Source organism: Chelonia mydas, chromosome 1 (genome assembly GCF_015237465.2).
Source record: "Chelonia mydas isolate rCheMyd1 chromosome 1, rCheMyd1.pri.v2, whole genome shotgun sequence".
NCBI lineage: Eukaryota > Metazoa > Chordata > Testudines > Cheloniidae > Chelonia > Chelonia mydas.
The window spans coordinates 139,157,238-139,259,636 of NC_057849.1; the positions used below are offsets into that span (position 1 = coordinate 139,157,238).

General features: G+C 42.7%; 1 protein-coding gene and 1 long non-coding RNA gene across 3 annotated transcripts; one reads left to right on the plus strand and one right to left on the minus strand.

The window, feature by feature from the left end:
• Positions 1–1,277: 1,277 nt before the first annotated feature.
• Positions 1,278–8,903, minus strand: LOC122464031. Its single transcript, XR_006287870.1, has 3 exons — positions 8,884–8,903; positions 4,606–5,328; positions 1,278–2,297 (listed from the first exon to the last, which is right to left on the minus strand). It is a non-coding gene; the product is annotated as an uncharacterized LOC122464031 (long non-coding RNA).
• A 17,472-nt stretch (positions 8,904–26,375) lies between these two features.
• On the plus strand, positions 26,376–101,719 carry SMS (spermine synthase). 2 transcript variants are annotated; one of them, XM_037901654.2, is made up of 11 exons: positions 26,376–26,733; positions 58,561–58,681; positions 69,539–69,632; positions 72,026–72,090; positions 74,087–74,262; positions 75,473–75,627; positions 76,413–76,502; positions 77,633–77,747; positions 80,116–80,195; positions 98,813–98,928; positions 101,335–101,719. In XM_037901654.2, exons 1-11 carry the CDS (start codon positions 26,679–26,681, stop codon positions 101,375–101,377), a joined length of 1,110 nt encoding a protein of 369 aa, XP_037757582.1. In that variant the 5' UTR covers positions 26,376–26,678; the 3' UTR covers positions 101,378–101,719. The 2 variants fall into 2 exon arrangements, with proteins under 2 accessions (XP_037757582.1, XP_037757575.1); XM_037901647.2 differs by having other exon boundaries at positions 26,525–26,733; positions 99,229–101,719.
• The last annotated feature ends 680 nt before the right edge of the window (positions 101,720–102,399 follow it).

Here is a 102,399-nt window from a genome sequence, read left to right on the forward strand (position 1 = left end):
TTTTTTGTTACAAAACAATGTAAAATTTTAGAGCCTACAAGTCTACTTAGTCCTATCTCTTATTCAGCCAATTGCTAAGACAAACAAGTTTGTTTACATGTACAGGAGATAATGCTGCCTTCTTCTTATTTACCGTGTCACCAGAAAGTGAGAACAGGCATTTGCATGATACTTTTGTAGCTCGTATTGCAAGGTATTTACGTGCCAGATATGCTAAACATGCATATGCACCTTCATGCTTTGGCCACCATTCCAGAGGACATGCTTCCATGCTGATGAGGCTTGTTTAAAAAAAAAATGATGCATTAGTTAAACTTGTGACTGAACTCCTTGGGGGAGAATTGTATGTCCCCTGCTTTGTTTTACTTGAAGTCTGCCATATATTTCATGTTCATAGCAGTCTTGGATGATGACTCAGCACGTTTTTCATTTTAAGAACACTTTCACTGCAGATTTGACAAAACGCAAAGAAGGTACCAATGTGAGACTTCTAAAGATAGCTACAGCACTCGACCCAAAGTTTAAGAATCTGAAGTGCCTTCCAAAATCTGAGAGGGATGAGGTGTGGAGCATGCTTTCAGAAGTTTTAAAAGAGGAACGCTCCAAAAAAGAAAATCAACCTTCTGCTGGTGGCATCTGACTCAGATAATGAAAATGAACATGCATCGGTCCCCACTGCTTTGGATGGTTATCGAGCAGAAACTGTCATCAGCATGGATGCATGTTCCCTGGAATAGTGGTTGAAGCATGAAGGGACATGTGAATCTTTAGCGCATCTGGCACGTAAATATCTTGTGATGCCGGCTACAACAGTGCCATGAGAATGCCTGTTCTCACTTTCAGGTGACCTTTATAAACAAGAAGCGGGCAGCATTATCTCCTGCAAATGTAAACAAACTTGTTTGTCTGAGCGATTGGCTGAACAAGAAGTAGGACTGAGTAGACTTGCAGACTCTAAAAATCTTACATTGTTTTATTTTTGAATGCAGTTTTTTCGTACATAATTCTACATTTATAAGTTCAACTTTTATGATAAAGAGGTTGCGCTACAGTACTTGTATTAGGTGAATTGAAAAAATACTGTTTCTTTTGTTTTATAACTACAAATACTTGAAATCAAAAATATAAAGTGAGCACTGTACACTTTGTATTCTGTGTTGTAACTGAAATCAATATATTTGAAAATGTAGAAAACATCCACAAATATTTAAATAAATGGTATTCTATTACTATTTAACAGTGTAATTAATTGATTGATTTAATTTAATCAATTGATTTAATCGCTTGACAGCCCTAGTGATTCTTAAATGCCCAGATCATAGCAGCAGCATCTTCTTCAGCAGTTAGGCATCTACCCTGCTATTTTGGATTGCGAATATTGTCAAGAAAATGAGGTGGAATACGTGCTTGATCCATCCACTTCTTTACTGCCTGCAATTTAACTTTGTTGTGGGACATTTCTTTCTTCAATGTCTCTTGAAATTCTTTCCAAATTTCAGCAGCATCAGCAATACAGCAGCAATCTTTCTGCAGTTTGTCCAAGGCTATGGAAACTGGTTTCAGTATGTTCAGCCTGTCTTCTACATTTCTCTTTAGTCCAGTGTTGATTACTTTGGCTGTGACAGTTCCATCTATTTTGTCATGATTTTTTTCAGAAATTGTCATCAGAATAGGCCAGATCTTTATAAATAGCTCAAAACAGTCAACTACTAAATTCCATTGTACATTCTGGGGGAGAATTAGTTTGGATCCTCCTGCTCTCTTTAGCGAAGCTGAAGCAAAGTGGTTATTACAGAAGTATTTTTGCAATTTCGATGACGTCCTTTATTCCTGGAGTTGTACTTAAGATTTCTTCTCTTCTTGGCTGCATTTGCATCATCTGTGCCAAAGCTATGCATTTGACACTTGAATTTTTTTTCACAGTTTGTTATAGCTTTTACTTTAAATAACAAAACAAAAATGCAATTTAAATACAAATATCTGATTTTATATATATATTTTTAAATCAATTTGTATCCACCCTGCAAAAATTCTTGGGTGAATGTTTACTATCGCACTAAACAATGCAAAAATGTCCGAAAAGGCATCATGCCGCATGGAAATGTGTGGCACTCTGGGTTACCTGCCCATAGTGCACTGCACTTTACACTGATGTAAGCACTCCTGGTGAGTATGTGCTTTGCCAGTGCATGCAGCAAGCTCTTTATAAGCAATGTACAAACTTTGATTGTTGTACACCGATGTAACTTGCATCAACCAAAGTTTGTAGGGTAGACATGGTCTGAGTCTGTAATCCACTGGAAAAAAACAGGGCAAGGTGTGCCTCCTCAGTACCAGTTGCTCGTCATAGTGTGTTATTGTAATGTGCAATGATTTATTTAAAACAATTACATATAAAAAAAGTAATATGTTTAAAGAAACATAGTGGAAGTACATCCCAGAAAGGAAGCCATGGTGTTGATACTAATAAATAACAAAAAGAAGAAAAGTTTCCTACAGAAATGATGACTCTACATCTCTTATATATAGATGTTCATGGAACCTGGGAGGGTTCCAGTGTGCCCCTTCTGGAGAAGTCCTACGAGCGCATGAAACCATCAGAACTGCAACAGAATTTAGGCTGGGCTTTTTCAAAGGAGCCCAAAGGAGTTAGATAGATACCACATATTGATTTCAGTGACAGTTGGGCACCTAACTCCCTTAGTCTTCCTTTGAAAATCTCCCCCCCGCCACCAATAATCACATGATGTTGAGCAGAAGCCAGCCAAATAATTTCAGAGGAAAAACAATCTGCTATATGAAGAAATAAACCAAGTTTTTACATAATCCATTTCTGTTTCGGGAATGTCAAGTGTTATTTCACTATACTGCAAGTGGTATCATAGCATACCTATCGCAGCTATTTTGTGAATATTCAGACTCTGTACCAGAACAGTTTGCCATATGAATGGGTCATATAATGGTGGTATTTCTGATAGCTGGATTACAGGACTGAAAAGATGGGAAATACTGTTATAATCTGTATTATGCAGTGGATTTTGTATCCCTTTGGTGAAAATACTGACCCCATTGAAGTCTGTGGCAAAACTCCTATAGACTTCAGTGGAATCAGGTTTTTACCCCTTATTTGCAGTGCTAGTGGTGAGGTGTATAATTAGAATTTTATTCCATCTGTCCATTACACATTCACCTGGTTTGCTGGGCAGATGTGCGTAGGCTTACATACAAATTCACTAAAATTATACCAGCTAGAATTAAGCAATGTGCAGCACGATAACCTTACAAGAGAGCGTGATTTCCAGGTCACAGAGATTAGTTTTAAATATAGAGTCATGTTACTTAGTATTTGTATCATCATAGCAGTTAGGATCCCTAGTCATGGACCTGGACCCCATTGCGCTAGGTGCAGCCAAAATACAGGATGAGAGAATCCTTGCCCCCAAAGAATTTACAATCTAAGTGCAAGACAAGATACAACAGATGGATACAGACAAATAGATGGGGGAGTACAAGGAAACAATAAGACAATATTGGTCAGCATGACAGGTAGTAGTTTCAGCACACCAATGGCTTAACAGTTGTCAAGAGTTTTGTAGACGTCATGGAAAAGGAGGGTTTTATGGAGGGATATGAAGGGGGATAATGCATTAGTTTTGTGGATGTTTTTGGGAAGATCGTCAAATGTGAGGGGCAGCATGGGAGAAAGCACAAAGGTGGTTGTTTGATAATTTAACAATTGGGAGATGGAGGCTGGTATCATGGGCTGACTGCATGCAGGAGTCAACATCTCAATAGCAAATGAAAGACAATGGCTCAAGTAGGGATAGACCATGAAAGGCCTTGGCAGTGAAGATAAATAGCTTGCTACTAAAGAAAACAGGAGCCAGTAGAGGGATGCAAAGAGAGGGGCGATGTGCTCAAAGCAAGGGACTAGGAAAATATTCTTTGCAACTGCATGGATATGCGCAAGGCAAGATTGCATTTGTCAAGGTGAGAGAAAAGGAAATTACAGTTATTGAGATGTGAGCTGCTGATTCTGGATGAGAGTTTTAGCTGTGTGGCTGGATAGGAAACAATGTGTTTCAGACATGTTAAGCAGAAAGAATAGGCAAGCTTAGACATGCCCTATGTGGGGACCTGGAGATTGGTGTGAATCACAGATGATGCGTGGGGTACAGGCCTGAGGGTTGCTGTGGTGGTTGTAGCAGGATGGTGATATTGTCCAGACCACCCATCTATCATGCCAACCACATTTCAGGACTGGATGTGAACGACTCAAGCAGTACCTGTTTACTGATGACGTTTTAAAGAAAGTCACACCACTGTGTTAATTAGTTCACCTTTTTGTTGCTCTGCTGGCATTCTTTATGAACCCTTACCTTTGATTGGGTAAAGCCCAGGATAGTTCTGCCCAGCAAAAAGAAAACATTGGGAAAACCTAGAAAGGCAGGAAAGGTTACCTGACTTTGGGGTAGAAATCTGCCCAGAAACACAAGACTCTATAAGGGCTCAGCACAGCATACTGGTTGCTGCCCGCCCCAGTGGCAGTCTGTGCCCGCTCTTGGTATCATCAGAGAAGACAGAAGACTCCTGCAAGACATCTACCTTTTCCTGAGATCTCCACTGTGGCATGTCATCCTGTGGTTCCTGGGTCCCTGGTTTCCTGTTGGTCCTGGTTCGAGCTCCTGAGGCTCCGGATCCAGATTTGTTTGGCTCCATTCCTCCACAAGACTCAGTAAAGTAAATAACTTACTTGTGGTCTTTTATAACCCACGTATGCTTTTAGTTTGGGTCTGGGCTTAAAACCTATCTGGGTTTTAAACCACCAAGTGTTTATAATTAAGGTTGTGAGTTTGTCATGGAAGTCAAGATTTAGTCAGGGATATATAGTACAAGTCATGGACAGGTTATGGGCCATGAATTTTTGTTTATCACCCATGACCTGTCCATGACTTTTACTAAAACTACGCGTGACTAAAATGTAGCCTTATTTATAATAAACCGTATTTATTTTTCACCTTTAACAGTGATTAATGTGATTTTTGGGGATTGCCATAGTTGATAGAAGCTAATTTAAGGGGGTGAACCTGTATGGGAGGGGGACAGGGTCCTAATAAAGAATTCTCCTAATCGTTGTCAACAACTGAACCGGGGGAAGTCACTGGCTAAGCACCTGGAATCAGAATTTGTTGAAGGGCTAAACCAGTTTTTGATAGCAGTAGCTGCTTCTGCAGGCACAGAGAGACTATTTTCTTCATTTGGACTAATTCATTCAATGTTGAAAAATCAGTTGGGAGTTGAAAAAGCAGGAGAAGTTGTCTTTTTCTTCTAGTATATGAATAAAAACAAGAAGGGATTAAAAGAGATCTACTAGTTGTAAAAATTTGAAGGACAGCCTAAGTAACTGAAGAAACTCTTGTCTTATTTTCAAGACACTTAGGTGAGTAGGAACTTAAGTGCTAGTCACTTTGTTAGGCATATTTGAAAATTTTCCCAGGCTGACCTGAAATAATCAGTATAATTCACTGACTAGAATGAATCCCTCTGTTCCTTTAATAAATCATTTAGTTGTAAATGTGAAACATAAGAGAAGTTTATGTATCCAATATATTTGATTGTTTTATTTCATAAAAATAAATTTTATATGATACTTTTTGTTTGTTCAGATTCCGGTTATCATTCTAATGCAGCTTGACACAAACCATGAGCAAAAAGTGAATTATCTAGTAAACAAGAAATATATCATTCACCATTTTCTAACATGCTAAAAATGTACAATAGGATTGAAAATAGAAAAAAGCTATATAATTGCTTAAATAAATGTATATAGGAATAGTGTACCCTCCAAGGTAGCAAAAAGATGTATCAATTCTAGTGAAAAGGCTCTACTTAGTTGTAAATCCACATATTCTAATGGTTATAGCAACCTATGAGAATGCACCTTTCTTTAGAAAATAAGCGAAGTACAAAAGTTGATTAAAACTCATGATTTAAACCAAGGCTTTCTATTTGGTGATTTAAATCACTTTGATTTAAATTAATCCATACTGACTTCTGGGAAACAGGGATCAAGTTCCCAGCATGCAACTTTCTCTGTTCTAGAAACCTTCCACATCCCATAATTTTCACACTATTTGGGGTCTTTGCCATCTCTGAGAGAAGCATGGAGCCCTAGAGTTCAGCACTAGTTTCATTAATGTTTCAAATACAGGACACACAATTCCCCAACATTTGCAAGCCTTCAGGGAATACTACAACGAGGAGAGTTTGTTGATGGACATAGTGAAAAAAATTCCAGATTATTTGTGGCATTCATGGAGCAGCTGCAGATGGCAGAGGGCCACTTCTGGGTCTGAGAAGCATTGACTGGTGGGATTGCAGATTTGGGACGATGAGAAGTGGCTACAGAATTTTTGGATGTGAAAGGCCACATTCCTGGATCTATGTACTGAGTTCACTCCAGCCTTCCAGTGCAAGGACACAGAATGAGAGCTTCATTGGCACTGGAGAAGTGAGTGGTGATCATCCTCTGGAAGCTTGTCAATGAACTAGATTGCTACCAGTCAGTGAGAAATCATTTTGGACTTGGAGAATCTACAGTGGGGGCCATTGTCTTGTAAGTTTGTAGGGCCACTAATTATCTCCTGCTAAGGAGGACTGTGACTCTTGGCAGCATGCAAGAAATAATGGATGGGTTTCCAAACAGTGCTGGGATATTAGACGGCGTACACATCCCTATTTTGGCACCAGCCCACCGTACTACTGACTTCATCAGCAGAAAGGGGTATTTTCCCCTGGTTATGCAAGCACTAGTGGATCACCAGAGTGTGCTTTGCTGAAAGTTACATGATGCATCTTTAAGAATACAGGACTCTGTAGAAAGTTGCATGCAGAAATATTCTTTCCTGATGCATGGATTTACCACTGGCAATGTGAAAATGCCAATCGTGATTCTGGAGCCTTGCTCCCCTGGCTCACGAAGCCATACACTGGCCACCTGGACAGCCCCAAGGAAAGATTCGACTAATGGCTCAGTAAGTGCAGAATGACAGTGGAATGTGCTTTTAGTAGAAAGATGGGTCACTAGTGTTGTTTACTCACTAGATTAGATCTCAGTAAGTAAAACATACCCATGGTTATAGCTGTATGTTGTGTACTGTGTAATACATGGGAAGCAAAGGGGGAAGAGTTGTTGCCAGGGTAGAGGGGAGTGGTGGAGCAGCTGCCTGCTGAATTTGAGAAGCCAGACTGCAGGATTGTTAGAAGATCCCCGCATAGAGCTATGTGTTTGAGGGAGGTTTTTTCACAGTCAGCCACCATAGTGTACTCTTGTGCTGTCTTGAGATACTGTCTGTCTTGTGTACTTTAAATTACGTATATTTTGCTTTGTGCCTGCTGGTATCTATTCTGTTGTGCCTGCTGCAGATTATAAATATTGCTGGGCCGGGGGCTTTGTCTGCTGCTATGAATGGTGTGGTGCTAACTGTATAAATATAGCTGGGTGTTTTCCTGATGCTACAAATTCTGTGGTGCCTTTTAAACCTACTCCATATAAGAGGGAGTAGAAAAATAAAACAATTAAGAAGACAAGAGCCAGTTTACTGAGCAACAGTATTGCATAATTAATAATTTGCAGTACTTGTTTCTGAACTGTGTTTTTCCCCCTATCTTCTCTCTTACATTCCTTTCTCTCTGTGGACTCTGTATAGTCTTTCTGCCTCCCTTGCTGTCTGAATGATTTTTATTTTTCTCTCCTTTCTATTTCCCACCAGCCCCTCCCCCCATGGTGCCTCCTTCTGCATGAACATTTTGATCAGTAGTACTATTATTTTACTATTATTTCCTTCACATAATTCTAAGCGAGATTCACTGATTAAGTAGATATTCTTTTTTCTGGTTTACAATATTTTTAAAGGCTGAGCCAGCATGCAACCCGGCTAGAACTAGAGGACAACCAAGAAAATAAATGGGGCAAGACCCATGGCTTGGGAACCACTTTTTTAATAACAGCATAGGCTTCATTCCACTTTCAAACCACTAAAATCCCAGTATGAACCTTAACTGAGTCACTCCTGCTTTAAACCAGTGCACCATGTGTACAGAATTAGGATACCAGAGAGCTGGTTGTTGTAATTTACAGTATTATTTATTTAAGCAATTTACTTTTTTCTGTTTGCCAAAATTTTCCAGAATTGTCATGTTGTTTAAGAACCCTTAGATTCCAAGATATAATTTGACTTTCTCGGGCTCTTGTTATAGAAGTGAAATTAGTAAATCCAGGTCAAACTTTATTGTACTTTCCTAGAATCATAAGTATTATTTAATTATAAAACCCAAGACCCAGATTTTTAAAGGTATTTAGGTGTTGCTCATTGACTTTCAATGAGACTTAGAGTCCTCAGTGCCTAAATCACTTTTGAAGATGGGACTTGGATGACTAAGTCATTTGGGCCCAGATCCTCACTTCCTTTGAAATCACTGGGGTTAGACGCCTAAATACCTTTGAGGATCTGGATCTTAGGCTTTTCTGTTTGAGTGGACCAAAGCCTAAATACTGTTCAAAATCTGTGTCTAAAGTCCCTAAATGATGGGTGGGCAAGGGAGAGATCTTGTGTTTGCTCTATCAAATTGGAACATACTCAGATATACCAAGGGGATTGGTATCAGAACCTAGATAGATAATTAATAAATTAAAGGCCCAGCTTTGTCACAGTAGTGAATTCCATTCTTCTTAGACAAGTTTAATCTAAACAGATGACACATTTAGAAAATACATTCTACTTAAATTCTCTCTTGCATTACAAGACACAATATTTGTAAATGCTTATAAATTCTTATGTCCCCAACCTCTGTAAGTTTTACCTTCAATTCCCCCCAAAATACCTTCTGAGATCCTGCCTTTTCCACATCCTTCTCTTCCAAAACAGGCCCTGAAAAATTTAGCAGATTTCTATGAACCAGAAGCAAATACTAAAGACTTGGAAAGCCAAAGGCATATCATTGGTGAAAAGCCAAGCCCATGTCTACAGCTGAAGGGAAGTGTAAAGGGGATGGGATTTCTATCAGGGCACTGCACCACAATTTTGTCATATATGCTTCCAACCCCAGGTATGCCTACTTTTCTATTACTAACCAGTACTTATTTTAGTGTGGTCTTAAAGGTTGGCACACTTCACAGTGTATATTTTACAGTACCGTTGAAAGGCCTCTTATGAGAGAATGTTGAGCGCTCCTGTTCATCAGTGCTCAGAAGCATGCAGGATCAAGCATATATGTGTGTGTACAGGAAATACACATTGTATGGTTTAAAGGTTTTAATTAGCATGAGTTTGGGATGGCCACATTACTCATGAGTGACAAAGCCACATGATGGATTTTTTTTAAAGTTTGCTTTTTAAAAAGCAACGGAATCACACACAAAAATTGTAAGAACATTCAGGTTACAAAAACAAGCACTCTAAAGTTAGGAAATGACATATTAAGGTTGCCTGTGCAATCTTAATTTGCCTCCCTTGCATGTATTATCATATAGTTTTTGATTATATGATCACAGACTATTTTTCCAGAGCCCCCAGACTCATTCAGTGCAAAGAATAAATGGTGCTCACTCAGTGAGCAGCTATTCAATATTTTGTTTTCTCCCCATTGTTCAGTGAGTGGCTCTTTGCCATATTTACTGCATGGTATTCAACCCCTGCTCTGAAGACAGAATTATTAATTTCCTCACAGGCTTCTCTATGGTGCTTATCACTATAGTATCTGAGTACTTCATAAATATTAATGAATTTATTTTCCACACCCTGATGAGATGAGGAGGTAGTATTATCCCCATTTTACAGATAAGGAACTAAGGCACAGAGAGATTAATCAAAAATATCCACTAATTTTGGATGCCCAAGAGTTAGTTTTCACATTATATAGCACTTTATATGTTCAAACCACAGCTCCCATTGACTTCAGTTTCAGCTGTGAATGCTCAGCACTTCTACGAAGCTGATCCCATGGTCCAAAGTCAGGCACCAGAAAATGAGGAATACACAACATGTGAAAATTTGGTGACTTGACTAGCATCACATCAGAATTCTGTGGCATAGGCAGGAATAGAATCCAATTCTCTAGGGCAGCATTGAACTACTTTAACCATAGACCATCCCTTCTCTTTCTGCAGTCCCCTACTTCATTCACTACACACTTAATTTCTGCAACAAATGGAGCAGTGGTCCCATAGACAGTAGTCTCCTTAACTTACACACCCCTGATTCATCCCCAAAGCAGGTCCAGTCTGTGCACTGAAAGAGACAGGCAACCTTAATTCTGGCATTTCCTAGCTTTCAAGTGCCTGACTTTACAACCTTAATAACGTCTTTTAATGTATGTAGTATTGTGTGTGTGTGACATAATGAGAGAAATTGAGAAGCTTGCAGCGTTCTGAATGCATACACAACCTTCAAACTTCAGAGTGGAATATAGTTTATATGTATTGCATAACCTTCCGTCCCCCTCTAAAAATACAAACCCAAAACAGTGTTATGGAAAATTTTAGCCCACACAGTTAAAATCTGGCTAAATTACAAGGAACAAAAGGATTTATAATGGGAAGTATCAAATAGCCTTCATGGTACGCGGTGCTACCAGCCCCACCTATAATTAAATTCAAAATGTTTTAAATTGTATCATATAAAAATCCTCCTAGGAAGGCAATGATTGTATATTTCATGCATATATATAAATGCCAAATGGGAAAGAGTTGTTCTGGAAAGTCCTATATATTTCAAGCCACAACTAGGAAAGCACTTCTCACAGTTTAGGTGCCATCTTCAGATCTTATTCTGGGGCAAACTCTAGCCAGAGTGAACTTTATATTTTGGCTCCCAGTGCTGGGAAGAAGGCTTCCTTACCTTGTGCCCAATTGCCTTCTGGAATCTGGGAAGTTCCGGTGTTCCACCCACACCCTCATTCTCCAGGCAGCCACTCCTACTCTTAGGGCTCTTTGGGATGGCGGTGACGAGCTGTTACGCCAGCTCCGTGTCACAGCAGTTCCATGGGGGCTGGATCAGCCACCTTTATGGCCCCTTTACTCTGGTGCAGCTGGTGTGAGGGGGCAGCAGCAAAACAATAAATAACTCAGTCTTTATGCCTAGAGGCTACTACACTTCATTCTGTAAGACAGTACTTGACATTGGATCCTTGATAAAGATCAGAAAGTATAATTATTGTTAAATGTTGTGTTCATCTCTCTAAACTAAAAGCCAAATCCTGTTAATCTGACCCTTGCAAGTAGTGCCACTGAATTTCAGAATTAACTTGAAACAAATTCTCCTATAACGTGCCTAACTGGCCTGTTGGGCACAGGCATCAACATCACCCCTACGCTCGCTTGGGAATCCCGAAAGGAAAAGATAGCTTTAGTCTCTGCTGAGGGCTTTAATTTCTACTTTCTCTGGCCACCCTTGTTCACCTGGGGCAGAGTTGGCTTTCTGTGGGCTCTTAGAGTGGAGGTGATTGCGGTCACATTGCAGCACTGCAATCCCCTCAACACTGCTGGGCACCTCTTCTGGAGCAGATCCTGGGTGAACTGGCCTCCTACCTGTGATTTGCTCTGATAGTGAGTGTTGAGATAATTATAAAGTTGTGAGCTGAATGCCTCAGAGCAAGAAGCAAAAATGTAGTTAAATGACTAATTGTAAACTTACCCTCTGAACACTGTGTTTTTACCTCAAATCCTATGCATCACCTCTGTGACCCACCACCAGGTTATAAAATTTAGGACTTGTTCCTGCAAGGAGCTCCGCCTGGACAGAATGGTCCACAGTGATGGAGCTCCTTGCAGGATCAAGGTTTTAGTAACGTCCGCTATTGTGAAATCCTGCTGGAACATGGAGCCAGTCTTCATCAATGGCTTTTTAAAAGGTAAGTTTTGGGGAAAAAATCTGTTTATACCCTAAATAAATACCATTATTACTTCCACTGGAAAGAGTGATTTTTTTTAAAAAGTCCCTTTTGAAAATCATGTGTGACAGGGTCGGGCCGGATGGCTACAGGAGAGTATTTTTTTTTTTTGAAGCAAAAAGGATGTTTTTATTTACATAACACACTTACAAAGTAAAAACAGCAGCATACGCAATGTATAACACAGCAGCCAATCACAACTGTTTTCTCATTAGGTTCAGGGGAGGGAAGTGTTCAAGCTTGCCCGGGCCCAGAGCGGGGGGGCTTCCTCAACTCTCAAGGTCTGCCACCCCCTCGAGTTACCTGGTGCCACACCCAGTGTCACCAACAATTCCCTCCTCTGAAAGCACCCAACAAGAGGGGCAGGCTGTGGGGTGGACAAGCTGGGGGGGGGGGGGGAGAGGGCACATGCACCCATGTGTTAAAGGACCCCTCTAAGATGGTGGTGTCCATAGCAGCAAAGGCTGGGGCTGGGGTCCCTTACTCTCTCCCCCAATCAAAGGGTCAAACAAAGGGAAGCGGATGGGGACACCGAGCAGAGAACCTCGGACAGCGCCCACCGCTCCTCAAAAGCATCAAGGGAGTCGGTGGATGCTGCCCAGAGGAACTCCGCCCGGATACGTGAACGGACTGAGGATCGGAAAACGGCCCCACAGTCACAGGAAACTCCATCGGCCAACCTCTTCTCTCTGGTTTTATAGATGGCCGTTTTAGCCAGGGCCAGGAGGAGGTTAACTAGGAGATCTCGCGACTTTGTGAGGCCACGGATGGGGAGTGCATAAATAAAAAGGTGAGGGGAAAAATGCAACCAAAAATGTAATAGAAGATTTGTGAGGAGCCGAAACAGAGGCTGCAGCCTGGCGCACTCCAAATATACGTGCGCCAGGGTTTCCCTCACACCCCAAAAGGGACAAGTATCTGGGAAGGCGGTGAACTGCGCCAAGTACGTGCCCAAGCTCACAGCTCCGTGAAGGAGCCGCCAACTGATGTCGCCGACGGGCCTCGGAACCAAGGTGGAATATAGGCTGGCCCACCAGGGCTGCTCACCCTCCAAAGGTGGCAGAAGGTCTCACCACTTTGTGTTGGGGCGGGACACTAGGGTGAGGGCGTGGAGGGAGCAGAGCAAGAGCATGTATAGATGTTTCCTTGGCGTGGTTTGGAAGCATACAGGCTGCAGTTCATGCAGCCGGCTCACAGTAAAAGGGTGAGGGGGTCGATTGGGTCTACGGGGCAGGGGTCTGATTAAGAGGTCTGGCGGGCCTGGGGTAGAGGGTCGGCAGGGCGTGCCCTCGAGCAGGACCCAGTCAAGGTAAGCTTGAGCAGTGGGCAGCAAAGCGGCCTTCACCTCCTGAAGTACGCACCGGGGGTACGAGGTCTGGAGAGCCCCATGCGCCAAGTGAGCATCAGGGGATCCAGCCAGTCTCCCCGCTCGTAGTCCAGGAGGTCTCCGATTCTTGTGACTTCTGCCAGGATCAAGCTCTGGCGCACCGAGTGGGACTCTGCCACCTGCACACGGAGCTGGGGGTTGTGTAGCAGGGGCTCTGCGAGGAGATCTGCCCCCTCGGTGGCTGCCATGGACCTGGTCGTTAAAAACAGTTTCCAAGTCCGGAGGAGGTCCTGATAGAAGACCGGCAGCCCGGAGAGGTCTTGCGGAAGACCTCCCAGACAGAGATAAAAGAGCTGCCGGTCATATCGGAGCCCTCAGATGCGGCGAAGGATGGCGTGCACCAGTATGCTCCACGCTGAACTGCCTGCACCATAGAGGAGCTTCTGTAGGGCCTGGAGGCGGAAGACGCGGACCTGAGTGTGCAGACATTTCAGGCCCTGTTCTCCTTCCTTCAGGGGTAGATGAAGAACCCCTACAGGGGCCCAGTGCGTTCCTGACCAAAAGAACCCCAGAATCGATGTCCGGAGGTTGGTCAGGAAACCCGGGGCAGGGACCAGGGTGTTGAGCCAGTACCAGAGCGTGGACAGGACTAGTTGATTAAGCACCAACACTCTCCCTCGGAGGGAGAGACATCAGAGTAGTCCCGTCCATTTCCGGATGCGCTCTTTCACCCCGCCCTCTAAATTTTCCCAGTTCTCCGGCGGAGAGGGATGCGTGGCAGAAAGGCAAACGCCGAGGTACAGCAGTGGACCCGTGCTCCACCGGATGGTCTGAAGCGCGGGTGGGAGCGAGCTCGCCTGCCGCCAGTCTCTTACTGCCAAGCCAGAGCTCTTGACCCAGTTGACCTGGGCGGAGGAGGCTGCTGAATAGATGGCCTGGCAAGCCTCTACCAGCGCCAAGTTGCCCGGGTCCTGGATCACGAGGAGCACGTCATCGGTGTACGCCGACAGGACCAGCCGCAGATCCGGCTCCCGCAGCACCAACCCTGTCAACCTCCTGCGGAGGAGACAGAGGAAGGGCTCGATTGCCAGAGCGTACAGCTGGCCCGAGAGGGGGCACCCCTGCCGTACTCCTCGCCCAAAGCTGACCGGTTCGGTCAGGGTCCAGTTGAGCTCGACCAGACACTCTGCGAAAGCGTACAGCACCCGGAGAAAACCCACAAACTGGGGTCCGAAGCCAAACGCCTGCAGAGTGCTCAAGAGGTACCCGTGGTCCACCCTATTGAACGCCTTCTCCTGATCTAGGGACAGGAGGGCGAACGACAGACCGTCTCTATGCCCAAGTTCCAAAAGGTCCCGAACCAGAATTAGGTTATTAAAGATACTGCGGTCCGGGACGGTGTAGGTCTGGTCTGGGTGGATCACGTCTGCCAGCACAGACCCTAGCCGCAGCGAGATTGCTTTCGCTACAACTTTGTAGTCCGTGCTGAGGAGCGAGACGGGACGCTAATTTCGTAAATCGCGGAGGTCCCCCTTCTTCTGCAATAAGGCAAGCACAGCTCGCCTGCACGAAAGAGGGAGAACCCCGCTCTGCAGAGACTCGGCCCAGACTGTGACTAGGTCTGGGCCCGAGGATGTCCCAAAACAAGCGGTAGAACTCCATGGTCAGCCCGTCCATGCCTGGAGACTTATTAGTGGGCATATGACGGAGGGCTTCCGAGAACTCGGCCAGGGTCAGAGACAACTCTAGCCAGTCTCGGTCGCTCGCGCTGACCGTAGGGAGCTCCTCCCAGAGCACTCCGCAAGCGCCAGGGTCGGTCGGATCTGGGGAGAAAAGACTTGCGTAGAAGGCTCGGGCCCTCCTGCACATCTCCACCGGTTCCGTGAGGGGGGTGCCGTCCTCTGCCAGGAGGCAGGTAACATGTTTCTTGGCCCCCCTCGTTTTCTCCAGGGCATAGAAGAAGCGGGAGCTACGATCCATCTCCTGAAGGAGGCGGATGCGGGATCGAACAAAGGCACCCCGGGCCCGATGGTCCTCGAGGGCCCGGAGTTCCTCTCGCTTCTCCCGGCACGCTCCGCAGAGGAGCGGGTCCTCGGGGCTGGCGGCCAGATGGCTCTCCAGCTCTAAGACCTCCCGTTCCAGCTGCTCTATCGCCGCATTTCTCCGTTGGCTGGTGCCCCAGGTGTAGTCGCGGCAAAAAAGCTGGGCGCGCACTTCCCCAGGTCCCACATCGCCGCGCCGAGGGAAAGGCACACCGCTGCCCTCGCCAGGCCAGCCAGAAATCCCGGAAGGACGTCACGAAGCCCTCGTCCTCCAACAGGCTGTTGTTAAAATGCCAATAGGCCGGCCCTGGCCTCTTCGCACAGAGGGAGGCTGTCACGGTGGCTAGGTGATGGTCAGAAAATGGGGCCAGCCGAATGCTGGAGGAGTGGGCTCGTGAGAGATGGAAGCGTGATAAATAAATGCGGTCCAACCGGGAGTGGCTCGGGCTTCCATCCGGACAAAGGTGAACGTGGAAGTGTCATCCAGGTGGTGGTCATGCCAGATGTCCACTAGGGAGTGATGTTTGACTATCTCCCGGAGGGTGTCCATGGCGGCTGGGCTCTGCTCGGTCCCCGAGTGGTCCCGCTCCTCAAGGGTGGTATTAAATCCCCTCCCAGAACCAGGCACTCGTGAGAATCTAAGGTGCCGAGGAAGGTGGACACCTGCTGATAGAATTGCAGCCGCTCCAGGCCCGATGTCGGGGCATAGACGTTAACGAGGTTAACCACGAGCCCCTCCATATGGACCTGGAGATGCAGCAGGTGACCCGGCACAGCCTCAGCGACCCCTAGCACCTCGGGCCGCAGGTCGGGGGAGAACAGGGTTGCCACTCTAGCCTGTCGAACTTTGGAATGGCTAAAGTAGACCCTGTCCCCCCACTCCAGCCGCCAACTGTCTTCGGCGGTCAGATCCGTATGGGTCTCCTGCAGGAAAACCACAGAGTACCCCCCCTCCCGAAGGAAGGAGAGCACCTGGGACCTGCGGAGAGCCATCCTACAACCCCGGGTGTTCAACGTTGCGATGGTGAGAGGTGTCATGGGAAGGGCCTGGGGGTACTCATGGGCAGGAATGCTCGCATCCCCTAGTGGACCGCGCAACAGTCCTTGACCCGTCCTGTAGGTTAGTAATTGGTCACGGAAGACGCGGACCCGCCAGTAGGCCACGGCATCCCGCTTCCCCATCCCTCTACCTTCCCCCATGAGGGCCCTTGTGGCCCAGAGGATTTGAAAAAAGTCCCCCCATCGCTGGAAAGCAAGCTGTACCTTGTTGCGGAAGCCACGGACATCCTCTAAAAACTTCCGCAGTTCTCCTCGCAGCTCATGGGGGGGTGGGGTTACGGTTTCTGGGTTGTTCCCTGGCGGGGCCCTTGGTGTAGCTCTGTGGTCCACTAAAACGGACAAGCAGGGTGCAGACCCCCGATGGGGTGCCTGATGGGCTGGAGCTTCTAGGCCCGCCTCAAGCTCTGGGGCAATAGGGGGCGGTGGAGGGAAAATAGCAGCTCCTAATGGGTCGGGGCAGGAGAACACAAAGGCCGCTCCCTGGGGGTCATAAGTTGGGAAAGGGAAGGAGACAGCCCCAGGGGTGGCAATGACATTGCAGGAGGTAAATTGGATAGGGGTAGGGGTAGGGGCAGGGGCAGGGGCAGAGGCGAGGTTCTGGGTTTTGGGAGGCAAGCAGCTGGATGGTGGCGCCTCCCGATCAGGCTCAAGGATTAAGGGGGTGGGGAGGGAGCTCTCAGTGACACTGGGTGCGCGCTCTGTGTTGGATTTAGCGGCCACAGCATCAGGAGGTGGATTATCTTCTGTAGGGCCCCCGCCCAGGAAGGAAGTCGATTGCTCCGCACCAACGGGGGTTGCCCCTGGCGACTCGTGTCCCGGCCGCATGGCGCCGGCTGTCACCTGAGCAGGCTCAGTGGTCGTCAGCGGGGTGCCATCAGCGGCCGGGTCGGTGGAGGAGTCCTCGGGCTCCTCGGAGGTGGAAGAGGAAGCAGCAATTAAGGGGAGGGAGCATGGAGAAAAGAGGGGTGGAATGAGGTTGCCCAGATCGAGATTTGCTGGCAAAAGGTCGTCCTCCCCCTGGGCGACCGGGGTCAGATCTAAGGCCTCAATCTCCTCGAACATGGAGGAGAGGACACTTTCCGCCACCCCGGGGTTCTCCCCGCCGGCACCCGCCACGACGGTTGCCTCTGGGTTCACGGGGGCTTCGGGTAGCGTCAGGACAGAAGGGGCTTCCTCGAGGGTCTCGGAGGGGAGGGTCTCCCCTGGAAGGGAGACACTACCCTCCGGTGCTGCCACGTCTTTCCCGGCTGACACCGGTGGATGGGACGCACTTGTGGGCAAAGCGGAAGGTTCGGCATTGGTGTCCCCCTTCCTGGTCTTCCGGGGGGCCTCTGCCTCGGGTAGATGAGGCGGAGCTCGAGCCTTCCGCTTGCCTCGTTTCCCTGGACTAGGGCCCAGCCCTCCGTGGCATCATCTGGGGGCTGGTTAGCAGGGGTCATGTCAGGGGGTAAAGGCAATGGCTCAGGGACCTGGGGGTGGGGGGGAACGGTGGGGCAGCATAAGGGAGGGAGGATTCTCCCTGGGGCAGGCTCTCTCCCATGCCTGGTGGTATCTCTGCCACACCCTCCTCCATAGGCCCCGCTAGATTGTCAGCAGTGAGGGCGGGGCTCTCTCGCTCGTCTGGGCATTGTAGGGGAGGTGCCCCTTGGGCCTGAGCGGGAGTAGCGGTGGTCCGAAGAGGAGGGGGGGCGGGTTCGGGTACCGGGCAGCTGGGGCGTCAGCAATGACGGGGCCGATGTCCTGCCGGGTCTCGGGGATCCCAGGTGCCCCTCCTTGCCGGGCTAAGGGGCAGTCCTTCCGGACATGCCCCGACGCCCGGCAGAGGTAGCACCGGGCTTCTCCCATGGAAAAGTACACCCGGTAATGGGCCCCCTGGTGGGGGACTAGGAAGGACCCTTCGAGCACCACTCCGTCACGCGCCGCCGATGGCAGTAAAAGTTGCACTTGTCGGCGGAAGGAAAAAATGTGACGGAGGGTGGGGTCCTTGCAGCCCAACGGGAGAGGACTGATAACAGAAACAGGTTTCCCCAGGGTGGAAAGGGCGGGTAGCAGGGCAGCACTGGGGAGAAAAGGAGGGACAGAGGTCAGGACCAGGCGGACGCCCAGGTCCTCTAGCAGCTCCAGGGGGACAACCACCCCCCCCCCGCCAGGCCCCTATCTACCACTTCCTGGGCGGCAGCCTCCGATGCTAAGAAGACGACGACCTTTCCGTACATTTTGGAGGCCGCCACAATGGCCGAGGGCCCCACCACCCTCGCCAACGCCTGCACGTAGGTCTCTACGTGGGGCAAGGCGGGCACCAGGAGGCATTGGACACCGTGCTTCCTTGTCATGGTGGGAAAGGAGCGTCGGCCGCTATTGATGGTGGCGGAGGCGGTGGGCAGGGGGGCTGCCGCCACCCGGGCATACGTCCTGGCGGCTGAGGGAGGGACAGCTGTAGAGCTGGTGGAGGGGGCAGCGGGGGAGGACGCTGTGGTCGGTGGCGGGGCCGCAGCAGTGGGGGTGGCCCCTGCCATGGAGGGCCCGGTGGTTTTAGCGGGGCCCTTCCCCTTCTTCTTGCCCTGGCCTTTCCCGCCGGCTGGGGGGACTTCCCTAGAGTCTGGGGAGGCGATGGGCATGGCAGCAGTGGAGGTCAACCCCGGTGCCCTCCATTGCCGATGCCCCAGCGGGGGCGGTAGCGGTGGTTAACAGGAGTTGGGGTCAGGTAGAAAGGGACAAGCTGTGAGGTGGACAATTCGGGGCGGGGGGCACATGAACCACCATACGCTTGTCCAGAGAGTCCTGTTTGGTTGGCTGGTGCTTCTTGCCCACGCGGTGGAATCAGGGCGAGCAGCTGAGTCCAGAGACAGATGTTAGACAGCCAGCGAAGATGGTGGAGTGGGGGGGTGAAGATCGTAGTGTGGGGGTTGGGAGGACACATATGGATCGGGGGGCAGCTCCATGCCACGCCCCCTGTGTCCCTACAAACACAGTTAAGACACAGTCAAGGCCTCCCCCCACACGAGAGCACAGTTCGAAAGTTACTCGGTCTTAGGCCCCCTCCACGGCGATTTGTAGATTCCCAGGGCGGTGTTCCTCCGGTGGATGGCTTTTTCTCTGTTTGTTCCGGGCTTTCTTTTTTGCAGTAGCAGCATTCCAGAAATGCCGGAGCAAGTGATAAGAGTCCTCTCGACCGGAAACGGGTCCGCAAACAAAGAGCAAGCGGCTGGCTCTGGGGGCTGGGTCCTTCCACTTCCCCCCTCCAGGGAACGGGTCAGCAGGCCCCTCTCTCTCGGGGGGGGGGGGGGGGGGGTTTCAGCTGGAGCGGCAGCAGCGTCCGAGGGCAGGCAGGGGTGGGGGCTAACAGTCGGCCGGCACTCTAGCAACAGCAGAGAAAAAAAAAAAACAACAAAAAGAAGAGAAGGGGGGGGGAGCATCTGGCCCGGTCGGGGGGGGGGGAAGCCGAAAGCAGGGGCAAAAAGCAAGGAAAGCCTAGGCCAGAGGGCATTAGCAGGAGAGCAGGCTAAGTAAGTCCCTTTTCCCTGGGTAAGGTAACAGGGAAAGTTTCAGAACAATCAGGAACCTTCTGGAGACCATTAAGACAGACAGGCTGATTAGAATACCTGCAGCCAATCAAGAAGCTGCTAGAATCAATTAAGGCAGGCTAATCAGGGCACCTGGGTTTAAAAAGGAGCTCACTTCAGTTTGTGGTGTGTGTAAGGAGCTGGGAGCAAGAGGCACTAGGAGCTGAGAGTGAGAATGTGGACTGTTGGAGGACTGAGGCGTACAAGCATTATCAGACACCAGGAGGAAAGTTCTATGGTGAGGATAAAGAAGGTGTTGGGAGGAGGCCATGGGAAGTAGCCCAGGGAGTTGTAGCTGTTGCACAGCTGTTCCAGGAGGTACTCTAGACAGCTGCATTCCACGGGGCCCTGGCCTGGAACCTGGAGTAGAGGGTGGGCCTGGGTTCCCCCCAAACCTCCCAACTCCTGGTCAGACACAGAAGGAGTTGACCTAGACTGTGGGTTCATGAAAATGGCTAAACTGAGGGCTGCTGTGAAGCTCCAAGCTGAGCAAATCTGCCAATAAGCGCAAGACCCACCAAGGTAGAGAAGGAACTTTGTCACACATGCCATATCTTATTATAAAAACCCACTGCATTCTGTATGGATGTGTCCTTATTTCTAGGGTGCCCTTTTGTACCTGGATGCAGCATTTCAGGGAACTTTGCTTCTCACACTCCTCTGATGCCCACTGCCCTGGCCCCACAATGACCAGTCCCAGCTAGCATCTTCTTCTGACTTCTTTTCTGGGTCTTAAGAACGTAAGAGTGGCCATATTGGGTGAGACCAATGGTCCATGTGACCCAGTATCCTTCCGAGAGTGGCCAGTACCAAATACTTCAGAGGAAATTAATAGACCAGGGCAATTATTGAGTGATCCAGTCCCAGTTTCTGGCAATCAGATTTTAGGGACATGGGGTTGTGCCCAGAGCATGGGGTTGTGTCCCTGACCATCTTGATGGTCAGGCCATTGATGGACCTATCCTCCATGAACTTATCTCATTCTTGTTTGAACCCAGTTCTAGTTCTGGCCTTCACAACATCCCCTGGCAACAAGTTCTAGAGTTTGACTGTGCATTGTGTGAAGAAGTATGTCCTTTTGTTTGTTTAAAATCTGCTGCCTATTAATTTCATTGGGTGGGCCCTGCTTCTTGTGTTATGAGAAGGAGTAAATAACCCTTCTTTGTTCATTTTCTTCACACCATTCATGATTTTATACACCTCTATTATATCCACCCTTAATCATCTTTTTCTACGATGAATAGTCCATCTTTTTAATCTCTCCTTGTGTAAAAGCTATTCTATACCCCAATTGTTTTTGTTGCCCTTCTCTGTATTTTTTTCCAATTCTTTTTTGAGGTGGGGCAACCAGAACTGCAAGCAGTATTCAACGTGTGGGTCTAACATGGATTTATATGGATTGATATGTTCTGTTTTCTTATCTCTCCCTTTCCTAATGATTCATAAGATTGTTAGCTTTTTTTTTGACGACTGTTGCACATTGAGCAGATGTTTTCAGAGAACTATCCACAATGACTCCAAGCTCATAGAATATCAGGGTTGGAAGGGACTTCAGGAGGTCATCTAGTCCAACCCCCTGCTCAAAGCAGGACCATTCCCCAATTTTTGCCCCAGATCCCTAAATGGCCCCCTCAAGGATTGAACTCACAACCCTGGGTTTAGCAGGCCAATGCTCAAACCACTGAGCTATCCCTCCCCCTTTTTTGAGTGTTAACAGCTAATTTAGACCTCATCATTTTGTATGTATAGTTGGGATTATGTTTTCCAGTATGCTTAATTTTGAATTTATCAACAATGAATTTCATTTGTGACTTTGTTGCCCAGTCACCCAGTTTCGTGACATCCCTTTGTAATTCTTTGTAGTCCACTTTGGCCTTCACTATCTTGAGTAATTTTGTATTGCTTGCAAACTTTATCAACCTCCCTGTTTACCTAATTTTCCACATTATTTATTAACATTGATCCCACTACAGATTCTATTTACCACTTTCCATTGTGGAAAACTGACCATTTATTCCTACCCTTTGTTTCCTGTCTTTTAACCAGTTACTGATCTGAGAGGACCTTCCCTCTTATTCCATAACTGCTTAATTTGCTTAAAAGCCCTTAGTGTGGGACCTTGTCAAAGGATTTCTGAAAGTCCAAATACACCCTTGTCCACATGCTTGTTGACCCCCTCAAATAAATAATTCTAATAGATTTTTGAGGTATGATTTCCCTTTACAAAAGCTCTATTGACGCTTTCCTGACACACTGTGCTCATCTATGTGTCTTTACTATAGTTTCAACCAATTTGCTCAGTACTTGAAATTTGGCATAGCAGTGTACAATTGCCAGGATTGCCTTTTGGGGTTTTTTTTTTTTTTTTACATCGGCATCACATTGGCTAATCTATCGGTCATCTGATACAGAGTCTGATTTAAGTGATAGGTTATATACCACACTTAGTAGTTCCTTCAGAACTTGGATGAATACCATCTAGTCCTGGTGACATATTACTGTTTAACTTACCAATTTGTTCCAAAACTTCCTCTACTGACACCTCAAACTGGGTCAATTCCTCAGATTTGTCACCTAAAAAGAATGGCTCAGGTGTGGGGAATCTCCCTCACGTCCTCTGCAATGAAGATTTATACAAAGATTTCATTTAGCTTTTCTGGAATGACCTTATCTTCCTTGAGTGCTCCTTTAGCACCTTGATTGTCCAGTGGCCACACTCACTGTTTAGCAGGCTTCCTGCTTCTGATTTATTTATTTTGCTGTTTAGTTGCGTCTTTTGCTAGTTGCTCTTCAAATTCTTTTTTAGCCTGCCTAATTATACTTTTACACTTATCTTGACAGAGTTTATTCTCCTTTCTGTTTTCCTCAGTAAGATTTGACTTCCAGTTTTAAAAGGATGCCTTTTTGCTGCCAACCACCTCTTTTACACTATTGTTAAGCCACGGTGGCTTTTAAAAAACCATAACAGAGGTTCAAACTAAATGTATACCCCAAATAAATTTTTTTTAAATAGTTTCCAAGCAACTTAAAGGCACTTCCCCCTTGTGCTGTTCTTTTTAATTTCTGTTTAACTAGCTTCCTCGTTTTTGTGTAGTCCCCCTTTTGGAAGTTAAATTCTACTGTGGTGGGTTTCTTTGGTATTTTTCCCCCTTTAGAAGAATGTTAAATTTAGTTTCTTTATGGTCACTAAAGGTCCTGCGTTCCACTTAAAGCTAAATCAGGAATTGCCTCTCCCCTTGTGGGTTGCAGGACAAACTGCTCCAAGCAGTCATTAATGGTGTCTAGAAACTTTCTCTGCATCCCATTCTGAGGTGACGTGAACCCAATCAATATGGAGATCAACTTTCTGTTTTTGTAGCCTCTCCAGTCTCCCTGAGCATTTCACAATCGCCATCACCATCCTGAGCAGGTGGTCAATAGTATATTCCTACTGCTATATTTTTATTGTTCAAGCATGGAATTTCTATACAGAGATTCCACGGTACTTCTTGATTCATTTCAGATTTTTACTATATTTGACTCCGTGCTTTCTGTCACTCCTGCACCAGCACAACCTACTTTGTCATTCCTATATATTTTATACTCTAATATTACTGTGTCCCATTGATTATCATAATTCCACCAAATTTCTGTGATGCCTACTATGTCAATATCCTCATTTAATACCAGGCATTCAAGTTCATCAATCTTAGCATTTAGACTTCTATTATTTGTATATACGCACTTACAAAATTTGTCAACATTTAGTTGTCTGCTTTCATGAAATATAATTGAATGGGACTCTTTTTATTTGTTTCCTTCCAGTTCCTATCTGAATGTATCCACTCCTATCTTCTCCTTTTTTACTAGCATAGAGTATCCCTTTTAATAAATCCTCACCTAAAGCAGTGGTCTCCAAAGTGGGGTGCGCCAGACGACCGATTGGGGGGCACAGCAGGAGGAGCGCCGCCAGGGGGATGGGGGAAGAGGGGGCGGCCCTGAGTCCTCCGGCCCGTGGAGGAGCAGCGGCAGCTGCGCAGCCAGCTGCTGGAAAGAAGCGGCGCTCTCCCCTTCAAAGCCGGCCGGAGAGAAGCGGCGCTTTGAACGGGAAGGCGCCGCTTCTCTCCAGCCGCTGGATCACAAAGTGTTAAACCCAGATTTTTAAAAATAATAAAGCCTATTCAATCACATTGCTCTCACTAAAATTATTGGTTTCAGAGTAGCGGCCATGTTAGTCTGTATTTGCAAAAAGAAAAGGAGGACTTGTGGCACCTTAGAGTAACAAATTTATTTGAGCATAAGCTTTCATGAGCTGACTAAGGTGCCAAAAGTACTCCTTTTCTTTTTACTAAAATTATTTTTTTTAAGTGAGAGCAAAAGTTTTTTGTACCATTAATAAATAAAATATTTTAAAAATATTCATCTTTAGCTCATCGTTTTTAATTTCTATTTTTTGTGTATTATTTACATAATACTACATGTATATAATTTATACATATATTGTGGGTACATGCTCAAATTTTTTACTGATGGGGTGCACGATCAAAAATTTGGAGACCACTGACCTAAAGGATGTCTGTGTCTGAACTGTGTGCTCCTCTGCACCTGTCAGCTTTCCCCAGCCACTAGTTTAAGCACTCCTCTACAACGTTTTTAATTTTACATGCCAGCAATCTGGTTCCATTTTGGTTTAGGTGGAGCCCATCTCTTCTGCATAGGCGCCTTCTTTCCAAAAGGTCCCTTAGTTCCTAGTAAGCCTTAATCTCTCCTTCTAACATCATTATCTCATCCAGTGAGACCCTGCAGAGCCAGTTAGACAGGCAGAACCGCATATGGAATTGAAAGCATTTGAGAATGCTATCATGGAAGTCCTGGACTTTAATCTCTTACCTAGTAACCTACATTTGACTGCCAGGACCTCTCTTCTACCTTTCCCTATGTCACTGGTACCTACATGAACTACAACCACCACTCTTCTGTGGCTCAGCCCTCCGGCCCAGTCACGTAATAATTCACTCTCCTTCTAGGGTAACTAAAGGTCCAATTTAAGTTCAAAATGTCCAAACTTCTGCTCATCTCAAACTCTCATGAAATCTTTTGCTTCTTGGCCCCTCTAGAGACACTCTTGAACAGGGTTACCCCCGTTTCCCTTTGCTAGGGACTCTTAGCAGTTTACCTCTGAGGAGCTTCCTGGTACTTTTAGGCCCTAGCTCATTGTTCTTCCCCCTCTCCCCTGAGCCAAGCCCTATGGGTGATTCAGCTTGACTGCCTCAGACTCTTCCTTGAGGGGAACTCCCCTTGTTTCTCTCTCTCTCTAGGTCCTCCTTTCTTCTGAGTTCCCAGCTCTATTTGAGTAGTACTCACCCTGCTTCATCATCACTGCTGGGGTCAGGCTTTCTAATTAAGCCCCATTATACCCAGTGGGATCACTAATGAACTAATGCCAGCTCATCAGTAAAGCTAGGGATAGCTGCTAAACGATGGGCAGAGCTTGCCTCAACGGGCTAGCTAGTCCGTCACACATGTCTTCTTGGCCTCTATGGTCTGCTTGCATGTTCCAGTGAAGTTTTTGGTAACCCTGATGCCACAAAATGATACATTTCTGGATGTCACACCAGCCACAGCTGCTTAAACTAAAATTTGTACTACCACCCATTGTTTACATGTCGCCTCTTTCATTTGCTGTTTGTGGCATGCAGCATCTCATCTTGCAATTTTCATTTTATTCAGAGATTTTAAAAGTTTCCTTACAGCAGCCTTTCTTAAGTGTTCTGAAGGAGAGTGACAGCAGCCTCCCTGCTAGGCAATGAAGTTAATGCTGGAAGATCACAGGGCACTCTGAGGTACTTCTGTGAAACAAGTCCATGGGAGAACTCTGGGGGTGTATTTTTGTCTTGGCAGCAGGGGCGGCATCTGTCTGCTCCAAACACAACTGAAACTTTGGGAAGGGCCCAACTCTAGAATCCATCAAGTTCCAAAGCGAGGCTCAGGGCAGCAAAGGAGACACACAAAACTATTAGAAGCATTTGTTTTGCAGTGCAGTTGTAGGTAGGAGCCCCAGTCATGGGCTGAGCCCTGAACAAGCACAACAAAAAGATGGTTATAGGTTCTTAGGGTGTCCCTGAACCTCTGACTGCTTGATGCTGGGCCTGGACGACAGGGGATGGATCATGTGGTGATTGTCTGTTTTGTTCGTCCCCCGTGGGGCACTGGCTACTGGGCGAAGACTGGATACTGGGCTAGATGGACCTTCGCTCTGACCCAGTATGGCCGTTCTTCCTTCCCTGCTGGGCTTACACCCCAAGGAACCAACGTATTGCGCTCACTCTTCCCCTCTCCCGCTGCTGGCACAGTGTGGGCTCTCCAGGGGCCTGGAAGAGGGAGAAGGGATATTGGCTGGGCTGGGCCCCAGGGTTGGTTTGCTGTGTAATTACTGCCCCCCCGTGCCTCCCTGACTCGCGGGCGGCAGTGAAGGAGGAAGGCGGGGACCCGCCGCCGCCTCCCTGGTTCGGCCTCTGCGGCCCGCCTGCCGCACAGCCTGGCCCCCGGAGGCCGCCGCGGTTGCGCTCCCCGCAGCCTGGGCTGGGCGGCGCTGGCGGGTCCCGCCCCCTGCGCTCCCACAGCCCGGCGCACACGCGGCAGCGCCGCAGCCCCGCGCAGACAGACAGACAGACACACACAGAGGCAGGCTCTGGCAGTGGCACTCGCAGCGCAGCAGCGGCCGCCGCCACCAGGCATGGCACAGGGCTCTGCCTCGCCATGGCAGCAGCAGCAGCTCGACACAGCACCCTGGACTTCCTGCTCAGCGCCCCAGGTCAGCGCCCCCCGTCCCCACTTGCTAGCGCGCCCCTTGCACCGCACCGCCCCGCCTCTGCCCAGTCAGCCAGCGGGCGAGGGGGAGCCGGCCCCGGCCCGCTCCTTGCCACAGGCCCTCCTGCGGCTCCAGCCGCCGCCACGCTCTGCCCATCCGCCAGCGGCCGCATGCGAGCGCTTCCCTCCCCAAATCCTTGCGCTCCTTCCTCCCAGAGCTCCCCCACCCTGCACCCCTACTCCTTCCAGGCACGCAGCTGATTTTTCCCCCCCCGCTCCCCGCAGGCATCCGGCTGATCTCCCGGCGTGTAGGTTGCTCCCTGCCCCCTACCCCGCGCCTGCAAGTCTCCTGTGGGCCCCCTCCCCCATGTTTTAGGGCTCCCTGTGGTAACCCCCCTCAGCCATGCAGCTCTCCTTGTCCTTTATGTGTGCAACTGCCCTCTCCCTTCAGGCACGCAGGTTCCCCCTGCCCCGTGCCTCCCCGTACGTGCGGAGCTCCCCCGCCTCGCCCCGGGCATGCAGAGGCGTCCGCCACTCCGGGCGCGCAGTCCCCTCGTGACCCGCCATGCAACCCCTTTCCTGTCGCTCTCTGCACAATTCATCTCCGCGATCCCTAGGAAAAAAAAATACAAGGTCCGCTCGGCATCGGCGGCCAGCCTAGCAAGGCACCTAGTGCAGCTCTTCTTCGGCAGCCTAGAGTGTTGATGCAAATCAGTGGATTGTCACTGGAAAGTGTGTGTGTCGGGGGGAAGGATGTCGCTGCTATTAAGCATTTCTTTGCCGCGTGCGTGACCTTTCTCTGTCCCTTGGTTGGGTGACTTTCTCTTGGCGAGGTTATTTTTATTTTTCTGTCATTATCCTGGTGGGAAATGGGATCCGGCCAAGGTAATGCTTGGCCTAGTGTGGAAATAAAGCGAGGCAAAATGAGGTATTTTTGTTTGGGAGGGTTGGAGGGAAATACAACAATATGATATGGAGAAACGAAACAAGGAAGTGCCCGGATTCGGAGGCCTGGTTTGGAAATGTGCATTGTCGGCCTCTTGCAAATGACAGGAGTAGCTAAGCTAGAAAAGACTCAAGTTTTGTTTTTAATTGTTTATCCCTTTGTTATGGTGCTATGGAAAGGGAGTTGGTGGGGGTGTGCATGCATGGCTTACATGCTGTGCTTTAGCATGATGACTTCAGTCTGTGGGGTTGATTTATGCATGTACTTGTCCGTTGAACCATATGAACTAGAACCATAAACTCACTGAACATTAAATCTCACCAAATGAGGGTCAATCCGTTCTCATCATCGTATCCACTCATTATACTCCACACCTGAACATAGCCATTATGTGAACAACATACTCTCATAGCGCAGTGTCTGTACTTTGACCCGTTAACCATTTACCCCCAATTGGGGATATTGCAGATTATGTATTCCCTACGCCATCCGATATTAAACCGAATTTTGCACCTCTTGATAATCTGTACTTTATTCCCTAATAACCAGAAACTACTACACTTAAACTCTGTACCGTTCACTTTTTTAAAACATCATCTTAATAAATTTTTTAAATCTGTTCTTACTAAAAACTAGATATTTTTGTTAAAAAACTTCCTATCCATATTAGACTTTCTCAGGTTGCTTTGGGGAGGAGACATTACTGTAAAATGGGAGGTCCTGAAAATCTGACCTGTGGCATTTCATTATGTAGTCTATTATGACTTGTCAGTGAAATGCTAAAAGTAGCATTTTTCTCTTATTTAAAATGGGGTAACAGGAAATAACCTGCTGATTTTTTTTTTTTTTCTGGGTCAACACAAAGTAGAGAGACACATATCCAACATGATTTATTATGATTTTATAAGCTATTCCTGAATTTCTTGTCAGATGGTGGTGTGCAGAATTCCTTACAGTAATTAGTGATAAAAGTGAGCTGGGGATCAGATTTTAACTACTGACTTCAGTCATGGACTAGTTAGTTGAGGGATGGGGAGGCATGTTTGAGCCAAAATTCAATAAAACTATTCACTTTATTTGGTAAGTTAGGTGGGTGATACGTTTCACTTTTGGAGAGTGCTGTAGTGAACTTTGAGCGCCAATCAAAGTCTGTAGATAGCTTTGTAAAGAGGCAAGTAAACACTGGATTATCTTGCTATTTATTAATTACTCTGACAATATTTATTTAAAAATTTTTTTAGTTGTTTTTGAATGCGTCCTTTTTTTGCTCCTGGGGGAATTCTGCGCCGGTGTGCAGGCGCATAATTTATATCCCCTGCAGTTTTCTTTGCTTCCCCGCAGAAAAATGACTTTCTGACGGGGAACCAAAGGGAAGCCACAAGAGCGGTCATGTGACCCTCCCCAGAAGTATGTTTTGGGCAGCCGTCAGAGAAGTAGGGGTGGGGTGGGGTGGGGGACTGGGGAATACCTGGCTGGTTGCTCCTATGTTGCGCTGGGCTCAGCTGCTAATCCTGGCTGGGCTGGGGAGGACTGGACTTCGTCTTCCCCTGCACAGCATCCGGGGCTGGGTAAGATCCACCCCCAGATTTCTCCCCCAGCTGCAGGAAGCTCTGCACACTTACCCCTGCTCCCTGCTTCCTGCATCCATCGCACCTCCTGGCTCAGGGATTCGTGTACAGGGAGCTGCTCCCTCATCCACCCAACCCCCATGCATCCAGATCCCCTCATACCCAGATCCTCCTGCTGAGCCTCACCCCTGACTTGGAAACCACCCCAACGAGCCACCCACGCCCAGATTCCCACTTCACCAAGCCCTAGCCAGTTGCACCTGGATCCCCACTGCAATGTGCCCCACTCCCCCCACATCCAGACCCCCCTGTTGAGCTCTATATACCCCCCCCCCCCACAGACCCCCAACAACATTCAGCTGGACCCCCCTGCAGAGTCCCCTTACAGTTGCCCCCAGAACCCTCCCCACCCCCTCAACAAGCCCCTGTGCATTCAGGTCCCCCCCACACCTGGATCCCTGAGCCACTCGCACCCAGATTGCCCCACACAGAACCCTCAACCCACACCTGGATCCCCTCACACTTAGCCTCTCCACGCTTAGATCCTGCCTTCCCGCACCTGGCATGGAGGGGCAGGGCCCTGGGGTGTTTCTGGGACAGGCCTGGTCCTTGAGCTCTGTGTGGATTGGGTGCAAGCCTCACTGCTGAGTCTGTGTCCGGGGTGGGGGGAAGCTGCACAGTGATCTCCCACCTCTGTGCAGCCAGTGTCCTGTGCTCCCCAGTGCCATGCTGGAGCCTCTACATTTATATGACAAATACGATTTGCAGAATTTTAAAATATTGTGCACGGAGTTCTTATTTTTTTTGGCTGCAGAATGTCCCCAGTAGTACTTTTTTCCTGGCTGTTTTGGTTGGGGACAGGCATTCCCCCCTGTTAAACAAATCCTTTTTGGGAATTCTGTTTCAGTGAAGATACCATAGACTCTAGAAGCTTTCTTGCAATCCATAGCATTTTTGACAGTGCAGAATGATACATTTTTTGTAGTGAACCAGCAAAAACCAAAAAGATATCACAGAAGGGAAAATAATTGTAAAAGTTTTTGTACTTTCCTATTTCTCCCTCTCTCCTTTAGTTAATGGAGGCAGTGTTTTCAGGTGTTACATCTGCCTTACTGTGTCTTTAAAATCCTACTTTCCTATTGTTTTTACAACACTTTTCTCTTTCCAGTTAGTGTGTGTGAAGTACTCACCTTAACAACAAAAGGGGAAGTTGACTAAACAGGGAAGTGTTGTCCAATACATAAGTGAATGATGAAATCTACTTTTACTCTTGTGTGTTCCTATAACAACAGTAGGTGAACAGTCTTTGGAGAGGAGTGAATCTCTTTTCTGCAGATGACAGTATCCTCAACTCAGGTTGTGGGGTTTTTTATATTGAATTTCACCTCTTATATAGTTGTGGCTCAAAACAAAATATTGGTATGATTCCTGTAGTGAAATGAGTACATATCATCCATAGAAATAAGTTTTGGATATAACGGCTGAATCAAAGTTTATTAACTAGCTTGGTTTTGTATTTCCTATATGGGCAATACAATTTTTGAACAGAAAAATAACAGCTGCACCTAGCAGTGTTACAGTGTGATGGTAAAGTGCTCTGGGATGTCCTGAAACTACTAACAAACTGTTGATGTATCTTTGAACTGTTTTTGTTTTAGAGTAATGTACATTATCTCTATGCCTTAGATTTCTCTGCCATCGGATAGCAACTAGAGAGTCTTGTTTTTAGTATATAACTTTTCAAGTGTCTCCTACTCCCAAATATATAATTTTAGGCTATTGAATGATGTGGTTTAGGAAATGTTAATGTGTGGTAATATAGTCAGTCTTTAAAATCATGTCTCTCTGTGAATGGACAGTTTATATAAAGTAAGAAGACTTCAGTAACCCTGTGATACCTAATTATATCTAGTACTTGCAATAGCTGAAATCTACCTAAACAATATAAAGCAGGTGATTAAAAAGTATACTTAGGCTCCTTTCCTCTAGATAAAGCTAGACTGGGCTTTTTTATAGCAGCCTAAGGGGGATTTAGGCATTGCAGCACCTACTGAAATTCTTAATCCTGAGTTAGGCACCCAGGCTGACTATGCAATGTATGGGGAGAGAGGATCTAAGAAAGGGATTAACAAAAGCCAACATGCTCAGTGGGGAGCACCTAAACTCAACATTTCCTATTGGCTGGGAGAGGGGTATTATTGTGTAAGCTCCTCCCCTCAAAGTGAGTTAGGCAACTAACTCCAGGCCAGAGGGAGATGTCTCCCTCCCTCCCTTCAGGGTTCACAGTTGTGAATCCTCTCATAGAGTTAGGTGCTTGAACAGGGTCAGCCCTCTCTGCTTGGTGATCTCAGGACTTGGGTGGCTGTGCATGTATGTTCCTAGCTGCTGAAATGCAGGTGCTTCTGGGACTCTTAACTGGAAATTTGGTGCCTGAAGTGCCTGGGTGCCTACAGAATTAAGCAATAGCTAAAAGGATTTTTATGAATGCCAATGGTATTTAAATGTTGGTATGTAAAAGGTGGCATTTACAAAATGTCAGCTACTGCTTAATCCTGTAGGCACCTAAATTCCCCCCCATGAATCCCACCCTTAATAATTGGGAACCTAACTCCCTAAGGCATCTATGAAAATCTGATCATGTAAGCATATGCATAACTTTATGCACTGTGATTAAGCACATGTATAGATTTTCATAGGATTGGGGTCACAGAGATTTAAACAATATAAAGTACTAGCTACCTGTTGGACCAGCAGTTCACAAACTCTCTGTTGAATGAACACTTGCATTTATTTGGCAGACCAGTGGTTCCTCTGTCTAACTTCTCCTGTACCTCACGGCATTGCAGGACAAACCTGATCTCCATCTTTCCCAGCCTTAATTTGAAATAGCGGGGGAGATATGATTTTGTGTTTAAAACTCTTGAGTGGGAAGGGAGGGATGGATCGTTCAGTTGAAATACTTGTCAAGCCCTGTCAACAAGAACATGCAAAGTCTCCATCCTTCTCCCACCAGCTTGTGGGATCATGACATAACAACTAGCTAGTCCTCCAGAGCCTCATCCAGGAGAAACAAGGAATTCAAGACTTTATGGTTATCTAGGCTGACTTCCTGTATAATATAAGTCTAGTAAGTCCTGGGCCAGAAAAATATCCAGGCTCCCAAGTGACAGAAAACATACCACATCCCTTGGTAAAGGAATGGCAAGAGCCATACCGTGCTTTAGAGTTTGGTAGAGAACCTGGTTGTAGACCCGGTTAACTAATACAAGACTTGTGAAGTTAAATGTGGTGTTGTTTGAAGCTTGTTAGGTTGAGGGCCAGGTGAAGTATTTTCATTTTCTTCTTGTCTCTCTATTCTGCAGATCTTGGATTCTTTTGTGCACACAAATCTGTGTTTCTTGGATGTTCTTTATGGACTTGTTCTCTGCCACACTGCATTAGTTATTTTAAATAAAAATTTTTGGGGGGGGAGGGGAAGAGGTACTGTATTAGCCTCTTCATTCCCTTTGAGGATTTATAATTTCCTGTTCTTTTAAGGGGTTTTTATTTTCCTTCTTGCTGGGTGAAAGACCCACAGAAACAAGAGTAAGTGTCTGTGCGGGAGGAAGAGTGAAACTAACCCAACGTAGTCAAATTATCACAGTAAACAAAAGGAACTTTGCCCTCTACTCTTTTGGTTATTGTAATAATGGTAGTGGTTTTTAATTAGATGTGTTGTGTGGATTTTTAAGTTTATATCCCTTTAATGCTTCCTCCTATTAGATAATTGTATTCGATATTTTAGAAATATATGACATTTCTTGCCTCTAAAGCAGGGGTTCCCAGACTTAGTTTGCGGCGTGTTCAGGGTCAGCCCCTGGTGGGCCGCAAGACGCTTTGTTTATCTGAGCGTCCGCAGGTACGGCTGATCGCAGCTCCCAGTGGCCGCAGTTTGCCATTTTAAACACATTCTTGAGGAAAACCTGCATGAAACATTCATTCTTTTTTATCAGCTCTAGTTACAAGTGGCAGTCAAGAAGAAGCAAATATCTTCTATTAAATTTGTTAAGCTTGTGGAGTGGGGTGGAGCTTCAGTCAAGCACACTACCAGGAAAGTGTTTCTTGGGGCAACCATGTGCAGTTTACCATGCACACAATTATTTTATAAATTTATACTAATTAATTTAGAAGCATACTGAGAGTATGTATGTGTGTGTGTGTGTGTGTGTGTGTGTATATATATATATATATATATATATATGTATATGTATTTTTTTGTCTTTGGTCAGTCAGTGAATTTCAGGCACTTAAAGGAAGTAAGATGTATTCTCTTCCTCATGCATTGGGATTTGTAAGTCAATATGCAGATGTTGGTACTGGAGAACTTGAAATACTAAGTGGACTTGAAATGTTCAGTTTGTAGGCTTTCCTTACCATCTGCTGTTTGGCCTCTTGCAGCAGTAGTAGTTCATTAAATATCTCACTTCTTCCCACAGCAAGATGTTAATTGGACCAAACACAAACACCATCCATATAGTCCTAAATGGGGAAATGCCCATTATAAGGCTAGATGTGTGAAGGATGATGTCACTCACTGGGTTAACCCAAAATGTGACCTATCTTTTCCTTAACTGTTTGCAAAGTCTATACAAAGTTCTCTCTGTAGTTAAAAAGGCAGCCAAGTAAGAACTGGGAACCCTATAATAATAATGTGTGTGTGTGTATGTATGTATGTATGTATGTATGTATGTGCACATGACTTTTGGGGTGGGGGAGATGTTAAAAACATTCATACTTCAGTTTTAAAGTGTTAGTGGGCTTATTAATGCTAAACAAGCAGAAAAAGAGAAATTATTTTAAAATACCCGCAGTTATGATTGGAAGCCCATAAGTAATACTTGCTATTCTGTTGGTTCTGCAACATCAGTTAGCCACTGTTCCCAGAGCATTGCTGGCATTATGAAGCTGTTGTACAAACAATAATGGTTAGCTGTAATAGGATGCTATGTGAGTTGAAGTCCCTTTTTTAAATGGTATACTTCAGCTTCACTCAAATTGTAGGAAAAACATTTTCTTTTTTTTTTTTTTTTTACAAACCACGCTCTGTGGGATACTTTTTTTAAAAGAGACACTATTTAAATAAAAACCAAATTTGCCCAGTAGTTCTGTCTACTGTAAAAATATTTGATGACAATAATAATCTCTTGTGTTTGTATGTAAAGAGCCTATTTCCGCTAGTATGGTAACAATGTACTACTTGTTTCAGAGTAACAGCCGTGTTAGTCTGTATTCGCAAAAAGAAAAGGAGGACTTGTGGCACCTTAGAGACTAACCAATTTATTTGAGCATGGGCTTTCGTGAGCTACAGCTCACTTCATCGGATGCATACTGTGGAAATTGCAGAAGACATTATATACACAGAGACCATGAAACAATACCTCCTCCCACCCCACTCTCCTGCTGGTAATAGCTTATCTAAAGTGATCATCAAGTTGGGCTATTTCCGGTACTACTTGGTGATTAGTCCCTCCATAGCCAAGCTAATGATTCGAATGTATCTGGTGGCAGACAAACAGAACTTCTTTGAGGAAGAAACTTGATCTGAAAGGTTCTGAGACTGGTTATTTCCTTAAAGTACTATCACTAATTAGAACAGTAATTGAAAGAAATTAAAATATAATCTCCAGTCTTAAAACTCAGGATGATTTGTGTTTATTCCCCCCACCAGGGTTTGTTCGTCTCTCCTCTTCCCCACCCCAAGACTACATCTGCAGAGCACCACTTGTGGAACTGCGAGTGTAGACAGCTGGTCATTGGCATTTTAACCACCATGTTGAGTATTCCTGCTCTGAGGAGTTTTGGATGAGACACAGTGCACCAAGGTCTAAGTATGCTACTGCTAGGAGTGGCAGAGCTGAATCACTGGAAGATCTTTGCCAAAACAGCCTAGCGTAGATACAGCTGAAGTGACTTTGGAACTGCAGATGTTTTTCCATGGCATCTGCAGTCTGTCTTAGGACTGTGGAGAAGATGTTACAATCTACAGTCACTTGCATGGAGTGCTGCCTGCCTATTGATGCATAAGTACTGCTTGCTTACAAAAAGTCAGCTGGTGGGTGGGGGATGGGAAGGGTGCACTGTTGCAGCTTGCCTAGGTTCAGTCATCCCAGTGTAAACTACAGTAGTGCAATTCTCTGGTGTAGATGCAGCTAGAGAGAAACTGAGTTGTATTCAGTTTCACTCATTGCAGGGTTAACTTCCTGTGGTGTAGTAGAGCTGGAGTGAATTCTCCTAGAGCCTTGGGAGCCAGTGTTTTAGTCTGCTGTTTCCATACTCTCCTCCAGGATTGCCCTTCCAAGGAGTTGCTGAAAGTATGTGTGAAACTTGATTTCAGATTACAGGCACTCTGTTTTTGTCTTGACTTGTTTTTGTTTTCTAACTATGAGTATGTTTATACTGCAACTCCTTTCTCCCCCTCAAGCAGCCAGTCTCAGAGACTGGATCAACTGCTTTCGGCTTGCACTATGGAGCTAAAAATAGCAGTGTAGGCATTCTTGTCCTATAACGCTATCCCAAATCAATTGACTGGGGCTCTGAGACTTGCTGCTGTGATTTGGTTTTCTTTTCTTTTCTTTTTTTTTTGCAGTGTAGAAGTACCCTGCGAGCTCTGCAAACTCATCCTGAGTTCTTAGAGTGAAGCTCTGATGCTTTCTTGGTGTACCCAGGACTGGGATCACCTTGTTATTTCCCTGCTACGGTGAGAGAGACTTGCTGGTGCTAAACTGGGTGTCAGCTCCCTGTCACACCAGTTTGTTAGCTACTCAAACAACCTCCTCTACTCCTTCGCTTTGCCAGGTTAACTTTAGGTGCATGCCAGCTTCCAAGCCCACTTGAAGAGTGGTCCCCTGTCACTGGACACTCAAAGAAATTGCCAAGTTTGCAGTCTCCAAAGAGACATTGTACACCCCAGCCTGTTTTGGTTCAGTTGAGGCCTCACGTTTTATTTAATATTACTGAGATGAGTTTATAATAAAACCAAGAATAAGCTTATTAACAAGAGCACAGCTTCGAGTGATACTGAGTAAGGGTAGTGGAAACGGAATTGGTTACAAATAAAACAAAAGTATAATATGCTCCTAAGAGAGTAAACAACTTTAGCAGGCTATAATCATTTGTCTCAAACAGTTTCTCACCCTCAGAATCGTTCTGAAAAGCTTGCTGACTTTTCAATTAAATCAGGAACCAGACTTTTTTTTATGAGTCACCTCCCTACATGAAGGGTGTTCAGCAGTGAAATGGATAACGAGATGTCTTTCTCCTTATATTTCCCAAGTTTATTGTCTTAGTTTCCAGAATCAGGATGACACCCTGGGGTTCAGATTCCCTCCTGTTGGTTTTCACATCCCTCTGTCATCCTGTTTTTTCTGTTGACTTCATATGCAAATGGAACGTCCTTTGTGGTGTTCCACAATGCTTAATTTGCATTAGAGGCAACTATCCTCCTTCCAGTCTGGAATAAAACCTCTCTCTCTTTTAAGCATAATATCAGTAAGTATCCATAATTCCCCATAGAGTGATTTCACAATGATATTAATGACCAATATGTCACTGGCTTTCATTTAATCTCACACAACATTTTGGTCACCCTGAACAGCAAAGAGTTCTGTCACCCCTGAAGGCATGAAACCAGATCCTTTACCACCCAGAGTCTTCCCCGCTCCCAGTAGAGTTCTGCCTTCCAGCTGTTTCCTAGTTGTACTCGTGACTTACTGCTCCTAGCAGATCTTGGGCTACAGCACTTTCTCTCTGTGCTTCAGTGTCCCTGCTCTCAGTGGAGCTCTGGCCTACAGCATCTCCTAGTTATATCAGAGTCTTGCCCCTCCCAGCAGTCTTCCTGCTCTCAGCAGAATACTGGCCAATTGCATTTCCTGGGTTTATCCGTGTCCCACCGCTCCCAGCAGATTCTGTGCCAACAACACCTCTTAACTGTGCCACAGACACACTCAGCACTGACTCGATTTCCCCCCTTGACACTGAGTCTGATTATGGCAAGCAAATACCTGAGCCTTTACATCATTACAGAAAATGACACCTCAAGGAAACCAGTTTCCCACATTCCCACAGTCAAAATCGTAGACCATTTTTGGTGTCCATAATGACTCAGGCTACAGGCATCACACCCTTATCTGTTTGCCTGCTACCCTGTAATTGGGGGCACAGCCTTATGTTCTTCCTTTTGCGTCCCATGGGCAGTACTTGATTCTCTTCTCAGGTTCATGCTGCTTGCGTTTGTCCCGATCAGCAAGCTTGGTGCTCCAGCTCTGCCTCCTCACCGACACCTGGCCTCCAACTCCATGCGTTTCTCCTTAACGAGCATCCTTTCCCACTCCAGACTTCACACCTTTGGGCCTCTCACTATCACCGCTGCTGCTAGATCATATGGGGAATGGTCTGCTTGGTCTCTTGCATGTGCTGTAGGAGAAAAAGGGACTTCTTTTGGCCGCTAGTTTGGAGCAGGTGCCCCGTCCTGCCTCATTGCACATGAGCAGCATGGCCACCAGCTCCAATTTCTTCTGGTCAGCAGCTGACAGACCTTGCTGTGCACACAGCTTTTCTGATGGCTTCTTGGTGAGTTTTTATCACACATTTCTTTGCTCAACCTGCCTCTTCTGCTGCTTTTATTCTTCTGTATACTTTCTTTTGTTTTTATTTCCTTTACCCTAAATTAACAGGAACAAATACAGACTCTAACCTTGTACTTTGCTCCCTCACTTTTGAATCTGTTATGGTCTGCTTAGCAAGTGTTTGGCGTGTGAACCTCAGGTCACTGATATAGGCGTGCAACTCCTGAAGTGACTACGCCGTGATGTTTTCTCCGAGGCATCTAAAACTGTAGGTTGCAGCGTAACCCCTCTGCCTCAGTGTGAAAGAGAGATGCTGGTGCTAAAATCAGCAGCCATGCTATGCTCCTTATTTACACCTGTGTAACCCCCTTGTGTACAATACGGTTGTACCAATGTAGCTGGGTGGCAAAAGGAATGACATTCATTCTGTTCAAAGTTCAAAAAGGATTAGAATCCAGTTCCCCTTTTTTGCTGTGTTGGCATTGCAGTATAAAGAATACTAGAAATCAATACATACTTATTTTATTTTAAATCAAGTGTAACCCTGAATAGACACGTGGTAGATATTCTGAATGAGGTGCCTTTTTACATGGTACATTCTGAAAAGTGACTACTGCTTTAAGCAGAGTGGATATAAATCAGTTAACAGATTTTGTATTTAAATACATTTTTCTTTTTTTAAAAATAAACCTGTCAAATTAAACTTGAAATTATGACAACTTACATTAATGCCTACATTTAGTATAATTTTTTAATCATTTAAATATGCATTTGATGTTAAGGAGGGGAAAAGTACTTTCAATTTCTGTTGGGCAGAAAATCTTTTGCCTTACTTTTGGTTTAAGATTAGCTAGCAGGTGCAGAGAATATTTTCTTAATTTGGGCTAGTTCATTCAAAGTTTTCCTGCTTCTTCCAACTCCTAATCAGTCTATTAATAAAAAACAGGTGGGGGAGGAGGAGAGCAAGTAATTGGAAAAATGTGAGGGAAACGGGGGGGGGGCTAACTTTTCAAAGATATTTAGGTGCCTAAAGCTGCACATCGGCACTTTTGATAATCCTAGTAGGCACCTATTTATACGTTTTAGAATATCTTTGAAAATCTGAGATATGGTGACCAGAAACAATCAGTTCAATTCTCTAACTACCGAAATAGTTCGTTTGTTTCATAAAATCCGTTCTAAATGCAAAACACATTTGATACTTTTCTTAACGTATCCAGCACACTTAAGGTAGTTTTATTTAACTTTGTGTATTTAATTAAATTCCAAATTTCCATTCAAATGCAACTTGACACAATTATCAAGTAAAAAAAAAAAAAATCATGTAGTAAATAGAAGATGATGTATGATGCGTTGTGACATTCCCCAGGATTGTGAGGCACCTCACCGCTACCCGTCGTTGGTGTGAAAGGGTCTTGTGTGTGCCTGCTGTGGATCAGCAGCCTCTGGCAGCACAAGAACCACCTTCCCAGCTTCTGCAGTCCTTGTTCTCTCTGTACAGGTAGTGATAGGCACACACCAACGCCCAAGTCCTTGGAGTGATCTCTGCAGTGTCCAGTCCCATATCCACCAGACACTCTACACAGTTACCAGATCTGCTATTCACAATGGAATGGTACATGCTAGGTTGTTAGTTTCAGCTCAGGATCGGCATTTTGCTTAACATCACAGTTAGATACATATAGTGAAAACAAGAATAAATTTATTATCAAAGATTCAAGTAATAGTGAGTAAGAATAGTGGAAAGAAATGCCTTAATCTTAAACAAAATCATTAAATGCTTTCTAGAAACTAAACTCAACTAAAAGGTTAACCTCCTGTCAAAAGAAGCTTCTCTCACACAAAGTCTTCTGCAGCATTTTTAACCAAGATTGCCTGAGACCCCTACTTTCATGAATGGAAACATGCTGACTGTTTGTTTCATAGGTGCAGGATACCAGGTTATCTTCTTTGCCTTCTAGACATCTTCTCTCCCCTCCAGTTCATTGTCTTTACTCTGAGAGGGGATAACGCTCCATGGCTTTTTTTTCCTGCGTGCTCCTTTCCTTTTGACTTCACATCTCTTTGTTAACATTTGACTGTGTGTGTAAATTGGCAACCATTGTGTTAGCTAACAAAGCTTAATTTATATCCCAACAGAGACATGCACATTTCTTACCTTCTGTCTGGAAGAACTGGTCTGAGGCATGTCACCTTTTGATCTACTTTTTACCTTACATGCTTAAGAACATAATTTTCTGGTACAGATACATAATTCCTTGCGTAGTACATGTACATACATTTCACAATGACATTAATGACCAGTGTGATACTGGCTTTCGTTTGAAACCTCACGTGACATGCTTTGGTGAACTAGAACGTGCACACCAGATTTGAGATTTGTGTAACCCCTCTCTACACCCATTTCAGTTGGCTTTAAGAGGTTCTTGGGTCACCTGCATATTCCAACAGTAATAAAAAAAAAGTCTGAATAAATGTATACTTAAACTATATAACTACTAAAATAAGTGTATAGATAGTGCATCCTCTTAGTTAACAAAAAAAAAGTACCAAATTTTTGTACTTGGTTGCATATCAATGTGTTCTAATTATTATATCAGCCAATGAGAATGAACCAGTATTTATTTCCCTAAACAAAACACGGTTGTAGAATGAGGTTTAAAATTGAAGTGCCTTAAATCGTTATTAAAATCAGCAAGCAGGAAACCTTGCTTTCATCACTGCTGTTAATTCATCCTGGCTTTAAGTAATTATGTAATAGTACAGTAAAGTCCTTGGTCTTGCCCTCAGGTACACTGTATCTTGGAAAAGGAATTAAGTAGTTAATATCTTGCAGTATTTTATTTTCCAAGACACAGAGGTTGACAGCACAGTGGCATGACTCGAATACTCAACTGCCAGTGCTTGAAAAAGTTATTGGATGCCTACTAGCAGAAGGCCTGAATCTGATAGCCAAAGGTAGATATGAAAGATGAGGGAAGCCCAACAGGCGTATATGTGGGATCAGTAACATGGGAACAAGGCCAGAACCCCAGCTACCTTGGATTCTGGGTAGGGGGAGGTGCTTTAGGCTCCATCTCTCAGCCTCTGGATAATAGGTGTTTGAAACTCAATCCTTCCCTAGCTGGTGGAGGAAAGCAGCTTTCTGTCTCTACATTTTGCATTTCCTCATAGCTGCTGGAAGAATGGATGGAGGGTTTCTGTTTATTGAATCCCTCCCTCAGAACTGTTAGATCGTGGGTCTCTGCTAGTGTATTCTTTTCTCCCCCTTCCCTTGCTAAAATACCTGTAGAAACCCTTCTTGTTACTCTTAACATCCCTTACTAACAGTAACTCCAAGTGTGATTTGGCCTTCCTGATTTCATTCCTGCATGCCTGAGCAATATTTTTATACTCTTCCCTGGTCATTTGTCCAATCTTCCACTTCTTGTAAGCTTCTTTTTTGTGTTTAAGGTCAGCAAGGATTTCACTGTTAAGCCAAGCTGGTCGCCTGCCATATTTACTATTCTTTCTACACATCTGTTCTTTCCTCCCCTGCCTCTCTTTTACTGGGACATATCCACTGACTGCCTATGATGCTGCTGGGTTGCTTTCCCAAGGATCAGTAGCTTGAAACTGATGTGATTCTTGATAGTGTCACAGGTGTCAGTAGGGTTCTGAATAGCAGCAGTTAAACTGGTGAGTCTCATTTAATTTCACTCCGCTGCTGCTTGGCAAACTTAAGGATGGCAAAAGGGACTGGAGCCATCTGTGAGCCCAGAAAACACATTGCCTTGCCTTACATTTGGTTAAAAAGAACAGGACTACTTGTAGCACCTTAGAGGCTAACAAATTTATTAGAGCATAAGCTTTCGTGGGCTACAGCCCACTTCATTGGATGCATAGAATGGAATATATAGTAAGAAGATATATACATACATACAGAGAAGGTGGAAGTTGCCATACAAACTGTAAGAAGCTAATTAATTAAGATGAGCTGTTATCAGCAGGAGAAAAAAACTTTTTTAGTGATAATCAAGATGGCCCATATAGACAGTTGACAAGAAGGTGTGAGGATACTTAACATAGGGAAATAGATTCAATATGTGTAATGACCCAGCCACTCCAGTCTCTATTCAAACCCAAGCTTATGCTCTAATAAATTTGTTAGTCTCTAAGGTGCCACAAGTACTCCTGTTCTTTTTGTGGATACAGACTAACACGGCTGCTACTCTAAACCTTACGTTTGGATAGTTTATCATTTTAGCCAGAAGGACTAGTAAACTTTCTTTTAATGAAAGATTAGATTCTGTAGAAATCACTGGCTTAAGGCTCTTGCTGGGAAAAGCTTTCCATTTACCATTGCTGAGTAGTTTTTGCATAGTGCTGTGGTGTGTCCGACCCAGGCCTTACTTTAAGAACAAATGCGAACAGATGCTGGAAAAAAACAATCAGTTGTTATAATTACAGTTGGTTGGGTGGCAAAACAGCCCTTTCTTTATTTCTGTCAATATCAAACTTTTGGAAAACCTCTATTTTTATTTGCACCCTTTTGTTTTGGTGCAAGTCTGTGTGAGCGCTGTCTATGAAAGAAGTGATATGTCACTGTGCCAGTGCTCTTTCTCTCTCTCTCTAGAGGCTGTCTTGCAAGAAGTATGCCTTTTATGGAATCAGCATGCCAAATTCTGAGAGGCATGATTAGTGGTTTTAAGCCTCTTTTCCCTCCTGGGGAAGGTTATTTTGGGACTCATCCTAGCTTAATTGGAAAAACATTCTTTGATTAGTTGGAAGTGGTTCCTAAAATGGTCCCAGGTCCTCAGCAGTGCTGAAGGGATCTAAAAGTTGCTTGGCTGAACCAAGCAAAACCATAAAATACTTAACACAATAAGAAACAACTCGTGTGTGTTTTAATTGCATTAGGGCAACTGTTAAGTAGGAGGAGTCAAAAATAGAAAAGGGATGGAGCAGGGTTATTGAATTCCAATGAGCAAGGAATATTATTTTTTGCTGTACACAAGCCAGGAAAAGTACTTCTAATATTGAGGAAATGTAGTTAGTCTTTGTGAGTCAACAGCTTTGGAGATTGATTTATCATCTCTGACAAGTGAGGCTAATGCATGTTAATGCAACTAAAAATCAAAGCAGATACTGAAGTGTGACCTTTGGTTGGTTTGTTTGTTTGTTTTTTTTTTTTCTTTCAAACTTTGAAACAAATGGCCTTCCCTTCCCAAATAGCTTAAATCTCAACCATCCGGAAAGTATTTTAAATCTGGCTTTGCTAGATCCTTAACTGGCTGGAGGACAGGCAGACTTTTATATTGGGATGAAGATTTTTATAGTGATGGCCAGTTACGAAAACCATCCTGTGGGCCGGTGACTCTTGGGTCTGATTTGATTTGTCTGTCTATGCTGGCCCTGATCCATCAAGGAGCTCTGTGAGGGTGAACTGTAATGCCCACTCAGAGCATCCTTGCGGGATCATGGCTTTAGATGGTTAAACTTCTCAAGGCAGGGAACATGTCTTCTTTGTATCCTCCTGAGCTCCCAGTCGGCGCTTAGCAAATAAAAATATGGGTGGGACTTCAGATGAGCAGGAGTCCAGAGGCCAATAAATATACCCCATACAAAAGGAAATGTTTTTTTTTTAGTACTTAATGCCAACATTGTGACATTTTTGTAGCCAAATAGACCAACTCAAAGCAAGGTTTAGACAGATTAGCAGCAGGAGAGTGGGGTGGGGGGAGGTATTTTTTCATGCTTTGTGTGTATAAAAAGATCTTCTACACTTTCCACAATATGCATCCGATGAAGTGAGCTGTAGCTCACGAAAGCTTATGCTCAAATAAATTGGTTAGTCGCTAAGGTGCCACAAGTACTCCTTTTCTTTTTGCAAATACAGACTAACACGGCTGTTACTCTGAAACATGTTTTAAATAATACCAATAGTACACTAGATGCTTTGACATGGTATTCCGTCTCCCTAGCGCTGTCTACATAGGGCTTAGGTCAGCATCGCTACACCGCTCACGGGCACGCATTTTTCACACCCCTGAGCGACCTAGTTGTGCCGACCTAACTTTCTAGTGTGGATCAGGCCTAAGTCTCCTCACCTTCATTTGCAACCCTGGCCTTCTCTGTCATACGTTATCCAGTTTAGCCTTCTAAACTTGTTGGGGCAGTGACCATCTCCCTGAGCTGTAAAGAGCCATGCAAAACTGTGGTGCTACGTAACCAATGCTTAATACAGCTATGCAGTCGTTAAGAATGGGAAGTAAAAAATGGTCTATCTAATTGAAACTTCAAGGGGGATTTAGATAGGCAGAATGGAATTTCCTCAGGATACTGGGATTATGGTTTCTAACAGACTTCACATTCTGCTTGTGCTGTGTTTAATTATAGGCTATGGGGTCGGGGCTGGCTACCAGTTTCTTAGTACACAGTCATGACTCATATAGGTTTGAAACATTTTAATCCATGTCCTCTGTTCTTCTTGTTTAAAATGAAGTTTTTGTCTTTGAAGCCAGACAGAAATGTGTCCTTTAGTGTCCTTTTTAAAGACTAAGTAAATACATCTTGCCATGTCACTTTATCAATTCTCTCAGAGCCGAAGTCATTGGGTGCAGTTGGCGCAGAACTTCAATCGATTAGGTGTCTCACAAAACCTATGCTACTGTGAACATACACATTTTTAGTTATGATAAAGACTTGCACTCATGTTTTAGAGCAATGTTCTCTATATCTATTGTGTCTAGCACACTGGGACTCCGATACTGATTGGGACTGCTGGATGCTACTCTAATACTAGTAATTATTAACAGTTTTTTAATTCTGTAATGTGAGAATTGGGACTACATATGTGCTTTAAAGTGACATCAATTTATACATCCCATTGGATTTTTTAACTGACCTTTTACAGTTTACTTCATACATCTGACAATCCCTTAAGGTATTTGCAATGTGAGCACAGGCAGAGTACAGCAACTAGCAAATAGTGCTTTGTTTTGTTTTACATGTACTGATGTCTAAATTTTCACAACTGTCCCCTCCAAGATATACAAATGAGTGAAGGGGAGGGAGAGACTTTTTTTTTTTTTTTTATTTAAATATTATTTCAGTTGACAAAAATTATCAAGGGAATTCAGGCACACTGTTGCTCCAGATCTCCTGACAGTTTGTCTGGCTTGCAGTCACATTTTTAAAGAGAGACGGGGTTTCTCTTATACTCCCATTCCTGTGTGAATACAAAGAGAAAAGTGAACATCTTCCTTACTAGGATTAAAGGGAAAAAAAAGACTATTACTTGAATATTTGTAGTATAATGGAATGCAAATAGACGAGATCTGTAACTATGGTGAATCTTGTCCATGTGCATTGGGTTGAATTGATGGCAATGGTCCCAGTTCTGTAGCTCCTACTCATTTGTATCATATTGGCCTTGTAGCTGGAACTCATCAAACCATTTTTGTTTCGATACACATGAAAGAATAGAATCATACTTGTCTCATAATAATCAGTTTGCACTGCTTGTGAGAATTTAAACATAGCAAAAACTTTAGTCACTAAGGCCTTGTCTACACTGCCACTTTACGGTGCTGCAACTTTCTCGCTCAGGGATGTGAAAAAACACCCCCCTGAGCGCTGCAAGTTTCAGTGCTGTAAAGTGGCAGTGTAGACAGTGCACCAACGCTGGGAGCTACTCCCCTCTTGGGGTGGTTTCTTTTTACAGCACTAGGAGAGCTCTCTCCCAGCGCTGGTGCTGCGACTACACAGCCACGTTAAAGCTCTAACGTTGATAGCGAAGACATGCCCTTAGCCCTGGTCTACACTACAAGTTTAGGTCGAATTTAGCAGCGTTAGATCGATTTAACCCTGCACTCATCCACACAACAAAGCCATTTTTGTCGACTTAATTGGCTCTTAAAACCGATTTCTGTACTCCTTCCCGACGAGGGGATTAGCGCTGAAATTGACATCGCCAGGTCGAATTTGGGTTAGTGTGGGTGCAATTCGACGGTATTGGCCTCCGGGAGCTATCCCACAGTGCTCCATTGTGACCGCTTTGGACAGCACTCTCAACTCGGATGCACTGGCCAGGTAGACAGGAAAAGCCCTGCGAACTTTGGAATTTCATTTCCTGTTTGGCCAGTGTGGCAAGCTGATCAGCACAGGTGACGGTGCCGATCTCATCAGCAGAGGTGACCATGGAGTCCCAGAATCGCAAAAGAGCTCCAGCATGGACCGAATGGGAGGTACTGGATCTGATCGCTGTATGGGGAGATGAATCCGTGCTATCAGAACTCCGTTCCAAAAGACGAAATGCCAAAATATTTGAAAAAAATCTCCAAGGGTTTGAAGGACAGAGGCTATCACAGGGACCCGCAGCAGTGCCGTGTGACACCTAAGGAGCTTAGGCAAGCCTACCAAAAAACCCAAGAGGCAAACGCCCGCTTGGGGTTAGAGCCCCAGACACCGCTTCTGGATGAGCTGCATGCAATTCTAAGGGGTGCCCCTACCACTGCCCCACCCTTTATGTGGACTCCTGCAAGGGGGGAGTCTCACACAACAGGGATGAGAATTTTGGGGACGAGGAAGATAATGAGGAGGGGGAGGTTGAAGATAACGCACACCAGGCAAGCGGAGAAACGGTTCTCCCCGACAGCCAGGAACTGTTTATCACTCTGGATCCAATATCACTCCAAGGGCTCCCGGACCATGAAGGCGGAGAAGGCACCTCTGGTGAGTGTACTTTTGTAAATATAATACACTGCTTAAAAGCAAGTGTGTTTAATGATTACTTTGCCTATAAGACTTGGGATGTATTCACGGCCAGTACAGCTACTGGAAAAGCCAGTTAACGTGTCTGGGTATGGGGCGGAAATCCTCCAGGGACATCTCAATGAAGCTGTCCCAAAGCCTTTGCAAAGGTTTGTGGGGAGGGCAGCCTTATTGCGTCCTCCATGGTAGGACATTTTACCACGGCAGGCCAGTAGCACGTAGTCTAGAATCATTGGATAAGAAAGCATGGCAACGTGTGGTCCCGGTGTTTGCTGGCATTCAAGCAACATCCGTTCTTTATCTCTCTGTGTTAATCTCAGGAGAGTGATATGATTCATGGTCACCTGGTTGAAATAGGGGAATTTTATTCACGGGACATTCAGAGGTGGCCGTTCCTGGTGGGCTGTTTGACTGTGGCTGAAAAGAAATCATCCCACTGTTCGCCACACGGTGTGGGAGGGGTGAAGCGATCATCCCAGAGAATTGGGTGTGTGGGGGGGGGTTAGTTGAGTTTGTGCTGCACGTTAACCCGAAAATATCAGCCCCTCCTTTTAAATGGCGAGTGTGTCTTTTTTTCAGTTTTAATCTCCCCTTTTTTCCTCCCGCAGCTGCAAATGTTTCAACGCTGCAACTAACATCTCCGTCCCAGAGGCTAGGGCAGATAAGAAGGCAAAAAAAATGCACTTGCGATGAAATGTTCTCTGAGCTCATGCAGTCCACCCAAATTGAAAGAGCCCAGCAGAATGTGTGGAGGCAGACAATGGCAGAGTCCAAGAAAGCACAAAATGAATGCGAGGACAGGTGGCTGGAGCAACAGGAGAGATGGAGGCAGGATGCAATGCTGAGGCTACTGGAGGATCAAATTGATATGCTTCGGCATATGATTGAGGTGCAGGAAAGGCACAGACCGCCACTGCAGCCCCTATGTAACCAACCGCCCTCCTCCACAAGTTCCATAGCCTCCTCACCCAGATGCCCAAGAATGCGGGGGATTGGGGGGGCCTCCAGGCACCCAACCACTCCTCCCCAGAGGACTGCCCAAGCAACAGAAGGCTGGCATTCAATAAGTTTTGAAGTGCAGAGTGGCCTTGTCCTTCCCTCCTCCTCCCCCACCTGTCCCGGGCTACCTTGGCAGTTATCCCCCTATTTGTATGACGAATTAATAAAGAATGCATGAATTTGAAACAACAATGACTTTATTGCCTCTGCAAGCGGTGATCGAAGGGGGGAGGGCGATTGGCTTACAGGGAAGTAGAGTGAACCAAGGGGGCGGGTTTCATCAAGGAGAAACAAACAGAACTGTCACACTGTAGCCTGGTCAGCCATGAAACTAGTTTTCAAAGCTTCTCCGATGCGCAGCGCGCCCTGCTGTGCTCTTCTGTCCGCCCTGGTGTCTGGCTGTGCGTAATCAGCGGCCAGGCGATTTGCCTCAACTTCCCTCCTACCCCGCCATAAACGTCTCCCCCTTACTGTCACAGAGATTGTGGAGCACACAGCAAGCAGTAATAACAATGGGAATATTGGTTTCGCTGAGGTCTAACTGAGTCAGTAAACTGCTCCAGCGTGCTTTTAAACGTCCAAATGCACATTCTACCACCATTCTGCACTTGCTCAGCCTATAGTTGGACAGCTCCTGACTACTGTCCAGGGTGCCTGTGTACGGCTTCATGAGCCAGAGCATTAAGGGGTAGGCTGGGTCCCCAAGGATAACTATAGGCATTTCAACATCCCCAACGGTTATTTTCTGGTCGGGAAAATAAGTCCCTTGCTGCAGCTGTTCATACAGACCAGTGTTCCTGAAGATGCGAGCGTCATGTACCTTTCCCGGCCATCCCACGTTGATGTTGGTGAAACGTCCCTTGTGATCCACCAGTGCTTGCAGCAGCATTGAAAAGTACCCCTTGCGGTTTATGTACTGGCTGCTTTGGTGGTCTGGTCCCAAGATAGGGATATGTGTTCCATCTATTGCCCCACCACAGTTAAGGAATCCCATTGCAGCAAAGCCATCCACTATGAACTGCACATTTCCCAGAGTCACTTCCCTTGATAGCAGCAGCTCAGTGATTGCGTTGGCTACTTGCATCACAGCAACCCCCAAAGTAGATTTGCCCACTCCAAATTGATTACCAACTGACCGGTAGCTGTCTGGCGTTGCAAGCTTCCCCAGGGCTATTGCCATTCGCTTGTGAACTGTGAGGGCTGCTCTCATCTTGGTATTCTTGTGCTTCAGGGCAGGGGAAAGCAAGTCACAAAGTTCCATTAAAGTGCCCTTACGCATGCGAAAGTTTCGGAGCCACTGGCAATCGTCCCAGACCCGCAACACTATGCGGTTCCACCAGTCTGCTTGTTTCCCGGGCCCAGAATCAGCGTTCCATGGCATGAGCCTGCCCCACTGCTACCAAGATGGCCAAATTGCCAGGGCCCGTGCTTTGAGAGAAGTCTGTGTCCATGTCCTCATCACTCTCGTCACCATGCTGCCATCGCCTCCTCGCCTGCTTTTGCAGGTTCTGGTTCTGCATATACTACATGATAATGCACGAGCTGTTTACAATGCTCATAACTGCTGCGGTGATCTGAGCGGGCTCCATGCTTGCCATGGTATGGCATCTGCAGGAGAGTAGAGTGGCAGCAGAAGTGGTCGTTCAATGATGATGGTTTGCAGACCTACTGCACCATCTGCTGCCAGGACACAACAGCTGAGCAGGCTACATGCTCGCCATGGTATGGCGAGACAAGAGCAGCTGAGCAGAGTTGCAGTGGAAGCGGCCCTGCGAGACCACCAGGAGAGCAGAGTGGCAGCGGAAGTGGTGGCTGACAACCTGCAAGGTGGATTCATGAGAACAGAATTGCAGCGGAAGCGGAAGCGGGAGCCCATGAGAGACAACATGGAGAAATTCGCTATTGAGACAAGAGCAGGAGAGCAGAGTGGCAGCGGAAGCGGTGGTTCAGTGACGACAGTTAGCAGTCCTACTGCACCGTCTGCTGAAAGCAGTATGGCGCCCACATGGAAAAAAGGTGCGAAATGATTGTTTGCTTTCACAGAAGGAGGGGCGGCTGACGACATGTACCCAAAACCACCCGCGACAATGTTTTTGCCCCATCAGGCATTGGGAGCTTAACCCAGAATTCCAGTGGGTGGTGGAGACTGCGGGAACTGTGGGATAGCTACCCACAGTGCAACGCTCCGAAAGTTGACGCTAGCCTCGGTACTGTGGACGCACTCCACCAACTTAATGCGCTTAGTGGGGACACACACAATGGACTGTATAAAATCGCTTTCTAAAAATCGACTTCTATAAATTCGACCTAATTTCGTAGCTTAGACACACCCTTAGGAAAGCTGATGTTGCTCTGAATTCTCACAGGTAGCAAAAATTTCAGCACTAAGGTGCAACTTTTACGCAGGCCTGGTCTGCACTAAAAAGTTAGGTTGACCCAGCTACATCACTCGTACGGGGGGAAAAAATATCCATGTCCCTGAACTGTTTAGTTAAGCCGACCTAACCCCCGGTGTAGGCAGCGCTAGGTTGATGGAAGAATTATTTCATTGACCCAGCTATTGTGCCTCAGGCAGATGGATTACCTACAGTCACAGGAGAATCCCTCCTGTTGGCATAGGTAGTGTCTACACTGAAGCACTATAGCAGTGCAGTGGTGTCGCTGTAGCATTTCAAGTGCACACAAGACTTTAGTCACTTTTCAAAGTAGAATAGCAGTTCAAAGTTAACCTGCAAAAAGTAAAAGTTCTCTCTTCTTGATTTATGATATGTAAATAAGATCTGATCCAAATTATAATCCTCCCCATCCCCCAATGTAATTAATTCCTTTTTGGGTGACTTGGTTGGAGATATGGATAGGTAGGACTGGAGTAGAAGATTTCTCAATCAGTTTGAAAGGTAATCTTCTGAAAGCAGTTTTCCCAACTGCAATGGCTTTATCAGGTTTTTTTAAACTCAATTTCAAACAGCCTAGATAAAAATTTCTTCCTTTCTGGGTTGCTCTTGTTTTCACTGTATTATCACATCACTCACTAGTGGGGTATGGTATTTGGTTTTTTGTTTTTTTAACTTTTTTCCCCCCTCCCAGTCCACCAAGGAGTACTTCAGCAAAAACAGTGAAGTCAAGACATGCAAACGTAAAAAGCAAAGAAGAAATCCTTTTAGGTCTTCTCTGTGCAAATTTTCCCTTTCCCTAGTGGTCACCTTACTTTTAGTACGCTATCTCCTAGAAGCTCCAAGTGGGCTAAGCATGATGAGGATTAAAGAAAGGCACTTTTACACTTGGTTTATGTTCATGGTGTAGTTTCTACATTCCTATTTTGGTAGTGTAATTTGAGAACTTCACTACTACTGTGATAATCTATTAAGGAAAAGAAGCCCTCTGAACCCATCTTCCATATTATACACAAGAGGAACCTAATAAAACAGGACAGGTGCACAGGAAAATCCAATGTTGATCCACTTTCCCATGTACAACTGAATAACAGGTGGGTCATTTCAACTTGAAATATTAGTGGCTGCTCACATGTGAACATTATTAAAAATTCAGTTTCCAAATGCCTTGAAAGTCTTGGTACAGAGCTCTGCTTCCTGCATTCTGTGTCTGGCTGGACCTAGTGTGCATAAAACAAAGGATTTTCCTATGGTGTTTTTCTTACAGAGAACAGAATGCTTCTAAACTTAGTACTGCGGGAGGTGTTTGTTGCCAAGGCCAATTGTTTTTAGAGGACATATTTTCACCAACTTGAAGCAAAAAGTAGCTCAGTTGTTTGAAAGGTCATGTTAGAATGGGGTTTCTTATGCTCTTCAGTTTCTTCTTAAAAACATCCCTTCAACGAAAGCTACAATTAAAAGCTATTAATACAGGAAAGAACAGCCTTCCTAAACTTTAGAAAACCTGGAAGTCTAAAACTCTACTCAAAATAGGTAAATGTGAGAAACACAGTTAATTAATGAATTATATTGCTGCCCTGAGAAACATCACATTTAGAGATGGAGTCTCTTCGGAGGTATATAAATTCTTAGTTTTATAAGCTCCGCTCCTGTAATCTGCTCAAGTGGGTGAATTCGCCCTTCCTCCCCCCGCCACAGCACCAAATTACGTTTGGGATAGGGGCCAGAAATATTGCGTGCTATCAGTTAAATGAAAATGTACCTCTTAATTTATATGATTAATGCACTTTATTTCTGCCATTTCTACAGCCGTCCGTAATCCACAGATTTATTTGCCACTTCCTAAATCAAAAAGCGCGCAGTGCAGAGCCTCTGCCCTTCCCCCTCAACCCCAATTCCTGAATGTACATGTGCTGACAAATGCACATGTTGGTAATACACATAGCTAGTGTATCTATAGGTATAGATTTCATAGGGCCATACTGCTATATCATGGGATATATATACAAGGTAAGAGCAAATGATAGTGTGATGGTAAAGGATCAGACTTGCTGCTGTTGGAGCCATGTAGCTATGGACTACAGAGCAGTGGTTTTATAGATTTGCAAGTTCAAACTCATGCATCCAATATCTTGAACTGTCACAAGTTGTCAGGCATTCAGATTGCTCTTTTCCCAGGCCACTTGTATATTTGCACATTGTGTGGAGGGTGAATACATACTAACACCCAGTGGCATAAATATGTGTGCTTATACAGTAGTATTTGCACAGGTATGATGTTTCAAACCATGCATATTCGGTGTCATATCTTACATTAGGTTTATGAATTTTTGCTTTGTAACTTAGTCCATGGGTTTATTTAGGAAAAAGTAGTCTTCAAAACTGGAGAAGTATTCAACAATGGGGTCTTTGTGACACACTATACCTCGGGGATGGGGAAGGTACCTTGTAAACCCCATATTCATAATTTTTATATAATTGTCATATTTCATATAAAGCATGCCAGGTAGGGACTCATGGGAAGGACTATGATCTGCCGAAAGCCATTGTTCTATCTAAATATGTGTATAAGTGCATATGAAGTTATTAGATTGTGTTGTATCTAATATGCTGTGAATTGGGGAATTGCCGAGGTATTAGATCCCCAGAAACAACAACAAGGGAGCTAACCAATGCCTGGGTGCATGTCCAACAACCATCAGCAGCTGTTGTCCAGCAAGGGAGTTACAATTCAGTGATTCACAAGTCCACACCAAGGGAATTTCTCAATCTTGCCTGGTGACTCTGCCCATCAGACATACCTGGACTTGTGTTCTCCAAGCACATGGAATGAGGATATAAAATAGAGGACAGAGGCTGCATGGTTTGTCCTATATCTTCCCCCAACTATGCTGAAGGCAACAAGATCGCTAGCGCTGAGGAGACTAGTCCCCAGGCTAACAGAAAGAGCCTGCATATGAAAGATTGTAACCAACCTGTAGTATTCAGTGGGGTGAGAAAAACTTCTTAGTCCAGATTGCCTAGTCTAATAAGGTTGAGAATTTAGACTGTGTGTTTATCTTTTATTTTCCTTTGGTAACTACTCTGACTTTTGCCTATCACTTAAAATCCATCTTTTGTAATCAATAAACTTATTCTAATGTTTATCCTTATCAGTGAGTTTGACTGAAGTGCTTGGTAAATCTGCTCAGGTTACAAAGGCTTGTATATGTCCACTTTCCATTGATGAAATAGTGAACCAATTAATAAACTTGCATTGCTCAAGAAAGGGTTTTGAGCAGTTCAAGATGGCATATTCCTCAGGTACTAGGTTTGGAGAGGGGGGGATTTGGCTGGTGCCTTTCTCTGTGTGATTCATGAGTAGCTCTGGAAGCATTCATGCAATCTAGCTAGGTGTGGGGCTCCACATGCAGTTGTACTGAGTGTTAACAACATGTGGAGGGGTTTGCTGCTTGTCTCCAGTAAGGCATTGTGAGAGACAACCCAGATTAGTGAGTTAATGAGGCACAGCGGTCCCACAGTCCCTAGTTGAACCCCATCACAGTCTTATTTAATTTGTTTTATCTGACTAGCAAGAACTAAACACATAGAAGTTGATGTTGTATTCTTGGAACCATCACATTCATTGTGTTCATACCATGCAATGAGTTTTAAGGAGCTCAGTCTGTTTATTTTACAGAGAAGTTTAAGAAGCAACTTTAATTGTGGTGTAGGAGTACTTACAAGGAAAGAACAAACCAGAAATTTAGAGGGCTTTTTTAATCCACAGGATAAAGACATAACAAGATCAAATGGCTCAAAATTAAAACTGGAACAACTCAAACTGGAAAAAGGATGTGTAATAAACAAGAGGGTAATAAACTATTGGAACAGATTACCAAGGGATGTTGTTGGAAACTCTCTCTTACATGGAGACTTTAAATCAAGGTTGGATGTCTTTCTAAAAGAGATGGTCTGGTTCAGCTACAAATTATGGGGCTGAATGCTGAAATTACAGAGTGAAATTCTGTGGCTTGTATTGTGCAAGAAGTCAGACTAGCAGATCATAATGGGGTTTTTTCTCCTAAAGACAGTATTTAAATTCATTGATTCTTTTTAACAGTGAGCAGCCTTTTGGCAACTGTAACTTCAGAGGAATGTCTGTAGCTATTCCAAATTGCCTCTTCTAGAAGCATATTGTTATGTACAGACTGGATGCTTAAAACTTATGCAGATGTGATGTCATTGTACGTAATAGTAATTCTTGTTTTGTATTCTTTGATATCTAATCCCTTGCAGTTCCATTCCTTTCAATACATAAATGCCAAATACTTGAATAATTAATTCTGTCACATTTTAAATAAATGCAGTTTGTTAAATTTCCATGTGAACTATAAAGAAATTTCCCTGGCCTGAACTTGCATCAAAATTTGAGCTGAGTGGAAAGGCTTTCTTTCACTTGAGTTGCTGTTATGGTCCGAGGATACACTTTGCATTGCTTGGGGTTGCTCAGTGTATTGATTCTCCTGCTCTGACCTTGGGTAGGGGGGCAAGTTCACTTATTTTTAAAACTGGGGAGTGGGGGGGACGAGGTGGTGGGTGTCAATATTCCAAATGCTTCCTGGCTACCCAGTGGTGGTTGTGATGCAACTGCAGCAGCAGCATTCAAATGAAGGTCTGGAATTCATTTAGGGCATGTCTACACTTAGGGCTTGGCTACACTTGCGAGTTACAGTGCATTAAAGCAGCCCCGGGCGCCCTAGCTCACTACCTGTCCACACTGGCAAGGCACGTAGAGCGCTCCTGGTACTCCACTTAGGCGAGAAGATTAATGCTTGTTGCGCCTTGGCTGAAACGCCCGGGCGTCAGGGTGAATGAGGGGTTGCATTACTGCGCTCTGATCAGCTTCCAGAAACATCCCATAATCCCCTTAAGTCAAGTGGCCACTCTTCTCATTGTTTTGAACCTGCTGTAGGAATGCAGATATGCCCGTTGAAAGCGCCTTTTCTGACAGCCAGCTGCTTATCTGCTCCAAGACGAAGCAACCATTACTGTGGAATGCTGTGTGAGAGAGAGAGCGAGGCGGGGGAGGAAGGGCGGGGGTCTGCTGCTGTCTGAATTTACAAGACGGCATGCTGACATGCTCTCAGCCCCTCCAAAAACCCACTCTCTCTCCCCCCACATACACACTCCCTGTCACACTCCACCCCCCCCTCCCCATTTGAAGAGCATGTTGCAGCCACTTGCATGCTGGGATAGCTACCACAATGCACTGCTCTCTGTGGCCGTTGCAGAGCTGCTAATGAGGCCATGGCAGTATGCTTGTAGCTGTCAGTGTGGACAGATTGAAGTGCTTTTCCTACTGTGCTCTACGAAGGCTGGTTTAACTCCAAGTGCTCTACATTTGCAAGTGTAGCCAAGCCCTTAGCTTCAGTATAAACTGCCTACTCTGACAGGAGGAGTTGCTCAGTTGGCAGAGGTAATCCACTCCCCTGAGGGGGATAAATAGGTCAGCAGAAGAATTCTCCCATCAATTTTGCACTCTCTACACGGACCTTAGGTTGGCTTAACTATGCTGCTCAGGGGTGTGGATTTTTCACACCCCTGAGCGATGTAGTTATGCTGACCTAATTTTCAAGTGTAGACCAGGCCTTTTTGGTTTTCCCTCTAATCTGCTGGCCTGGAAAGTGCTGTGTGTATAATTAAACTAACTAGGCACCCATCAGTTTCATTTTCATGTTCCTGTAGCACTGTTATGATCTTGTAGGAGGAAAGGAAAGAAAGTGGGAGGGAGATGACGACGGACGGGTGTAGTAGTGGGGAGGATGTGTGGGTGATGGGATGGACAACACAAGACACAGCACCAAGTGCAGAGTCTAAATTAAAAAATGTGGAACCAGTTTTCTTGCCAGGGAGTGGTTGTACCAGTACTAGCAGGGCAGACAACAGGAGCAGGGCGGGGTGTTCAACACCGAGTCATGAAAACCTTCTTTCAAGCCACTGCTGTAAACACCTGAGTCTAGTCTGTGCTAGTGCTTACACCAATGGTGTATCTATACTGCTGCTGGATAGGAGGTATAAAAATTGCTAGTGGATATGAAGTCAGGGAGAGGCTCTAAAACTTCCTAGAAAATGTAGAGTATGAAAGAAGGCAAAAAAAAGTTGTGGTTTTTTGGGGAGGGAGGGTAGAGATTGCATTTGATTATGTTTCAGCTATCATTATAATGGGAATAGTTAATTGAGCTAATTTGCCAAAGAAATTTGGAAATAAAATCTCCCCAGTAAAGTTTGAATTTATACCACCGCTTAACACTACATGTATATTGTGGAGGTTTGTAAGGAGAGTCCACTTATAGTTGTGCATGTGTGAACACTACACACGAGTAAAATTAGTAGCCATGTCAGCATCCAAATTCTTCAGTACTTTTCAGTACAGTTTGTTTTTTCTTAATTCTAATTAAGCATAAATTGCAACCCAGGGAGTGTAATGAATGAGACCTAGAAGATAAAAGGAAAATGTGAACTCTTGCTTTGTTAGCTCTAACATTATTTGATCTTTATCTAAAAGGCATTGCCTTCCCAGCTTACTACATTTGGCAAGAGAGATGAATCACATCATTCTTGTTGACAGGGAAAAATAAGGGAAATATTTTTTTGTTCCTCTCTAGTATTTCAATTTCTTTGGTAAAATTATATGGATGATAGCCCACATGTCTGAGTACTGCTTTTACATAATAGCAATCAATAATCAGGTTGGCAGTTTAGTCTAGTGGTCTTTGTACTCGGTGGAAGATGGGGGTTCCTAAGTTTTAGGGCTTGTCTACCTGGAGAAACTGACCAGCTAAAGCAGAGTAATGGTTGAATAAAGTCACTTTAGCTCTGGAATAGTGTCTGCATATAGCTATATTGGCTTAGCTATAGTTATAATTATTCCACTGTAGCTAAACAATATATTTCTCCGTGTAGACTAGCTACTTGTTTTGCTATGCCTGTCTTGCTGAATGGTCTTGTGGCAACAGAGGTTTAATTGGGGCTTGATGTCTCTCTCCTTTTTTTTTTTTTTTTTTTTTTTTAATTAAAACTTGTGGGTTATGTTTTGAGGATTAATGCTATGTACATCAGAACCTACGTTATATGGCACTTTTCTGCCAGTTTTACACTGAGTCTCATATAATTTTACCAGAATCACTAATTTAGCATGGATAACTAATTCCAAGGTCAACTAACTTCTCACAATTTAGTTTAGCATTTCACTCTTGATACAGCTTCTAAAATACCATAACAAGGAAGCAAAAGATGCAGTCTCTTTATTTTATGCACACCAGACTTTTGTGCTGTAACTTGATTGTTTTAGCTATAAAAGGATGATTACTGATTTACAAAAGTAGATTTATCTTTTTTTTTTTTTTTTTGAGATAACAGAGCAAACGAGTCTCAGATGTTACTTGCATTAAACTCAATGGGATCACACTAGGGATGACTTTGGACAAATGTTTATGTATATTGGATATGAACTCTAGCAGAATAACTGGATTATAGTTGGCAGGTTATAATGGCTTCCTCTTAAATAAGGGAATGACCATTCTGCTCCTCCTTTTTTTGGGATTGTCCAATTAATGTAAGTAAATAACTGAGGGAACCAGCTCTAAGTAATTCCATTTTAGTTTAGATTTGGCCTGTGAAAGTCTACTAAACTCTGTAACATCTCTAGTTTGATGACTAAGGCCCTGAGCTTTTATTGAGTTCTGTGCAAACAGACCTCTCTGTACCACAGACAGGGATCAGCGCATAAATCAGTAGATTGATAGAAAAGTGATGACCAACAGAGAATACCTGCAGATTGAAGTCTCTGTTGGAGGGCTTCTTGACAGTCAATTTAAAAATCTAACTTGCTGTTGGTATTGGTGGTGGTGGTGGTGAGAAACGTGCATTAGCACTTACTATTGCTTTGTATCCCTTAGCTACAAACTTTCACCTTAGAGTTTCCCTCTTCACCTGAGGAAAATTGTCTTATTGTTCCTAAAAGGAACCAGGAAAAGCTTGGCTTGTGTCTGGAGTGGAATTGGTTGGCTCATCTTGCCCAGTCAGTCATTGTTATTGAAGAGAATGTTAAAAGTCCTAACCTGGGAAGAATACTAAATTGTGAGGTCATCCAGTACAGTAGCTTCTCTATTATTAGGTCTCATCATAATTAAAATAGTACAAGTCTGGAGTCTTGCTATCATGGTGGTAGAGATGATTGAGTAATAATATTAATCCTATTAAACTAGACACTTTGCCCTATGATCATCCAACTCTTTAAAAAAAAAAAAAAAAAAAAAAAAAAAATGTCTGATGGAACTTCCTTGACCAGAAGGATGTCATAAAGGAGGGGACAAGGCACCCTCATAGTGTAAGGTTGCAGACTCAAAAGCCATTGCCTTAGTGGGGGAACAAGGGCGGTCAAGAGTATAGCTACCAGACTGCTGCCAAGAACTACAGAACCTTTTTAAAATATAAATAAAGCAGCAGCTGTGTGTAGTAAACTTAACGTTTGTCTGAGAATGTCTTAACTGACTGTATTTTCCCTTCCTTCCCTTCATCTTGCAGCTGATTGCAATGCAGTTCTTAAAGGTCTACAGCCTGTTTTTCAAGAGCAGGGAATGACGGAAACAATTCATAACTGGGAGGATCATGGTTACTTAGCAACTTACATCAACAAAAATGGCAGGTGAGTTGGATATTGGACCCTGGGTTCATATTCTCACCAGATGAGTGAAGTCATCTATGAGCATAGTTATAACTATGTAAGAAAAGCAGCGTTAACACCATCTGAGCTTCTGAAAACAATCTGTAAAAGGAACCGTATATCTGAAAACCTCTGCCCAGCCCTTCATCCCCAAACAAAACAAACAAACAAAAACCCCTAAAGGAACAAAACAGTTGGGTACTGCCTGAGACTTAGTTTAAATACCGTACTTAACTAAAACTTATTTTGAACATTTTAAATTTAGAAGGTGTTTTACTGTGTCCTTGTTGTTTTCATTTTACCTTCTTCCCTGCCTTTATTTATTTCTTTCCTTATTCTAGATCAGGGATCAGCAACCTTTGGCACGCAGGCCGAGATGGTTTGTTTACCTGCTGCGTCCACAGGTTCGGCCAATCGCGGCTCCCACTGGCCGCGGTTCGCCGTTCCAGGCCAGTGGGGGCTGAGGGAAGAGGTGCAGGCCATGTGCCAAAGGTTGCCAATCCCTGTTCTAGATCATGGTGTGTCTCTTCCTGTTTTTCAGCCTTCTTATTTTTCTCCCCTGTCCACACCGTACTTGCTTTACTTCCTTCCCTATATATTTTTTTCTCTTATTTTATTTCTCCCTTGTGGGTCGCGAAAGGATCATGGAGTCTCTTCGGCTGAGCTGATCCACCTGCTCCTTTTTATTTCTGTGTATGTGTATGTGTGTGAGAGAGAGGAGGAGAGGGGTCCTCCTGTTGTAGTGGAATTAAATTAACCCAGACTTCATCCAGTTTCATTGCTGCACAAAACTCTGAACAGTAGCAGATCATAAATTCTGCAGAAATCCAAAGTTACACTCCTTCCAGCTCCTTTTGAGAGAACTTCCTACTTGCCATGGATTACTGTATTTGAAGCCCTGCCATAGTTTATCACTGCTGCTTGAAACTCAGGATTCTCAATTTTCCAACGATAAGATCGTTATATGTTTAACCACGTTTTAGCTTTAGAAAATTGCAGCATGTGAATGATAGATGTACTAACTGAAGTGCATTTTCTGGAGAGAAGAAAAATGAAGTCCCCAGGGCTTCTGTTTTTCCCAGATCTGAAGAAGAGTTCTGTGTAGTTCAAAAGCTAGTCTCTCTCACCAACAGAAGTTGGTCCAATAAAGTCACCCCTCTTGTCCCTAGATATGCTAACTTGGTATTTTTGCCCCTTTATTGCCATTGCTTTTGACTATTTTACAAACCCATTGGTAATTTCCCAAAAAATATGAGTGGGACACGCTTTCATATAAGCAGAGCTAATTGAGACAAACTAATAAATAAAACCAGGCTCAGTTTATTCCCCTTAGCTGCTTTACCATGCAGAAATATATATATATTTTGAAGGACTGCATATTTAATATAATTGGCCTATTTGATGCTTCACATCACGAATTAGATTAGCTTTACTGCGTTCATGCCTGACCATTTTGTAACTTTGGCTCATCCTTGAGGGCAGAAACCAAAAGCTGTGCAGTTTGACGTGGTTTTTATGCTTTGTGGTTTTTGTTTGTTTGCGCTGGCTTAGCTATGCTAATCTAAATGCAGTGGTGCAAGCTCAGAGTATAGAGATGTTGCAGTTTATCCTAGTTTGCAAAGTGAGAAGTGTCACCATGGCTGTACGGGGTTTTCTTGTGGGACTTATTTTCTTTCTCACACAATTTTGAACTGTACCGGTGCAAAATCACGGTTTACACTATGACAGGGGGTTTGTGATAGGAACTTACACACACTGTTATATCCATTTCGCTACACAGGTACAAAAATACTCAGTGCAGAAAAGGCCTTATATCTTCCACTAAAAAAGATGCTTCTTGAATCTTCTGTTACCTAGGAGGCTTGCCCGACTGCAGCGCGCTCTCTCTCTCTTTTTTTTTTTTTAAACTGAACCCTCTTTACTAAAAAGGTTAAAAGGAAACTCCAAATTTTGTAACTTTTGTTACAGCCCATTAAAACATTTTTGGACATAGTTATGCATTTAGTCAAATGTTAGCTGGACTTAAGGAAACCCTGAAGCCTTGTATATACTAGAATGTACTGCTTGAATTATACATATAGAATTTGTATGTTAATAAAACAATGCCTTTAGATTTACAGGTTTCAGAGTAGCAGCCGTGTTAGTCTGTATTCGCAAAAAGAAAAGGAGTACTAGTGGCACCTTAGAGACTAACCAATTTATTTGAGCGTAAGCTTTCGTGAGCTACAGCTCACTTCATCGGATACATTCAGCAATAAGAAAGCGTATGCTCAAATAAATTGGTTAGTCTCTAAGGTGCCACTAGTACTCCTTTTCTTTTTAGATTTACAGTTAGCAAGTTTGTACATTGTTCTGTTATGCAGCTGTAGTTTGACCTTTGTCAAAAGACTTTCATATTATTCCATTGGCAGTGGCTGGAGTTAGTTACCTTACAAAACTATTTTGGCTTTGGTAGGAAACCTTGTAACTCTGATATTAAGGCCTCAGTGGAGGGTGCTGTACTCGGATCCATCTTGCTGAACAATGTCTCCTCTTTGTGAGCCTGAATGAGGAGCTTTCATACTGGATTGCTGGGTCTTGTCAGGCACAAACACTGCACGCTGAGTGGGAGGTGATGCCCAGGAGGGAGAATAGCCAGCCTTAATATCAAAGTAATTGCTTTGGGTAGTTTCAGTACTTACCTATGCCCTGAACCAGGCAACGAAAGCTGGGCCAATGCAGGGCCACATGCAAAAGTGCTAAACCTAGAAAAACGAAAATGTTTTGAACAACTCAGATATATTGTTAAACATTGTGTATGCAATACAAACTCTGTAAAATGAGCATGCTACTCTTTAGTTGTAGTATATTAGAGATTCAGACTATTACCGTTGCTGTCGACAGAAATTTGTCTGACAAAGACATTATCTGAACTGCCCTTTGGAAAGCTGCAGCTGTTAAATGAATCAGAGTTGATTTGCGGATTAAGCCACACTTTCCTGTTGTCATTGCCAAAATAACAGAGCTGCGTCCTTCTTTGTCTGAAGTTAAGCTAGCAAAAGTCACTTTTGGCAACTCTACCTGGTCCATTTAATTCATGATTTACTGTGACAAAGAACCTAATTGAAGAAGGCTCACTTGAAAAATATTCACTAATCATTTTGTCAACACAAACGTAGGGGAAATAACCATTCACACCCCACATGGAAGCAAGACACTGCCCACTTTAACCAATCAAATCATTGCCAGTAGTGGTGTGAATGAATATTTTCTTTGCTGCACCAGCCTCATTGACCAAACACTGAGCCGGCAAATACACCAAAGTGCATTGTGGGACTTCAGCAATTTTTGTTTCTGACCAATACCTTTAAAGTCACTTATGTAAATTGCATTAACTTTTAAAAGGGTGGCTTGTGTTAAGCAGCACATTTCTACCTGAAATGTTACTGATTCTCATTACAGGTTGTACATGACATTGTAGGGAAAATTATTACTGCACTTTCAGTGTATTTTTACTTTTTGCATATGTGCTGGCACCTTCCATACAGCAACTGGACAAGAAACTAATGATTAAAAGAAAATGTAAAACTTCAAAAATTGGCAGAGGAATTCAGGGTGAGGGGAGCACTAAAGGTAGTACCTGTTCGAGGTTTATTTTTTTTAATTGATGGTGCCATATAAATGAATACTGTATCTTACTGTGTTCTAGTGGCAGCTTTGATAGTGTGTGTGGGTAAACTTGAGATTTGCACGTGGTGCCTGGGCAGGCAGTGTAGGTGGGGAAAGGGGGAGGAGTTGCTTCAAATCCACACTCATGGTCTGCCTGCACAAGTGTTTAAAAGCAAAATCCCTCTTTCTCATTTAAAAAAAAAAAAAAAAAAAAAAATGAGCTACTTCTCTGAGTAGCTGTGACCTTCACCTTTTTTTAAACTTCTGTTCAGCCTTGGAACACAGTAGAGCACTGTGATTTTATTGGCATTTGTGTCAGCCACACTGGTGGTTCTGTAGATTATGATTCTGTTTTGGCCTACAGCAAGAGGGTGAAGGATTTTTTTATCTCATGTTAACACCTCTTTAAAAAAGGCTAGTCTGGACACTCTCCAAGCCTTTGTTTCAGGACTTGTCTTTACATACAGCGCAATAGCAGCGTAGCTGCAGCACTTAAGTGGAGACGCTCCTTCACTGACAGGGGAGCTTCTCCTCTCCGTGTAGTTAATCCACCTCCGCAAGAGGTGGTAGCTATGTTGTGGGAAGAAGCTCTCCAATTGACATAGCACTGTCTACGCTGGGGGTTAGGTGGGTGTAACTTTGTCACTCAGGGGGTGGATTTTTCACACCTCTGAACAACTTAGTTATACCGCGATAGGTCTGAAGTGTAGACCTGGCCTCAGGCTATAAATTGTGTGGTTTACCCTCGGAATCATCCTATAGTCAGAAGGCATAATCAGATCTGTAGTCACTTGCTAGCCCTGTCACTGTCTCTTGTAACATTGGGTATATCTTAAATTCCTTCATTTTCCCGTCTGTATAATTAAAATACCTACTATGCAGGAATGGTGTAGTGATGGCTTTCATTCATGTTTGGTAAATGCTCTGAAATCCATTGGGAAATACTAATAGATGTGCAAAGTTTGATTTATTAAAATAATACCATTGAAATGTCTCAATCGGGATTGGCTTCTGTCCCCTCCCCTATTATGAGGAATACCTAAGTGACAGAAGACAACATTTTAAAAGTGACCTGTCTAGGAAAATATTTAGGCTGCTGTATGATATGCAAAGAAGGCCTAAAATGGGAGTGTGTTGTGTTGTCTCCTACTCTCTCCCCCGTAGTTCTCTCTCAACCCTTAATTGAAGGGGTCAGGGTGCTGAATCCTTAGCAAAGTGGACTCCTCTTTCAGTTTTTTTAAATTTAACAGGAGTCAACTCAAATCTCCATCCCACAGCTTCAAACGGTATAAAAAAAGTCACTTCCTAGTTCATAAGTATAAAGGAAATGAAACCTGATGAACTGATGACCTCTAATGTCCAACCACCCCTAGCAGACGGTTGGACAAGACAACCAACGTAGGCGAGACCTGACTGTTAAATGTTAGAACAAATAAAACAAGTAAACCCTGCTCCGATGAGGTATGCATGCTCTCACCCCCCCCCCCCCCCAAAGGGGGAAGGGGGAAAAGCTCTTATGTGATTCCTTCAACCTGTGTAGAGAGAAGGATGGCTGGCAGGATCCAGGCCCACAGCTTCAGCAGCACCAAGGCCCCATGGCTGAGCCAGGCTTCTGCTCAGAGTCTACCTCCACTACCCCTTAAAGGGGAGAAAGACTTGCTTGACTTGGGCTGCTTCTCATCTCTTTTCACTATTCCTCTACACTGCTGCCCCACACCACTGAAGATGAATTTTAATTACAGAAGTAAGGTGTAGGAAAGGAGAGTAAAGCATCTGGCATTACTGGAAAACACAATCTTTGTATATATGTTCCTGTGGGCAGGGAGTGTCACTTCAGGAGCCTCAACCTGATAGACCCCTAAGTGCTACCATAATAATAAATGTTTGACTATTTCTGTCTTACAGACTACATTGGCTGTTTTCAACTAGTCTCGTTATTAATATAAAAATTAGTCTTGTTTTAGAATTTACAACATTTAAACTCCAGTATTAATCTACTTTTCAATCTTAAAAATTGCTGATCTTAGAAGTGACACCTTGAAAACTTCTCTAATAATGTAGGTTTCAGAGTAGCAGCCGTCTTAGTAAGTATCTACAGGTCTGATGCAATACCATTTCAAGTTGCTGAAATGTCTCCCTTTGATTTCAGTGAGCTTTAGATCTGGCTGCAAACAAGAGGACTGAGTTGGTGGGGTGTGGTGGTAAGATACTGGGTTAGATTCTGTTCTCATTTGCTTCCTGATAATTTTGTGACTTAAACTAGTGAGTGTGGCTGATTAAAACGCCCGCCACCCCCAACCTTTAAGTGAGAGGACTCTAGCCCATTGAGTCAATTGTCCCCTTCTCGTTGCCTAGCCAACTCAAAGTTAGGTCTAACTTAATAGTGGCAAAAATTTGTTTCCTTCTCTATAGTCAGTATTTCTTATTTAAAAATAAAAAAAAAGAGGCAATGCTAGCAATTCAAGAAAACTGAACAGCTTTTGATGGCAGCCACCCTATGGTTACTTACAGTGTGATATCTCACTGCTCTATCAAAAATGTCATTGCATTTTCGGATTCCCTGTGTAAGCTGTATGAAGCATTCTCATTGGATGTTGGGTGGTGAAGCTAGCCTGTGCTCACTGGCAACTCGGGGAAACTGGTCTTAGCAGTGTAGATGACACCGGTAGTAAGAAAACACTTACCTTAGGAGAGAGGATGAACTTTGAACAGAAATGCATAGTAACTGTTTTTGATTTTGCTGAGTCTTATTTACAGCGGAAGCTAATGAGTCTCCTGGCCGCACCCTTGGGCTGCTCTACTGTTGTTAATGGGTGTTTTTCTAAACATATGATTGCAGTGGTTTGACTACATCTGTTTTCAAGCCTGCCTAGTTTGTGGACACACTTAAATCGGTTTTAGCTTAATTTGGTAAACAAGTAAATCAGTAACCAGCAGGGGTTTCCATCCAGCTAAGCAGATTTAAAAACTAATTTTAGTTAAACCGGTGCAACTTGCCTTTAGAAAAAGGCTAAGACTGTCTTCTGTTTAGAGGCAGGAAGTATGGGCTAGGTTTACAAGTTTAATTATGGACCCTTTGAACCACTCAGATGCCAGTTTGCGGAAGAAAGGAGGCATGACAGCAATCTTCCACTCATGTGAAGCCTAAAGGATCCTGTGGTAACAGTTAAAATAACAAATAGATAAAATCCACATAGGTCTAGAAAAGCCTCTGCTTTATATTCTAATACCTGCTGTAAAATAGCCTTGCCTTTATATTGTGTCTCTATTTGAAAAAATTTACAAAGTATGTATGTATGTATTGAGGAAGCAGCCCTGGAATGAGCCACATTGGAAGTGAAACATGGCAGTTATTAAACAGTAATAGCAATGCCTCACTTCAGGACAGGAAATTGGAATTACAGGAGGGAGTTTGTGTAGAGGAGATGACTATCCAAATTAATAATTGCCAATGGGAGGTGAATTACCTCCAGTTGTTACAGTATGGGGATAAATTTCTGAAATGGCACATTTGATAGTGCAGCATTCTCTGGCACCATGTTGAAGCATGGGTTTAGTACAGAATAGTAAGAGCGCCACCTAGCTACATGCTCTAGCACTATGGATGGTGGTTAGGGGTTGGTTTGAATCAGTTGACTTAAAAAGTCAACAGGAGTACTTCCATTTAAGTATTTGATCAAAAACCATGTAGTCTCCTGGGCTGAAGGCATTGTACATACCTATAGGGCTAGTCTATAGCATGCTTGGGCAAGCACGCTTTATTAAAATCCCTTTCTGTAGTGGAGGGTGTCCAGCTATTGAAAGAAGTTGTCATGCAGGCTTCTGCATCCATGCTGGACTATTTCTTTCCAGCAGGATTGTTGCCAGCCAGGGTTTCTTTTGTAATGTGCCCAGAGTGCCTTAAGAAACAGACCAAGAGAAAGGGCTAAAAATGCTTTTAGGGATACACATGCATAAAGGCTAGAGAACAGTAATGGCAGCTCTTTATAGTGCTGTTTTTTGGGAAAAAGAGGAAAAGATCACAAATGTTTTCAGTCTTTTATGTTTCTCCCCTGATATGTGGCCTGAAATCTTGAAGGTCAAAATTTTTGACATTCATTTCTAGGTTCTTAACTTAATAACCTCTCAGTCATATATAAAAGTTATTTTCTGGTAGCGGAAAACTTGCTTATACTATAGCAAATCCTGCTTTGCTGGAGCCAATCTCCTGCTAACTTTTACCAGATCCTAGCCATCCCACTCACGAAACAAAAACCACTCCAGTTTCCTGGCTTTGATGTTGCTTCTGTAGCATTTGTGTATAGGCAATGCTACAGTGTGCAGAATCTTGCAAAAACACCAGCTCTTACACCCAAGCATTGATGCTGGTGGAGTGTTCAGGGCTGTCAAAGTAAAATGTCTCATGGGCTGGCTCTGCCATATAAGAGTGGCTGGGGGGGGCGGTAAGATGGTGAATCTGAAGAATAGATGGGGACTGTAGTGGCAATGGTTGCTTTAAAAATAAATGGTGTAACGTGGTTGGTTTTTACTGTTGTACATATTTCTGGAAAGCTGGAGCAAGTCTCACTGTGTGTTCATTGCTATTGCTCCTGTCCATCAATGCACTGAATTGCTGTATTGAGGATTGTCACTAACATTTTGCCATAGTGTTGAGATGGAAGAAAAAACCGAACCGTTATTATTAGAACAAAGTACCCGTGAGTGCTTTCTCCTAAGAGAGTGGTAATGTCCCAATGTTTCTAAAGTGATGGAACAGCATCCTAGTGACTAAGCTGATGGTTTAACAACTGCCATGTTTCACCTCCATTGTGGCTTATAATTACAAGACAAAGATGTATCTATCACTGGAATGGCCAAACTTACTGACCCTCCGAGCCACATACAATAATCTTGAGAAGTTTGAGAGCTGCGAGATCTGCCGAGGTGCTGGGCTTCTGGCCCACCGCCCCTTCATGGGGCTAAAGCCTTTACATCCCCCTCCCTGCAGGGCAGAAACCCCTACTCCTACCACCTTGCTGCAGGGCAGATACTCCGAGTTTCTTCCCCCTTCTCGTCTGGTAGGCAGAGAATGCGGGGTGCGTGGGGGGTCCACGAGCCGCACTTTAACTGTAAAAGAGCCACATGTGGCTCACGAGCCACAGGTTATCAACGCCTGATCTCTCACATCACTGTTCATCTACTTTCCTCCACCAAACTGAACTAGCAGCTTGCTTATTATGCAAAAGTTATTTACTAGATAGTAGGAGGAAAAAGACTGGTCCATTGGCTTTGGTGAACCATGGTTTTAATGGTGTTAGTTTACAGATGTCTCATAGTCTTAAGTATTAGTGGGAAAGGCCTTGAGTGGACTGTTTCTGATACCATCTGGTTCAGATGGAAAACTATAAATCTCCATATTTTAAAAAGTACTTTATAGATGTTACTGTAGATTTAAAAATAAAATTACTCCAAAGGGAATATGCTGCATATCCTTCTCCTAAGTCAGGTCCTGTAATAGAGACTTTGGTGAACTGAGACATCTCTTAAAGGGACTGGAGTTCCATCTTAAAGGCCTTCTCTTCTTTGCTTAAAAAAACCCAACAAACCAAACCAAATCCCACTGATATCCAAAGCAAATGGCTGATTGATGGCCTCTAGAATAGAGCAAATGGTTTTGTTGGTTTAGTGCATGTCATCCATGGCCTCTTCCTTTTTAGTTTTTAGGGTAAACACTTTAAAGCCAAAATTGCTGGAAACTTTTAATCACTTTAAAAGTTTCCAGTAATTAAACTAGCAGAAACTAGTTACCCATTCTTACTTAGTACTTGTTTTGTCACTTAATTGTGTTTGTTGCCCCCCCGCCCTCCCATAAAATACACTTTTTATTTCTTATGAATAGGCATTAATCTGTTAACATGAAAGCTGTCTGCATGAGATGGCTCTTAAGTTCTCTTGAAGTGAAAGGCAAGGGAATAGCTAATTGTTTTCTGAAACTTGTTTTGTTTTTAAGTATCTAATTATAACTCTCTAAACAAATTCTCATATTCAAAGAATAGAAACTGATGTGCAGTGTATTTTCCCTCTTGTTATGTCTGTGTTGGTTTTTATGCACTGCTGTGGTTTTGTTTGTTTGTTTTAAGATTAGTTGTATGATCTTTAGGGGGTGGCTGTCATGCTCCTGCCAACTCTGTATGTTGTTCAATTACTTTTTGAAAGAAACAGAGAGAGAAAATCATTATTTGACAGTGGAGCTGGAAAAATTACTAGACTTCTGAATTCATAGAATATCAGGGTTGGAAGGGACCTCAGGAGGTCATCTAGTCCAACCCCCTGCTCAAAGCAGGACCAATCCCCAACTAAATCATCCCAGCCAGGGCTTTGTCAAGCCTGACCTTAAAAACTTCTAAGGAAGGAGATTCCACCACCTCCCTAGGTAACGCATTCCAGTGTTTCACCACCCTCCTAGTGAAAAAGTTTTTCCTAATATCCAACCTAAACCTCCCCCACTGCAACTTGAGACCATTACTCCTCGTTCTGTCATCTGCTACCACGGAGAACAGTCTAGATCTATCCTCTTTGGAATCCCCTTTCAGGTAGTTGAAAGCAGCTATCAAATCCCCCCTCATTCTTCTCTTCTGCAGACTAAACAATCCCAGATCCCTCAGCCTCTCCTCATAAGTCATGTGTTCCAGTCCCCTAATAATTTTTGTTGCCCTCCGCTGGACTCTTTCAAATTTTTCCACATCCTTCTTGTAGTGTGGGGCCCAAAACTGGACACAGTGCTCCAGATGAGGCCTCACCAATGTAGAATAGAGGGCAACGATCACGTCCTTCGATCTGCTGGCAATGCCCTACTTATACGTCCCAAAATGCCATTGGCCTTCTTGGCAAAAAGGGCACACTGTTGACACATATCCAGCTTTTCGTCCACTGTAACCCCTAGGTCCTTTTCTGCAGAACTGCTGCCGAGCCATTCGGTCCCTAGTCTGTAGCGGTGCATGGGATTTTTCCATCCTAAGTGCAGGACTCTGCACTTGTCCTTGTTGAACCTCATCAGATTTCTTTTGGCCCAATCCTCTAATTTGTCTAGGTCCCTCTGTATCCTATACCTACCCTCCAGCATTGCATTGTATTAAGAAATAGTTTTTCCTCTTGGTAAACTACAATGTTGTTAATAAATGAAATCGTAATCACTATAATTTTGCTTTTTAGTTTTTCCAATCTGAGAATTTACCCTCATGGATTAGTATTGGTGGATCTGCAGAGTCACAGCGATGATATTAAAGGAAGAGATGAAATTGATCATGTAAGTATACTATTAGCCGTCTCAAAGCACGTAGAAGAAATCCTAGCAGTTTCTTTGAATATGTCAGCGTGGATCCCAGTATAGGTGAATGTGTCCACAAGATCTGAGTCTTTTGAATAGCAGTGTCTGTTGCGGCTGGCCATGCATCCTGTACCTGCTTGTGCTCTCATGCAGGAGTAAAAGTGGCTGGCACCCCCCCCTTCCCTCACCTCTTACCACCTGTGGCAACAAAATAAAACCGTGGTGTCCAGCCCACTATCTCTTAGAGTCAGGCAGAAGATTTAGCCAACACTATCTACTTGATTTAGACTCAAGAACTAACACTGTGTGTGTATGTGTGTGTGTGTGTATACATACTTGCTCTAGTATACTGATAGAACTAAATCTTTCAGGATGTCTTTTTGTGGCCATATGAGGTACTTAGGACATTTTACCTAGATAGATCACCAGATGGCTGGTGTACCTCTCCCTCCAAATATGAAGGCCCACTCCACCGGAGCACAAACAATGTCTTCTGCCAGTTTCAGGAATATCTACAAGGCAGCAGTGTGGAGTAACCCACTGACTTTTGTCAAACTTCATGCCCTTAACTTAGCAGCCAGGTCAGATGCCAAGTTTGGGAGAGCTGTACTGCAACTGCTGTTCAACTGAAGCGCCTTATTCCCGCCATCCGGAGGTGACACTGCTTAGTGGTAGTGCAAACTTCCATATGCTGCTGTGTCTTAATGCCAAGTTGGAGAATCTGCTACCTTTTTACTTAGAATGAGAGCCTCTGTATGCCCATTTGATCCTTGGCCTCCAGGCTGATACTGTCAATAAATGTGCCAGTTGTGGTTGTAGCTGCTGTCATGTGGATACTATTCACTAGGAATTGGGTTAAGACTGCTAACTTCACATTGTCATAAAGTTGACCAGATCTGTATTGGTAACTTACAAGTGAAAGGCTGTGTGTCATTACTTTTCTCTTGAGATACATACCTTGTCACACTGGGTAAACACCGCATTGAAAGGGCCAGGGCCAGCGTGGGCTGTGTGTGCTAAGGTAGCTATGCCAGTCATGCATGGTAAAGAGGAAGCTGCTATCAGCAAGGGGGAAGTCCTGAGAAGGAGGTGGCTGCTGAAGCAATAGGAGGAACCTCCCAGTGCCAGAGATCCTATACCTCCCTTGTGTCATTGCCCTCCCACTCCCCCCCGCCCGGCTCTGCAAGGAGTCAGGTGAACCCCAGAGAAGCCCAGGAGGGAGAGACTGGCTTGGCTACCTGGCCAAGAGTCCATAAAGCTGCTACCCAGGCACCCCCAAAGTAAGGTGGTGCTACTGACCTCTTTCAAACTCAGCCTAACCCCTTCCTTCCATCTAAACACAAATTGTGTTAACTCAGGGCTTGGACCCAGGCTCTCAGGACTCCACGAGCCTGAGTCAAGCCAGGATCCAAGGTTCGAGACCTGTTGCTTTGCAGGGTAGACACAGCCCAACTGGACTTGTGCTTTGGGAGTCCACCAAAGGCATTCCATGGTCCCATGTGCTGACTTTCTTTGTCCTCTTGACAGTCAAGTGTGGTGGTTAGTCAAGGTTTCCCACACTGCATCATGAACCAAGGGTTAGAGCGGCCCTGTGTTGGGAGGGTACTAGGAAGGTTGGGTGACTGGACTCAGGCCCACATAATGCAGTGTAGATGCTGGTTGGGACCCAGGGTTCAACAGTTCCTAACCTGGGGTTACAAATGAGTTTAGACACTCAAGCCGTAAGTTAACAAACCCATGGACTGCTAACTGGAATTCTGCTGACTCTGGGCTCTTATCCTTTGGGTATGTCTTCACAGCAATTAAACATCTGTGGCTGGCTAGGTTAGCTGACTTGGACTTGTGGGGCTATAAAATTTCTGTGCTGACGTTCAGGCCCAAGCCTGAACATCTGTACTGCAAGTTTTCAGCCCTGCAAGGCTGACTCAGGCCAGCTGACTTGGGCTTGTGGGGCTCGGGTTGTGGGGCTGATAAATTGTGGTGTAGGTGTTCTAGCTCAGGTTGCAGCTTGAGTCCTGGGACCCTCCCACCTCACAGGGTCCTAGAGCCCCAAACCCAGCCTGAGCCGGAAGTCTACACTACCGCTAAACAGCCCCACAGCCTGAACCTGGCGAGCCCAAGTCAGCTGGCATGGGCAAGCCACGGGTGTCTAATTGCAGTGTAGACATGCCCTAAGATGCTGGGGCCTGGACTGGGCTGGGCTGACCTCAGGGTGATAACTGGGCATGACCAGGGGCCCCAACCCAGCTGTATAGGCACCATAGGGAGACTCTTTTTACACATTATTTAACGCTATTTCAAATTACTGTATCGTGGGTGGGGAAGTGTATTTCTGAACTTCGTAAATTCAACATCTTTCATGTTTCTTACAGCTACTAAATAAGATAGAAGAAAGAATGAAACAGTTGTTTCACAGCAGTATCAAAAGGGTAAAGCGGTATGTTATTTTTAATGTATCATCACCATTTAACTTGATTTACATTAACATTGAAAGTGAGTCAAATCCTGCTTTGTTACACAGGTGTAAGTAGGGCCTAATTCTTCTGAAGCCAGGGAATCACTCTGGATTGACACAGAATTTGGTTAAACGGTTTGATCCTGTAGTGTAGCAGACAGGTCTGTGGACATACCTTTTGATTTACTGCTAATTTTTCTTTCTAATCCTCAGATTTGTTCAAAGAAACACTGTCAAGATTGGTAGGCGCAAAACTGAGTTCTTGGTATATAGCAAATTCCACATTACTTTTTTTTTTTAGTGGGAGATTTTTGTTTCCCAGACACATTCTATAGTGCTGTCTAGTACTGGTAAGCAACCCTGTTGTAACGTACCAATAGCCAACTATCTCTGCTGTGGTGGAGTTTGTAAGGAAACTCGGTTTCAAGTTTCTAAGAGGCTATTAAAATCACCAATAATAAATTACTGCCTTTCTATATCTATATCTATATATAATTTTTAGAGAGAGAGAGAGACACGGTCTATTATTGGGGTTTTTTTTGTTGGTTTTTTTTTTTAAGTCTGAGCATGTCTGCTTTTTCAATACCTATAAATGTGGTGGTTTTATTTCAGAATTGATAAATATCGCCACTCGGCTTGTTGTTAAATTGTACATAGACTAAGCCATTGTGTAATACTAACCCTTTGTATACTATGTAATAATTATGGTACATGAAGAGAGAAAGGGAATCCAAAATAAAGAAAAAGTAGTTTGAAATATTTGCATAACAATTGAGTTGAATAAATAAAAAATCAGAGAAAATAGCATTTTAGTTTCAGTTTGATATTTTGATGTGCTCAAATGGTGAGGCTATCTTGTCCATGTGTGTTTATTTTATAAGGACTGCAAAGGTCTTTCACTCTCAAAGCAGAACAGCCAGAAATTGCAGGTCCTGATTTTTTTTGCCTTCTCATATTTGTGCTTGTCGATGTATATTTTTGTATTTTCTCCCACTGTGTGCTGCCATCTAGTGTCTCTCAGAAGGTATAATTTTGACTTTTGTGCTTTAGAATCACTGGACATTCAAAGATCAATTTATTTTTTCAAAAAGCTTAATTTTCCTAAATATGAAACCAATTAAATCAGTGTTTAGACGGTATTGCACAGAAGAATAACAAAAGCATTTTGATCTGTTGGTGTCACCTTAACCATGAACACTGAATGTGAATTTGTCTTTTTAAAGCTAACTAATTTTTTAAAACTGAACTTATACTCGATTAAGAAATTGTAAAATGACTTACTAGAGTCATCCAACTTTGAGGCTGCATATCTGAGCCAGACTTTCAGAAATTAATGCAAATTCTGGTGGAAACATCCAAATGTGTTTCACATCTACGTTAAGAATAAAGGCAGACAGTGCTTAAACTTGTTTGGTGTCTTTTTGCCCATGTTCTGCATTTGTGTCATTAATTTCAGTTTCTAGTTTCAAATTAAGTGTCTAGTGTTCCACAAATCCTCTTCCCCAGGATAAAAGACTGATCCACACACAGGTTGCTAGAGTAGTGCTAAATTAAAGTATCAACACGCAGATTCTCCTGTAGACACTAGCAATCCTTGTATATTTGACTGCTGGCTAAAATACTTCAAATAACCTTCTTGAGCATTACACACAAATTGGAATAACTTCGTATACAGTGCAATCTTACTGAATACAAGAAAAATGTAAAAATCACATTTGAAAATTTTTATTTTTTGTATGAATGCTATTTGGATTGTATTTTCTTGCAAAATCGTAGATTAAACATGTATTTGAGTTGGTGTCCACTACATTCAGTTATGTAGTACTGCATTCCTAATGATGATAAGAAAATGTTAAGTACTATGGGGGTGGGAGAGCATCTCTAATGTATTGCATTTATGCTCAATTAAAGGAGAATGAGGAATGTTCGTTAACTTTCAGAGTGAATCGTGAATAGTTTTTGTTTTCCCCTTCCTTAGATTGCCAGCAACTGTGAGAGGAGGAGCCATTGATAGATACTGGCCCACGGCTGATGGGCGTTTGGTAGAGTATGACATAGATGAGGTTGTTTATGATGAAGAGTCACCTTATCAGAATATTAAAATTCTACATTCGAAACAGTTTGGGAATATTCTTATCCTCAGTGGGGATGTTAGTAAGTATAGTCTCTTTACAATGTGCTGTTGCTCTGAAGCTGTAGGTCATTTGGATTCTATCTTGTCAGAACACTCCTTTGTTAGTTTCCCTGCAAGTAAGAGGTTGTGTGGATTTTTTTGGGGGTGTGTGTGTGTGTGTGTGTGTTTTAAAGGCACCTTTTTCAAAGTATCAAACAGAAAGTTTCAGAGAAAATGTATAAGTGAAGAAAACTCTCTTATATTTAACCCTTTCCTACTCCCCAGGCTATGCAACCTCTGAGAGTTACTTTAATGGACAGGAAAGCAAACTCAGTGATCTATCTTCTAAACAACTGCCCATTATTTTAAAGGACAAATGAAATGATTTTCCCTAGTCTGCCTTAAGGTTTCATAACCTTGTTAGATGGCTTATTTTCCCCTGTAAAATATTTGGGCCTTTGGCGACTTGCTTTCTACTTGTTAACTAATTTTCTTTGGTTGAGGCCAGCTAGGGGTAGCCAAATCTCAGCCTTTTAGTATTCTCAATCTCCCCATCAATACTACTTCTTCGAGTACTTGTACATGTCCATTCTGATTTAGGTGTGTGCATGCCCTGAGCACAGCTGTCGGAAATGTTTCCTCTAGTGGTATCCGTTGGCTCAGCTCTGGCACCCCCTGGAGCTGTGTGATCATAGAACTGATATAAGGGGCCCGCTGAGCCTGCGCTCTTCAGTTCCTTCTTACTGTCCATGATGGCTGTTGGAACTGCCTCTTTGCGTTTGCAAAGTGCCTTTAGTGGTTCTCTCTATAGTTTTCCTGTACATAGTTTCTTAGTCTAGTTTTTAGCTGTTTTAGTGTAGTAGAGGTAGGGCTCCTCTCCATGCCCGGAGAGGCTGTCCATCCCTCCCCCAGTACCGGGGCATGCACAGAGTTCACTGACCCTAGTAGGGGTCATCATGCAGATCTACCCATGCAGAGTAAATGATGGGATGGGGACCGAAGTAACCATAAAAATTCCATGCAGGGAAAGCCCTTAGTTCTGGCATGTCCTCACTTTGGAGAGCTGGACTTTGTAACATTAACACTTGTAAGTGTTGGTGTTTTTGTTCTGGAAGAATATAAAATCCATGCTGGTTTTCACACTGACAATACACAGCATTGCTTTTAAGATGCATCTGGTCTACTGTAGTTAGTAATTAACAGACTTACAAATGCAAAGCTTCTGACCAACTTTCTCTTTGTTCCTTCCAGATCTGGCAGAGAGTGACCTGGCATATACGCAAGCCATAATGGGCAGTGGGAAAGAAGACTTCACTGGGAAAGAAGTGCTGATCCTAGGAGGTGGTGATGGGGGTATACTGTATGAAATAGTCAAACTGAAACCAAAGATGGTCACCATGGTGGAGATATCCTTTCAACAAATGACCATTCATGTTAATAATCCAGCATACTCTTCCTTATGTATCTTGGGACCTCAAGTTAAATGTCTCTTGTATGAACTTGTGTTGGGAGACTGGTTCTGTCTAAGCCAAAAAATAGGAATGGTTTTAGACCCAATCACTACAACATGCAGGCACTGACTGTGAGATCTGATCCTGGCCAAGTTCCTAATCCAAATCGTAGCTCTCGAACAGCATTTTCTGCACTTTGAGTTGAATCCTGATTTCCTTATTTAGGTAACTTAAAGCCATTGATGTCAATGGGAATGTCACCTGATTAAAGACTTCAGGATTTGGTTCTTAATGATGATGGCATATGTCAACCGTATCCTCTTTCTCAGATATCAGTTAAAGAAAATGATCCAAAGGTGGCTTCATAAATAAGATTTCAAAGTTCCATTTTCCAGATATGATTTGCTATTAGTCACTGTACATAGCAAATTTCATTAGCTATAAACCAAAATAATTATCATCATCATTGTACTAAAACATTACACTTTTAAAATGTATGGTAAATTATGGTGCCAACGATGCTGGTTGGAAAGAATTTTTTTTTTTAATATAAATAATATCTTAAACCTCTAATTGAGGTTGGGAATTAATTCCTAAACCTAGATGTTGCAGTAAATATGTATTACTATTACTATTCCTCCATAAGATTGACTGTATCTCTTTGATAAAAGGATAAAACCCCCAAAACTTTGGTTAATAAAAGGTGAACAGAATTTAATGTTCCTTAACTAACATCAAACATTGACCAAATGGTGATCGACGGGTGTAGAAAATACATGCGTAAAACATGTGGAGATGTCTTAGACAATCTTAAAGGAGAATGTTATCAGGTAATCTATCTGTTGCCTTCATTGCAAGTAACTTTTACAAATGAAAATATGATTTAGACCTAGATTTAGATCTGGCAGTTTATTGTTTTGGGAAGTTTTTTGTATGCCATCTGACTTCTTAACATTTTCTTTCCTACTATTTTAGGCTTAATCCATATCTGCATTTCTAAATCATAGTATAGTTTGCACTAGGGTTTGGATTCAAAACACTGATTCATTAATTTTGAAATATTTAACTCTGCATCTCCAAACCCACTCTGCTTTCTTAATATTTACAACCCACACTTGGAATAATAAAGAAACTTGAAGCGTAATAAGGCATATTGGCATCACCAAACCTTGTTAGTAGCTGAGTGAAAATAGGTAATATTAATATAAAATTAGAGTATGGTATCTAATAACTCCCAGTATAAACTGGCTGAGAAGTAATGCAAATCATAAGCTTAATTCAATTGCTAGTACATCATTCAGAATCTCAGATATAGTTCACATGATTGGCGGGTTAATTTGGTTTTATCTGTGCTATTATTTGCTTGAAATCTGTTGGCAAATTCTATTCATACGAGTAAGTATTCTACCCTCCCTCCCCCATTGGAAGAAAGAAGAAACTGGGTTACTGAGAAGGGTATGTAACATATCATGTCTGTCAGAGCAGGTAAACTAGCCCACAGCTACTGGATCATAATTCGGTATCTTAACTGCAAGGTTATTCTTCCTAAGGACATATCCTTGAATACTAGCTAGTTTTCTTGGAGAAAAACTAGCAAAAATTGCATGTGTTAAGTGCCTTTCATCCAAGGATCTCAAAACTTGCCATTATCTTGTGAGGCTAGTAACTACTTCCCCATCTAAAAAACGGGGAATAACAGAGGCACAAGTGATCTAAGTGGTCACCCAGCAGTCGGTGACAGAGCTGGGAATGGAAATTCTGGTTCGCTGCTGCATCACTCCCCCGCTCCATCCCCCAAGCATTGCCTTCTATATGGAGATATAAAAAGCTAAGATTAGGACCTTATGTTAAAGTCAGACTTAATTCTGACCTTTTTCCCTATTTTAATGCTTATACATCATATTAGTCCAGTCAGTTTAAGAAGATTTTGATCACTTATTAAAACATAGTAATTTTTTAGGTTCTAATAGAAGACTGTGTTCCAGTACTGAAGAGGTATGCCAAAGAAGGAAGGATGTTTGATTATGTAATTAATGATCTGACAGCTGTTCCAATCTCCACATCTCCTGAAGAAGGTTAATTCTTTGTTTATATTAACTGTTTTTAACACTTTGCTTTCTTGACAGTTTGCAGCAAAATATTATTTTGGGGGTTAAAATGACGGGGATCTTTTTACCTTATGTGATGCTGCTTGGGGGTACCCTGGGTTGTGAGGAACCTTGCTGCCCCTTCTGCATCCTGCCCCATCCCTCCCGGCTTCACCTTGAGGAAACCTTGTCTGTACCTGCCATGGGTCAGCTCCCCAACTCCATGGGCAACACAAGCATGCTCTTCTAGGCCTACTCAGCCCTGCTGACTCTCTGCAGGTTAGTGAAAGGCACACTTCAACTCCTGAGCATCTGCCTGGATTGTCTAGTCCCATGGGGCTCCTGGGTCACAGCCAGTTGTACCAAAAGCTAAATAGCAGAGTGCAGTGATGGGGTACACCTACACTGCAAAAAAACCAACCCCAAAACAAAACCTGTGGCAGGGAATCTTAGCCTGGGTCATTTGATGCGGGGCTAAAAACAGTAGTGTCAGTGTTCCCACTTGCGCCGGAGCACAGGCTCTGAGACCACCCCGTCTTGCTGTGGGAACATCTGCACTGCTATTTTTACCCCTGTAGTGTGAGCCTGAGTCAGTTGATGTGGGCTCTAAGACTCTGCCATGGCTTTTTCCCCTGCAGAAGTATAGACATATATCCACAAGTACGTCGTTCCTTTTCCCACCCCCACCTTCTGGATATTGGTGGTGATGGGGACCTAGTCACTGCACAGCAATGAACCCAACTGTACACTTACTAAGAGTTTATTTCAGCCATGTCAGAGTCTCATTCAGCAGTTCGTGGGGTGGTATTCGCAGCAGTTTCTGTAAGTAACATGCTCTTTTGAGACCAGAGATGCTCTCATAATTAGGAGCACTAGGAAGAAAAGCAAGGGCGGGGGAGGGGGGTAAGGGAGTGCACATGCATGCAGGTGGAGAGAAGAATTGTGACTATCAGGACTTCTAAATTTTAGCATTCAGTTCCTGAATTGGGGAAAAAGGGGAAGTGAGGAGTACTTTCCTTGCAAATTTTGAAGTAAATGTCACAGATTTTTATTTTCCCCCACCTCCACTTCCCGAGTTGAATTTAAACAGTACAGCTAGTTTATAAACTATGGAAGACTTTGGAAACACAAATCTGTTTTTTACAGCTTGCCATAGATTTGTGACCTACAGAACATGAATGTACGTTTTCTTTAATTGGGTCTTATGAAATTGGGGGACACATTATTTTATGTTCTCAGGCAGGGAGATGTGTTTTTTAAAATAAATGTAATAGTATATCCCTATATTTGAGTTGCTGCTCTAGCATGTACATTTTTGGAGCACTTTTTGCCCAGATTTCTTTTCTGTTTGGAGCATTTCTTCCCTCTCCTCCCATTTGCACTGAAAGTTGAGGTCCTTTTTCAAAAAAGTTGAGGACTTCAGAATTATTATGTGCTATATCACCATTCTATTAAAATATGGATATGGAACACTTTAGGGAACATAAGATACCTTCCCTATGGAGAATAGAATTTTCCTTGCAGAAGACACAGTGGGGCTGGAATGACTAGAGGAAGTTGAAGTCTTATTGTGCTATATGTTGAAGGACAGTAAGATCTCAATATTTCATTAGGTGACGCTATTTTAGGTCTCTTTCGTGTAATGCCTTCTAGATGACAGATAACTGTTAGCTTGAGTTGCTGATTGCAGTTATGCTTGAGAAAGAAGTTAAATCTTCCTGAGGGTTAGTGTAATGCATTCATCCAATGACGTAAAGAATCACATTACATTTTTTCTTCTGCAGATTTTTCTTATTTTCAGGACTCTGGAGCTTTTCATCTTGAACTGCTCCCAATATGCACCTTGCAGTGTGGAAAAATTAGAGCTGAAGGGGGAATGTCACGCATCTAACCTCCATAGTTTAGGATTGCAGGCTTGCTTCTTCTATGCCCTTGGCTGGGTGGAAACTGCATTACCGTATTGGTAATGAAATACTTTTCTATTGATATTCTGTGCTTACAAAGTCCATTTACTGGCATCGAAGACTTGATTTTTTTTCCTGAAATTTTCTTTGTTTACCCTTTAGTATGACTTTAAGCACAGTCAGCTGAATAGTGGGAACTCATGAAAATACGTGTGGGAATTCGCACTACAGGTTATGCAGAGTCTCTCAGAAATGCTTAAAAAATCTGACAAAAATCCAAACAGCCCAAGTGCTGGTAATCAACACTTTATTTAAACTAATGATGGAGAAAAATAACCATCCTGCTGAAATATTCCTTAATATTTAAATATTAAATAGTGCTTAAGTATTAGTTATGTAATGCTTAGCAAGCCACTAGTACTTGAAAATTCTAATTCATTCTTTATATCCAGATTCTACATGGGAGTTTCTACGATTGATTCTTGACCTTTCAATGAAAGTCCTGAAACATGATGGAAAATATTTCACGCAGGTATGACACTGTGATTAAAAGAAATAATTCTGCATGCTCTCTATATATAGTGACTTACATTTTCGGATCTTGAAAAAATACTGTCTGACTTTTTCTTTAATATATTGCTAGGGATATTTGTATGAAACATGGTCTTTGCTGCTGCTGACTCATTTGTTGCTGGTGGTGCATGTTCTCAGCTGAGGTCATAGTGTATTTGTCTTGACATTTATAATCACTTCTTCAGAAACTAGTTGGCTTGTCACAGAGGATTATGTCTTCAAGTGGTGTTTAAAAAAGCAAGAACTGGTGAATTGTTAAACAATGAACCAGTTTTCAGGCCAATGGCTCTAGTAATATATAAACAAAAGATGAAAACTGATGTTGTCCATAAGGCATGAGTGAGTTGAAAACTGACCTACTGGGTGCTGAACCAGCAATAAATGGAGAGTTAATAATAAAGAACACATCCCCATAGTATGTTTAGATTGCTAGCTCCAACTTCAAGGACCAGATTTGCAAATATAAATTTTTGCCTGCATTTTTCCAGCCACAAAATTAGAGGCAACTTTTGAAAACCTGGTCTAATTTTGGCACTTGTAAAAACACTTCAGGTGAAGATAGTGGCAAAACTCTGATTTCCAAGTGCCCATTAATGTTGAAACCTCTGGCCTAATATTCATTAACTTAAATGATTGAAAAAATATAAAAGCTTTTAATATAGTAACTGATGTAAAACCACTTCAGGTGTAATTCTAATCAAACTTTCACTGGAAGAGACTTTTAAAATATTGTGATGCTTTCTCTGGGTGCCCAAAACCGTAAGCCACCGTTACCCCTCTGCCTCAGCAAGAGAAAGCTTTGCTGGAGCTTAAACTGTGTGTCGGGTCCCTGCCACACCATTGTGTCCACCTCACCAGCAAACTCCTCAAGATTCTGTCAGTCTTAACCTAGTCTTGAAGGTAACATTCAGTGAACCCGAGTTCCTGACCGCCCTGGGAGAGCGTTCCTCTGCAGTATTCAGCTCCTATCACTAGACATTCACAGAAAGTATCAAGTTTACTGCATCTAAAGAGGCAGTGTATGCACCAGCCTGTTAATTTAGCTGACGATCCACACTTTAATGCACAACACCGCATTATGATAAAACCAAAAGTAAGTCTATTAATAAGAATAGCGATGTAAGTGAGACTAAGCAAGAATAATAGAAACAGAAAATGGTCACAAAACAAAAATAAAACACATTTTCCAGTGTCTAAAATTTAACAGATTACAATCTTGGTCTCAGGCAATTTCACTGTTACAGTCAGATCAGTGTCCTCAACCCACATGGCTGAGGGATCCACTTTTCACAGATTTCAGGAGTGCTCGCCTCTGTGTCCATTAAGTAATGGCTTCTTGCTTCTCTTTATACTTCTCCAAACTCATTGTTTTGTCTCCAGAAGCAGGATGACCCCCTGCTGTTCATCTCCTCCTGTTGACTTCCCATCCCCCTGTTGACTCATACGTAAATGGAGCTTCCATTGTTTTGGTTCCATATTGCCTAATTTATATTAGGAAGAGGGAAAGAGCTACCTTCCCTCTGTCTGAGAGAAACCCTGTTTCTCCCTTTGGCTTTGGCTACACTTGCACATTATACCACAATAAAGCCTACCAGGGCGCTCTACCTTACTCCCCGTCCACACTGGCAAGGCACGTAGAGCTCTCTGACTCCCTGGCTGGAGCGCTCCTGGTACTCCACCTCCCCGAGAGGATTAACAGCTGTTGCGCATTGGCTGAGATACTCCAGCTCCAGCTGGATTGACCTCCGGAAACTCCCCATAATCCTTTTAATTGAAGCGTCCTGTCTTGTTTTGTTGTGAGCTCCGGATGCGGAAGTGCCGTTTCCGGGGGCTGCTTATCGAAAAACAAAACGCAGCTACTGTTTGCTTTGAATGAGTGAGGGGCAGGCGGGGGGGCTCTGTTTGGAGTGACAGCTAATGTTTGCTTGAAGAGAGAGGTGGCACGGGGGAAGGGAGGGGAGGGGAGGGGGATTGGGGTCCCGTTTCATCAAGTGGCTGCTTATCTCATCTATGAGAAAAAAAGAAACAGCTGCTGTTTGCTTTCAGTGAGTGAGAGAGAGGCGGGGGAGGGAGGAAGGTCTGTTACTTACAAGGTACTGACACACTCTCAGCACCCCAAAAAACCACTCTCTCCCCCCCACGCTCCCTGTCACACTCCACCCACCCCTCCCCCATTTGAAAAGCTCATTGCAGCCACTTGAATGCTGGGACAGCTGCCCATAATGCACCACTCCCAATGCAGCTGCAAATGCTGCAAATGTGGCCACGACAGTGTGCTGTCAGTGTGGACAGACTGCAGCTCTTTCCCTACTCAGCTGTACGAAGGCGGGTTTAACTCACAGCGCTGTACATCTGTAAGTATAGCCAAGGCTTTAGTCTGATTAGACTTGAGTGCATAATATCAATGAGTATCCATGCTTCCTCACAGTGTTAATACATACATTTCACAATGATATTCATGACCAGTGTGTTGCCGGCTTTCATAAAAGACCTTACTTAATACACTTTTATAGTATAATAGTATTGTATACAGTATTCAGTTGCTTATTTTGGAGCTTTCAAGCCCCTTTTCTTCCTCTGGGATGTTTGGACTCTGCTTATCACAAATATGTAGTCATAACTGCACATACAGTTTTCTATCATTGTTTTAAACATAAAATGTTTGCTGCTATTTTCTGTTCTCCAGCACATATCTGAACTGTAACTCTTAAGGTATTTTTTTTTTCCCTCCCTATGCACTCAGCATAACTTGTCTTTCAATATATCTAGCATGCAGCTGTAGTATGTTGAATTTTTTTTTTCCACTTAGTACTCTACAATAATTCTTGAATGGTGAACAAGTCATTTGTTGGTATGTCTGTGAACTTAATGTCTGTCTAAGCTAGGTGTTTGTAAAGGAAATGGCTTTTATGCTAGATTGCAGTGCATAAGTTCCCAAAAAAATAAGGTTGGCCTACAAAAGCCCCCCGGCCACCACCACCACTTATTTTGTGTTGGTTTCCATTATTGCCCACCTTAATGTGTTTCATTATTGTAGACCCTCTTGGTTGTACAGGTGAGTTATTCTCTTAATCTGGTCACTGTAATGTGTAATACAGTCTTTTAAAATCACTGTTGCATTCTTATTGTGCTGTCTAAAGCTTAAACAGTTCTTTCTAATGACTTTTAATGTAACAATAGGAAATCTCATTTCAAAGCTCAGAGTCTGTTTAATATCTACATCTTTTATTGGATGCAGGACATATTTTGATGACTGATACCATATCTGCAGCAGACACAAAATTAATTCTCATATACAAAGAGAATATATACATAATTTGTTCTAGGGTTTTTTTCCCCCCTATAACTGTAGGTTTTGCAATAATGCTTCTGACCCAGGTGCCTGCTCTAAATTAGTTCTGTATGCAGATACAGGAGTGGACAGACAGGTATGAATGTTTGTGCTCTGGTTAGACATAGGAAGTATTTAGCAAATGGGTAGGTCTTGAGTTGTATTCTAAAACTGGTCAGACTTTCTCAGGCTAATCTCCCCTAGTAGCTTGTTGAACAGACACCCCCTCCCCTTTAAAGAATACTTTATCTCTGGTCCTCAGATTCTGGGGGCCTGGTGTGTGTTTGTGTGTCAGGGGGTTGGGAGGGTGGTAAGCTTGTTTTGTTTTTAAAGCACCATTATCCCAAAGGAACCCAATGATGGAAAGTTGTCGGGATGGAGAGGCAATTTCATGTAGTTAGATCCTGACCATTTACAGATCTGAAGATCAGTGGAAACACTTTAAATTGGCGCTGTAGTCTAACTGGTAACCGATGGAGGGTCCTGAGCACGGGAGTCATGTGCTCTTACACAGCTTGACCTGCTGAGGAGTTGAAATTTACTTATTTTTAGAAAGTATAAAGGCACCATAGAAAAAGTTTGGCTTTTTTCAAACTGATCTTAATCTACACACTGTGTGTATTAAAAAAACAAACAAACAAACACTTTCACTGGTTGTGTGTGTGTGTGTGGGGAGGTAGTAATGGTTTTTTTGGTTTGTTTTTTTTGATAGCCAGTCATCAGAGTTTAACTCATTTCACTTGTAAAATATAGTAAAATCAGCCTTCTATAACTGTAAAATATGTAAAATTGTAACCATGGTTCTACGTATTCATGAGGAATCTGCCAATTTTAATTATTTTAGTAAAAGTCAACATTACCAACAGTAAGCACTATGGTATTGGAGCCTAGTTTAAGCATATGTTGAAAACTGCAGCCTATGAATACTATGATGTCTTGATAAATGCTGACTTGTGTTGGTCTCTGTATTGCAGTTTGCCAGTCTATGTGGTTTGGTAGTGGAGGGTTGTTTAGTTTATAGATTCTGTTGCATAGCGTTACTCCAATTTGCTATGCCTCAGACTGCTGTCTGGGTCTGCATGGTGTCGTTTGTATTTGCTTAGCAAAATAACTTCATTTTATCAAAGAAGGCATTTGTAAAAACTGAGATTGCCTTCCCCAGGGAGCTGAAAACTCTGAAGCTGGAAAATAATGTATTAAGTGATACCAGAAAAAGTAATGGTTTATTTGCCCATCTATTCATTCTGGCTTGTCGCTTCTCCCTATGTTACATCTTGGGTTTTCCCATAATGAGCAGACACTTGTCGGCAGAAATCAAGGTGTCTAATAATGGAGTAGACCTCCTACTTATTACTGGCCAGCTGCCTCAACAAGGCTCCAGCTGGAGTCTGCTATGCTTTGTGCTGGTGTTTGAACAGTGGCTGTAGGGGTCGCCAAGCATGCAGTACAGTCAACCTTTCAACTGGGAAAGCTGTCAGATGAAGGGCTGTCTGGTTAGAATATTGTTTCTTCCCAGTGTCTGGGCAAACTTTCTCCAACAACATAGCTTCATTTACACACCCAAACCTTCCACCTACTTTGGAGTGTGACTTTCTCAATGACTAGCTTGTGTTACAGAGTCAGATTACGTGTTAGCAATGATTTGTACATATTTCACTAGGCTAAAGTTTACCTTTTTAGTATCTTGATGCTTTTTAAAGCAAATATACTTGGGGGTGGATTGATTTTTTTTTTTTTTTTTTAAATGAGCAAGCTGAAAACCTCTTGTTTTGTATAAGTACCTTTTTAGTTATCCTAAAGAAAGATTGGTTTCAGAGTAACAGCCGTGTTAGTCTGTATTTGCAAAAAGAAAAGGTGCCACAAGTACTCCTTTTCTTTTTTTAAAGAAAGATTGATTCTCATGGGATAGTAATCATTAAAACATGTTGATTTGCAACCAAATATAGTCTTTACGCTAAATTAGGAACTTTATGCAAACCAAGTGGGTACGCTATATCTGTACACATTAATTCAAGCAATTATATAGCTTAACATGTGTTTAGTAAGATTCTGAACTCTTATATTTTTTGTTAGAAAATGGTGAATGTTATATTACTTATTAACTAGATTCATTTTTTACTTGTGATTTGCATTTAAGCTGAATTTGGATGGAAATTTGCATTCAATTAAAAAGGCACAAAAACAGCATTTAAAATTTTTGGTTTTATGAGTTAAATAAAAACTACCTTACATGTGCTGGATATAGAAGAAAAAAGTTTATACACACTGATTATACTGTACCGCAGCTGTATCACTATAAGCTAACAGTACAATTACATGTATTGCACGACTTTAGGCGTAGCAGACTGCATTTGCAGATACAGTTTTATGTAGTGCAAAAGCACAGGATGTAGAGCCCAAGAGTATCAAATAGATAGCTCCTTGACAGTAGCTAGGGAAGTTCAAGAAATACCAACAGTTACTAGCAGGTAAATAAATACAGAAGTGTTGGGAGAAGGGGGGTGGTAATAATTGTAAACCGCAGAGCCAGGATGAAAGTCTGAAAGAATAGTAATTGAATGTACCTTGCTGTTGCTTAATTATTTTTATCTTCCACATCTAGCTGTGTAATATCCTTTTTTCCCTTCTCCAATATTCTAGTTACTGTTCCTAGGCTAATTCAGTCTCATGAATTTATGTGCTGTACATATGCAGTGCTTTGATTTGTTCTGAAATCAGAACTTGCCGTTTTTTCCCTTATTTCTTAGGGTTTTTTTGATCTCTTGAGAGTATAACATGCATGAAGGGGGAAAAAAGTCACCAATCCTTCAAATTGGTCACATGGTACTATTTCTAATTAAATAACTTAAGTTCCAAATTCATGAAAATTTTGGCACACCAAAATCCTTGTTTCTGCATGACTGTGTTGAGCAGATAATACATCTGTATACTCCTCCATGAACAAAAGGGCACGAAATAAATGAAACTGTAGGTGTAACTTGCCAGGGGTTTGTCCATCAGTGTTCTTCAGGAAAGCTGTGAAATATGTGCAGAGGCAGTCTATTGCTTATCTCTCAGGTCTTCACTGCCAACTAGAGTTGAAAGACTCCAAACGGAGCTACATCTGGGGCCTGATCCAAAGCCCACTGAAATCAGTGGGGGGCTTTCTGTTGATTTCAGTGGGCTTTGGATCAGGTTCGTGCAGAGAAGAATTATCCAGACAAGACATATGTCTTTTGGAGGGTGAGCACAATGAAGGTAGTAAAATGGAGTGAGGCTTCATTTGTTTCTTTTTTTTTCTTCTGCAAAATTTTGCACATTATTCTCAACCGAAATTGCCTAATAGTGAGGGCTCGCGGGAACATTTAGCCAGGTTCTGTGATGTAAAATTTGTTCATTATGTTTTTAAACAAAGCAGGGGTATTTTTCTAGGCTTGGCAGGAGGCTCTATTGTACCAGGAATATATCATGAAAAAGGGTAGAAATGAGCTTGTATCTTTACATTCTTTTTATAGCTGTGATTTACATAGTTACACTGCCCTCCCAACCTTCTCAAAGTATACTTGTTCTTTCCAAATTTTTCTTCACATGCTTTCCATTCCCCAGCTTGATCATTCCTTAGACATTCGGAGACTGATTACAGCAGTGGCTCTCAACCTTTTCAGACCCCTTTCAGGAGTCTGATTTGTCTTGCAAACCCCAAGTTTCACCTCACTTAAAAATTACTTGCTTACAAAATCAGACATAAAAATACAAGTATCACAGCACACTGTCACTGAAAAATTGCTTACGTTCTCATTTTTACCATACAATTATAAAATAAATTAATTGGAATGTAAATATTGTACTTACATTTCAGTGTATAGAGCAGTATGAAATGTTAGTTTGCACTGACTTCACTAGTGCCTCATTTTACAACAGGCTACATAAAAAGCAAATATCTAGATGAGTTGATGTGCCCCCTGGAAGACCTCTGAGTACCCCCAGAGTACCCTACATGTACACCTGGTTGAGAACTACTGCCTTAGATAATCTATGAGTATTGTGCAGTATGATCTTGTACCACTAGGTGGAGACAAAAGACTAATATTGGCTAGCAACTTCTCAGCACACCAGAGTCTACGGAAAAGTTTTGTGTGAGAGAATTTTGAGGATTTATTTGCATTAACAAAAGTGCTAGGACAGACTTGGCTAGTTGTAGGATTTGTTTTTATATTGTAGATAGATATGGAAGACAGGTTTCAGAGTAGCAGCTGTGTTAGTCTGTATCCGCAAAAAGAACAGGAGTACTTGTGGCACCTTAGAGACTAACAAATTTATTAGAGCACAAGCTTTCGTGGGCTATAGTCCACTTCATCGGATGGATAGAATGGAACATATAGTAAGAAGATATATATAAGTTGGAAGTTGAGTTTGAAAAGAGAGGATTAAATTTTTAACGTGGCTAATAGTTGCGGTAGGATAGTGTGACTTTTTATCTCTGAATATGCTTGACACCCGTGTACAGCACATGAAAACTATTCAGTTTCCTCTCAGTTGTTCAGCTTGGACTCTTGGCTCTTATAACCTCACTCTTTCAGTAGTTCCTCAGGCATCATAGTTCTGCAGCATATACAGGATCTGAATCTCCAGTGCAAAAAAGCAAGCCAACAACTTCCCCCAGCATGTTGTGAGGTGGGGAGAGACCCTTTCAGTCCTTTATATATCATAAAGAAGCAAAAGGGGCCCGAAGACGTACTACTGAACATAGTCCCATTGATTTGAATAGGAATGCATGAGGTGCTAAGGGTTTAAAGGGTTGGCCCATGGTGTAATTACTGTTTCTTTCATCATTCCCTCTTCTGTGAAGCAGAGAAGTTAACTGATTTGACAAAGGCTACATGGTGAGGGCTTGGTCCTATGCGGTGCTGAGTACCCTTCTCAGGATCTTGAAGGATAGAGCCCTGAGTTGTTGACCAATCTTAGAACTTGGGACCTCCTGACTGAGTCCCATATTGTCATTCTTTCCAGATCTAACTACTTACGATGCTGTTTGGGCCATGTTTCTGTTCCATGCAGGGTAAAATATCCTTTTCTTAAAGGAATAGGGTGGGATTTTCAAAATTGCCTAAGTCAGTTGGTTTCAACCTGTGATCTGTGGAACCCTGGGGGTCCGCAGACTATGTGTAAGATTTCCAAAGGGGTCTGCACCTCTATTTGAAAATTTTTAGGGGCCTGCAAATGAAAAAAGGTTGAAAACCATCCCACTCCTAAATCACTTATGTGCTTTTGAAAATCCCACTCAGAGTTGTCCTGACTGCCTCAAAACTACCTTTTTCCATGCTGTCCAAACCTGCTGGAAGGGTCTCTAACAGCTGCTGTATGATGGCTGTTTTATTGTCAGTCATTGGCTGTTTTGTATAACCCAACCATTTTAACTGATAGCCACTATTCTTGATGCCAGATACTTGCCCTGCCGATCTAACCTTCTCAGCCAATAGCTGTCATCTTGAGCCTGTTTATGAAATGAATACTTCAAAAATATTTTTGTATGGGAACTGCACTTCCTTGTCTGGGTCATCTTTCCCATCCAGATAAAAATGTTCTCAGAATGTTTATGGTGGGTTTTTGTGCATTCCACTAACTACTGTCGTGAGGATCAGATTTCTTCCCCCACGCCGCCATCTGTCATGTTGCTCCTTCGCAGCCACTCTCCAATATATTAGAAGTCTGCTCTTGTAGATTCTTCAGACCCGTTGGGCCATTGCCTCATAGCTGCTCGTGTGTGTGTGTAATTTCTTGTCAGTTTGTTCTTTCAAAATTCTTCTGACCAACACTACTACTTTTGAGGCATGGTTCCTATGTATGTTTGTGTGTGTTCCACACATGGGTACACATGTGCACCATGCACACCCACATATGGAATATGGATAGGGACCATGCATCTCAAGAACCTCCAGTTATAGGTATTTCTTTCAGAGTAGCAGCCGTGTTAGTCTGTATTGGCAAAAAGAAAAGGAGTACTTGTGGCACCTTAGAGACTAACCAATTTATTTGAGCATAAGCTTTCGTGAGCTACAGCTCACTTCATCAGATGCATAAAGTGGAAAATACAGTGAGGAGATTTATATACACACAGACCATGAAAAAATGGGTGTTCATTATACACATTGTAAGGAGAGTGATCACTTAAGATGAGCTATTACCAGCGGGGGGGGGAGAAAACCTTTTGAAGTGATAATCAAGGTGGGCCATTTCCAGCACATGTCCAGGAGTTAACAAGAACATCTGAGGAACGGGGGGCGGGTGGGGGAATAAACAAGGGGAAATAGTTTTACTTTGTATAATGACTCAACCACTCCCAGTCTCTATTCAAGCCTAAGTTAATTGTATCCAATTTGCAAAATGAACTGTATTTTCATAAAACACTGCAGAGTCCTCCTTTGAACCGATTCAGCTCACTTATTTCTTGATAACTGCCCCCATCTCCCACCACGCACATACACTTAGCCAAAATGATTTTCTGTCTTGCTATAAAATAGATATCTTCTGGCCCTTTGTCACGCTGAAATAAAAGGGAAAGGGAATATTGGCCGAATTCAACTCTTTCCTTTGTCCTAGTCCCATTAAGAAAAGAGCTATTGATGTTACCCTTCCTGTTTCCTTTTAGTAGGAAACCTGGCTGCTACCACACAAAGCGTGGTGGAAGGGTATGTGCTTATGTGGCAGAGGAAAGAAAAAATGTTGCAAGGGATAGGCTTATCTTAGAATATGACTTGGGGAAGTATTGACACTAATATTGTTTATGTAGTGGGGATTTAACTGGAGCTGGTTGAAGGTTTTTGAGTAACTTCCTGGAGGTGGGGTGGGGTATGGTGCATAAGAAAGGGACAACCTTTTCATGAAAAGTTTTGACGCTCTCTGGATTCGCTATTCATATTGCAATAGTGCTTCGAGGTCAGCCTGGCTAGTTCTTCACTGTGCATATTATACATGATAGCCTGTGTCCCAAAGAGCTTACAGTCTCTAAGAGTTGAGACAGTTTACATTTGGAGAAAGGCATGGACAGTGAAAGGTGTACGTATTCTAATCCATGTAAGAATGCAAGGGATGTTTAAATCTTACTGTATAGAAATATGTAGTCTTTTTACAATTCAAGTAAGCTTATTTAAAATTCCCCATGTCTAATATGCTTGAGAGTTACAAATCATGTTAGGTACTCTCCTGTTCAGAAAACTGCAGAGCTATCTCATCATGGCACCTATAAAGAAAAAGCCAAAACCAAAATAAATTGGGAAAGCTTCCTTCAAGACGGTTAAAGAACAAAATAGAAAAGACTTCTCCAACTCTATGGTGTGCTGAACACTTTTGCTGAACAAAAAGGGGAAAAATTAAGGGCCTGATTCTTATCTCACATATTACCATATAAAAGAGGAGTAATTCCATCACTTAACCTGTTTAAACTGCATTAAACTCAGTATAAGTGAGATGGAATGAAGCCTCTGGCTTTGTCTAATATCGCCCGTTACTGAATACAAAATGGCTAGATGGAAGAAAAAGTGTATTGCTACACCCTTGAATTGTGTTCCTTCAACCTACACTAATTTTTTAACTATTTTCCCTGTCTGACTGAAGATGGTCATTTGTGTGTTAGTCTTGATCCCTGTCTGAATAATTTCGGTGGTGCAGGAACTCTCCTAAATTTGCTCTAACCTGGCATCATAACTGCAACCTGGAAGTAATCTAAGTGAAGCCTTTTGCTACAATTGATTAAACTGTTCTAGTTGCCTGTCAACTGTTAGTGAGGAGGGGATGTTTTTAGATAATTTGTTTGATTATTGTAATGGCCATATCTAAATTTTCTAGGCAGTGTTTTTTGTATTGTTTTTGGCTTGTTAAATAAAAGTAGACAACTACTTTGAAACAAAAGCAATATAAAACGTACATTTCTATATACCTCAATTCAAAGAGGGTGTTAAAAATACAGTAAAATGGAATGTGTCTGACCACTCTTAGGGCAAGTCTTGATTTGAGAGGTGGGAGTTTGTGGGTTTGACAAAATGTAGAAATTACATACTGAAGTGTTTTGTTCTTTCCTGTAATTTGTTTGCCACATTGGCTATAGTGATTCCTCTGTCATATATGAAGACAGGAGAAGGGATAGGATACTAAGATGACAGTCTGGGAAACTAGTCTATAATATATATAGATAGATGGATATATTTTTTGTCATTGTGTGCCTTATTGGTCTCACCATTAAACTTCCTCCATAATGGTGGTATGTTCCATAAATTACCAAGCACTATTTTCTATTTGTGAATCTTAAATTACACACACAAGCTGTTTTGGTACTCTCATTCAATCTGATGTCAAAACAAAATTATATGGTTGGTAAAGGACAGCTGAACCAAATAACCATTGCAGTCCTCTGGATAATAATAGGTTACTAAACGAGTACTACAATAGTCTCTTCAGTGTATTGCTTTATACAGTTGTGCTAAGTTAAAGTACCCAACTCTTACCTTTTATAAATCTCTTCTTTTCCATTTCCTGATACCTATAGTAGTCATAAACCTGTTCAGAAATAAGTATGAAACATTGCAATGTGATGTGCAATCTTGGGCTGTGTAATCAAGAGTGCATTTGTAAATGAAATATCATTTCAGTTTTAATGATCACTGTTTTACCCAACTCTCTTTGGCATTCCAGCAAACTGAAAGTGAGCATCTTAAGGGTAAAAGATGATGATTAAAAAAATACTTTGTAAGACAGAAAGCTTTCTTTACTCTATCCATAGAACTTACAGTAAATGCAAAAAATCAAGGTACAATAAAATAAAGGTGGGATGACATCTCTCCCTATCTCCCTTCCAAACTCCTCTGAACACTTTCAGGTTTGTTTCAAATACTCCATAGTAGAGAGGATCCTTGTAATAGCAGGAAGCAAAGAAACTGTTTCATACCTTTTCATTCCCAAAGTCAAAACAGACAGGTTGGGCTTGCTTTCTAGTTATTATCTGGTCCTGCCACATGGAGGAAATAGTTTTGAAAGAAACTGCTCAACTATACTAGATTAAATATAAGATCTGCTTGGTTCAGTCTCTTCTAATTACATGTGTCTGTTGTTTGGGCTGATTTTTTTATGTCTGTCTCCAAAAATAAGCTTATATTAAATTAGAGCTATTTTTTAACAAATTAGAAATTGTCTTCCAAGAAGAAACACAATAATAAAATTCTGATTGGTGTCTTAAGTAAAGTCTGTTCTCAAAAAACAAAACACTGTAATACTTTAGCAAAACATATGAATATTGTATGTGAAAGATCATTTGAAAGTGCTGCGTTAATTAACTCTGTTTCAAATTGATTTAAATTACTAGTCAGGAAGACTCAATTTAATCATGGATTTCTACATAAAAGTGCATTATTGTTGGTTGTTATAACCTTAATACATATTCTACACAACTTGGAGATAGATGTAGGTTTCATTTTTGGAAGGTACACTATATATTTTTTAAAGTGATTTATTTTTGAAAACTTTTCAGATTAGTTTTACAGCTATATCAGAAAATGAATGATTGTTTGGTTATTTCATTTACCAAAGGTAATTGAAGCAGATATTTATGAAGTCACGGGGAGGTGAACTATCTCCAATTCAACAGGTTAATCATTAATATTTGGAGGATTTTCTTGCCATGTTGTATTAGGAGGAGAACATCACCAGGCCTTGCATTATTTGTTGCGCTGTTTGCATTTTGCACGCATTCCTGTCTTATCCACACGTAGAAGAACTTCATTAAAATATTCCCAAACTGGCTCTCTTTTATGGCCTGCTGCCATTAGAGGTTTTCCCTTCTAGTGAGAGAATGGTATGGTAGATCTCAAATCAACGAAGGCTACACTCAGAAAGACCTCAAGACTTCTGGAATATGCCGCTCAAACAGTTCCACTTTTGTTTGTACTGCCTGTCCCTCACTTCTCCCATTTATCTCCAGACTTCTTCTGCTTGTCCAGATCTATTCTGCCTCCAACAATCTTCTATTCATTGAACTTTCTGAAACTTTGCACTTTTAAAGAGAGGTAAGGGATTGACTTTGTGTACACAAATGTGCAGAGGGACAATAGGCTATCTATCCTATCTATCTATCCTATCTATCTATCCATCCTATCTATCTATCAACATTTTTGTTGTTAACAAGCATGTTATCTCTGGAGACACAAATCCACAGTTTGAGAGCTGCAAAACTAAGCATCTTTGATGGTATCTTCTAGACTGAGCACTGAGTCCCATTGGGTAGATTAGCCTAAATCGTCTATGCAGAAGCCCCTGAAACGCCATAAGATTGGGTCCCTAATCCACAAACTATTGGAACTCATTTACAAAACTTTTCTTAAACATTACATGAATATGTTGTCTCATACTATCAGTTAGAATTTATAATCCCTATTCCATGATGATATCTTTGAGCTATAATGTATCTTAATTAAAACTATCTTGAGATAGGTTTTTCATCGAAAAGCATTTTATCAAAAAAATCTGATTTAAATAAAACCCGATTGTTTTAATTTATTTTTTAAAAAAAAAAACCCACTGATTTTTATCCACCTTGGTTTTTGTCATCAGAGTCATTAAAAGAGCTTGATCCTCACCTTCAGATAAGAGGACTTTTAGAAAAAAGGGTGACATTTAAGTCTTTAGAATGAGAACCAGATATAGCAGTGGTAGTATTTTACGTCTTTCCAGTCAGGTACAAATCATGCAAGTAGTCTGGAAGGAAAAAAAGATACCTTGCTTAATTTTTTTTTTAAATCTCTGTATTCAGACTACTCCAAAAGTTTCTCAAAACAGGTGAAAAAAATTGCTTTTCCTTAGGCAGTGTTTGTTATTTTAGGCTTTTTTGCCTTTGTCTCTTTTCCATGCAAATTTAAGATGTAAAGGTCAAAAGCAATACATCTTCTAGGGTTATGATGGGTAGCTTTTTGGGCATGTAATGAGAAGGTCATTCTAGAAACTGTGAAGCTGGTGCTGGTTGTTGAATTATCCAATTCTTTAAAATTCTTGAAAGATTAGAATGCAGCCAAGAGTCTGTTTAATGATGACTCTCTTATGTTATTAAGACTAATGGTCTATTGTTATGAGTGCTACTCACAATAAATAGTGACAATGTTGAGGCTTAGTTCTTCTCATGAACATATTTTTAGGGACTTTTGCTCAGACGTTATTACGTCAGTAAGATTTGATTATACCATTACATATAAGTTCCTGTTTTTTGTCTGCTATGATAAATGTGACACATCCGTTGGAAATTAAAAAATGGTAAAAAAGCTATTGTTGCTACTGAAACTGGAGTTGAAGATCTGTTAGTTCATGCTTCTGCTTGTAGTGACTGGAGGTCTGCAAAATGTAAGCTCTCTTCCTGCCACATGAAGTTAAGCAGCATTGCCTTTTGTTTAAGTGACAGAGTAAGTAGCTTTATCTATTTAGATGGAAGTTTGGCTGTTCCAGTTCTCCTCTAGATAGCTGATAACCATATCTACTTACCTGTGTGGTCCTGGGTTCCCTGTGCCTCTGTGCAGTCGGCAGAATCCAGACAAGGAGCAAATAAGGGAGCTGAGTCTGCAACTCTGTTGATCACCTGCCATTGTGATTGGGGGGGGAAGGAGTGGCATGGCTGAGGATGCAGTAGTGATTCCGGTGCAGGTCTGCAAATCTGGAGAAAGGATTCATCCCCTTCTTGGAAATCTCCAGTACAGGCCCTGTGTGTGTGTGTATATATATATATATATATATATATATATATAAATAAATGCCAGCTCGGGTGTTATTGTTCATTGTTTTCTCACTTGGACCATCTGGATTTTTTGTGTTTCATACAAGTCTAAGTCCTATGTAGCTATGTTTGTTCCTTGACGAAGGAACACCTTTTGAGGTGCCCCCTATGATTCATTCATTCATTCATTCTCTCTCTCTCTCTCTCTCTCTCTCACACACACACACACCCACCCACCCACCCCTTGATATTTCTTGTACAGGTCTAGTCTATTGCAGCAGGGGTAAAATTTTACTAAGCTGACCCCAAAGATTAGAGATCGCAAATCTGCCTTTAGCAAGAGTGTGCCAATAAAGAGTTCTTGTATTAATCTATTGAGGAGAAAACTGAGCAAAAGAAAAACCTTGCATTTACCGTCTATGTAACTCATAATAAAAGGGAATTTCGTTAACCAAGGGCTGTAATGCTCAGAGACCTCAGCAGACCAGCCAAAGCTAACCTCTTTTGATTTTAGCATTCTTAGCGTGTCAACAGATGACATCTAAAGCAGGGTTTAGTGTCTTCCAATTGAGTATTTTTGAAGTATAAGGTTCACTCAGATACTCTGCTGAATGCTAACATAAGAGTCCAGACGTAAGATTGATTTGAGGAATAAAGGGAGTGTTTTCTAGTGTGGAATAACGAAATATTCTACTTGGGCATAAGACTGTAAAGAACCAATAGACTTTTTGTTATAGACCATTGTCATAAATATAAAGGGAAGGGTAAACACCTTTAAATCTGTGCTTCTGGTTCAAATTGATCTCAAAATGATTTCAAGTTAATCCCACCGTTCTGCCACCATGTCAAAGTTCCTTCCCCACTCTGAACTCTAGGGTAGAGATGTGGGGACCTGCATGAAAACCCCCCTAAGCTTATTTGTACCAGCTTAGGTTAAAATTTCTCCAAGACACAAACTATTTTACCTTTTGTCCCTGGACCTTATTGCTGCCACCACCAAGCGTCTAACAAAAATAACAGGGAAAGAGCCCACTTGGAAACGTCTTTCCCCCCAAAATCCCTACACCCCCTTTCCTGGGGAAGGCTTGATAAAAATCCTCACCAATTTGCATAGGTGAACACAGACCCAAACTCTTGGGTCTTAAGAACAATGAAAAAGCAATCCGGTTCTTAAAAGAAGAATTTTAATAGAAGAAAAAGTAAAAGAATCACCTCTGTAAAATCAGGATGGTAAATACCTTACAGGGTAATCAGATTCAAAACATTAGAGAATCCCTCTCGGCAAAACCTTAAGTTACAAAAAGACACAAAAACAGGAATATACATTCCATTCAGCACAACTTATTTTATCAGCCATTTAAACAAAACAGAATCTAATGCATATCTAACTAGATTGCTTATTAACTCTTTACAGGAGTTCTGACCTGCATTCCTGCTCAGGTCCCAGCAAAAAAAAGCACACAGACAGAGAGAACCCTTTGTTTCTCTCCCCGCCCTCCCCGCTTTCAAAGTATCTTGTCTCCTCATTGGTCATTTTGGTCAGGTGCCAGCGAGGTTATCTTAGCTTCTTAATCCTTTACAGGTGAAAGGGTTTTTCCTCAGGCCAGGAGGGATTTAAAGGTGTTTACCCTTCCCTTTATATTTATGACAACCATTTTCTTAGATGTTTCTTTAAAATAGAATATATACATGTTGTGGAGGAAACTGTTGATTGTTTGAGACAGTAGAGATCCTGAATTAGTTCCCCAGTTGACTTTTCTCTAACAGGGATGTGCTGAATGGGACTCCTGGAAACCATCTGGAAAGCTATTTGGTAAATCTCCAGCACAACCAAATTGAAATGAAGATTTTCTTGTTTCTGATGGAGTCTTTGGGGGCTGCTAAACTATCCCTGTCAGATGACTTATCTCTGGGAGTCATAAAAATACTTCTGAAGAACCCTTTAAAAATAAACAAAAGGAAAAAAACCTAGAACTTTAGAATGAGCAGATTGCACCAAATGTAAGGTGTGTTTGTATCTGTCTCTCGAAGGAGGAAATGCCTCTGCTGAATCTTAATCCGATGTCCCCTCAGTGAGTACAAGCCTGGGCTGGACTGTCAGTATGCTCAGTATATCTTTCAGGAACAAAATATAACATTTCCAGCAAATGTCACTGAATAAAGTTGTTTATCTAGCAACATTACAGCATTTCCTGGTTAAAGTGATGAGAGAGCATGTTTTTGTTCAGCTGGGAAAACAAATGAACTGCAAGTATGTACATGTGCTTAAATGGGGAATTGTTATTGGAGCACTTTGTTAAAATGGCAGAGCATCTACTGCTTCAAAATTGGTTGTCCTGCCTTCAATTCTACAATTGGTACCAAAATCCACAAGTGGGATGGCTACCATGGAACAAATGACATACATTTTTGATATGGACCTCTTTCTTAGACTTGCAGAACCACCTAAAATAATAGCCTATACTATGGACTTACCTTCTTTTCCTGAGATGTTCAGAAAGGATTGACTTATCCCTAATTTTTTTCAAACCAGGTACAGAGAAGTGTCTGCATGACTTCTACTTACCACCCTCTTTACATGGCGACCTAATATCTCACTTTCTCAATTGCCTGTTGAAGAGTATGATTCTTAAACCATGGCTTTTCAGTTTTTCAAGTTAATCTCATAAAAGGTTGTATACCCCAGGAACTGCCTGGCTTGTTGGGGTGGGTGGTTGTTGTGGAGTTCGTTACTTGGAATGGAAGAATATGGTTTTTAGTTTGTCCTCCTGTGGAGGTGGTGGTGTCTTGGCGATAGTGTTATGAGGGGAAATAATAGCAGGTCATTTAGATTTTACTTTCTTTTGCTCAGCAAATAATTGCTAATATTTTTGGAGGGGAGAAACTGCTGTTGGTTGCTTAGATACAAAAAAAGTATTCTTTGGGAAGCACCTGCATTTCAGTAATGTGACACAAAGGAACTAAAGGTAAGGGAGAAATCCCGCTGCTGAATCTCTGTTGTTTCAACATATTGTTTTATGGATGAGTAGATTAAATTGTTAAACGTAGATTAACTCATACAACATAGTCTGATTAAGATTTTAATTAAGAAAAACCTGACTTATAATGCTGTTTACTAATGTATGGAAACAATCATAAAGAAAATGATTATGGAGTAGATGCTGTTCATATAAATACCATTAATGTCTGCTGTAATTGGAAGCACTGATGCAGTGAATGCTCCTGCTAATGAGAAGGGAGTCAGACAATCCTCTAGTACTTACAAATTCATTACACATTGTGATTGGGTAGGTGTCTTTACATGAAAGGGTAAGTGAGATGGAAAAACAAGTTATTCAGACTTCATCTTGCATTTGACATTGGAAGCACTGTGTATTCAGAAGAGCTCAAACATATCTCAGTAGTGCAGAGCAGCCTAGAATTAATGTATAATGTGTTTGTGCCTATGCACCTGTAATTTTTCTTTACTTCATTGTAACTAGGACTTGATGTATTTTGTTTGTTTTTGTCCTCCTCTCAGGGAAACTGTATCAATCTGGCTGAAGCCTTGACCCTCTATGAAGAACAGCTTGGCAGGCTTTATTGCCCTGTGGAGTTCTCAAAGGAAACTGTATGCGTACCTTCATACATGGAATTGTATCCTTGACAAATATAAAAGGTTGAGCCTGCATGATTAATAAATCAAACAACCCCAGTTTGCTGGGTTGGAGTGAACTGAATAGTTCTTTTCTTTAAACGAACAAGGCAACAGTTTTAAATGCCCTAATCTAAACACGTTTTGTAATTACTAAACAGGAAGTGAACTACTGTAGTAGGGGGCTGGGGAGAGGATGGCTTAAAAGTGCCATGAAACCACAGCTCCCATTTGATGTCCCTGTGAGAGGGGCCCGGCACCTTTCAAAATTGGGCCAGTTGTTTCTTAACTCTCCTATAAAGTAGTCAGTTGTGGAGTATACCTCCACAGGATAAACTCATAAACCCGGGGAATGAAAAATCAAGGAGCCAGGGACTCAGCCAGGATTTTCAAGGCCCAGGACAAGCTGCTCCTCCCTCCCCTCAAAGTCTCATCCCTTCAACTTGTCTTTGTCTCTGTCCCTTCACCTTGATGATTATTTTCCCTCCTTGGTCTAAATAGCCACCTCCTGTGGAAAAACAGAGGAATGAGGGTCAGGAAATCTTTCCTCTGAGCTTGTATTTTTTTCCCTCTCCCCTCATCAAGGGAAGAGGTTTGAGGCATGAAAAGGCTGCCCAAGTCTTCACCTCCATAGAGGCATCTTCATGGGTGGTCTGCCCTGAAAGGATTGCGCTTGCCTTGATTATTGCAGCTCCTCCTCTGTAATCTCCTAGAGTTTCTCTCTCCAGACTCTCGCTTGGTGTTGCCCACTTTTTCCTGCATACTTAGGTCTGCTCTGCTTGGTTTTTAAAGTGTTGAGTGGGTTTTGCCACAGTCTGCCTCTGTCTCAGTGTGTTTTCTCCCTGTACAGCTTCCTTTCTGTTCCTGTGTACTATCTTGGTACAGTTGTTTCCAGAGCCTTCTGTTTTGAAGCCCTGCCCTCTGGAACGATCTTCCTGTTTCTCTTGACCTTGCCAACTATCCATCAATATTCAGATTGCATCTTAAAGCATCTTTAAGACAAATAGAAAAGGCATAAATGCCATCTCTTTTGGCTTTACCCTTATGACTAACAGCTTTAATGTATTTAGTAAACAATATTTTTCACTGTCTATTATATAAGCCATGCTTTGCTTAATTTAACTCTCTAAATGGTTTGGGTGTATTTTGTATGAAAGACTTTAAGTGTTTGTTATGTTGTTTGTGCAGTAGAATTGCAAAATGCTTGTACATGAACTATGGCAAGAAGTGCTACCTCATTCCTCTGGAAAGTATATTTAAATGTTTCCGGTGAGGTAATTGACGTGAAATGCCACTAAAGCTAATTCTGTTAATTCTGGCTACTAAGTAGGCATAATCAGGCTTCCAAGTGAACAGCTCTTATAAAGGGCAAGTTTTCATTCATTCTGTCTAACTGTCGACATGACAAGATAATCCACCATATATACAGAAATGCTAATAAGGGCAGCAGGAGTCATGCTGCCTTCACACTAGCCTCCAGCATGTCTGCAGGACATTACTTTTGTTCGTTTAACTTAGACTTCTGGTATGCATTAATGTGAACAGCATACATTTTATTCTAAAAAAAAAAAAAGGAAAACTAGATATTAAAACTAATAAGTATTCCAGAAAAGTTGACGTAAGAATGGGAAGGAAATTCCGTCTGTACTCTGTTTAGATCACTGTCATCTGTTAGTGCTGCAGAGCAATGCATACTACTCTCATCCTAAACTTCGCCCTAGTCTTCGCCTTACCTCCCTCCTTCCCATGCCACAGGGGGGCAAGTAGATTTACACAGAAGTGGATCTAATTTTCGTCATACCCCATGAATAACAGAAAACAGGGAGTTCAAGCAGATCACTTCTCCTTGCCATTCCGGAGGTACGCTGCCTCTTCACATCTTCTGCACAGTGGAAGTGTGTTGGTTGTGCTGTATCTGGATCCCTCTGCACTCATGAAGAAGGGGCCAGAATCTGCTGCCAGCAGAACAAAATGTTGTGCTAACTGCTTCCAGCCCAATGTACAACAAGAAGAGGGAAACATTACAAGGAATACCCAAGATCAAAACCAAGAAAGTGTGATGGCAGGCAAAGTAAGAAAGGGACAGAAATGACAGAAACTGTAAGTAAAAGTCATGGCAGTTGTGGAACAAATCTTTCCATATAACTACAGGAAAAATCCATGATACTAAATAAAAAACATGAGTGTGAGGCAAAGAGGTACTTCACAAAAATGGCATCTACCCCTATGTGTCAAAGGGGTCCTACTTCCTGGGATCCAGAAGGAATGTTGGGGATTTACCCACCCTATCTTTCTGACCTATAATAAACAGGGGTTATTTGGGGATTTATTTCACTTTAGTTCTAAAAGTGCTTCTTTGACAATATACTACACAGTTTGCTTTGTTCCTTGACTTTTTTTTTCTTCAGATGGGTGTTCTACACCATTTGGAAGACGAGAACTGAAGTGTGAAGATCAAGATATTCTAATTGTGTGCTGCATGGAGCATATAGGCTTGCCGCGTGCTGCATATTGGCATCTTGAACCTTTAAATTATATGCTGTAGATGATCCTGAAACTTAGTCATGCTATTGATTGTGAATTCTTTAAATGTTTTTTATTATTATTTTAATTTAAAAGCAAATGGAAAATGTATATTTTGATGAGGTAGGGTGTTATTTTTGAAAGTCAACTTAAAGATGAATTAGCAGCAAAACTATAGCTGCTGAATGCACTGAACCTTTAGAATGTGATCCTTTTTATTTTTTTGTAGATCTTCACAAACTGATTAAAAAAAGACATCTTTAACATTTCTTTCCTGAGGGTGGTCCCTGTATTTTTTTTCTCCAGATATTAACTCACTTATAGATTATGGTGCTTTTAAAGGACCGCGGGTTTCTCTTAAGTGAATACCACTGTGCTTCCATTACAGAAAATGTGAAGGGCATAACTTTTTAAAAGAATACTCTATGTCCTTAGTTATAAAGGGGAGGAGCTAATTTGAGGTTTCATTTGTTTACGCTTTAGTTTCATTCATCATGCTGCTGTAGTCTCTTCAGCAGACAAAGCTCTCACCTGTCACCACTTAGAATTACTTAGCTCCTGTCACATTTATTAGTTTGATTTTAATATGGATTAAGAGTAGGTTATAGAGGTATTTTCAGCACCATAACTTTGAAAATTAAAACCTATTTTCATTCCCACCGGAATGTGAGATGTTGAAATGTGTAATGAGGCTTCTAGTAGGCAGACACCCATTAGCTTTATGGCAGAACATTATGTCCATAGAGAATGAAAGTCGCGTAAAAGGGAAGAAAAGAGAGAGAGTGATTTAGGTCCTTGTTCATTCATAGTTAATGTGTTCTGAAACAAATGTATTCACTTCACTAGGTTAAACTTTGATCATAGGGAGTCAGGTGTCCACAGTGACACTAATTCAGAATTAGGCCCAGACATGGTATTCACTGGTAAGTCAAAATTCCAATGGAAGGAAG

What these genes read in the sequence shown, in the direction of transcription:
- SMS (XM_037901647.2), top strand. Translation starts at nt 26,679, where the DNA reads ATGGCAGCAGCAGCAGCTCGACACAGCACCCTGGACTTCCTGCTCAGC. An exon ending in TACATCAACAAAAATGGCAG is followed by an intron (nt 58,682 to 69,538) that starts GTGAGTTGGATA and finishes TTTGCTTTTTAG; the next exon opens with TTTTTCCAATCTGAGAATTT. An exon ending in AGTATCAAAAGGGTAAAGCG is followed by an intron (nt 72,091 to 74,086) that starts GTATGTTATTTT and finishes CCCCTTCCTTAG; the next exon opens with ATTGCCAGCAACTGTGAGAG.